This window comes from Haliotis cracherodii, unplaced genomic scaffold (genome assembly GCF_022045235.1).
Source record: "Haliotis cracherodii isolate W230 unplaced genomic scaffold, xgHalCrac1.p SCAF_3, whole genome shotgun sequence".
Classification (NCBI taxonomy): domain Eukaryota; kingdom Metazoa; phylum Mollusca; class Gastropoda; order Lepetellida; family Haliotidae; genus Haliotis; species Haliotis cracherodii.
The window spans coordinates 45,428,564-45,550,492 of record NW_027266286.1 but is presented as its reverse complement, the minus strand read 5'-3'; the positions used below and the strand labels follow the sequence as shown (position 1 = coordinate 45,550,492).

The 121,929-nt window shown below is 41.0% G+C and overlaps 6 protein-coding genes across 7 annotated transcripts; 4 read left to right on the top strand and 2 right to left on the bottom strand.

The window, feature by feature from the left end:
- Nucleotides 1-9,990: 9,990 nt before the first annotated feature.
- Nucleotides 9,991-28,295, bottom strand: LOC139474794 (U3 small nucleolar RNA-associated protein 14 homolog A-like). Its single transcript, XM_071257919.1, has 14 exons — nt 28,214-28,295; nt 25,574-25,648; nt 24,843-24,916; nt 23,504-23,571; nt 19,381-19,523; nt 18,288-18,365; nt 17,802-17,879; nt 16,661-16,786; nt 16,181-16,275; nt 14,788-14,911; nt 14,382-14,459; nt 12,958-14,105; nt 12,179-12,278; nt 9,991-10,303 (listed from the first exon to the last, which is right to left on the bottom strand). The coding sequence occupies exons 1-14, from the start codon at nt 28,217-28,219 to the stop codon at nt 10,034-10,036; spliced, it is 2,463 nt and encodes an 820-aa protein (XP_071114020.1). The 5' UTR covers nt 28,220-28,295; the 3' UTR covers nt 9,991-10,033.
- A 1,066-nt stretch (nt 28,296-29,361) lies between these two features.
- On the top strand, nt 29,362-41,474 carry LOC139474523 (uncharacterized). Its single transcript, XM_071257576.1, has 6 exons — nt 29,362-29,496; nt 35,809-36,514; nt 37,319-37,445; nt 38,593-38,758; nt 40,255-40,957; nt 41,219-41,474. Exons 1-6 carry the CDS (start codon nt 29,382-29,384, stop codon nt 41,271-41,273), a joined length of 1,872 nt encoding a protein of 623 aa, XP_071113677.1. The 5' UTR covers nt 29,362-29,381; the 3' UTR covers nt 41,274-41,474.
- A 4,709-nt stretch (nt 41,475-46,183) lies between these two features.
- On the top strand, nt 46,184-54,796 carry LOC139474662 (uncharacterized). The gene is made up of 6 exons (XM_071257757.1): nt 46,184-46,323; nt 48,363-49,053; nt 51,673-51,799; nt 52,107-52,272; nt 53,729-54,446; nt 54,710-54,796. Exons 1-6 carry the CDS (start codon nt 46,206-46,208, stop codon nt 54,762-54,764), a joined length of 1,875 nt encoding a protein of 624 aa, XP_071113858.1. The 5' UTR covers nt 46,184-46,205; the 3' UTR covers nt 54,765-54,796.
- A 4,833-nt stretch (nt 54,797-59,629) lies between these two features.
- Nucleotides 59,630-68,234, top strand: LOC139474722 (uncharacterized). Its single transcript, XM_071257827.1, has 6 exons — nt 59,630-59,779; nt 62,540-63,230; nt 64,916-65,042; nt 65,355-65,520; nt 67,173-67,890; nt 68,144-68,234. The coding sequence occupies exons 1-6, from the start codon at nt 59,665-59,667 to the stop codon at nt 68,196-68,198; spliced, it is 1,872 nt and encodes a 623-aa protein (XP_071113928.1). The 5' UTR covers nt 59,630-59,664; the 3' UTR covers nt 68,199-68,234.
- An 8,131-nt stretch (nt 68,235-76,365) lies between these two features.
- LOC139473696 (tyrosine--tRNA ligase, cytoplasmic-like) lies at nt 76,366-101,808 on the bottom strand. The gene is made up of 14 exons (XM_071256408.1): nt 101,750-101,808; nt 90,508-90,597; nt 89,365-89,511; nt 87,941-88,116; nt 87,581-87,710; nt 85,037-85,117; nt 84,765-84,816; nt 84,448-84,630; nt 83,550-83,635; nt 82,039-82,171; nt 81,034-81,128; nt 79,089-79,285; nt 77,830-77,968; nt 76,366-77,654 (listed from the first exon to the last, which is right to left on the bottom strand). The coding sequence occupies exons 2-14, from the start codon at nt 90,571-90,573 to the stop codon at nt 77,544-77,546; spliced, it is 1,596 nt and encodes a 531-aa protein (XP_071112509.1). The 5' UTR covers nt 90,574-90,597; nt 101,750-101,808; the 3' UTR covers nt 76,366-77,543.
- A 179-nt stretch (nt 101,809-101,987) lies between these two features.
- LOC139473844 (1-acyl-sn-glycerol-3-phosphate acyltransferase gamma-like) lies at nt 101,988-117,942 on the top strand. 2 transcript variants are annotated; one of them, XM_071256615.1, is made up of 9 exons: nt 101,988-102,062; nt 105,649-105,834; nt 108,684-108,853; nt 110,795-110,962; nt 111,992-112,145; nt 113,666-113,771; nt 115,008-115,086; nt 115,782-115,980; nt 116,386-117,942. In XM_071256615.1, exons 2-9 carry the CDS (start codon nt 105,657-105,659, stop codon nt 116,460-116,462), a joined length of 1,131 nt encoding a protein of 376 aa, XP_071112716.1. In that variant the 5' UTR covers nt 101,988-102,062; nt 105,649-105,656; the 3' UTR covers nt 116,463-117,942. The 2 variants fall into 2 exon arrangements, with proteins under 2 accessions (XP_071112716.1, XP_071112714.1); XM_071256613.1 differs by lacking the exon at nt 101,988-102,062 and adding an exon at nt 103,003-103,265.
- Nucleotides 117,943-121,929: the final 3,987 nt, after the last annotated feature.

Sequence of the window (121,929 nt, the reverse complement as noted above, 5' to 3'; positions counted from 1 at the left end):
AGGGATGTACACAAATGTTCAGCTCATTAAATCCTTTACACCCCACTTGAGACACATGTATTGAACTTATCATTACGTACAGAGACGTACAGTAAAATGTTTCTGTTACAATATCAGATCTGCGTTATGACCGCCAGTGTGTTTCGTGTTTCGGTAGGCTAACTTAATATGTGAACTGGGTCAATAATGACATGAGAGCAGATAACGTCATATGAAACACTATGACATTGTGATGTCCATACAGGCCGGTTGACCGACTTGTATGCGTTTTTACAAGACAGCCACAGGCCAATCAGATAGCTCCTGGACTCCATTACCAGTAATGACAATGGTGTTGACAGACCAAGGATCCTAATCAGGTCTGGGATTTGAACCCGTGGATCCTTGTACACCAGAGACTCACCCACTGGACCAACAATGTCTCACACCTAATGTTCTAGAAGCCTTCTCACAATATCTGTATTACCCGAAGTATTCTCAATCAATTGTGAACACTGACATGAATTAGAATGTCTGAACAAATTCATTTTGAGGATGGCAAACTTATTGTGTAAAAAAGAAAAGATTATTGTACATTTATCAACAAATTTCAATAAAATGCATGTGACAGGTAAATTTGTCAAAACATTTAATTTGTCCAAAATTTGTCTTATTTTTAAAGGAATAAATATATTGTAAAAGTAAGTATTAAGCTACCTTAATTGGGACAATTTTACATCCAGTTTGTGATTTTTTTTCAGAAAGTTGAGAGACTTGAGTCTGAATACATGCCTCACACAACACTGAGAAAATTCCCTGCACATTATTTATATTCAAAGAATAATTGCTTCTTATCATATCAAATAACATCCATTAAACATAAACTTTATATAAAATATGACTCAACTGATAAAGTCCTTCAAAAGGCCTACCTTATATACCTGATCCGAAGCCTTTGATGACAACACATGTGGTTATGGATATATCTTCGTTTGTAATTAATTATTTAAAGACAATCTTTATAATATATTTAATAAATGTAAATACCACAGTGTGGTCACAACAGTCAGGTTTCAGCTGGATACATTACTACTAGAACTCAAGAGTTAACTCAACACTTAGTGTTGCTACAGCAGCATGTTTACTGGTAGTTCTCTTTAATAGATTTTCAATGCTAAAACTCCCTATGATCCCTTTGTCAAAACAATTAAACACATTTAGAAACACAACATAAAACAATTTCAATACATATCATCATGCTCTTTTTGTTTTACTTTCACAAAGTTTTAGGCATGCATGGAAAAAACATAAATGAGATTCTTATCTTTTATTTGTTTCTTCATTGCTTAACGCCCACTCAGCAATATTCGAGCTATATGATGGCGGTCTGTAAATAATTGAGTCTGGACCAGACCAACCTGTGATTGACATCATGAGCATCTTTCCACGCAATTGGGATACAATGACATGCATCAACCAAGTCAACGAGCCTGACCACTCATTCCCATTAGTCGCCTCTTACAACAAGCAAAGTCGCCTTTTACGACAAGCATGGGTTGCTGAAGACCTATTCTACCCCAGATCTTCACAGGTCAGATTCTTATCTTGACACTTTGTTCAAACAAAACTATGACATTGTTATTTCAAATCAAAATCATTGTATCAACAATAATTTAATACTTCTTATAACATGTATAAAGTATGGTATATCTTCTGAACTGTATTCCATAGTAAAAACCAGTATTATTTCCAAATTTCAACTGCCAGTTATACAACATCTGTTCCAAATAGTGATTCACAAAGTTTACAAATATATTTCTTTCTTATCAATAAAAACTTAAAAGGGAATTTTCGCAATAAAGTGAGCCCAAAAATAAGATTCAATCTTTTAATATTGTTGTATTTATGTTTCTACAAGTAAACCTAAATCCAAGTGATTTATTTGGTCAATAAAATGCTACTCAAATTCAACTCTTAAAATTGAATTCAGTACATAAAAATGAAAAATTCCTTTAATAAGAAGTGATTTATGGTGCAGCCATCGTATTATCAGCTGAGGTAAGAGGAATAAGTCTACCACAGTGTTTACATGTCCTCTCCAACACAAACAACATGTGTCCCTTAACAGTTCCAATGTGACTGCTCTGACGCGTTTACAAGCCATAAATCAAACCATGGAAATCCTGTGAACATAGTCCCTTGAAAATGAAACAGGACCTGAACAATGGAAAATACACTCTAACTGTAGGTTTCAATGCCAGAATAAATTGTGCTAAACAGTTTGCCTTGGAGATCTATCAGCCCATGCAGGTAATTAGATTGCGAGGCAGGATAATAGCTTCCAAACACGCCATCAACAGCGTGGATAATAGGGCCGTCGTAACAATGAACGTTGGAATAGAAATTTGTTTTTGAATAGCTTTCCTTTAGAAACAGCTATTTTTCTATTGATTAAAATGGTTGTCTGGACACATACATAGGGAAATCTTTTGAATGGCAAATGGCCAAAATTATTTAAAAACTTATACATTGGTGGGTGAATAGTTTTAATGGCTTAACGAGTTATGGTTAAAAGATAGACATTCTGACCTTGCTGTTGGAACATAATTTTCTGTTCTACCATACTCATTTTTTTGTCAATCCTGAAACCTTTCCTATGACAGTGAGTGAGTGGGTTGGAGTTACTGCCATTTTGAATACTGGTCGTAGTTCATCAGTGCCAAAAAATTAAAGCTTGAGTCAACTAATCCGCATTCTGCTCTTTGCATGATTTTCAATAGAGGGAGAGGCTTACCTTTACATTGTTGCATTGAATGCAATGTTAAAATAATCAGAGCTCCAGATAAGCTGCGTATCTGCGTAAAATACGCATCAGAAATGCAGAAATATGCAGTAAAATAAAATCCAAGCGTATCAAATACGCAACGAACATTACAGATACGCTACAAAAATAAAACTTGTGCGTATCATCAAAATATTGTGAAGTAACCCTGCATATTTGATTAACAAATCAGCAACTTATTTTGTAATTATAAACGGGCATTCCGTCAACCTTGCCAAACTCCACGATGACAGTTACATCATGATCATTTGCCATCACACTTTCTTGTGGAAGTATCGTGGTATTTTTGAGTCCTATAAAGCTCTCGAACCCACACGAAACCAGTTTGCAGGGACTAGATGAATAGTGTTTTTAAATATTTAACTTAAATACCCACATGTGTAAAAACTAGTGGGTAACAGAAATTTGAATACTCAGACAGAATTACTGATACCCAATGATTTTAAAATGCATGGGTAAAATACCCACAACACCAAAAGCTTACCTGGAGCTCTGAAATAATCCCCAGACAAAAAAACCCATAAAAACTGAAAAAGTCCTAAGTTTGAGAACTATAACTAGATTTACCTAAATTGCCCTCTATGGCCACTTAGTTTGGAATTTTAGATAAATCCCTGACATAAGACTCAGACACTCTCCAACACCAACATGTACAGCCAAGATGGATTTTACCAGTCTGGCATACTAGAACTTGAACTATTCTTTGTTTGTTTGTTTGCTTGTTTGTTGTTTAATGTCGCACTCAGCAATATTCCATCCATGACGGCGGTCTGAAAATAATGGAATCTGGACCAGACAATCCAATGATTGACATCATGAGCATCGATCCACGCAATTGGGATACGATGCCATGCATCAACCAACTCAGTGAGTCTGACCACTCGTCCCAGGTCCCCTCTAACAACAAGCATGGGCTGCTGAAGACCAATTCTAACCCAGAATCTTCACGAGACTCCAGCACTATGCAGGGAAGACACTGGAGTACATGCCTAACTCCTTGTATGCCAAAATGTGGTTAAATCAATCATGGCTGCACAAGTTGGAGAGTTATATGTTCCAATACAATTCATATCATGTGGACACTACAGTCACTAATGTCTTACAACATTACAACAATCTATTATCACAGCATGCAAAGATTTATTGTACAGTACAAGTTAGGCCTGTGACGGGTGACTCCGTAACTCGGGTCGGGTGGGTACTGAGTAGGACCCGGGTACCCACAGGAATACCCGGCCCCGTGGTTTATCACGTGACATATTGTTTAATGGCAAAACGTATCTAGAACTCTATGGTTACACTACAAGTCACTAATGTTCGCATTTCTTTTTGACTATGCACGCATTCCTTCTGACTTTCATATGTTTGAATAAAGATAAAACTTTAGTCAACTTCAATGTATGAATTTATGTGTATCTAAATTCATTTTGCCAGGGCTACAGTCAAACTATTCCCAACTGGACAATTGGTACCTATACCCGGTAGGGTAGGGTAACAGGGGGATGGGCACCCAGGTAGTATTTCTTTTTACTCGTCCCAGCCCTAGTACAGGTGAAATCAAAATTGGTTTAGAACTTCATTTATGGACTTGTTCAGCTGTTTACATACCATGCATTATGGTGAGCTGGGGTACATTCCTGCATAAAGATTTTCAGACTTACTATCATATACTAAAACAATACAGGGCTAGGAGGAATATCTATTCCATTCATACAGAGAGAGATTTTTGGGGAGATACAGCAGTTCTTTAGTTGTCCTTCCTGTCCATTGTTTGGTGTTGCATCTACCTGTGTGTGGGCAAAAAACATCCTATGCCAACAGAGCAAGCTTTTCTTCAGTCTGTCCCAGATTAGTCAGTCTCCCAGACCCTAGCGAATAAATTGAAAAAAGAGTCCAACTCAAGTCTAGAATGATTTGGCAAGTCTAGATTGTTCTGGGCTCCATTTGGAGATTATGTTGTCTATTTTGGAGATATATAATTTTAAATCAGATAACTTTATTTTTGGGATTAAATGTCAGTTTATATCAAGATAAAAACCTTAAATTACAAAGACACTGCACAATATGACAGCCCGTTGTTACTGTAGTTACTTGTGAGAAAAGTCTTTTCCATCAGACTGCATAATTTTCTTTTAAATATTTGTATGGCTTGTTTTTCACAAGCTATTTAATGTTGGAGGGAGGACCGTTTTATTTTTTCATTGAGAACAAAAGTGATGAAAAAGAAATTAACTGAAATCAACTACGTCAAGTTACGTGAGCTTTTTGAGTTTCGTAATGTCCAAATACCAAATATTGATAATATATATGTCAGAAAAATTGAAAATATGATTTGGGAAATTAAACAATATTTGAGTCCACTGGCCCATTATAAAAGTATAAACACATATATATAGGCCCCTTGAGACATTATTTTAATGAGTTGAATAAAATAATTAAAAATTAAAATTAAAAAAAATTACTTCACTTTCAAAGTTACAATTTATCCAAATTATTCAAATAATGAAATCTAATGTGAGTCATATCCAAATAAAACAGGGGCGGTCGGGTAGCCTAGTGGTTAAAGCATTCGCTCATCACGCTGAAGACCCGGGTTCAATTCCCGACATGGGTACAATGTGTGAAGCCCATTTCTGGTGTCCCTCGCCGTGATATTGCTGGAATATTGCTAAAAGCGGCGTCTCAATCACTGACTCACCAAATAAAACATGAATTTCACAGAAAATGAAATTTACACAATATCACAGTATTAATACTTTCATATATTAAAGCATTCCTCACTGCTAATTACTAATGCCACCAGTTTTTAACCTATACATGTTGACTACAATTATTTGATGCCAAACCTAATGCAAATTTCCAGTAAAAAAATATTTTTATACCTAAAGTGATCTTTGTCACCAACTATCGAATAATTTGAGCAGATACTAGTACCTGGATACCTGCAGTATATTATTATTATTATTATTATTATTATTATTATTATCATCTATATATCGACTAGAATTGTAAATTACATTCGGGTTAAGAAACATGAACGAAATTGATCAGAATGAATAATAAGTTTGCCGATGAGTAAAGAAATTGATACAAATCAATCGGAAATCATATATCATTCTTTCTTAATCCTCCAAAATCAGAACAGAAGATTTGTCAAGGCCCGTAACTCTGCACTGCTAATATCGCTCATTGAACCGAAGCGTCAACTTACCTATTTCGCATGAGCGTTTTTAGGCTACCTCCACAATGTCTGTGCATAAAACATAATCTGGCAGAGAAGAATACGCAACAGCTCTACTCACCTCCACCTTCAACTAGCATTTTAATCGTTTTAGTCTTTTTTTCCTCATTTTCAGAGTCCCTCCGTATTCCCGTTTCGACCACCACAGAGACTGTTGATATCACGTGACTACAATGTAGCTAGCGACAACCAATCAGAAAAGTTCTAACAAATTTTTACGGGACCATCTATGAGTCATTGGCGGCGCTTGTGTCGTAAACTTTACAGGTGGACTATGGGTTGATAAGATCTTTTCGCAGGGATATTCTGAGAGAGAATTCGATCGATCAGAATAATCTCACTAGTCACACGCAAGAATAGCTTATCATATCAAAGAGGAGTAGCAGATCCGGGCTTCGAAAGCGTGTATGCTGGATTTGGTCACAGGAATTCTTAAGCTGTGCTGTTCACAATAAAATTTAAAAACATACAAATTCCTATTGCTTGAGACACACTTCTTTTCCATTACAGTAAACTTTTGCGTTTTATTTCCCTTATTATGGCATCACTTCTGTTATAGCAGCCACGCCTTATTATGAACATTCATCATTATTGCCCATTTGAGTTAATTGAGGCAAAACTTCCTTTTCATAAAATTGGTCGATAACTGTGTCTACTGATACTGTAATGTATCTTATGATTGCGCAAGTGAAATAACACTCTGATCATACGATAACCATCAAATCATAATTTAAATCGGCTTTTATACTATATACAGCCTAAGGGCACTGCATATGTATGGAATTATAGCCCAACCAATGATAATCACGTTCAAAAGATCGAAATGCATATTGATTTCCAGCTATACACACCAAACAGCTGAAATATACGTCGTGATCGCAAGCCATCATAACTGCATCTGTTATGAGGTGACCAATCACTTTGAATATTAAAACATCGAAAGGAATGTATATTGTGATTTTTACGAGTGCTCATATACTGTCATATGAACGGACACACAAACTAGTCTGATGCTTGTGAAGATCCAGGTTAGAATTGACCTTCAGTTAACCATGCTTGTCATAACAGGCAACTATACTTGTCGGAAGTAGCGACTAACGGGATCGGGTGGTCAGGCTCGCTGCATGACAAGGTTGATGCATGTCATCGTATCCCTGATGCGTAGATGGATGCTCATGGTGTAACTCACTGAATTGTCTGGTCTAGACTCGATTATTTACAGACCGCCGTCATATGTAGCTGGAATATTGCTGAGTTACGGCGTTAAACAACAAACAACTAATCTGAATATGTATTTTTCAGTCAGTTGATATTATGTGCAAATTCGAGAAATAATTACAGGCACAGTTTGTTTTTAAGACAGCTTTTGATGGGTTTTTTTCCCATTCACCTAAAGACCTCACGGGCAGAGTCTTTGAGATCACAATTTAACCTAACAGCCTAGCTGTTGGGAACGATCTTAGGGCTGCGATTATCATAACTCGATCACATACATTGATACTGCATTCTTGGCTTACGGCTGGTTTGTTGTTTAACGCCGCACTCAGTAATATTCAATCTATATGACGGCGGTCTGTAAATAATCGAGTCTGGACCAGACAATTCAGTGATTTATATCATGAGCATCGATCCACGCCATTGGGATCGATGATATTGCATCAACCAAGTTAGTGAGCCTGACCACCTGGTCCCGTTAGTCGCCTTTTACGGCAAGCATGGGTTGCTGAAGACCTATTCTACCCCGGATCTTCACGGGTCTCTTGGTTTACGGGGATTGTATTGTGTTGACGTGTTTCGAAGATCTGAACCCAGATCACGTCAACCTGCAAGGTCTTCCCTTATTTTTCAGTGAATAACTGGTAACTGCAGTGAACGTTTACGTCTAGAGAGGTGAACGGCTCTTTAATACGGCCATGGAGGTATGCATGTTTATGCGATCCATTAATGAGAGGAATGGATTTAACGCAGCTTTGAACACTCAGTATTTCAATATATCGGGCTTGGTGGGTTAATGTGCGAAGAAAGCCGGTCACTGACGTTTAGCCACGCGAAAGCCATGTGGAAGCAGGGGTATAGTCCGGGTACACCAGGATGAATACAAATAAAGTAAAAATGTCTTAGCTTCCAGGTAAATGACCTGGCCTAGTTTGTTTGTTTGTTGTTTAACGCTGCACTCAGCACAAAACCATACTCACTCACTCATAATGAATGAACTAACTGTTTGACTGATTGTTTGTTTGTCTGTCTTTTCACACCACACTAAGCAATATTCCAACTATATGACAGCCATCTGTAAATAATCGAGTCTGGACAAGACAATCCAGTGATTGACATCATGAACATTGATCCACGCCTTTGGGGTCGATGACATGCATCAACCAAGTCAGCAGCCTGACCACCCGATCCCGTTAGTCGCCTTTGACGGCAAGTATGGGTTGCTGAAGACCTATTCTATACCCCGGATCTTCAGGGGTCACCTGGTCTAGTCTGGTATCTTTCGCATGGACCTGAAATTGTTAATTTGTATAGTGGTTAGAAAACTTGCTGCTTTATGACGGCGGTCTGTAAATAATCGCATCTGGACCAGACGATCCTTTGACCCCATGTGCATCAATCTACGCAATTGAGATATGACAAGCATGAACCAAGCCAGCAAGCCTGACCTCCCGATCCCGTTAGTCGCCGTTTACGACAAGCATGGTTTGCTTAAGACTAATTCTAACCCGAATCTTCACAATCTGTGTGGGTGAGAGGGTGAGTTTAGTGTAACGCAGCTTTGAACATTTTTCCAGCTCGATGTGGGGGGAAACCATTTTCATTTATTTGTGAGTGAGTGAGTTGGGTGTAACACCGCTTTTAACAGTATTACAGTTATACAGCAGCGAGTCAGCCCGAAGTGATGCAGGTCTCAGACGTCTACCACTTCGGTGAAACCCACAAGCACGGGTATCGTACTGTCAAACCTAGAAACATAATGGGGGCGAACCGGGATTCGAACCCAAAATCATAGGTTTCTGGCGTGCCCAAGGGACGCAACTGCACAGCGAATTGCAGTGCCTATGACGACTGGGCCACGGGTGACCCCCTTATCTAACCCGGAATTCCCACTGGGCTGTGACATGCACTGATGTGTCCTGTAACTGTGCCTAGAGCCATAAATCCAACGCAATGTAGCAAGGAAACAGAGAATGAGCACTCCATCACCCTGTTTGATCTGCCACCTCTGCCTGGGAGCATTGTGTAGCTACTCTGCAACTAGTTAAGCAGGTGTTGTTGTGTAAATATGGTTAAGGACTGATTACCTTAATCTGGATAACATATAAAACTGGACAGGTTGCCTCAGAAAACAGGATGCAGTCAACGTACAAGTAGACAAGTGTTTTCGTTGCTGGACAGTTTTATACTTGTTACACACAATGCTTGTAGTAGCTTGAAATCATTCTAGATTTGTGATTCAACCAGACATAAGAATCTTTTATTGCAAATCAGTTGGACTCATGCCATGGCGCCTCAGATCATTTGGCCAATCTAACATTTTGTTCTAAATCTGAGAAAGTGAATATTAGCAGTTTACTCAGTGTTGAACAGTATTTCGGTTATATCAGGAAGTGTCAGCTTGATGGGTAGGAAAGCCGAAGTGATGCAGGTCTATGAGGATTATCACTTTGGTGAAACCAACAAGCAGGGGTATGGTGCCGACAAACCTTGGAATATGATCAGGGTTGACTATAATTCACTCCCACCGGCATTGGCTTCTGGCTCACCTAAGGGATGCAACTCTGCATTGCGAATTCTTTCACCATAGACGACAGCGCCTTTTTGCAGTGAGTTTCACAATAAATATATACAGGTATAACAATCAAGGGCTTAACCCTGTAAATCATTCAAAATATGTCAGGAAAATCAAAACAATAAAAGGATGTTTTGGGTTTATTTAATCATTTATATACAATTTTCTTTACATTTTTTAATCATTTTCCTTTCCTTTTTCTTTTGGCAGACATCTTTTTCCCATCAGTGTGGCCAAACTTCATGGCGGCAGTACTTTCAGGCTGTTGTTTCTCTTTCTCAAAAACCTCAGACTTGTCAATAGGCTTGATGACAGTTCCCAGCTTTGTGAGCACCTTGGGTTGGATCATCTTGCGGAAGGCCGTCTCAGGGTTCCAGTTCTTGCCAACAGGTGCTCTGATGCTCTGTTCGAACTGTTGAGGGCTGGTGTAGGGGAACGGCAGTCGGGCAACCTACAAGGAGAGTGAGTGAGTTGCAAAACATTGTTGCCTAAACATTGTTTTATGGGGACTTTTAATACCGATCAGATCGTCTTGACTGGGTGCCGCCATTTTGTTTGAAGCAAATGCTAGTGATGTGAGAGGTGGAATCTGATGGTCAATAGGAGGGACACAGAAGGGACATAACTCGTTATAGCCCCTGGTGGAGCTGTGATCGAGCCCTGAAATTCTAACCTTGTTCGGCAAGGGTGGAAACCGGACATTTATAGTCAGTTAACACCATTGTCTCGGAAAAATGCTGTTCCCCATCCTCAACATCATCAGTCACATGACGTCCAACAAGCCAGTCCCCATCCCAGGTAATACTGACACACAGCCACCTCCAGGGACTAAAGTTGGGACTGGGGGACATGACGTCCAAGGGTCAGTCCCCATCCCAGGTAATACTGACACACAGCCACCTCCAGGGACTAAAGTAGGGACTGGGGGACATGACGTCCAAGGGTCAGTCCCCATCCCAGGTAATACTGACACAAAGCCGCCTCCAGGGGCTAAAGTGGGGACTGGGGGACATGACGTCCAAGAGTCAGTCCCCATCCCAGGTAATACTGACACACAGCCGCCTCCAGGGGCTAAAGTGGGGACTGGGGGACATGACGTCCAAGAGTCAGTCCCCCTCCCAGGTAATACTGACACACAGCCGCCTCCAGGGACTAAAGTGGGGACTGGGGGACATGACGTCCAGAGTCAGTCCCCCTCCCAGGTAATACTGACACACAGCCGCCTCCAGGGACTAAAGTGGGGACTGGGGGACATGACGTCCAGAGTCAGTCCCCCTCCCAGGTAATACTGACACACAGCCGCCTCCAGGGACTAAAGTGGGGACTGGGGGACATGACGTCCAGAGTCAGTCCCCCTCCCAGGTAATACTGACACACAGCCGCCTCCAGGGGCTAAAGTGGGGACTGGGGGACATGACGCCCAACAAGTCAGTCCCCATCCCAGGTAATACTGACACACAGCCGCCTCCAGGGACTAAAGTGGGGACTGGGGGACATGACGTCCAGAGTCAGTCCCCCTCCCAGGTAATACTGACACATAGCCGCCTCCAGGGACTAAAGTGGGGACTGGGGGACATGACGTCCAGAGTCAGTCCCCCTCCCAGGTAATACTGACACACAGCCGCCTCCAGGGGCTAAAGTGGGGACTGGGGGACATGACGCCCAACAAGTCAGTCCCCATCCCAGGTAATACTGACACACAGCCGCCTCCAGGGACTAAAGTGGGGACTGGGGGACATGACGTCCAAGAGTCAGTCCCCCTCCCAGGTAATACTGACACACAGCCGCCTCCAGGGACTAAAGTGGGGACTGGGGGACATGACGTCCAGAGTCAGTCCCCATCCCAGGTAATACTGACACACAGCCGCCTCCAGGGACTAAAGTGGGGACTGGGGGACATGACGTCCAAGGGTCAGTCCCCATCCCAGGTAATACTGACACACAGCCGCCTCCAGGGACTCAAGTGGGGACTGGGGGAGATGACGTCCAAGGGTCAGTCCCTATCCCAGGTAATACTGACACACAGCCGCCTCCAGGGACTAAAGTGGGGACTGGGGGAGATGACGTCCAAGGGTCAGTCCCTATCCCAGGTAATACTGACACACAGCCGCCTCCAGGGGCTAAAGTGGGGACTGGGGGACATGACGTCCAAAGGTCAGTCCCCATCCCAGGTAATACTGACACATAGCCGTTTTTATTTTTTATTTTTTGACTGATATATGTTTATCAAGTCTTATCCTCAAAGACAGAAAAAAACTTTGTATAATGTTTGATTGAACTTTGCAAGCAGGAGGCACTAACTCCCCTGAACTATCTCCCCATGTACCTGATGTTTTGCGATGGCGTCGTCCAGCTTCTCACTGATGATGACATTACCCAGATCTCGATCTCTCCTCGGGGCTGCATCAGGACCCTTCAGTGTAAACCTGGAACACAAACATGGACACCATCATCAAACAGGGCACACAAGAGAGAGTGGACGAAGAAACCTTTGACTACTTTAATATCTTGGTTCCCATATAGCAAAAACAGTTTACAAGACTGCTACTTATTGTGTGAGCATGTTGAAAGTCATTATTCTTACTCTGGCGAAATGCCGAGGTAGGAAAAGGGCCCTTTGTGATCACTGGATACGTCAAATTTTAAGGTTGCAAAATATTGGTGTGAAAATTCCGGTAATTATTTGAATTTTTGAAATGACCATCTACTAGGCCTTTCTTTGGACTTTAAGAATATAAGTACATGAGTATTAACTTCAAGAGAAAAAAACAGAAGTCTGTGACCCAAGACATGTTTGTACTGTATTTATACCAAACAAATCGGGCTGGGTCAAAAGACTTGCTCATGTTCAAATATCAGAATACACATACTGAAAACCCTTTTTGCACATATTACTATTAGCCTAACCTATGCATCCAAGTCCCAAGCATGGAACTGAGTACTGGGAGAGGAGCTTGACAGTCTATGGATTTCTGCATCTTGAGGGAGATAACCAGTGTCAAAATGATTTGTTTAATCCCTGTCAAGGAGCTCACTGATACGTTCTTGTACAACACTGAATATCAACTGGATATCTGAGGATATGACAGTTATAAACCAGAATACCTCTTTTTCTTCTTCTTCGATGGCTTCAGTCCCGTTCCTCCCCACTCCCCCCATCCTGGTAGCGACAAGTCTATACTCTTGGGTTTGTCTCGGTCTGCGATGTTTGCCTTCTCCTTTGTGAACTCATCAACCACATCATCATCTGCGAACGCCTGAGCAATTGTCATCCTCTGTTGCTCCTCGAAGTCCATCCCTCCATCTTCGTCTGTGATGATGTCAACAGCGGCTGAATGAGACAGCTTTGTCTCCAGAGTAAACAGCTTCTTAGGGTCGACAAACACATCTTCAGTCTTGGTCTTCTCTGTGGGCCCACTCTCCGTTTTCAACTTCTTTCCCCCAGACTTGGAGCTTCCCTTCTGTTTTCCACTCTCTTCAAAATCTCCCTCCATATCCTCTAACGTCTTTTTTCTGTTTAGAGACAGATCCATCAAATCTCCATCTTCCTCATCATCACTCTCCTTCTTTGAGTCCATTTCACCATCTCCATGGTTACTCTTCTTCCTCTTGTTCTTCTTCTTTTTTTTCTTACCACTTATCTCCTTTTCATCTGATTCTAACATTTTTGCAATTTGTAACCGTGATTCACTCAAATGACTAAATATGGAGTCTATGGTATCCCCTTTCCCCCTGTCCCCCTCATCACTGTTGTTTACTTTCTTCCTCTTTCTTCTCTTTCTCTTATTTTTTGAAGAAGCTACAACTTCTGTTTTTTCACTGTCACTTTCAGATTTTCTCTTCTTTGATGTCACACCTGAACTCCTTTCTTTAGAAAGATTACTGGTGTTATTATCTTCACTCTCATCTTCTTCCTCTGGACCATCCTGGTCTTCTTCATCCACCTCATCCTGCTCTTCCTCTGGACCATCCTGTTGTTCCTCCACTTCACTGGCTTCTCCCTCATCAGACACTGTGCCCTGCTCAGTATTGTCCACAGTCCCAGGCCTCTGGAACTCAGACACTTTGGGTCGTGCAGTCATCCAAGGGTTATCTCCCCTGGCCATGCCAATCTGACTGACGATCATCTCCTCTTCCCCATCACTGTGCATGCTGACGCCACCTTCGGAGTCACTGTTGCCATCTTCTTCCAGCTGGGTCTTCTTGGTCAGCTCTTTGTTCATCTGTATCATGCTCTGTACAGCATCTCTACTCTGGAAGAGAAGATTTTATCTATTTATATCTTTAAGCAAGGATGGGATCTGACCAAGAGACTTTTTTTTTCCAAGGTTACAGAAATGTCTCCAGTAAAGGGTGATTAGCCTCTGGCAAATTGGCAGTTCTAGCAGTCCTTAATTTGTCAAAACATTAGTAGTATTGGTCTTCACTAAACAATATATCACATCGATAACCTGGGTCCTACCTGTCCCAGCCCTAAAGGTATAACATCTCTCTTGATGTCCTGGTAATCATGTTTACCAAACACTTACCCTGTCATCATATTTGCCGTAGATCTTCTGTCTCTGAGCAAACTTGCTGCCTCCCCTGTGCTTCAGGGTCATCCTCTCCTGCAACATCAACATGACAGTAAGGCCAATTGATATAATCATGAGATTTTCACCCCCTCTCCCTATCCCACCACCCCACTCTCTGCACAGTCTCTACCCCCACACTTTCTCCATCCCACGCACCATGTACCCCCACTGCATCCACCTACAGCACTCTGTCCCCCAAGCTGCACCCTCTCCCACAGGCGCCCTGTCCCCCCTTCAGCACCCTGCCCCCCCCCCCGCTGCACCATCCCACTGTCCCCCTGCTGCATCCTTCCCCGAGCTTCCTGTCCCCCCTCTGCACCCTGTTCCCCCCCCCCCCCCCCCCCCCCCCCGATACACCCACCTGCACCCTGTCCCTGTCCAGCTGCTGCAGTTTCTCCACGTAGGCCTCGGGGTCGATACGCTGCAGCTCCTCCAGCCGTGCCTTCTCCTGCTTCAACTTCTCCTTCTTCAGGATACGGTGATACCTGCACACCAGCAACCACGTGTTAACATCAGTGACTATCTTGAACGACAAATTCCCTTATAACCAATCCTGGGTACCTTGTATGTCCCTATTGCTCACATGTACACATTTCAAACGGTCCAGAAAGTGGGTTTTCCGGACAAACAAATAAACAATGAGGGGGTGATGTACACATGCTATGATAAACTAAAAAATACTATTGTCTATTGCCTCACCTACCGGTACTTATAGTTCTAGTAACCAGTCTCATTCACAAGGCTACCTAACCAAGCTCAACCAAGCTTTGAGGTAGTCATAGACTGCAGTTACCAGTACTCCAGATTCTTGGCTGCCTGTATCATACAAATAACACCCAAAACGAAGTTTGCATGCTTGTTTAGCAATATTCCAGCAATATGACAGCGGTCTGTAAAAAATCAAGTCTGGACTAGGCAATCCATTGACATCATGAGCATCAATCCATGCAATTGGGATACGATGACATGCATCAACCAAGTCAGCAAGCCTGACTACTTGATCCCGTTAGTCTCCTCTTACAAGCATGGGTTGCTGAAGACCTTTTCTGTACCCAGACCTTAACGGGTCCCCAAAACAAGGTGAAAGGGTCCAGGTTATTGAGAGAATAAGATATGACATCTAGCCTGCTAGCCAGAGTCTGTCTGATGTTACAGGTACCGGGTACCCAAGTGCCTGTAGAATTCACCACTCATGTGTTGTCATTGTCTGTTGTCACTATGCGGTGAGGTGCGGTGAGGTGCGGTGAGGTGAGGTGAGGTGAGGTGAGGTGAGGTGAAATGGGGTTTAACATCGCATCCAAGATTATTCCATTTATATAGCGATGTGCATGTACGTATGTGTGTGTTGCTGTGGCTGCTTGTACTAGTCCGGACTGATGCCGATTTATAGTGCTAGCTCACTGAGATACCATGACGCAGTTTAACATGAATACCCCCACTCAGACACAGTATACCGACTCCGAGCCGACCAGTCCTTGTTTTAGCCCCTTAAAGATGAGCACCAGACAGGGTAACAACAATTACCATCTTTTAACGTCTTTTGGTATGAAGCGGTCGGGGATCGAACCCCGGACCTTCTGCTCTCCGGGCAGACGCTCTACCACTAGACCACGGAGGCGGCCTTGCCACTGTGCAGGCTGAGACATGTTTCAAGTGAAGCTGCATCCCTGCATCAGCGATGTATTCATCTGCTCTCATAATGTCCGAAAAGAGTCCTAAAAATACATAATGAAAGGGACTGATGGATAACTGACTTTTTACTCTTGATCTTCTTCTCCCTCTTTGCCCTTGCCTGCTTGTATGTCAGCAGTGCCCGGTACTTCTGCAGCTCCGCTCGTCTCTCCTGGGCCTGAAACATCACAGATCACCACCTGTAGCAGAACTTGTGTCTCAAACACCTACATGTATTGTCTGCCATTGATTGCTAGCATCTACATACAAAATGTATGTGAATGAATATCCAGAATATAGCTGAATCACCAGTCAAGTCTGAGGTTGATAGCAAGAGCTTCATGCTGTATAGTACAAAAATGGGATGAACATGATAATCATCATGTTTTCAAAAAAGCATACCGGTACTAATCTGAAGTCATAATTTTCTTCTTTTATGAAAGATTAATATCCAGTGAACCCAGAGAAAAGAGCAGCAATTACACACACGGCCCTACAAAGGCCAGATACTTAAGTTGAAAGGCGAATATTGACAAGAACAAAGCCAGGAAACAACAGCCTACCTCCTCCAGACTCATGGCATTGAGAGCCTGCTCCTCTGCTGGCGTTAGTTCCTTGTCACGGCTGCCAACGCTGTCACTGTGTTTCTGTAGCAGCGCTGCAATCTCCATCTCCAGGGGTGTGCGGGGCTGCACAACACACAACCATACATAAAATATAATGTGGAAGCAATGCATCTAGATAAGGTAGGATCACACAAATTGCTTGGCAAAGTGTCAAATCTATCACGATTTGTCCCCCTACTTTTATTGACAAGTCTATGTTATTTCGTTCAAATTCAAGGCCTTGGTGATTTCAAGGCTTTTCATTGTTGACACTAAAATTTAAGGCTTTTCAAGAGGGACCTGAAAATTTATGGCCTTTTCAAGCCTCAAGCTAATCTATGCATAGTCCAATCAATCGTCATGAAATAGACATCAGGTTGGTTACTGCTGTGCAGATTTCAGCCAATTGCAGGATATGCAAAGCATGTCTACTGTCAACTTAGCGTCAACAGATATTTTCCAAATCTTGTCATGTTTTTAATAAAGGTGCTCACATGATTTGATGCACTTTGTGAAGTGAAACCGGTTTTATTACAATATAGATCTTGATTATCGATGTGATCGTCTTGACTAGGTGCAGCCTTATTGTTTGAATCAAATGCAAGTGATACGAGTGGTGGAAGTAGATTAGTCAGTAGGAGGGACATAGAAGGACATAACTCATAATAGCCATGGGTGGCGCTACGATCGAGCCCAGAAGTTCCAGGCTAGTTCGGCAAGGCTGGAAACTGGACTTTTATAGTCAGTTAACCCCCTTGCCTTGGGAAGATGGACTCTGGCAGGCCTAATGAACAATTCTGGAAACTGGGGTGTCTTCGGGTAATCAAGCCCTGAGCCCCCAGGTTTCACTAAAGTTAATGCTTGATCTTACAGATAGTGAGTGAGTATGGTTTTACGCCGCTTTTAGCAATATTCCAGCAATATCACAGCAGGGGACACACATTGGCTTCACACATTGGGAAATGGGCTTCACACATTGTACCAATGTCGGGAATCGAACCCGCGTCTTCGGCGTGACGAGCGAACGCTTTAACCACTAGGCTACCCGACCGCCCCTCTTACGGATAGCCTACAAGTAGCATACATGTACGGTGACTACCTTGTATCTGGTCTTGACTTCATCTGTTGTCTGCAGCTTCACGCTGGGCTGCTGCAGGGGGAACGAGATCTGCTCGGCCTGAAAAGGAGGACCAAATATGTTGCTTGTGAACCACTGTCTGACTCACAGCCTCATCTCAGGTTGTGGTTTGTCTGCACTTGTATCAGCACAGCAACACCACTCACTAGTAGGCGAATTTATAAAACACACAAAATAAGATGAAAATATTGTTCCTGAGAAGTTCGTTTTCAGAACACCAAAGAAATACAGAAGTCAATATGAAATATTGTCATAAGAATAATTCATCGCCCCCGGAACTGTAATCGAAATTTATTTCCCAAGTAAACAGTAATATTTTATTGCAGCCAAAATTAAGTGGCTGCACTGCATGAAAAAGGCTTTTCATAATGAACCAATGTTGGAATTTGCTTTAATTAGGCTACCCAAAACCCCTTTCTGGATAGGGAATCAAATAAGGGTGGGTACTTTTCTGTTGTCAGCAACAACTGAGTTCCACTTGGTGAGGTCATCCTTGGTCTTCTCATAGGCTGTAGTTCTCTGGATCTGCAACAGATTGGAATCGGGCTTGGTGAACAGAATCACACTCGCAACCTACAGTTTCCAACAAAACAATGTTGACAGACGGCACACAATGGAATATACTACTCTGACACCATTACCCACCACTCTCAAACAGTATCAAGGCTTGTCAGCTTTGTAGGGAGAAAAGCCTAACGTGACCAGGGCAGTAGTCATTTACCTCTCTGGGTATGCTGACATGATCATAACCAGGACAAATCTTGGTATTTGACCCAACACAAGTTGATCGTGTCAGTCAAAGGGGGGTCTACATTCCATTTAGTTGGCAGTCCTAGCGAATTTGATTAAAGTCACTTTAAACCCACTTTGTCACGAAAATTGTGTTTTGTACATGACTATAGCAGATACCCTAATGACACAGAGTGAGTGAGTATGGTTTTACACCGCTTTTAGCAATATTCCAGCAATATCATGGCGGGGGACACCAGAAATGGGCTTCACACATTGTACCCATGTCAGGAATTGAACCCGGGTCTTCAGCGTGACAAGCGAACGCTTAAACCACCAAGCTACCAGACCACCCCTAATGACAGAGACAATGTCTCAGTTTCACACATAGCACTAACTAGTACAAAGAGGTTTTACTGCAAATGGCACCTGACAGCAGCGCAAAGTCACTACTAAAGGGAAGCAACTCTGCATGGAGAAGTGCAATCATGTCTTTTTGGGCATATCATCATCATCATAATACATCGAACAGCACTCACACATATTCCACAGTTTTACTTAATTTTTGATAAAAGTAAGTGAATATAGTTTTATGCAGTTTTTGCAATACTGTAGCCAAATCACAGCAGGAAACACCATGAACGGATTTCATTCAAATCAAATCAAACCCTGGCCTTTGACATAATGCGTTAAAAACTTTGCTACCCAAGTTGGGCCAACAAGAAGTCTGACAGGTACATGCATAGAAACTGGACTAAAGATTTATTCATGTTATTGCATCATCAACATGAGAATGGCAAGACGTGCTGACCTTGGTTTCCTCCACTTTAGACAGAGGAACAGGGGCGACCTTGGTTCGTCTGTGGACAGCTCGCAGCTGCTTCTTCAGCTCGCCGTGACTGGTGGTGTGCTGCAGGCTGCCGATCAGCTCATGTAGACGCACCTTCCTCTCAGCTGGAAGGAGTCAACACAACACAGTCAGTAACATTACAGCTATATCATGGCATCCTGCTGTGTTCCCGCTGGCTTTTGAAACTGCCAGTTCTTGTGGCCTGGCGGCTCTAATATTACCAGTACCCACCTAATTTTGCCAGTCCCAACTTTCAACAAATAAAAAATGTATGAAAATTACCTGGTTTTAATTCTTTCAAGATCTGATTCAGTGCAAAGATGTCAACTCTGAGGTAACTTCATTAGATCTATACATCATTCAGACTAACTTCAGTCACAATTTTGTCCTTTTTTTTTTTAATGTTTCGAGACGAAGTCACTCAAAGCAAAGCAAAATGTTATTTCCTTGCAATAAAAATAGACAAGGGGAAACCCTGATCGTAGCGGACAAGCTGACCCAAGTTAAAAAAATTTACCTATATGAATAACGCCAATGTTTTGTTCAACAACAAAGATTCATAAGGTACTTTATTTGCCGGTCCAGAGGGACTGGCAGTCACATGAATTACCAGTCCAAGCCTAATTTTACCAGTAAAAAACTGGTAATTACCGGTAAACAGGAACACTGCATCCTGTACATTATCAGCATTGCCAGCATGACCAGTGTCTGACACATTTGTCAGGGCGTGACTACACACAATCAGCACACAGCTTACACTTTCAGTAGTAAAGCCTGCTTATAGCAGGGGGATCCCGCCTCGTTCTGGTTCTACAGCGCCTATGGAGAATGTAATTTGATACCAGGTTGAAACACCACTGATCAACAAGAAAGTGGTGTCATTAGAAATATCTTATTTACTTAAAAGTTAAAATAAAAGAAGCCCTTACTTTTTCACATATGAATTCATCATAGGTCCACCTCCAATTACAAGTAATTATCATGATATAATGATACAGCCTGGCTCCAGTAAACGGTCCAAAAGTTATATGTTCACACTTCCGGTTGTACCGTTTTTCACTGTAGTTCAACTTCAATATCAGGATCTTTTTATCTCAAGCCATATAAGGCATTATTCTACATTTTGTATTGGTTGTTGGTGTATTTGGAAAAGAGTCAATCACAGAAAAAGGTGGAGCTTTAGTATAGTGTAGCAATCTGGTTGGTTAAAGAGCATCACCCTTTCTGAAACATTTCATTCAGAAATAGCTGGTTCTGGAATTCACTTTGTGTCAACAGTTTACACTTTATCGCTGATATCTGTGATCGTGGTGAAAGACCTGTCACCCGAGGTCAAATATATTGTCTTTGTTTTGTGTAAATATAATGATATCATCTATTCAAATGGACAGTTCTTCATTAGGGGTAAACGATGTGACTGGAGGGTCACATACTTCTTGTCCAGGATCTTTCTATCTCACAAGTGCTAAAAATAAACTGTCATTACTACAGTCTTGTGGGATAATTAAGCAAACAATTTATTAAATTGTATTGGCACTTGTATCCTGTGCAAATGAAGAAAAACATTCAGAAGCCACTAGTTGATTCTGCTCCCATAATGACGTGTTTGGGTCACGTGACCAAACCAAGACGCCGGATTGGTTGGAAATGGAAAACTGTCGTCTGTTCCAAATTGCCATACATTTTTAGACTTTTATTGCAAGGTAATGCCAGGGAGATACTTCTTTTTATTGTTTCTTGATTGGATTAAGAAAGTGATATATTTTTAAACATACAGATATGAAATAATCATCTGTATATACAGTTTGCATTGTACTCCTCGTCTTCCAAATGTGGCATAATATCTATACATGTGCAGATACAGAAAGTATAGTTTCAAAAGGTACTGACACGACATTAGACTATGAATGGAATGATTTTAACACATATTTTGATGGAGACTACTTAAATATTCACAATGAAGAGTACCAACTATTGTCCAGCGATAGTGGAGAGGAATTTTGATAACAATGATGGAAATTTTGCCCTGGTGGGGGTTCGTGCATGGTTGGACTATCTTGTTGACACAACTAAATATATTACATGTATTCTTTTAACAGATACACATGTCAATGGAATTTTCTGACTTAAATTAGATATGGGGCTCAACACTTTCATGATTTTTTAATCATGATATGGCAAACTCATCAACATGATAATGATCCTCAGTTAATAACCTATATTTCCCCTTTAATCACAGAATTCATGCCTGTTTAAATTAATGGAACTGTAACATAATAACATCTTTGTAAATGCATGAAAACAATATCTGTGATGTTGACAGTTTGTAAAAGTTGTATCATATTGTTGTTAATACATAGTATCCTTGTGTATTTTTGAGCATAATTAACAAATGTAACTTAAACATTATGATTTTCCTGACAATCTGTCACTTACAAAACAGTTTGATTCTATCTGTGATAATAACATTTAAAAGATACTGAAGTATATTGTTTTGTGTTATTCTTTGACGAATGTACTAACACAAATATTACTGCAGACATAGCAGGACACCATGTTTGTGTGTTACTCTCTGCCTTCCTGGGGCGGTTGAACTAGATGTCATCGAAGAGAGTGCTTATCTCTTTTAGGGCCCAGTTTTAGATATCACATTTCGCATTCTCAAAGCGAGGCCATTAAAACGCGGGAAAATGAAGAAAATGGGGAATACCCTGCTGAAAGTGTAGACTGACAGGTCACAGAGCCTGACCTACCAATCCCCACATTAGCATGATAATTGCGTAGTTAACAAAATGGAGTGAATGAGCTCTTACAATGTAGCTGGCAACTAGGGCTGGGACAAGTCTCAATTTACTACCTGGGTAACCACCCCGCTATTACCCTACCCTACCCGGGTACCCACTGTAGGTCTCAGGACATGTCTCAAAATGTCTGATTGTGAATTTTTTAGCATAGCCCTGGCAAAACGTATTAAGATCCATGTATTGAACAATCTGGTCATTCATACACTGAAGTTGAAGGAAAAGGTGCATTGTTAGAAAGAAATGCGAACATTAGCGACTTGTAGTATAACCATAGAATTCCAGATATTTTTTGTCATTAAACAATATATCACATGACTAACCATGGGTCAGATAGTCCTGTTGGTACCCGGGTCCTACTCAGTACCCACCCGACCCGGGTACCCGAGTTACCCATTCCAGCCCTACTGGCAATATATCAGCTCTTGTTATACGTAACAGAGATGTTTGTATTTTGGTGTGCTCAGCTGCAGTACATTATCTAATCAGGAAAACACTGGTAACTAGTAAATCTGAACCAGGTTTGTCTGTTTGTTTTTGAGGCCGACCATACAGCAGAATTTTATGAAAACCTTTGTCCTACTTTATCATGTTTATTAAAAAGAAAGTCATGGACTGACATTGTTGTCTTTCATTTTGAATTTCCTGTCTAGTATTATATCATCATAATCCTCTACATTGTTCAAGTATTTGATTAGAAATTTATACTGATGCCATGGCCTTTAATGGTAGTGAAGAAGCACATGCTCAGTAGCCTGACTGGCTAACACAAATTTCTATCTTGTCAGCTATGATATTTTATCATTCAGCTGTCAAATATAAACATTCAAAATGGGACTATCCTGCCCAAATGGCCAGAAGCTAGGTTTTAAATGTCCAAGTTCTGATTTCCGGGATGTACTGTACCCTTTGTCGCGCTTGTTATCCTCCCTTGTTACAAGCTCTGCAAGTGACCAAAACCTGTTTATCTCAGATTGAAGTTTAAACATTACTGAAACTTGAATACCAGAGTTTTCTCAGTCTAGTTGTAAAATTATGTCACACACAGTGATGGCAGCCTGTAAATAATCGTGTCAGAACCAAACAATCCAGTGGTTGATATTATGAGCAAGGATCCAGTACGTCCAGGTACAATGACCATGCCATCCACCATGTCACTGAGCCTGACCACCCGATCCATGAAGTCGCCTCATACGACCAGCATAGGTTGCTTGGGACCAACACGGACAAGATGGTGAATAGTAAGCTTGGTATCGATGTTATCCACATTGAAATGTCCCTACCTCTGGCCTGGCTGAATCCAAACTCTGACACCGTCTCTGTGAGAACGGTTCTCTCTGACAGCTTGGACCTGTAGAGACAAGAAAACACTTGTTATGTCGGAAGATTTTGTTATGTTTGTACAAAATTAGGATTGCTTTGAAATGCTTGTTTTCTTATCTTCTGTTTGTTTGTTGCTTAATGCCGAACTCAGCGATATTCCAACTATATGATGATGGTCTCTAAATAATCGGACCAGACAATCCAGTTATTGATACCATGACCTCAATCCACGCAACCGGGATAGGATGACATGCATCAACCAAGTCAGCGAGTCTAACCACCCGATCCTGTCAGACGCCTCTTACGACGAACATAGTCGCCTTTTACGGCAAACGTGGGTTGCTGAAGACCTATTCTACCACGGATCTTCACGGGTTTCTTATAATCAGAGGTATTACAACTTGGCATTTTAACATTGCATTCCGTGCAATATTGTAAAACAGTTTAAACTATGCAATAAATCCTCTTCCTCTTTATTGGTCCTGTTATAGGTGAAATACAAGCCACCTCTACAAAACAATAACTTTAGTGACCAAAATCAACACAAATTCAGAAATTCTTCATTCCAATTTGGGCATTTGTACTGATATTTGCTGCCGACTTTAAGCCGAATATAAGTCTCTGGGCAGGATGATGTAAATCCCTGCCTCAGGGCCAAGTATAAATACCCGAACAACTTCAAGTAAATAGGTATCTTGATCGTGTTGATTCGGCAACCTTGGAGCAACACCACACTTAAACTAGTTTCCACTGTTGACTTGCAGAGCAAGCTTTATTGCTTTTAGCCACAGGCGTGACCCAAAAATGCGTTACCATACGAACCATATCAGGTTCAGAAATTAGTTTTTTCTTTTCACTAATCCACACAACTTATCACCTGTTACAGACTTGCCATCTACCTCATGGTTAAAGTGGTAGTCCACAAAGAAGTGTCACCAAGATGTGCTGAATTTTACAAGCCTCGGACTAACGAACTTATGAATTGTTAGATTCAAACCCTGTGGTGATAGTTGTCCATATGCACCATCCATACTTACAAATGGAGACTTGTCGACACCTTGGACATAACGCTCTAGTGTTTATTGACATAACTTTGTTGACAGCAGTTTTACTCCACAAACATCACATATTTCACCATATGTTTTCATTCAATACTGAAGACCAATGAAAGATGTTAAGTGCCATCTAGTCGCAGCCCTCTCTAACTGACCACCTGTGTACTAGTTTAGGTCGACGAGAGCCCAGTGGACACAACACTGCCCTGACTGACTCTCAGGGTAGCACATTCGGAGCGGTCACCTTCTCTTTCCATCCAGAGCAGAGATGGAGTCCAGGAGCTTGGCATGTTTCCGGTCAGCTTCCACATGATCCTCCTGTCATGGGGGAAGAAAGATCAAGGGTTAAAACACTCAGTTGATGTGTTCATTAATATGATCAATGCCAGGATACATGCAAACTGCAATGGTCTTGTATCTAGTTTTTTGGCAGGTTTTCAATCCCAAGACAAACCCCATACATACATTCATGACATAAGCATTTCCAAATTCCCCAATTTCAAAAGTTTGAGAGAAAGGCCAGTTTGTCAAATATCCTGATTGTATGGACTAGGAGACATTGAGTTACATTTCCAGATTTGTTTGTCATATAGAGAACATATCAACACAGTTCAATCAAAGTTAATAACACAGAGGCTTGCTGAGTGTTTGTATGTTTGATACCAGAAGACAAGCATGAGATTCTATTCATCATCCAAAATCATTCTTCCTCCCTTTGTTTAGTTTGTAATGGTAATAATCAGAGCCATGAGTGTAAAAAGTACTGCTAGCCCGCTTCAGCATGTTCAGTGGCAGAGACATCAGTCAAGTCATTTGATTATGGCGTCCTAATAATCAATGATGTCACAATGGCCTGCAAAGCATTGTGTATCATTTCAATAAGCAAAATCTCCTGTGGGAGCCTGTTTGGGATGAAAATATGCTGATATGACTTAAAATTGTTATCTTTGTTTGAAACAACGAAAGAACATTTACCTCCTCATCGCTGGCCTGGAGAACATGATCTCCTGTTAAAAAGTCTCCTTCTTCCATTGTGGCTGCTGTCAAGTCCTGAATACAAAATTTAACATGTTTTTCTTGTTATTTATTGAGTGAATGAGTCAATGCATCATGTTCAAAGACACAGAAATATTGCAGCAGTATAACAGCTGCCTGTCAATAGACTCAATATGGAATCTGGGCAAGACAAACTAATCATTCTGCTAACAGCTGATCTTGCTGAGATAACGAGCATCATCATACCTCCAAGTCAGAATTATATCTGAATGGTCCACGTGATCTTGATAAAATATGCTATTTACCATTTCTACTGCAGACATAATTATGCAGAGGATCTTCAAAATTAACATGCTTCAAAACAAAATTCACCAACACAAAGAGGCACATTTAGTTCTGTCATTGCTCACAATCTGTCTTGTCATTTCTTCCCTAAAATATGTTGTGAAACCTCATTTAGCAGTAATTTTAAAAAATGCACAACCCGAAAAAAATCACAAAATCCATAGTACATTGTGTCATGGATAAGAATGTGGAGAAAGAGTACCACATTTTCGTTTTCATTTCCAAAGTCAGAACACAAGTCGACATTACATCTACATTTATTGTAGACTTTTCTATACTGGATTAAACAAAAAAGTGTCTTTGTCTTCTGTGTAAATAGTTTATGTTTCAGATAAGATCATGTTTTATAATTGACACTCATTGCAACCAACTAACCATGATCATGTTGATGGTAACGTATCCATTGATAACATGTTTCTGTCTTCATTTATAAAGTCTTCTGGTGTGTTATTTTTGCATCCCAACAATGAGAGCTTTTGTCGTCATATTGTCTGGTGTCCATCATCTGCCCAAATAATGTAATTCGAGCAAATTACTTGACCAAAGCATTTCTCATAATTTTAACACCATGACATTTAATGCTGCAAATTACTCTGGCATTATCAACTTCTTTCTTGTTGCAGATTATGGCAGAACCTTGTGCTGAAATACATCAACATCACAGGGAGAGCTAGTGACATGGTTCAAGTGACCAAAGAATTTCTCTTAATTTTAATATTATAACATTTAATGCTCCTTCACGCTTTCTGTTTGAAATAAACAATATGTCAATAACTTATCAGGCCATATATATCTTTCTGTCTATATTATTTGTATATTACACTTTCATTTTAATTTAATGAAGAACAGATATGTTACTTATTGGAGCATGACCTGAGAGAGGGCATGCAGTTGAGGAAATTGAAGAAAAGAAGCTGGAACTTTGAAAAAATGTTTTTCTAAGTTCTGAATTGAACACAAGCATTTTTGTCATATTGGTGGCAGCATGTTTGCATTGCTAATGAGATGTTAATAGTCATCTAACTGGTGTGAAAATAAATATACACTGCATTTATACCAAAATGGTTTATTTTGCAGTACTTTTGTGATCTATCTACTTGCAAAAACATTTGTAAAAATCTTTCAATTCCACATATATATCAATACACCTTCAGAGTTGTTTATCTGTTTAGTGTGATTTGCATTCCTAGTCCGATGCTAAGTAAGGGAGGCCACAGGACCATGTAAACAAACTTGAAAAAAACAAACTTGGCCTCATCTGCAAGTTCATTTGTTATTATTATTAGTTCCATTGTCCTGTGGGGAGGCCAACTGAAATTTGGACCACCATAGAATATATTTAGAAAGACACCAATGTCAAAACATATCTCACATGTCGATAGAACCACTTAGACAAGAATAACATAACCATGATACTTGGACTGACCATGCTGTAGACCTTTTCGCCAGTCTGTGGTTATCATGGTTATCTCCGACCTGCCAGGTTAGAGATGGTCATAACATAACACCCCAAAGCCAATTTTACCTGACACACATACAAATAACTAAACATCAGCCTAACGTACCTAAAAACAGACTCTTTGCCTACAGTACTGCCCACACTGCAAACAACTAGAAACCCCAGAACACGCACTCATCCACTGCACACACTAACTAACACATCGAACCGCATTACAAAACATCCTCAATCTAAACAAGGCTCTCACTCTAGAACTAGAAGCAATACTAAACCCACAAAATAAACTAGAAAACTTCAAGGCCTTAGGCGTAGTCTTAATCAAAACGGAACTAATAAAACGCATTTAAAAACAAAATAATCTACCAAATCAAAATCACATAAACAAACAAACATCCACCATACCCAGCTCCCTTAGTTCTCCTCACCAACCCCATCGGCATTTATTCCAAATCTCAAAATTCCCAAATTCTATATAAGCAACCTAAAGCCCCCTCTTGGGTTGCACACACCACTTTCGTCCCTTTCGGAAACACATTATATGGCCTGACCGGGCCCGTGTGCGAAATACGCATCAGTCGGAAAGCGCACGTTAAATCTCCAAAGTAAGTAAGTAAGTAAGTAAGTAAGTACAGTAAAACATGAAAGTTGACACTCATTCAGTCACTGAAAGATGGGGCCTCAATTCCTTATCATTGATAACGCATATTTACACATTTTATTGCGATAACTATAGGGGTACAGTCATAGAATATCTAATTTTCTCTGACGACAAGCCCACTGTCCTCCCAATATACTCAAATGTATTTTCAACTTACCGCCATGTGGAAAGAACAGTTCAATTCAGTAAATGGTCACTGCAACACAACCCACATGGTAAATCGTCCACCATGTTGTAGAGCAATCTTGGTTTTGGTTGTCGTAAAATATCTAATTCGTCTTTTGTTTTGAATGTTGCAGACTTAAATTTAGATACCATTATAACTGGATATTGTAAACATGTATTTAGCACTGAAATTATTTGAGATACCGTATATAAATATACATAACTGTTCCACCATGTCGCAAATAACCAAGGGCAAATAACTCTTAATAAACAATTTCAGCGTGTTTCAATACACTACACACCCCGGCGCAGTGGAGACTCTCTATAATAAAGAAGCAGTCCCTTAGGGTACAGGCTAAAACGACACCTCAACAAAACGTCACCGATTTCCAGGACGAATAATGTTCTAATTAACAAACAAAAATAATTCAATATTATTATACACAACAGAACTGTCACCTACGGAATCCTTTTAGGGCCATCTTTTTATTTTTATTATTTTCGATACTATTTTGAAATTTCAAGATACTAAGTTGAAATTTCGACTTTTTATCACTTTGAAATTTCAAGATAGTATCGAAAAAAATAAAAAAAACAAATACAAATGGCCCTAAAATCTTCCGTAGTCACCCCCGGTTGTGATACGTCACCCCTACCCCTCTGTATAAAAGTTTCCTTACACCCACCAAATCTCAGCAAACTTCCCCTCCTCTATAATAAATGATAAGTCCCTAAGACAGTAGGTGGTGAATAACACATACACACACACTACAGTGTTATGCATGATGTGCAACTATTTACACTCGAGGAAACTTGAAAATGTTGGGAAACCAATGTTAATAAGTCTCAAATTCTAAATTGAACCTAAATAAACGCCCTGACCGGAAATCATTCGTTATTAGGCATACTTATCGGTACTGAACGACAGGAAATTAATAATCTCGTCATCTTTTATTGCCAATTATAAATGATTAAACGCACCATAATTGACGTACATCTGTTACATATGTCCCACCGACAGCCACCACGCAAGGCTGGTTAGAAATTATCAAAGGGCTGACTCGTCGTCCTTTCCCACGCCCGTCGCTGTATATATATACATGCATAGAATATACGGTTCCATGAGCCGAATGTCCCAGCACTTCGCGTCAGGATACGCTATGAAGGCCCTTGTGTTGCTGGTCGCCCTGTCCCTGGCGTATGGAGACCATCTGGACGACATCAAGCAGTTGATGGACGCTGTAGATGAGACCAACTGTCACCACAAAAGCTCAAGTATGTGCCGTATCTGTACCGCACCAATGGAATTATATTTTGACAAAGTAGACAAAGTTGCATCTGGTGATAATAGGACTACAAGTATTATGTTTTTAGAGTGAGTGACTGAGTTGGGTTTAACGCCGCTTTTAACAGTATTCCAGTTATATCACCGCGTGTCAGCTTAATGTTGGAGGAAAGCCCGAAGTGATGCAGGTCTCAGACGTTTACAACTTCGGTGAAACCCACGAGCACGGGTATGGTGCTGACGAACCTAGAAACATAATCGGGGAGAACCGGTATTCGATGCCACAAGCATAGATTTCTGGCTTGCCCAAGGGACGCAACTCTGCACAGCGAATTCCGGCGCCTCAGACGACTGTGCCACCCGTGCCCCCTTTATGTTTTCAGAGATGAAATACAATTTTAATTGAAAAAAAATCACTCTATTATTATCAGGCCCTGTGTACAAGAACTCATCTAGGCCCAGTTTGTTGCTCTTTGCTTCCTGGTCTGCTGGCAATATCCAGATCACGTGAGGTGCAGCTGCCGCTAGATTGTGGTATAGGTGGCCTGTCGTAGACTAGTACAAAATTACTAATCCGTTAGTAGACATCTTTCAAAGAATCTTCTCAAAATTTACGAACTGCCAGACTATTGTCGTGATCGGTTTTTCCGCACTCGTACGGATAACATCGGCTTAATCATCTGGTGTTGTTCGGGCGTTTCCGGGTGTGATCGAGGCATTTGATCAAATTACCCGCCAACTCTGACAGGTGACAACGGACGCATTGAACCCGAACTCACACGACTTTGATCTTCCCGTCATCAAGCTTAATAAATTACGATGTAGGTAATAGGGCTGGGACGGGTAACTCGGGTACTTGGGTCCTCAGTAGGACACTGGTACGCACAGGACTACCCGGATCCGTGGTTAATCACATGATGTATTGTTTAATGACAAAACTTATCTAAAACTCTATAGTTACAATACAAGTCACTAATGTTCACATTTCTTTCTGACAATGCACCCATTCCTTATGACTTTTATATGTTTGAATAAAGATAAAACTCCATGCAGTAAACTTCAGTGTATGCAAGACCAGATCGTTTTACATATGTATCTAAATACATTTTGCCAGGGCTACGGTCAAACGTTTCCAAATCGGACAGTTTGTGCCTATCTCTAAATAACTACAACGGGTACCCGGGTAGGGTCGGGTAATAGGGTGGAGGGTACCCGGGTAGGGTCAGGTAATAGGGTGGAGAGTACCCGGTAGTAAATTTGGACTCGTCCCAGCCCTTGTAGGTAAACAACCTTTCCCTATCACAAGGCTTTCACAACAGTATGTTTACCAAGCTTGCATAGTAAGCTTTACTACACTTAAATAAATGTCCGTTTCTTGGTCATTATGCGCTCCTTGTTGTCAGCTGTTGAATACAATTTGCCGAAAAAAACCAAGTAAATAACAAATGACAAAATGGTCGTTGAAATGGTCAGTTAAACCCCAAGGTTGGGAGCCGAAAAGGTCGAACTTAATTAAAACCGTGGTTAACATTCACTCAAAGAACCCTAGCTAGCACCTAAAATGTTTAAACAACATTGTTTTGATAACCGTAACGGTACTTTAAAATTTCTCTATGATGAGAAAGTTATGCTAAATTGTGAGAGCACTTGCGTCATTCGGTCCTGTGTGATACACGTGAAATACGAGGAGTGGTCCAAACGTTCTAAGCCTATAACAAACAAAATTAACAGTTGTGAAAGTGGGTTTTTTCAACATAATCTCCCTGCTTTTCAATACACTTCTCATTTTTCAATTCCAGCCAGAAAGGAATTTCCTAGAGCTATCTTGATAAAAAAATCATTCACGACAGCTTTCACAGAATACAATGGCCATAACTTTCTTCACCGATTTTGAAGACGTGAGTTTCTTTGGTGCCGGAGAGGTGGAATGGTGCCATTCTATGGCTTGACGTGTTAACTCGGGATCATAGTTGTAGGCACATGTTTCATCATCCGTTACTAATCTCTTTTTGAATTTGACGAAATCCTTCTCAATTAGTTCTAAAATGTCTCTGGTAATGTCAGTTCTTTTTTACTTTAGATTAGAATTTAGAAACTTTGGCACCCAACGAGCAGATATCTTATTCATCTGTGAATGTTCATGAATAACAGTTTCAAAAGATCCATGGCTTAGAACTGTGTTTTCCTCAAGTTCAGCAATGGTAATACGACTATCTGAGAGTATAGTTTTTCTTTCTCCTTTATTGAATCTTCATTGATGTAAGTTGAGGGACGTCCTGACCCTAGGTCATCACCAAGGGTTGTTCTACCAGCATCAAACATACCTGCCCAACGTTTAACAGTGGAATAGCTCGGGCATATATCCTCATACACTTGTGACATGGGGCATGACTTTCTTGGGGAGTACTTTTCTCTAAAGTATAAAACTTCATGACTGCTCGGTACTCGTTCTTTTCCATTTCTGTGTCCATTTGGAACCCTACCACGTTCAACTGGCTATCATTAATATACAAACGGCCTTAAACAATGTATTACATTGACTAGTTCACTTTGTTATGCCATATATTTGAAAGTAAGTCAAGCTTAGAACATTTTTGCCAGCCCTCGTATGTTCCCCGAGCCTTTCGCTCGTGCACTTCGCTCTTTAACGACCCGGGAGTCCCAGGGCATGTGTATAATTAATACAGGGCCAATTTGAGCACTTTTACGATCACCACTACATTATATGACCATGTTGATGGGCAAAAATGAGCAAACATTTGGACCACGATAAAGACAATAGTAATTTCTTTTCTACCTGTTCGTTTCTTTGAACGAAAAGCTACCAAATCAAACGTTCGAACAATGCTTAGAATATCACAAAACATAAAAAGACATATTTCAGCCTTCATGAACGGATTAGCTATCATAGTGAGTAAATATCTAATTGTTCATGTCATAAAGTTTCTTCCATGTCGCCGAGGCAGAAGACTACATACGTTTACCTTTCGTGTGTACCGAGGGTTCGCCAGTGAAGATCCGGTTTAGAATAGGCCTTCAGCAACACATGCTTGTCGCCAGAGGCGACTGATGGGATAATGATCAGGCTCGCTGACTTGGTTGATGCATGTCATCGTATCCCGTTTGCACATGGATCGATACTCATGATATCAATCATTTGATTATCTTGACCAGACTCGATTATTTACTGACCGCCGCCATAGAGCTGGAATATTGCTGAGTGCGGGTGAGTGGGATACGATGACAATCGTGCATCAACTAAACTCCCTTCTCATTGAGCAGGGGCGGTCGGGTAGCCTTGTCGTTAAAGCGTTCGCTCGTCACGCAGAAGACCCGGGTTCGATTCCCGACATGGGTACAATGTGTGAAGCCCCTTTCTGGTGTCCCCCGCCGTGATATTGCTGGAATATTGCTAAAAGCGGCATAAAACCATACTCACTCTCATTGAGCACATGCAACAAAGATTGGATCCACGTGGTGTACTAACCTGTACTTAAATGTCACTGAAAATCATTTTATGTTCTGTTTCACCTGTATTGTTTGTCATGTGTTATTTACTTGTTTTTAAAAAAACTTCCCACAAGCTTAGTAAATAAAATATACTGTTACAGTTATGAGAAGAAGTTTAGTAAATTATTATTAGATAGAATAATTAAGTACCAAACCAGTTGTTCTTTTAAAGATGGATTGTAATCTCTACTAACTGAATAGTAAATTGTACTTATCTACGATAGCCAACCTACTAGTCTAATTGGCAAACATTGACTAGCTGGTTTATAAAGAAGTCTACTAACACGTTGGTGTTTCAGTAGACTGCACACTGCACAACTATTTCTGTCAGCGCTGTTCTAGTTCTGGGCACTACACATTTCTTATTGTTTTCTTGAACCCATCTTCCCGAGGCAAGGGAGTTAACTGTCTTTAAAAGTCCAGTTTCCACCCTTGCCGAACTAGGCCTGATTTCATGGACTCGATCGTAGCGCCACCAGTGGCTGTTACGAGTTTAGTCCCTTCTATGCCTCTCCTAGGGACCAATCAGATTCCACCTCTCGTATCACTTGCATTTGCTTCAAACAAAATGGTGGCACACAGTCAAGACGACCTGATTGATAATCAAGATCTATATTGTAAGAAGTGCATCAAATCACGTGAGCACCTTGATTAAAAACTTGAATAGATTTGGAAAATATCTGGTGGAAACTGGACTTTTAGTCAGTTTTTACTCTTGCCTCGGGAAGATGTCTTGAACCATAATGACACACCATGGTAGAGTTGGATTGTCTGTCAAAACCTGAGCTTAATGACTGTGAAATGTAGGTCTTTGTTATAAACTCACTTGAATAGAATCGTATCCAGGGTGCCGTTGTTCAGAGCGACCTTAGCGCTAAGGTGATCCTAACGCCCATACTTTAACATAGACTTACGACAGTTGTGGGGCTAAGGTTGTTTTATACAACGGCACCTTTTAGCGTGGAGAACTTTATCGTTTCATTATCTCGGGCGGAATATAATTTTAAGATTGAGAAATGTTGATCCTTAAGCTGTATTTTAAGTTATAGTTCAACTAAACACTGCTCATCTTCCAGAGTGTCCACTAATCTATTTGTCAAAGTCTAGTTTCCGCCATGCCACATCAAGCACATATCGAAAGTCCGATCAGAGAGCTCATCCGCGTTCCGAAAACATGGCCGCTGCCATAGCTTGTCGACTTTGCGCCGAAGTTCTTACAATAATTGAGGGAACACAAGTATTTTCTTATTGGTCTTTCCAAGTTTTAAATCAAGTCGCCCAAGTACTGTGCTTGAAAGCGATACGATGATGAGAACGGTCATTTACAGAACTGGTACATTCGTGTGAAAGTGATTTACCGCTGCCAGTCTTTGATACGAATATGCCTTTTTCATCTGACCGCCTCCGTGGCCTAGAGGTAGAGCGTCCGCCCGGAGAGCGGAAGGTCTGGGGCTCGGCATTAAGGGGCTGGTCGGCTCGGAGTCACTGTGTCTGAGTGGGGTATTCATGTTAAACTGCGACATGGTATCTCAGTGGGCTAGCACTATAAATCGGTATCAGTCCGGACTAGTACAAGCAGCCACACACACACGTACATGCACGTCGCTATATAAGTGCAATAATCTTGGGCGCGACGTTAAACCCAATTTCACCTCACCATCTCACCTTTTTCATCTTTTAAACCCCTCAACAATACCCTTTGTATGTCCGGGATAAAATCGCAAGTGTTTTCGAGCAGCTCTTCGTCTTACGAGCTAAGAACTGCAATCTGATTTGATATATATCGCGTTTTCATTACAAGGGGCACAACTCGTGATCTACGCGATCCTAGTCCGAGTCGGAGTGTCGCAGTGGGATGTCGTCTGCTGCACCATATGTCATCTGTCAAGTCACACACACTTTTGAGTGCCTTTGTTGTTTAGTGGGAAGAACGTCTGCCGGAGAGGGGAAGGTCGGGGGTTCGATCCCCTGGCCGCGTCCAACCAAAGTGATGGTACTTGTTGTTGGCCTTGTAACCCTGCCCGGAAACAGCACAAGCAGCCACAATCGCGCGAACATGGATGCACAAATAAAAAATTTATGGACTTCCTCGACAGAACTTAGGGACCGACCATTTGTTATTTTGGATTGGTCTAGGCTGGGATCTCTTTGGAAACACTTACTTAATTTTGCCTTGTGCGTTAGATCCACCAAATTGTTCTCTGGACATGTCGAATCACAGAATAAATATATTCAATTTCAGATCCTCCTTTCAGAGTGAGTGAGTGAGTATGGTTTTACGCCACTTTTAGCAATATTCCAGCAATATAACGGCGGGGGACACCAGAAATGGGCTTCACACCTCTTTTTAAAGAGAATAATAGCATATGAAGCTGTGACCGAACAATATTCGGATTTAATAAAGTCAGCTATTTACATAAACAAGTATCTTTCATGAGCCGTAACCATAGAGATCAGTCTTAAATAAAATATACAGTTCCTCTTTGAGTGAGTTGGTTAAGAACTGTTAATGTAATTTGAGCAATGTGACAGGAAAGTGAAGCTGGTTCGTCACTTTCGTAATTAATGGATCGTAATTTGGGCGAATTTGGGATTCTAAGCATCAGTCAGCGTTTTACGGGCGAATGCGGATCCAGAAATTCGTAAGGGACGCAACTTTTTATGTCTACTTATACCCCCAACCGCCCAATAATGTGACAAAAACAGGAAACACGTCTGGGCAACCAGATCCCCTGTTAGGGCAGAAGGTTTGAAGTATCCAAACAGTTGCCCGTTTCTTCTTTTCTTTGCAGATGACCTACAGCTTCCACACAGCGTTGTCACGCACATACCAGTGTATGAAGATGGAGCTAGAGAAATGTTTGCCAACCGATCTCTCGCAATGGAAGCATATAAAATGACCTTGAACCGAGGCTTCTTTTTCTCAATCATCTACCAGAAATTGAATAAGTCCAGAGACTTTGCGAAACAGCCCGACCTCGTCTACACATATCTCTCCGCCATGAGTGACGTCACTTCCGGACCTGATGATATCGTGGGGTCTGGAATATATTACGATAAGAACACTTCGTATCCAAATTTTTACCGAACCCTATATTTCAACGTCACCGTACCTTTGTTAGGGGCTTACGCGAACCGTATGCAGGGTGCCATTAGGGTTGAAGACGATAGCATTCGTAATTATACACGGCCTGCAACTGGGTCTTCTGCCAACACCTGGTATAGTCTCTGGCTTCCTGACGCGACAAGATACGTTAGGCCCAAGGACGTCTATGGAATAAGTCACAATGGAGATGACGGCCATACTTCAACGTTTTACCTTTACGGTCCAAATTACCAAGTATATGGTGGTAATGTTTACGACAAAACGATGGCAGTGAAGTTTACGGATCCCTATTTTGACTGTGGACGGACAAACAAATGGGTTGTGAGTGTGGCATCCCCTGTTACAGATTCTCTCGCTCGGTACACAGCCTGGCAACATCTATGGAAACCCTTGTAAGTACTTTTGTACTCCCTCATTCATTCATTATTGGGGGCACGGGTGGCCCCGTCGTCTAAGGCGCCGCGATTCGCTGTGCAGAGTTGCGTCCCTTGGACACGCCAGAAACCTATGATTTTGGGTTCGAATCCCGGTTCGCCCCGATTATGTTTCTAGGTTTTTCAGCACCATACCCGTGCTCGTGGGTTTCAGCGAAATGGTAAATGTCTGAGACCTGCATCACTTCGGGCTTTCCTACCACATTAAGCTGACACGCCGCGATATAACTTGAATACTGTTAAAAGCGGCGTTAAAATCAACTCACTCACTCACTCATTATTAGTTACGCTTCCCTCATTCGTTCACTGTTTTTGACCATTCTCGAAATTGTTCATTGTTGATTATCGTATTCCTTGATTTATCCATTGTTGGTTACCACACTCTTTTATTGTTGATTACCGTAAACACTCAACCATTCGTCTTTTATTCATCGCTAGTTAGCACATGCTATCATCATATTCCTTCTTTTATTTTTTATTGGTTACCATATCCTCTTATTAGTTCATTGCTGGTTACCGTATACTACATCCGTTCATCGTTGATTACCGTATTCCTTCATTTATTGATTGTTGGTTGATGCACACCTTCCTTGGTTCAGTCGTGATTACAGTAAACCCTCAACCATTCATCATTGATCATTTGTTCATCGTTGGTAAACGTATGCCCACAATCGTTCATCGCTGATAACCGTATCCCATCACGTCATGTCTTTGGAAATTGAATATACATCAGATAATCTCAACTTACATGCTTTGTTCCAGATTTGTGGCTGAATCTACAGTCGAGATTGATTTCACAAATTTCGATATCAACCCGTGTCCTTATTCGTACGGAAATCCTACCCCGAATTATTTTGCTGGCATCGCCGCCTGCAAAGACACAACTGAAGTAAGCACAAGGGTGGTGGTTTAAACGACCATTGACTGAGTGGGTGCCTTGCGCATGTCAGTGACTTGAAAACTGGGAAATACTTTTCATCCAAACCTGGTACATGTATTAGGGCTGAAATGGTGCCTTTTGCTATGTAGGAATTTTTCAAAATTTGATTTTTTCCCTGTTTCCATGGAAACAAGTATGAAGTATGAAGCGTCGTTTCCGGAGCCGAACTGAATAAGTATTCAACTTCTTTCATCCAAACTTGGTACATGTATCAATCAAGGACTGTAGTGATGCCTTTAGCTATTTAGAACTATTTTTAAAAAAAGAAGATTTCCTTTTTCCATGGCTACAAGTTTGACTTTGGCTCTGTTCATAGTTGTGTGTTTGTCCGGACCATATCTCTAAAACTAAAAGGTATTCTTCCATGACACTTCGCACACACAGCAATCTCATTAAAATCAGATCTTCGTTCTGGCAATGGCTAAACAAAGATCTGAGGACATCCCATTAAGGGTCACGCCAGACCGACCTTGCGCGAATTTTGACCGACCAATGGAAGGACTGACAAGAAGTCGACTTAGTAAATCAGAAGGCAGCTTTCTCGTGCTTTACGGAACTAATTTCAAATTGGCAACTACGCTTCGAAACATATTTGGACAAATTCTCGATTAAAAATTTGAAACCTGAACAAAAGAGCATTCTCGAATAGCAAATATATGGTCTAGATTGTATGGATTCAGTCGTTAAACCCGTAACTATCGTTCGGAATACCCCGTGTTAAAGTTTTCGAGGTTGCACGATTAGAAATCACATTCCGACTGTCACTTTCATAATCTGGTAAGCGACGCTCTGATTGGTCGGATGAAAGGTCGTTCTGACGTGACCCCTAATGGGATGTCCTCAGATCTTCGTTTAGCGGTAGCGAGAACAAAGATGTGTCCGGACAGTCAGATTGGATAGATTAAAATAACAGTCAGATGATTTGTTCTTTTTGCCCAAATATGTGGGGGCGGGGGAAATTGTCATCTTCTGATGACTCTTGTTTGATATGTTTTATCTATTCTTTCAATAGTATCAATCGTTGTATAAAACACTACCTATAACCTAAACCCACTCTTCAGTGGAGTTTAAAATATAGAGTTTCATCTTCCAACAGTGCCAGCCACTGAGTGGGTTCGGGTTGAGCCGTGGTGGGTACGAGTGTGTGTGTCGACCAGGCTACCGCTACAAGAACCACACCCAGACGGAGCCTTTCAGAGGCGTGGATATCGAACTAGCCACGAATGAAGAATATATACACGGGTTCGAATGTGAGGAAATAGGTGGGTAGGAGGTCAGTCTCCTGTAAAACATGTCCAACTGCATTTAAGACTATTTTAGCAATAAATCTCCTCTTTCTTCTAGCTCAAATGACATGATTACAAAGCTCACCAAAATACCCATATAAATTTTCTGGAGCATACATGTTATTAGGCAAAGCAAATAAGTGAAACATTCCAATTGTATCACATTGTTTCTGACCTCGTCATGGATTTGTATAGAGTACTACCTGCGAATACATACGGCCTCGTTGAAGTGTAGTCGCTATTTTTAATCAACGAATCACAGCCTGGTTCCAGCGAGAGGGAAACCAGTGAACCAATGGAAGCTCAGATTACATGGGCATAAACGCAATATACATGTGCCAAAGTCTAACGACCATCTATGTATACACATTTCTTCAAATTCAAAACAATGCACGGAGTATGGCTCCTTTGATTTCAATCAGTTATACATGGCCTCCATTCATTACTGACTGAAATCACACATTTTTCTTTGTTGCATATTGGCCATATGTATTCCCAGGTTATGGGGCACTAAGTGTAAAAGATCTAGGGTAGAAAAGGTCTTCTGACTTGGTTGATACATGTCATCGTATCCCAATTGTGTGGGTTGATTCTCATATCAATCATTGTATTGTCTGGTCCTGACTCGATTAGTTACAGACCGCCGCCATATAGCTGGAATATTGCTGAGTGCGGCGTTATACAACAAAGAGACTCAAAAGGTCACTGTGTGATGTCGACTGTTCTTCAGGGCTTGTGTACTCTATGTTCCACCATGAACACGTGAAGTACTGATAATGTGTTGTCGCCATATAGGAACTTAGAGCATTAGTGAAGCAAGGAAACTCTTTCAATAACCAAAATATCTGAATCTCCTGGAAAATTATTCTTGGGAAATTTGACTTTTGGAAAGACGAAGTCATCCCTCTTGTCATACAGTCTGATAGTTTTTGTCACTCTAAATAGTTTTTAGCACAGATCTAAGTATGAAACGGTTTCATTAGTCTCATTTCTAGCACAGATGGGTAAATCAGAGGAAGGGAATTGGCTACTTGACCATCATTGAACGACATCAGATCATCGATATACCTGACGCTTAAGTTAAACGTCTTCACCATATTCCCGTGTATAGATTTGGCCAATCGTATGCATAAAGAAACAGATCAACAATGTGGGGTAGCACAACCTATGGTCACCACGTTAAGTGACAAATGCCCCATGAATCAAGGAAGTTTGTTGTGCAAGATAATAGTGTACAAAGCTGAAAAACTCAAATGTTTAGACATAATTGAACTTTGTCCTTTTCTGAGATAGCCAAACTTCAAGCAGATCCTCTGAGGTTTTGAAAATCCCCAACCATATATGACTGATGACCTTCCAACCAAATTCCTGGTCGGCTCAGAATATCAAATTGTCAGTTCCTAATACCGAGCGTCTGTACCGCATTTTCAACCAACAGCGAGCTAATTATTAAGATAATTATTTTTCCACAGAAGGAGGGGACCAGCCTGTGTTGACAGACAATGCTGTCCAACAGAGGCAGAGGGTCCTGAACATAACAGCCGATAACTGCCTTTCCAGATCCCCCAGTGACCTTGTTCTCCCCTACAACGAGCAGTTACTCAAGCATTTCAAACCTCAAGGTCGCGTGGCAGTTCGTCTAGCTCACTTCCTAAGCAGCTTTCTTCAAACACAGTTCAACCCAGGAGAGGACAGTGAGCTAAAGCCTCAGCAAAGCCTGAACAAGGACCAACTGTTTGCTGAAGTCGCTGCCAATGTTCTTGGTGATATTCAGATAGTTGCCAGTGATGCCTACATCATGCTTAGCACCGAGGAGATTGTAAGTGTGTATGTAACCAAGAAGATATCTCCATCTGACAATCACCCGAATGATCATGTTGTGAAGTCCTCATCCATGACGAATATGACAGAGTCTGTCTTCTCAGATGAGCAGAATGTATGGAAAACGTCTGTGTCTGGCCTGAGAACAATCAATGCCAAGCCATGGATGAAGATTATACCCAACGCACAGACTCTGACCCAGATGGGGACTTGGACGTACAAAGTTCCGGATTATGAACAAGGGAAGTGGGGAGCCCCGACATTTGTGTGTGACAGCCGTGTGATGGAGTGGACGCTGAAGTACACCATCCCGGTATTTGGGCTCGGTGAAACTGGAAGCAGTCTCAAGTTCAGGTGAGGAAATGACAACTTAGTGTGTTTAACATTATCTTCGTACTAGCATCCGTTTTATCCTTCGTGAAACTTTGTGTTAAGACAAAGACTACCTCGTAGCCACTCAGAATTATTATGTGCCACTCGTAAAATAATGCTGAAGGTCCCTTACCAAGGCACGATTATTCAATTTGGGACAGTTACTGCGCAATTCATCAAATTTCGTAGGTTACATTCTAAGTAATCATATATACCTAACGTGTGTGGTTTCTGTTCTTGCAGGGGAGCAGTGTCGGTGTCAGTGTCTGTGCCCATGTCCCTGCTCAGTGATGTGTAGACACAGCCAAAGGAATCTTGCAAGAAATAAATCGATTTTAAAGGTTTTATTACATTTTTGACATCCTCACTCTTGTAGATGATTCTATTCAAACGCTATCCACACTCAAGAAACAGAGCCACCCAATACCTTTAGTTAGTAATTCACAAACACTCAAAAGCCATCAAATGTAGCTGTGAGGTAGCTTAGTTGATGGCTGGTCACAAGGGACGTCATGATTGAATATAATGTGTGAAGGTCATTCTTGGTGCCCCCAGCCAAGGAAGAAAGCTTCAGGCGAAACCCATTTTGACTCAAACGATGTCCTCATGGCAGCTGGGTAGAACGTTTTGAACAGCCAAGAGTATGGCTTCTACGAAAATCTCTGTCATCAACTCTGTCATCAACTCTCGTCATCATTCTGGTACTTGTTCATCAATAATCCATACTCATATCATGTACACGTATTTTAACATTTTCCACAAATGGTGTCAGTTGAATGTCTTCTTGATCTTGAATAATTTTCGAGGATTACTCTTTCTCTTTTGAACATCTGCCCATCTCTTAACAGTGGCGAAGGAATGAGCATCAACCCCTGAAGGTGACCACATGTCCGCATGGATGGCTGATGGAGATAGCCCTTTCAGTTGGAGATACTTGATGACAGCACAGTCGCCAATTTTGTCCATTTTCATCACCTAGTCAATTTGATGCTCTTTACATCGAACTGTGGCACTGAAGACCACTACACCACCCATGCCCCCCTGACACATCGGACTTCCGTCTTTTTTCTCCGTTTTATTCCCAACTCAATACAAAAATTTCTAGTGAAAACAACAGAGAAATGCTCGGCTTTTAAGGTCTAGGGCAGGATAATCCAGTTGTATATAGCACAGAACCTTTCTCAACTTGCCGCACCGTCTGGTGACATGCTGTGAGGACCTGATATTCACAAGTCGGCTCTTACAACCACCAATAACATGACAATTTAATGAGAAATGATCAACTAGTCTCACCCTTGACTGGGTTACCCGATTGCATAAATAGCTTTATCATACCTCCGTGTCCGAATGATGAGATCCGATTGGTCCATGTAATCTTCATAAAATACTGTGCAACGAGCCTTGGAGGGTGATACATTTCAGCGGGGAATAAATCGTCTCTTATACCCCGCCACAAGCAATACAGGCTGCACGTGGATTTCTGATAGGCAGAATAAATTCTTTATACCCCGCTTCAAAGCAAAATGCCACACGTTTTTTGCAAGTCAATGGTAGTCACGTGACATAGCACATGTTAACCTCAGCTCAATCGAACAGCTGTTTTTTTTATCTATTTTGAATTTGTGCTAATTCTTTTACAATGACACATTAGAACGTGTCGGTAAGATAAATTCGTTGTTGCAGGATTATTAGGGGTACATGTTTTTTTATGCATCCCGCGTTAGGTTTTACCCGGCTCGTAGGATAAAACCTAACGCGGGACACATAAAAACCCCTGCATCCCTCATGATCCTGCTACAACTTATATATTACATGACATTTGTCTCTAGTCATATGGCAACCACAATGAAATATTTCGACGTTGTTTTTGCTAAGGCTATGAATATGCATGTCAGGGCTATAATCAGCAAAAGCACCCCTGTGACAGTAGTTACTTTGCTTTTCAGGAGAGCCAAAAACTATTGTGACATGCATACTTCAAACAAGGGAATAGGCTTGCACTATTTATTGAGGATTTATTTGAGAGGCAACTGATTTGATTTCTTGAGACTGATATTGAACATGTGCTCACAGTAAGCTCTGAATATGACAGCGATTAAATATTTACAGATATTTTGCATTTAATATCAATAAACCTAACTCCCTCCTTTAGGCAATATCACTGTAGAACACACATTTTCATTGACTGCACAAAAAATTTCAACAGTGTTCTCTCAGGCGCTGGTTTCTTGCCTCTTCGTTTGGTAAGTTTAGACGCAAGAAGGTACAGCCAGGTCATCATACTTACTTTATAATTTAATTGTATAATTTATAACGTCATTTAGTATATAACGCGACCAGGGATATAACCACCGAGTCGTAGCTTTCCAGGCAGAAGCTCTATCCACTACAATACAAGGGTGTTTAATTGACTGATGGACCGCTGAAAATCCAGGGTAGAATAGGTCTCCAAAAACCCATTCTTGCCGTAAAAGGAGACTAACGGGATCAGCTGAAAAGGCTGATGTCATCGTATCCCAGTTGCGTAGATCGATGCTCATGATGTCAATCACTGGATTGTCTGGCCCAATCTCGATTACTTACAGACCGCTGTCATATAGATGGAATATTGGTGAGTGCGGCGTAAAACAACAAACGAGCGAACGAACGAAATGACTGATGATGTGTCAGTGTACCAACTAATAAATAAATTCATGACAGAATGAATGAATGAATTATCTACAAACATTTCCTCCAATATAATCAGAGTACACGAGTCTCTGTAGAATATGATTGTGAATTCTCAAGCAATTTCAAATTACATAGGAAATTACTCCAGTGAATAAATCTACAAGCTTGTTTGTTCCATGAACTTATGCCTTTTATACACATGAAGTGGCCCAGTCATTGAGTTTCTTGTGATACCACAAAGAAGTGTTTCAATTTTGGAATTTGACAGTATCTTATTAAATAATTGACTGATTATGTGTTAGAACACTCTAACGTCATGGTTCGTTGCTCGTTCTTCCAACTAATGAAGAAATAAGCTTACATTAAATATAGTCTCTGTACGATAGGATTGTGAATTCACAATCACGGTCTTGTAATGGTGCTTGTTGCTAGTGGATAAACCTGGCTACAGCTGAAGATGATTCTGCTGTTCGCAGCCGACCGATGGCGTTGTTGCGTTGGGCTTCCGCTAGTCGTGGCGTGTTTTTTTGCTGTTAACATGTTAGATTATGATGGCATGCAAATGAAAACCCAATCAAAATGAAAATATAGCCCAACAATTTATGTTGCACGTGGATGTCATGTTGATGTGTTTCAATGTCAAGACCTCACTTAGTTGTGTTTTTCTTCTTGATTTTTTCATCTTTTCACCAAATTTCTTCAGTACCAAATCATTTTTGGCATACATTTACGATGGATGTCGGTAACACACTGTCAGATATTTACGATTTTATACTTTTGCGTTACTGTTTTTGAAGTGTATATTTTAAGCTCTGATTATTCACAAGACATTCACAAATATTGACCCATTCCGAAGAATAGAATACTCCTGGTGAAGTCTGGTCAAGTTGTGCAAAGTCGAGGACAACTTGTGATATATCTTTGTCCCTTCATAGTACACAGTTTGGGGTGTCACAGTATATAGATGATAATCTCACATGGAAGTTCTGACGATGCATGCGAAGTTGTAGAATGTCAATGTCTCTATATTCTTGTACGGACTAATTTGTCCGCAGTTTACAAGTATAGAAAAGCATGGGACAATGACCTTGCACCATATGTGGCCACACTACTGGGTTCAGGCCCCAGCCTTCGGACCTACTTCTCTGAAAGTTTTTTTGTTGTGCTTTTCCAATAGATTTCTAGTTCTAGTTTCTTGACTGATAACTCATTAAGTAACATCGTACCCATACGTCATGGGTCGTTGTTCGCAATTCCAACAATTAGTGTTTTTTTGGTCAATGCTCAATTGATAACTGGACGCCGAGATAAGGCTCTCTCACATAGTATGTTTGTTCCAATGCAGACAGCTGATACTGTAATGCCGACCTTGAGTGAATGATTGTTAAGTCCTTCTATACTATATAGTCGGATGTTACAAGTGTGGGTACTGGAGCCTATTCTACCATGGAATCCCTACAAGGGTCCGGGGAATGACGACAGATACTACTAAAAAAGCCAAGCCAGTCTTAAATTGTTCTCTTACCTAAATCTTTCCAAATAAAACAAATGCAAATGAGACATCCCCTGCACAGGGTACAGTGTTATATGTGTCCTGTGTCACTATTTACTGTCCCTGATAGGGGAACGGAAAATATGGGGATACAAATATTAACAAGTCTTCAACGTTATTCATTACTGGTCGTAATTGTTTTTTCTGTACTCTGTGTGTTTGAATAAAACGAAGATCAGTTACTGAAAGACTTGTGGCTAATAACCTTAGGATAAGCATTATTTGCAAATTATAAATTGTAATCATTTAACACATTGACTGTAACATATACACACGATAAAATAAGCTATACTCAGGTGAAATATGTTTAGTTTGTGTTACAAATCAAAACAGTGTCAACGAAAGACGCACAATACCAAGCAAGTGACTTATCAAAACTTCCTCACAAATCAATACAATGTCAACCAAAGTCGCACAATACCAAGCAAGTGACTTTTCAAAACTTCGTTACAAATCAATACACTGTCAACGAAAGTCTCACAATACCAAGCAAGTGACTTTTCAAAACTTCGTCACATATTAATATAGCGTCAACGAAAGACGCCCAATACCAAGCAAGTGACTTATCCAAACTTCGTCATCATTACCGATACCACCCCAAGGACACCTACATTTCCTTGTTAATTCCAAGACAAAACTGTATTCATATTGTTTATCGATGTGATGATACGCCCTTATTCTATCAATAAAAGCGGACAAATGCGTTAGGGTTGGCGCAGCACAGGTCGTGAACTAGTCGGGATTTCTGAGATATCATCCACGAGGAAAAAACAATAAAGCCAACAATCCGGTCTGGTGAATTGGCAGAGATCAGTACCCCTCTAAACGCATCATAATTGACGTACCTGTCATGAGTCAGTTGAAAACCATTACACATCATAGGTTAGCTTATCGTAGGCTAAATCGTGAACAATCTTATCAGCTGCGTTCCGTCCTTTCCCACGACCGCGTAGTAGCATATAAGGTTCTATGAGCCGAGAAGCCCTCGCACCTAGTGTCTGATACACTATGAAGACTATCGCCGCTCTGCTGGCCGCCCTGTCCCTGGTGTCTGGGGACCCTCTCGAAGACATCAAGAAGAGGATGGACGCTGTAAATGAGACCAACTGTCACCATAAAAGCTCAAGTATGTGCAGTAATTTAGTAACACTTACTGAAACTATGTTGTCAAAGGTGACTATGTTTCATGTGTTAATATATATAATTATTATGTATTAAACCATTTAGAGATGAAATATTGAATATTTTAATGACATTAGCGATGTTTCACTGTGTTATCATTAGGTCCTGCGTATCAGAACTGGTTTCCGGATGTGGGCCCAGTTCCCCAAATCTATTTATGCTTCCTGGTCTGGTGGCCATATCCATCTTGATCAACTTCCGCTAGATTGTGATGTCACCCGTGAACCCATGCTTTTCGCCAATTGCGTAGATCGTCATGCTCATGATGTCAATCACTGGATTGTCTGGTCCAGACTTTGTTATTTACAGACTGTCGTCGTATAGATTGGATATTGCTGTGACGATAAACAAACAAACAAACAAACAAAGATTGTGATGTGTAATTTGAACAAGTGAAACTAGTGAATCCAGTTGCTTCCTTATTCTTGGTATAAATTTTAATAAATAAACATATTTTCATTTTTGGACATATACTGATTTTAGCATTGGTGCACATGGATGCCAGATATATTATAAGGGTCAGCATGATCGGTCACACTGACAAGTCCACTCAATCAAGCATGTGGAGTATAGTCTGTTCCAGCCCTGGGAACCACACAGTTGTTTTGTATTTGGGAGACCTTTATCGTTGCGTTATCTCGATCACAAACGGGGCCTTAGGATGAAAAAGAGTAGATTCTTAAGCTGTATTTTAACTGATAGTTAAATGATGGATTTGCACAAATCTGTTTGGTCTGTCAGTATTGCACTTCTTCACACTACCACGTCCCTCATTGCCTCCTTATCCTATAACATCTGCAGGGGCGGTCGGGTAGCCTAGTGGTTAAAGCGTTCGCTCGTCACGCCAAAGACCCGAGTTCGATTCCCGACATAGGTACAATGTGTGAAGCCCATTTCTGTTCTCCCCGCCGTGATTTTGCTGGAATATTGCTAAAAGCGGCGTAACACCATACGCACTCACTCTGCCTTCTGAACTGTATTGACAGATATTGAAAGAAATATTTTCGGCATTTATTTAATACAAGTTAACATATGACGTTCATGATACACATATATCGTTAGTCTGTTACTTTCCATCAACTTAATTTGGCAATCTAGTATGAATTGTATATGTCTATGTGTATACTCCTATGGGTCAATCCTGATAAAGAGACTACAATGTGTGTCATTTAAATGACAGAAGACGCTCGTGACAATACTGGTAAAACCCTTGTACAACACAGGACAGGGGACATCTTCAAAATACACGTGTCCGCATCACCACTTGAGTCCGTAGTAGTGGAATGATGACTGCTGCAACTTATAATCTGTCAAGTGATTCACTTATTGTGCATCTTCTTAGTGTAGGGGATAGTGATCTGCCCAGAGAACCAAACGTCGATGGTTCGATCCAATAGCCGCGTCCTACCAAAGAGATGGTACTTGTTGTCACCCTGCCTGGCGCTCGGTATTAAGGGAATAAAACATGGACTCCGTAAACTGTATCTGACTTGGGTGTCCATGCTATCTCATTATAAATCCATCATAAGTCGGAACTAACATCAACACATGCACGTGCAGCATGCATGCAGGTCGTTGTGTTCGTGAAATATCATTGAACCTGACATGTAAATCCGAAAAAGATTCGGCCACTGTCCAAAAATGTATTTGACCAAGTTAGCTATCAACAATGTACATGAATCTTTCAAGGGCAGTGACCATGATGATAGTCACTGATATATTATCAAAGTCCTCTTTTCTTAGCGAGTGAGTTGATTAGTGAGGCTGATCTGACAAAAAGAAAAGCACGCGTCTCGGCAACCTGATCACCAGTAAGGCCAGCCATAGATATATCATCAAGTTCCTCTTTGAGTGAGTGAGTGAGTTGGTTAGTGAGGCTGATCTGACAAAAGGAAAAGAACACGTCTCGTCAACCTGATCACCAGTAAGGCTAGAAGATGTATTTTTTAAAAACAAGTGTAACATTTCTCTTTTTCTTTGCAGATGACCTACAGCTTCCACACAGCGTTGTCACGCACATACCAGTGTATGAAGATGGAGCTAGAGAAATGTTTGCCAACCGATCTCTCACAATGGAAGCATATAAAATGACCTTGAACCGAGGCTTCTTTTTCTCAATCATCTACCAGAAATTGAATATGTCCAGAGACTTTGCGAAACAGCCCGACCTCGTCTACACATATCTCTCCGCCATGAGTGACGTCACTTCCGGACCTGATGATATCGTGGGGTCTGGAATATATTACGATAAGAACTTTTCGTATCCAAACTTTTACCGAACCCTTCCTTTCAACAGCACCATATCCTTATTCGGAGCTTACACAAACCGAATGCAAGGAGGTATTCGGGTCGAAGACGACAGCATTCGTAATTATACACGGTCTGCATCTATTGCGGACATATGGTATAGTCTCTGGCTTCCTGACTGGAAAGCAGACGTTATGCCCAAGGACGTCTATTCAATAAGTAGCATTGGAGATGACGGCAATGCCTCAACGTTTATTTTTTACGGTCCAAGTTCCATATTGGATAGTGATGATAAAACGATGCCAGTGAAGTTAACTAATCCCTATTTTGACTGTGGGCGTACAAACAAATGGGTTGTGAGTGTGACGTCACCTATAACAGACTATCTCCCTCGGTACACACCATGGCACCATCTGCAAAGATCGCTGTGAGTTCCCCAGGTTCTTTCTCTACATGCAGTTACACAGTTACCATATTCCCTCATTCGTTCATCTTTAGTGGGGGACACGGGTGGCCCAGTCGTCTAAGGCGCCGCGATTCGCTGTGCAGAGTTGTATCCCTTTGGCACGACAGAAACCTATGATTGTGAGTTCGAATCCCAGTTCCCCCCGATCATGTTTCTAGGTTTGTCAGCACCATACCTGTGCTCGTGGGTTTCACCGAAGTGGTAAACGTCTGAGACCTGCATCACTTCAGGCTTTCCTCCCACATTAAACTGACACGCCGTGATATAACTATAAACCCAACTCACTCACTCATCGTTAGTGACCACTTCAATCATTCTAACTTTGTTCATCTTCTATTCGTACATCCTTGTTTTCCGTATTGTCTCATTCGTTCATCATTGGTTACCATAATCACTTAGTCATTCATTGTTTGTGACCTCTTCCCTCACTCGGTTATTGGTGGCCGCTGTTTTATATCATTCATTCTTCATTGATTACTGTATGCCTTCATTTTTTAATTGTTGGTTACCATACTCTTTCATTGTTGATTACCGTAAACATTCAGCCATACTTTAATTCTTTCATCTTTAGTGTCTGTATTCGCTCATAGTTTGTTACAGTATTCCTTCACTTATTTATTGTTGGTTACCGTACACTTGCTTTGTTCGTTCGCGATTACAGTAATATCCCAACCATTTTAGTATTCTGTATTCCGTTCGACCTCTTTCTATCAGTAATTGTAATTGTTTGTTTTATTACCGACTGAAGAAGTTTGTATTATTCTTCTCCTTCCTTTTGAGTTAATTCCCTCTTCGACATACACGTTGCCACATCATTTATTCATTGCTAGTTGCCACATCCACTCGTTCGTACCACATCCCTTATTTATTCACTTCAAGTCATTCATTCATCTATGGTTATCATGTATGCGTTGTTGGTTACCATAACCCCTTGATCATGACACTGATTTCCAAATTGAATATACACACAACGAAAAAAATTGAGCACACCCCTATTTCCGAACCATGACAAATGGCTTAAACCATGGCATAGGATGACTGACTACAGGAGCTGGGCGATACCAATGTCATCGGATAGAACAAATATTTGACAGCAAATAAAGAAGATATTGGTGAGTCTTGATTAAAATTTACTGACAAAAACATCACGGTAATACAGCTACTGTTTTGGACCTAAGATAATACCTAAAAAAAGTATGGAGCTTCAGGATTAAGTAAACGAGTTACGTTTGATGTATCATGTGAAATTGTTCCTTAAAGTCTCTACTTGACATGACACTTGAAACAGATCAGTAGTAGGTATAACCGCCACGTGCCCGGATGACGCATTCCACCCTACGTATCATACCTCCAGTCAGACGTTGAATCTGTTGATGGGTCAACAACAACCACTCCTGATGCAATGCTGCTTCCAATTGGCGTAAATCTTGTACAGGAGGATCTCGTGCCTGTATGCGCCGACCCGGAATATCCCAAACACGTTCAAGGGGGTTCAAATCTAGCCTCATTGCTGGCCAGGGTAGAGTCGTTATTGCATAGGCCCTCATGTAATCCACGACTGCATGCGAAAGATGAGGACTGGCATTGTCATCCATGTACTGAGGTCGAGTAGCAGGGTGGTGGTGTCAAAATGAGGAACGACGACTGGCCTCAAAACGTCCCGGATGTACTGAGCCCCTGTTACATTGCCCCCTATGGTGACCAAATCCAACCTGCAACATGAGAGATACACCCCAAACCTATGCCGAGCCCCCGCCATATGCAACAGTCGGTTTAATGTTCCTGGGGATGTAGGCCGTGTTCCGGTTTCGAAATTCTCGTTCCTCCATCAGTGACGTGAAGCAGAAAGACCAATGGATCCGTCTCCAAGTTCTCAGATTCCAGTTCTGTCGTGCAATACACAATGCTAAACGAGCAGCTTTGTGGTGATCTCTCAACAATGGACGCTTTATGACTCGTCTAGCCCTCAGTCCTGCTGCTTTCAGCCGGTTCCTGGAGGCTCTGGTGCTGAAACGACGATTGGGCCACCACAGCTGTTTCAAAAACGGTTCTCGGCGTTTGAGACGAACAAGGTCCCTGTCTTCGCAATGGGTCGTCACCGGATGTCTACCGGATCTGGGACGGTCCTGTACATCACCGGCCTGAGAATGTTTCTCGACTAAGCCGCTTACGACAGTGTGATGATACCCCAAATTCCGACCAATGACATTAAAAGACATTCCTGCGTTATTCAAATTTGTGGCGTTTGATAATCGCCTTCGTGCCATGGTCACACTATGTCATGGAATAACTTTTTAAAAACGAGCGTCGGAAAGCAATTTTAACGTTTGCATATACTGTTTTTTACAGACACTCGAGGGTAGCATGCTACACGAGCATACCATGTATGGCACGTGAGCTTTCATCACGCATGACTGATTACATCATCTCGAGAAAACATAATCCTTCCCGTAATTATATCTTTCATGACTGTTACAAATATTGGGACCAAACAATAATGAAATTGTAATGAAATGTGTGCTTAACTTTTTTCTTTGTGTATATGTCAGATTATCTGAGATTACATCAACTATGTTCCAGATATGTTGCTGAATCTACAGTCGAGATTGATTTCACAAAATTCGATATCAACCCGTGTCGTCCTTCCTTAGGGAATCCTACCCCTAATTATTTTGCTAGTATCGACTTCTGCAAAGGTACAACAGAAGTAAGTACTAGTGGGTTGGTTTAAACGACCATTTTGTGCGTGCCTGGCGTTTTTCAGTTTGTGAGTTGAGTTTAATGCTGCTTTGAATAGTGCTTCAGTTATATCACGTGTCTTAATGTGGGCAGAGAGCCCGAAACTATAAAAGTCTCAGGCGTTTACCACTTTAAATAAATCCCACGACCACGGGTATGCTGTTGACGGATTACAGTCATTTGCCAACTTGTCATCAATTCAAATTCGAATATTTGAACGTTATTAGCACTTGTGGGCATCTTGGTTCATATGTTTTAGTCTTTTCTTCCAACAGTGCCAGCCACTGAGCGGGTTCGGGTTAAACCATGGCGGTTACGAGTGTGTGTGTCGACCAGGCTACCGCTACAAGAACGACACCCAGACGGAACCTTTCAAAGGCGTGGACATGGAACAGGGATCGGCCCTTGACCTCATACACGGGTTCGATTGTGAGAAGATAGGTGGGTACGAGTTCCGTTACCTGTGAAACAGATATTCAAACGCATTTAGGATATGTTTGCATCAATCCTTCCCTTTCCTCCAGAGCAACTGGCATGGGTTTGTATATCCTACGATACGTTCCCACACTACCTCATTGCGGTGTTGTCGCTATTTTTACCAACAAATCAGGTTCAAACCAGTGATTAACCTGCGAGTGTTCTGACCAATGAGTGCTCAGATAACACTTGCACAAATGCAATATACATGTGCCAATGGCCATCTACTCTACACATTCCTTTCGTTTGTTTGTTTGTTGTTTAACGCCACACTCAGTAATATTCCAGCTATATGACGGTGGTCTGTAAATAATCGAGTCTGGACAATCCAGTGATTGACAACATGAGCTTCCACCCATGCAATTGGGATACGATGTGTCCTCCTAGTATAGTAACTTAGTGAGTGCATAAATAAAAGTAGCGTATAATTTCCATAATCATAAAAATAGATAAAAGAGATAATAGATCATGCAAGGGAAAGACGAAAGCCCAGACAAAGCTTTTATGAATAACATACAGTCACCACGGTGGCGTCTAAATTTCACATTGTTACGTCACATAAAAGTGACAAAAATATTTCCATAATAACAAGGCATCCCTACGAAACCCAGAGTCCATTGTACGATTCCGACTTTGTCATAAGCATGTGTCTATGAATCAATATAAAAATAGTAATAATATCAGGGTTTCGCAAAATTGTGAACTATCGAGCCCCATCGGTCGCACCCATCATAAACACATGAAGGCAAGTCATTTGTTCACCTGAAAAAAACACACGGGAACATATGGTACAACTCGAAATACTATCCGTTACACAAGTTTAGAGAAATTTGTTTCATTAATGTCAAGTAAGAATGAAGAACTAAAATAAAAAATGCCAATGTACATATTGCATGCGATGAAGCTAAGAAGTTCCAAATGTGTTACTTTATAAATGTATATACACCCCTTACTATATAACATGTATTATAGGCCTATACCCTCTCAGTATTATGAATAATCACATACTGATCTCAAAATAGGAAATTGCATCGGACATCATTATTGTCACTGATCCAACAAATTTTGAAATGTCCTCATCTTGTGATGATAACAGGTGTTTACGGAAATGCAAAATGCCCTTGAACACAAATGCCCTCAAAACAAAGGAATGAAGTTTTGCCTCAAGTTTGTCATGTTGGATAGTGGTGTCCAAAAGTAAAAAATCAAATGTTTTGACATAGTTGAAATTGGTTCTTTTCTGAGATTGCAAAGGATCAAGCAAATCCTTTGAGGTTTCGAGAATCCCCAACAACATATGACTGATGAGCTTCCAATTACATTCCGGGTTCGCCCAGAATATCAAATTGTTGCTCGCTTATATCGAGTCTCCATACTGTTTTTTCTGAAACCAATATTTAAGATGATTTTTGTTTCACAGAAGAAGTCATTATCGGAAAGAGGGAACAGCCGGTATTAACGGACAAGGATGTCCTACAGAAGCTGAGGGTCCTGAACATAACAGCCGATAACTGCCGTTCCATATCCCCAAGTGACCTTGTTCTCCCATACAACGAGCAGTTACTCAAGCATTTCAAACCTCAAGGTCGCGTGGCAGTTCGTCTAGCTCACTTCCTAAGCAGCTTTCTTCAAACACAGTTCAACCCAGGACAAGATGGTCAGCTGAAACCTCAGCAAAGCCTGAACAAGGACCAACTGTTTGCTGAAGTCGCTGCCAATGTTCTTGGTGATATTCAGATAGTTGCCAGTGATGCCTACATCATGCTTAGCACCAAGGAGATTGTAAGTGTGTATGTAACCAAGATGATATCTCCATCTGACAAACACCCGAATGATCATGTTGTGAAGTCCTCATCCATGACGAATATGACAGACTCGGTCTTCTCAGATGAGCAGAATGTATGGAAAACGGCTGTGTCTGGTCTGAGGATAATCAATGCCGAGCCATGGATGAAGATTATACCTAACGCAAAGACCCTGACCCAGATGAAGACTTGGACGTTTAAAGTTCCTGATTATGAACAAGGCAAGTGGGGAGCCCCGACATTTGTGTGTGACAGTCGTGTGATGGAGTGGACGCTGAAGTACACCATCCCGGTATTTGGTCCCGGTGAAACTGGAAGCAGCGTCAAGTTCAGGTGAGTAAATGACAGCTTAGTGTGTTTAACATTATCTTCGAACAAGCATCCATTTTATCCTTTGTGAAACGTTTGTAAAGACAAAGACTATCTCGTAGCAACACAGAATCATTATGTGCCACTCGTAAAATAATGCTGAAGGTTCCTCACCAAGGCACGATTATTTAATTTTGGACAGTTAGTCGTCCGCAATTCATCAAATTTCGTAGGTTACATTCTAAGTAATCATATATAGCTAACGTGTGTGGTTTCTGTTCTTGCAGGGGAGCAGTGTCGGTGTCAGTGTCTGTGCCCATGTCCCTGCTCAGTGGTGTGTAGACACAGCCAAAGGAATCTTGCAAGAAATAAATCGATTTTAAAGGTTTTATTATATTTTGACATCCTCACTCTTGTAGATGATTCTATTCAAACGCTATCCACACTCAATAAATAGAGCCACCCAATACCTTTAGTTAGTAATTCACAAACACTCAAAAGCCATCAAATGTAGCTGTGAGGTAAATTAGTTGATTAGTTGATTAGTTGAAGGGACGTCCAGATGGAATATAAAGTGTGAAGGTCATTCTTGGTGCCCCCAGCCAAGGAAGAAAGCTTCAGGTGAAACCCATTTTGACTCAACCGATGTCCTCATGGGCAGCTGGGTAGAACGTTTTGGACAGCCAAGAGTATGGTTTCTACGAAACTGGAATAAAATCCAGCATGCTGAAGTCTTTGTCGTACCCAGTTCATCCCTCAGAATGTTCTCAAGTCTCTCATGAGAGATGCCTAATGTCTTCATCAATAATCCATACTCATATCATGAACACGTATTTCAATAACATTTTCCACAAGTGGTGTCAGTTGAATGTCTTCTTGATCTTGAATAATTTTCGAGGATTACTCTTTCTCTTTTGAACATCTGCCCATCTCTTAACAGTGGCAAAGGAATGAGCCTCAACACCTGAAGATGACCACATGTCCGCATGGATGGCTGATGGAGATAGCCTTTTCAGTTGGAGATACTTGATAACAGCACAGTCGCCAATTTGGTCCATTTACATCAACAGATAGTACCTAGTCAATTTGATGATCTGTACATCGAACTGTGCCACTGAAGACCACTACACCACCCATGACCCCCTGACACATCGGAATTCCGTCTTTTTATCTCCATTTTATTCCCAACTCAATATAAAAATTTCTAGTGAAAACAACAGAGAAATGCTCGGCTTTTAAGGTCTAGGGCAGGACAATCCAGTTGTATATAGCACAGAACCTTTCTCAACTTGCCGCACCGTCTGGTGACATGCTGTGAGGACCTGATATTCACAAGTCGGCTCTTACAACCACCAATAACATGACAATTTAATGAGAAATGATCAACTAGTCTCACCCTTGACTGGGTTACCCGATTGCATAAATAGCTTTATCATACGTCCGTGTCCGAATGGTGAGATCCGATTGGTCCATGTAATCTTCATAAAATACTGTGTAACGAGCCTTGGAGGGTGATACATGTCAGCGGGGGAATAAATCATCTCTTATACCCCGCCACAAGCAATACAGGCTGCACGTGGATTTCTGATAGGCAGAATAAATCCTTTATACCCCGCTGCAAAGCAAAATGCCACACGTTTTTTGCAAGTCAATGGTAGTCAAGTGACATAGCACATGTTAACCTCAGCTCAATCGAACAGCAGTTTTCTATCAATTTTGAATTTGTGCTAATTCTTTTACAATGCCACATTAGAAAGTGTCGGGGAAGATAAATTCGTTGTTGCAGGATCATTAGGGGTACATGGGGTTTTATGAGTTCCGCGTTATAGTTTTACCAGGCTCGTAGGATAAAACCTAACGCAGGACACATAAACCCCCATGTATCCCTCGTGATCCTGCTACACCTTATATATTACATGACATTTGTCTCTAGTCATATGGCAACCACAATGAAATATTTCGACGTTGTTCTTGCTAAGGCTATGACTATGCATGTCAGGGCTACAATCAGCAAAGGCACTTTGTTTTTCAGGAGAGCAAAAACTATTGTGACATGCATACTTCAAACTAGGCAATACGCTTGCACTATTTATTAAGGATTTATTTGAGAGGCAACTGATTTGATTTCTTTAGAGTGACTCACAGTAAGCTCTGGATATGACAGCGATTAAATATTTACAGATATTTTGCATTTAATATCAATAAACCTAACTCTCTCCTTTAGGCAATATCAGTAGTGTACGAGACAACAGTTTCATTGCACAAGAAATTTCAACAAACACAAAGAGTTTCTTGCTTCTTCGTTAAGTAAGTTTAGGCGAAGGTACAACCAGGGACCACTTGCACAAAGCGATCTTAGCGCTACGACTGTTGTAAGCCTATGTTAAAGTATGGGAGTTACGATCATCTTAGCGCTAAGATCGCTTTGTGCAAGTGGGCCCTGGTCATCATACTTTTGAAGCCAACCATTCCTTGCAGCAAGTATAATTTATAACGTCATTTAGTATATAACGCGACCAGGGATATAACCACCGAGCCGTAGCTTTCCAGGCAGAAGCTCTATCCACTACAATACAAGGGTGTTTAATTGACTGATGGACCGCTGAAAATCCAGGGTAGAATAGGTCTCCAAAAACCCTTTCTTGCCGTAAAAGGAGACTAACGGGATCAGCTGAAAAGGCTGATGTCATCGTATCCCAGTTGCGTAGATCGATGCTCATGATGTCAATCACTGGATTATCTGGCCCAATCTCGATTACTTACAGACCGCTGTCATATAGATGGAATATTGGTGAGTGAGGCGTAAAACAACAAACGAGCGAACGAACGAAATGACTGATGATGTGTCAGTGTACCCTAACGTCATGGATGCACGTACCAACTAATAAATAAATTCATGACAGAATGAATGAATGAATTATCTACAAACATTTCCTCCAATATAATCAGAGTACACGAGTCTCTGTACAATATGATTGTGAATTCTCAAGCAATTTCAAATTACATAGGAAATTACTCCAGTGATTAAATCTACAAGCTTGTTTGTTCCATGAACTTATGCCTTTTATACACATGAAGTGGCCCAGTCATTGAGTTTCTTGTGATACCACAAAGAAGTGTTTCAATTTTGGAATTTGATAGTATCTGTCTAATTAATTGACTGATTATGTGTCAGAGCACTCTAACGTCATGGCTCGTTGCTCGTTCTTCCAGTTAATGAATGAATGAATAAGTGAATGAATACACTTCCTCCAATATAACCAGAGAGTACATTGTAGCTTACATTAAATATAGTCTCTGTAAGATAGGATTGTGAATTCACAACGTTAGCTTGTTGCATAATGGGAAGGACGTGTGGTCGAAGAATATCATCCGTTTAACATTGTACAGTTGAATTCCCTGGAACGTGCACCGAGTATGTTCTACCAATGTAGGAGATGGTTGCCCACATGATCACACTACCACCACCAAACCGCCGACTTCCTGTATGCAGTTTCGTGCATAACGTTCCCCGCGACGCCTGTAAACACAACGTCTACCATCCGCACGTTGAGCATAAAACGTAACTCGTCACTAAACCAGACTTGTCTCCATCGCAGTAGTGGCCATACTCTGTGACCTTGTCACCATTTACGTCGCATACGACGATGCAGATCCGTCATAATGACACCACGAACTGGTCGTCTAGCGAGAATACCTTCAGAGCGTAAACGGTTCCTGGGCTGATATCAAACGCACTCCTGGCATTGCCGTAGTTGTAAAGGTGGCCGTGGTGGTTCCTTCACGAAAGTGACGTAGCCGTATGAATCAGTCCTGTGCTTTAGAGGTGATACGAGGTCGACCGGATGTGGGAATATCACGTTTTGTCCCGTGTGTCTGATAACGGTTCCACAGTCTTGTAATGGTGCTTGTTGCTACGTGGAAAAACTTGGCTACAGCTGAAGATGATTCTGCTGTTCGCAGCCGACCGATGGCGTTGTTGCGTTGGGCTTCCGCTACTCGTGGCGTGTTTTTTCGCTGTTAACATGTAAGATTATGATGGCATGCAAATGAAAACCCAATCAAAATGAAAATATAGCCCAACAATTTATGTTGCACGTGGATGTCATGTTGATGTGTTTCATTGCCAGGATCTCACGTGGTTGTGTTTTTTTTCGATTTTCCATCTTTTCACCAAATTTCTTCAGTACCAAATCATTTTTGGCATAAATTTTCTATGGATGTCGGCAACACACTGTCAGATATTTACGATTTTATTCTTTTGCGTTACTGTTTTTGCAGTGTATATTTCAAGCTCTGATTATTCACAAGACCCAATCCGAAGAATAGAATCCTCCTGGTGAAGTCTGGTCAAGTTGTGCAAAGTCGAGTACAACTTGTGATTTATCTTTGTCCCTTCATAGAACACAGTTTGGGGTGTCACAGTATATAGATGATAATCTCACATGGAAGTTTGGACGATGCTGCGAAGCTTTAGAATGTCAATGTCTCTATATTCTTGTACGGACTCATTTGTCCGCAGATTACACGTATAGAAAAGCATGCGACAATGTCCTTACACCATATATTACCACACTACTGGGTTCAGGCCCCAGTTTTCGGACCTACTTCTCTGAAAGTCTTTTGTGTTTTTCCAATAGATTTTTATCCCCCCGGCATATAAAACCATTCAGTGTAATTGATCGAAACTTGGCAAATCTATTAGTTTTTTGACTGATAACTCATTAAGTATCATCGTACCCAAACGTCATGGGTCGTTGCTTTCAGGTTTTTTTTGGTCAATGCTCAGTTGATAACTGGACGCCGAGACAAGGCTCTCTCACATAGTATGTTTGTTCCAATGCAGACAGCTGATACTGTAATGCCGACCTTGAGTGAATGATTGCTGGGTCCTTCTATACTATATAGTCGGATGTTACGACAAGTGTGGGTACTGGAACCTATCCTACCATGGAATCCCTACAAAGTTCGGGGAATGACAGATACTACTAAAAAAGCCAGTCTTAATTTTTTCTCATACTAATTATTCCAAATAAAACTAATACAAATGAGACAGTGTTATATGTAGACTGTGCCACGTATCTGTCGTGAGTCAGTTGAAAACCATTACACATCATAGGTTAGCTTATCGTAGGCTAAAACTTGAACAATCTTATCAGCTGCGTTCCGTCCTTTCCCACGACCGCGTAGCATATAAGGTTCCATGAGCCGAGAAGCCCTGGCACCTAGTGTCTGATACACTATGAAAACTATCGCTCTGCTGGTCGCCCTGTCCCTGGTGTCTGGGGACCATCTCGATAACATCAAGAAGAGGATGGACGCTGTAAACGAGACGAACTGTCACCATTTATACTCAAGTATGTGCTGTAATTTAGCACCAGTAATGAAACCATCTTGTCAAAGGTGACTTTGTTGCATGTGTTAATATACATAAATATTATGTATTAAACCATTTAGAGATGAAATATTGAATATTTTAATGACATTAGCGATGTTTCACTGTGTTATTATTGGGTACTGCGTATCAGAACTTGTTTCCGGATTTGGGGCCAGTTCCCCAAATCTATTTATGCTTCCTGGTCTGGTGGCCATAGCCATCTTTGTCAACTTCCGCTAGATTGTGATGTCACCCGTGAACCCATGCTTTTCGCCAATTGCGTAGATCGATGATCATGATGTCAATCACTGGATTGTCTGGTCCAGACTTTGTTATTTACAGACTGTCGTCGTATAGCTGGAATACTGCTGAGTGCGAGGTTAAACAAAACAACAAACAAACAAACAGAGATTGTGATGTGTAATTTGAACAAGTGAAACTAGTGAATCAAGCTGCTTCCTTATTCCTGGTATAAATTTTAATAAATAAACATATTTTCACTTTTGGACACATATTGATTTTAGTATTAGTGGACATGGATGCCAGATATACTAAAAGGGTCAGCATGATCGGCCACACTGACATTGACATTATTCGGTTCATTGACGTTGTCTTTTGGAATAACCGACCGGCCAATCACGGGAGTTTGTTGACCCGTCAGTGCCAAATATGAACTGGTCATAGTACATATGCCATACTCCTCCCTGCTTGCAGTCGGAACTGCTTGTGAAAAACATTAATCACACCAAAAGTCTTGCATGAGCATGGGCTACACTGAACAGGAGAAAAGAGTTGCCACGTGATATATCAATAAGTGTGTGATGTAATGCTTGTCTCGTGTCTTATTTTATTTGAATATCCATTTTTGGCATTTATTTCTCTTCATCGTGGTCACCTCGCGCAACTCAGTCTCTTAGGTCAACAAGATATGACCGAACAAGGACATCGTGCAATGGTATTTTTCAACCCTTGAATCAGTCGCCTAATATAAAAATAACCTGTTTCTCTCGCCTTTACCACGCCCGTCGTCCTATAGTATATATAAGGTTCCGCGAGCCCAGAAGTCCACACACTTCGTGTCTGATACGAAGTCACTCGTGCTGCTTGTCGCCCTGTCCCTGGTTTCTGCATGGGGACCATCTTGACGACATCAAGAAGTGGATGGACGCTGTAAATTCATCATAAAGGATCAAGCATGTGGGGCATTGTCTGTTCCAGCCCTGGGAACCACACAGTTCTTATCATTGTTTTCCTGAGCCAATATGACGCATGATTGCAGGGCTGTGCTATGTGTCACAATCTGGGCTTTAGGATTGCAAAATGAGAGAGCCTTGTTTTTAACCTATCTAATCAGAACCGTATGCTGGTTTGTATTTGGGAGACCTTTATCGTTGCGTTATCTCAGTCACAAACGGGATCTTAGGTTCAAAAAAGGTAGATTCTTAAGCTTTATTTCAACTGGTAGTAAATAGTTAGATTTGCACAAATCTGTTTGGTCCGTCAGTATTGCACTCCACATTGCCTCCTTATCCTATAACATCTGCAGGGACGGTCGGGTAGCCAAGTGGTTAAAGCGTTCACTCGTCACGCCAAAGACCCGGGTTCGATTCCCGACATGGGTACAATGTGTGAAGCCAATTTCTGTTCTCCCCGCCGTGATTTTGCTGAAATATTGCTTAAAGCGCCGTAACACCATACGCACTCACTCTGCCTACTGAAATGTATTGACAGATATTGAAAGAAATATTTTCGGCAATTATTTAATACAAGTTAACATAAGACGTTCATAATACACATATATCGTTAGTCTGTTACTTTCCATCAACTTAATTTGCCAATCTAGCTTGAATTGTATATGTCCATGTGTTTACTCTTGAAAAAGGGACAACAAATCGGCTACGGGTCAATCCTGATAAAGAGACTATAATGTGTGTCCTTTAAATGACAGAAGACGCTCGTGACAAAACCCTTGTACAACACAGGACAGGGGACATCTTCAAACTACACGTGTCCGCATCACCACTTGAGTCCGTAGTAGTGGAATGATGACTGCTGCAACATATAATCTGTCAAGTGATTCACTTATTGTGCGTCTTCTTAGTGTAGGGGATAGTGATCTGCCCAGAGAGCCGAACGTCGATGGTTCGATCCAATAGCCGCGTCCTACCAAAGAGATGGTACTTGTTGTCACCCTGCCTGGCGCTCGGTATTAAGGGAATAAAACATGGACTCCGTAAACTGTATCTGACTTGGGTGTCCATGCTATCTCATTATAAATCCATCATAAGTCGGAACTAACATTAACACATGCCCGTGCAGCATGCATGCAGGTCGTTGTGTTCGTGAAAAATCATTGAACCTGACACGTAAATCCGAAAAAGATTCGGCCACTGTCCAAAAATGTATTTGACCAAGTTAGCTATCAACGATGTACATGAATTTTCAAGTGCAGTGACCATGATAACCAGTGGTAGATTTATCATCAAATTCCTCTTTGAGTGAGTGAGTGACTTCGTTAGTGAGGCTAATCTGAAAAAAAGAAAAGAACACGTCTCGGCAACCGGATCACTAGTAAGGCCAGTCATAGATATATCATTAAGTTCCTCTTTGAGTGAGTGAGTTGGTTAGTGAGGCTGATCTGACATAAAGAAAAGAACACGACTCGGCAACCTGATCACTATTAAGGCTAGCAGATGTCAAGTTTAAAAACAAGTGTAACATTTCTCTCTTTTTTTTGCAGATGACCTACAGCTTCCACACAGCGTTGTCACGCACATACCAGTGTATGAAGATGGAGCTAGAGAAATGTTTGCCAACCGATCTCTCGCAATGGAAGCATATAAAATGACCTTGAACCGAGGCTTCTTTTTCTCAATCATCTACCAGAAATTAAATAAGTCCAGAGACTTCGAGAAACAGCCCGACCTTGTCTACACATATCTCTCCGCCATGAGTGACGTCACTTCCGGACCTGATGCTATCGTGGGGTCTGGAATATATTACGATAAGAACACTTCGTATCCAAACTTTTACCGAACCCTTCCTTTCAACAGCACCATACCCTTGTTCGGAGCTTACACAAACCGTATGCAAGGAGGTATTCGGGTTGAAGACGACAGCATTCGTAATTATACACGGCTTGCAATTGGGTCTACCACCAACACCTGGTACAGTCTCTGGCTTCCTGACTGGAAACAAGGCGTTATGCCCAAGGACGTCTATTCAATAAACATTGGAGATGACGGCAATAGTTCAACGTTTATTTTTAACGGTCCAAGTTCCATATTGGATAGTTTTGATGAAATGCCAGTGTGGTTAACGAATCCCTATTTTGACTGTGGACGGACAAACAAATGGGTTGTGAGTGTGACGTCACCTATAACAGACTATCTCCCTCGGTACACACCATGGCACCATTTGCGAAGATCGCTGTGAGTTCCCCAGGTTCTTTCTCGACATGCAGTTACACAGTTACCATATTCCCTTATTCGTTCATCTTTAGTGGGGGACACGGGTGGCCCAGTCGTCTAAGGCGCCGCGATTCGCTGTGCAGAGTTGCATCCCTTTGGCACGCCAGAAACCTATGATTGTGAGTTCGAATCCCAGTTCCCCCCGATCATGTTTCACCTATAACAGACTATCTCCCTCGGTACACACGATGGCAACAGTTTCAGAGATCGCTGTAAGTTCCCCGGGTTCCTTCTCTACCTGCAGTTACAGTTACCTTATTCCCTTATTCGTTCATCGTTAGTGACCACTTCAATCATTCTATCTTTGTTCATCTTCTATTCGTACATCCTTGTTTTCCGTATTGTCTCATTCGTTCATCATTGGTTACCATAACCACTCGGTCATTCATTGTTCGTGACCTCTTCCCTCATTCGGTCATTGGTGGCCACTGTTTTGTCATTCATTTTTATTGATTACTGTATGCCTTCATTTATTTACTGTTGGTTACCATACTCTTGGGGGCACGGGTGGCCCAGTCGTCTAGGGCGCCGTGATTCGCTGTGCAGAGTTGCGTCCCTTGGGCACGCCAGAAACCTATGATTGTGGGTCGCCCTGATTATGTTTCTAGGTTTGTCAGCACCATACCCATGCTCGTGGGTTTCACAGAAGTGGTAACCGTCTGAGCCTGCATCACATCTGGCTTTCCTCCAGCATTAAACTGACACGCCGTGATATACCTGAAATACTGTTAAAAGCGGCGTTAAACCCAACTCACTCACTCACTTTCATTGTTGATTACCGTATTCACACTCAACCAAACTTCTTAATAATTCTTTCATCTTTGGTGACTGTATTCGCTCACAGGTTGTTACAGTACTCCTTGCTTTATTTATTGTTGGTTACCGTACACTTTATTTGTTCATTCGCGATTACAGTAATTTCTCAACCATTTTATTATTCTGTATTCCTTTCGACTTCTTTCTGTTAGTAATTGTACTTTTTTGTTTTATTACCGACTGAAGAAGTTTGGATTCAAATTATTCTTCTCTTTCCTTTTGAGTTAATTCCCCCTTCGACATACACGTTGACACATCATTTATTCATCGCTTGTTGATTCATTGCTTGGTGCCACATCCACTCGTTCATTCATTGTTGGGGGCACGGGTGGCCCAGTCGTCTAAGGCGCTGCGATTCGCTGTGCAGAGTTGCGTCCCTTGGGTACGCCAGAAATCTATGATTGTGGGTTCGAATCCCGGTTCGCCCCGATTATGTTTCTAGGTTTGTCAGCACCATACCCGTGCTCGTGGGTTTGACCGAAGTGGTAAACGTCTGAGACCTGCATCACTTCGGGCTTTCCTCCCACATTAAGCTGACACGCCGCGATATAACTGGAATACTGTTAAAAGGGGCGTTAAACCAAACTCACTCACTCACTCATTCATTGTTGATTACTGCATCCCTTATTTATTCATTGCAAGTTGGTTCATTGTTGATGACAGAGAACTCTCAGCCATTCATTATTTGTTGCCGCACTCCTTGACCATTCATTCATTCATCTATGGTTATCATGTTATGCGTTGTTGGTTACCGTAACCCCTTAATCATTACACTGATTTCCAAATTGAATATATGCTAGATTATTTGAGCTTGCATCACTATGTTCCAGATATGTTGCTGAATCTACAGTCGAGATTGATTTCACAAAATTCGATATCAACCCGTGTCCTTATTCGTACGGAAATCCTCGCCCTAATTATTTTGCAGGTATCGCCTTATGCAAAGGCACAACAGAAGTAAGTACTAGTGGGGTGGTTTGAACAACCATTTTGTGAGTGTGTGCCTGGCGTTTTTTCAGTAAGTGAGTTGAGTTTAATGCCGCTATGAATAGTGTTTCAGTTATATCACGTGTCTTAATGTAGGCGGAGAGCCCGAAATTATAAAAGTCTAAGGCGTTTACTACTTTGAATAAACCCTACGACCACGGGTATGCTGTTGGCGGATTACAGTCATTTGCCAACTTGTCATCAATTCAAATTCGAATATTTGAACGAGATTAGCACTTGTGGGCATCTTGGTTCATATGTTTTAGTCTGTTCTTCCAACAGTGCCAGCCACTGAGCGGGTTCGGGTTAAACCATGGCGGTTACGAGTGTGTGTGTCGACCAGGCTACCGCTACAAGAACGACACCCAGACAGAGCCTTTCAAAGGCGTGGACATGGAACAGGCATCGCTCCGTGAATACATGCACGGGTTCGAATGTGAGAAAATAGGTGGGTACGAGTTCCGTTTCCTGTGAAACAGATATTCAAACGCATTTAGGATATGTTTGCATCAATCCTTCCCTTTCCTCCAGAACAACTGGCATGGGTTTGTATATCCTACGATACGTTCCCACACTACCTCATTGCGGTGTTGTCGCTATTTTTAACCAACAAATCAGGTTCAAGCCAGTGATTAACCTGCGAGTGTTCTGTCCAATGAGCGGTCAGATAACACTTGTGCAAATGCAATATATAGTGCCAAAGCCCATCTACTCTACACATTCCTTTCGTTTGTTTGTTTGTTTGGTTGTTGTTTAACGCCGCACTCACCAATATTCCAGCTAAGTGACGGCGGTCTGTAAATAATCGAGTCTGGAGCAGACAATACAGTGATTGACATTATGAGCTTCCATCCACGCAATTTGGATACGATGACATGCATCAACCAAGTTAGCTAGCCTGACATGTCTTCATCTTGTCTACCATAAAACGTTTTGTAAGTTTTACTGAGGCCTTGAATGTTGTAACCTTGATCCTTGATAACAAATGTCTGCTAAATGCAGAGTCGTTTGTTTGATTCCCACTATATCATGGCCACGTGTATCTGAATCACTATCAAATAGTTATGATACCAGGGTCCTCCTGCACAAAGCGATCTTAGCGCTACAATTATTGTAAATCCTTAAGATCGCGATCTTAGGCTTCGTTTACAATCGTCATCCACTTGGACAAAGCGAGTGTAGGCTAAGATCATTGTAAGCTACAATCGAAACTTACAATTGGTCCGGACCAATCTTAAGTAGCTAAGATCGTTGTAATCCCTGAATAAACTTGACAAAATGGCGTGAAAGGCTTGGTCTGTTTCACATAAATAATCTGCTTCACGTTCAAACATTGCCTCTTTATTTTGTTTAACTTTATAATTCGAATCGACACTTTAACAACATGAAGAACGCACCACAGATTTAATGTCAGAAATATTGTTAATTACCATAGTTAAACACGTAACTGTCGAGTCGATAGCTAAGAGGAATATTCCCATCCGACTCAACACTGAAAGAAATGTGAAACAACATACCTTTTCGCTAAACAAGGAAAGGATAAAAACTTAAGTCGTCCCGCAAGCGATTTGTGACCTTTTCGATAAATCAAGGGCAGCTAATCTTAGTTTATACTCTAGATGGGAGTGGTTTCCCTTTGTATAAGCCCGTAGAGTACAATCTACCTTACCCAGTGTATCAATGTTGTTGAATCGCTGAGCTTTTACATGATGAAACATTTGATTTTTTTGTGCAAAATATCCCATAAATAGCAAAAATAAAATTCACATTTTTAAAAAATAATTTAAAAAAAATTAATACCTAACAGATGTTCGCGGAAATACAAAATGCTCTTGAACACAAATGCCCCCTGATGAAAGGAATGAAGTTTTCCCGTAAGTTTGTCGTGTTGGAGATTGGTGTCCAAAAGTAAAAAAAACAAATGTTTTCTGAGATTGCAAAGGATCAAGTAATTCCTTTGAGGTTTTGAGAACCCCCAATCATATATGGCTTCCAATAACATTCCAGGTTTGCCCAGAATATCAAATTGGTGGTCCCTTATAGCGAGTCTCTGTACTGTTTTTTTTCAAACCAATATTTAAGATGATTTTTGTTTCATAGAGGAAGCCATTATCGGCAAAAGGGACCAACATGTGCTAACGGACAAGGATGTCCAGCAAAAGCAGAGGGTCCTGAACATAACAGCCGGTAACTGCCATTCCAGATCCCCCAATGACCTTGCTCTCCCATACAACGTGCAGTTACTCAAGCATTTCAAACCTCAAGGTCGCGTGGCAGTTCGACTAGCTCACTTCCTAAGCAGCTTTCTACAAACACAGTTCAACCCAGGACAGGACAGTCAGCTGAAACCTCAGCAAAGCCTGAACAAGGACCAATTGTTTGCTGAAGTCGCTGCCAATGTTCTTGGTGATATTCAGATAGTTGCCAGTGATGCCTACATCATGCTTAGCACCGAGGAGATTGTAAGTGTGTATGTAACCAAGAAGATATCTCCATCTGACAAACACCCGAATGATCATGTTGTGAAGTCCTCATCCATGACGAATATGACAGAGTCTGTCTTCTCAGATGAGCAGAATGTATGGAAAACGGCTGTGTCTGGTCTGAGAACAATCAATGCCGAGCCATGGATGAAGATTATACCCAACGCAAAGACTCTTATCCAGATGGGGACTTGGACGTACAAAGTTCCTGATTATGAACAAGGCAAGTGGGGAGCCCCGACATTTGTGTGCGACAGCCGTGTGATGGAGTGGACGCTGAAGTACACCATCCCGGTATTTGGGTCAAGTAAGACTGAAAGCAGCGTCAAGTTCAGGTGAGTAAATATCAGTTTCGTTGTTTGACATTGTTTCATCCTCCATGAAAATGAGGTGAAATGAAATGGTATTTAAAGGACAAAAAGCTATATTGCCACATTTCAGAATTAGCAATCATTTGCCTCTTTAAGGTAATGATGAAAGTCCTTCACCAAGGCTCATTTAATTCATTTGTGACAGAAAGTTAATCAAAATTTGTAGGTTCCTTTCTAAAAAATCACATTATTCTAACATGTGTGGTTTCTGTTGCAGGGGAGCAGTGTCGGTGTCAGTGTCCCTGCCAACGTCTCTGCTCAGTGATGTGTAGACACAGCCAAGGGCATCTTCAAGAAATAAATCGATCTCAAAAGGAGAGTTTTGTTATTATGTCTATTGAAATCTACGGGCTAATAAATGATTCCAATCCAAATGCTATCCACGCGCAAGAAATAGAATCACCCAACACCGTCGTTGGTAATTCACGAACAGGAACATCCTTGACCTCCTCCATCATCAAATTCCTACAAGGTGACATTAAACTCCAGAGACACCAGTCATTGAAAGCAATGATCCACGAACACGAACATCCTTGACCTCCTCCATCATCAAATTCCTACAAGGTGACATTAAACTCCAGAGACACTAGTCATTGAAAGCAATGATCCACGAACACGAACATCCTTGACCTCCTCCATCATCAAATTCCTACAAGGTGACATTAAACTCCAGGGACACCAGTCGTTGAAAGCAATGATCCACGAACACGAACATCCTTGACCTCCTCCATCATCAAATTCCTACAAGGTGACATTAAACTCCAGGGACACCAGTCGTTGAAAGCAATGATCCACGAACACGAACATCCTTGACCTCCTCCATCATCAAATTCCTACAAGGTGGCGTTAAACTCCAGAGACACCAGTCGTTGAAAGCAAAGATCCACGAACATGAACATCCTTGACCTCCTCCATCATCAAATTCCTACAAGGTGACATTAAACTCCAGGGACACCGGTCGTTGAAAGCAATGATCCACGAACACGAACATCCTTGACCTCCTCCATCATCAAATTCCTACAAGGTGACATTAAACTCCAGGGACACCGGTCGTTGAAAGCAATGATCCACGAACACGAACATCCTTGACCTCCTCCATCATCAAATTCCTACAAGGTGACATTAAACTCCAGGGACACCAGTCGTTGAAAGCAATGATCCACGAACACGAACATACTTGACCTCCTCCATCATCAAATTCCTACAAGGTGGCGTTAAACTCCAGAGACACCAGTCGTTGAAAGCAAAGATCCACGAACATGAACATCCTTGACCTCCTCCATCATCAAATTCCTACAAGGTGACATTAAACTCCAGGGACACCAGTCGTTGAAAGCAATGATCCACGAACACGAACATCCTTGACCTCCTCCATCATCAAATTCCTACAAGGTGACATTAAACTCCAGGGACACCAGTCGTTGAAAGCAATGATCCACGAACACGAACATCCTTGACCTCCTCCATCATCAAATTCCTACAAGGTGACATTAAACTCCAGGGACACCAGTCGTTGAAAGCAATGATACACGAACACGAACATCCTTGACCTCCTCCATCATCAAATTCCTACAAGGTGACATTAAACTCCAGGGACACCAGTCGTTGAAAGCAATTATCCACGAACACGAACATCCTTGACCTCCTCCATCATCAAATTCCTACAAGGTGACATTAAACTCCAGGGACACCAGTCGTTGAAAGCAATGATCCACACAGTTGGGGTACGTTGAAACACAATCAGCCCGGACCCTTATTCCTGGAGGCATTGGTGCTGAAACGATTGCGCTTGGACATCCGACAGTCGTAGAGCTCATATTACTTTTAGAGGGACCATATTCACCCCATACCTCCGAAATGATGCCGGTCTAAGTTGTTTACCAATTTGGTTAAAACCCCAAAGCATGGCTATGGCTATAATGTGCCGGTATATAAAGTAACATATTTTGCATAGCGAATTGAAACACTTACAAACAGGACATCATCCATGCAGCCCACACACCCATGAAGGTGTTGTGATACTTAGATACTTGTGATAGTTCTGTCTAAAGTCGGAATTCAGCCTGTTCTCTTCAAAGCTTTGGCACTTCTCGGCGTTTCAGTCTCTTTCGACCTCCTTCAACCAATCGCCGTTTGATCCAACTTCAAAGATCGGATTGGTAAAATAATCAAGTCTAAGCCAGACAAACCAGACTAACCAAACACACAACATCCTTGAATGCATTGTATAAATAGTGTTATTACATGATGTCATGGCAACTACAATGAAATATTTTGACGTTAATCGTGCTAAGGCTGAGAAAATAATGTTGGTTGTCATGCCTAATGCATCATTAAGGGCACCCGTATGGCAGTAGTTCATTAGCTTCTTATAACGTAAAACTAGAAAATATGCTTGTACCATTTACTAACGAGTCGACTGGGTTTAATATTTCTCTTGCCTAACCTTAGATATGTCAACATTGAAAAGTAAACATAATCTTCACCTACAGTGATCTTTGGACACGCCAAGGAGCATTCGTGACCAACTCGTGTTATTCCTGGACAAGCCGAATAGCTACTCGTGCCCCTCTCATGGCCATTTTTGCGACCGGGTTCCGTCTTAACGGGCATACCTAAAACAACTGTCGACTCGTTGCGTAATGGTTAACATATATTTCCCCATATATTATATATATTTCAGATGCAATTTAAAGCACATCGGGATATGCGGAGTTATACAGTATGATTGAACACATGTAACTGTGTATATTTTTAGAAGCAAGACATATGTAAAGTCATGCGCGCATTCTGATTGGTTTGTCGTATTTTCGCACATAACATTCATCGATCGGGGGGACGAGTCTTCTTGCAGGTTACGGAAAGGGGCGAGTGGTGACGAATGGCCAAGGAGAAATTACAATCCTTCATTATCACTGATTATTTATACATATTTTGCATTATCCATCATCGATAAATGAAACTCTGCTTAAGGCAATACCAATTTGCTTACAGTAAGCTCTGGATATGACAACGATTACATTCCTCCATTTTTACAGATATTTTGCATTTAAAATCAATTGACTTAACTCTCTCCTTTAGGTAATATCAGTGTACAAAACAACAGTTTCTTTGACTGGACAAGAAACCTCAACAAACAAAATTCTCTCGGGCACTTCATTGCCCCTTTTATAAAGTTTAGAGTAAGAAGTACTATCAAGTCTTTATACTGACTCAGAGGTGGGCGGTCCTTGTTTCATCCCATTAATGCCGAGCGTCGTCTTAAAACGTCATTTGGTATATCACACAGAAAGTGATAGAAGCACCGACCTTCGGATGTCCATGCAGACGCTCTAGCCTCTCCAATACAAAGGCGGTTTAGCGAGTGATGACTGAGCATATGTCACTGAACCATAACGTGGTGAATCATTACTCGTACTACTGAATGACGGGATGATTGAACTATCTTTGTGTCCTCAAACATAGTCGAAGAATCATTATCTTTTGACTATGTACAATATGATTGTGAATTCACAAACACCTACCCGCGAAGATCCGGGTTAGAATAGATCTTCAGCAACCCATACCTGCCGTAAAAGGCGCCTAACGGGATCGGGTGGTCAGGCTCGTTGATGCATGTCATCGATCCAAATTGCGTGGATCGATGCTCATGATGTGAATCACTGGATTGTCTGGTCCAGACTCGATTTATTTACAGACCGCCGTCATATAGTTGGAATATTGCTGAGGGCAACGTTAAACAACAAACAAACCAAACCAATCATACATTGTCCACGTGAAATCTGATTAAAGAGACAGGACATTGATCTGGTAGATGTCTTCTTGTTGTTCAAGCTAAGGTAAAAGTTTATCATGAATGGCAGTGTTGAGGTGTAGTGCAAACTCAACACTTATCTGACGCATCAAGTAGGCTGTCTCAGTCTGTTATATACTTGTAGACCAGCTTGTTCCACATGTTAGAGGGAGGAAAGTAACCACTTTGGATGAAGTTTTCAGCATAACAACAAAGGTCAAATTTTATAACAACCTGCATTATATCATATGTAATAGATTTCAAGCTCAGAATTCACAAGATATTGTCCCAGTTTGAAAAATAGTCTTAGATTTATCTATGTCCCTTCATAGATCACAACCCTGGGGTTTGGCATGCCAGAATAGATCTCACATGGAAGTTCTTTTACTGACTTATACTGAACCGCAAAAGAAACGTCACCCCAAGTAACATTGTATGATAACTTGACATTCAAATATCTGGGTAATTTTCATCAAAGTTTCTAAAATTTAACAATGCCTAGTCTGGAAAAATGAAATTTGATGATAAAAATACAAAGCAGATGAAAATAAAACCGATCGCCCAAACACATCACGATGAGTTCCGTGCAAATTGAAATGCACATGACTTTTCCCATTTCTTGCCCCATAAAAATCCACCCTGATCGGATAACATTCATTCGTTATTGAATTGCTACCACATGCCAAGATTGACAAGAAATCAGCGACACCAAGCCCTTGGACGATTGCAAGCTGGACAAACCGCCTGGCAAGTAGCCAGTGCATGGAAGGACCATATACAGGTTCCAGCAACGGTATACCAGACCACCAACACTACAGATGACCCACCATGTAGTGGAAGACCAAGGGTAACCATCCGACGTCAGGATCGTCAGATTGTGCAACAGCATCTTCACGATCGCTTTGTTACTGCTCGACAGATCATGGGAACACACCAGCGACACATTAGTGCGGACACCGTGCGTCAACGACCTCCACTGTCACAGGCCTCATCGAGGACCCATTCTGACACCATGTCATCGCCGGGACCATCTTCAGTGGGCAATACAGCACCAGCATTGGCTCCACCAGCAGAGGAGACGAGTCCTCTTCACAGACAAAAGCCGTTACTTTATCTCAAAAGCAGATGGCAGAGAGTCTGGCGACGCCGTGGGGAACGTTATTCAGATGCTTGTGTTGTTGAGAGAGACTCGTGGGGTGGTCCTAGCATCATGGTGTGGGGTGGAATTGGTCTTGCACAGAGGGTCGGCCCTGTAGTCTTCCAGAACATCGGTCCAGGGAGAGGCAATTGTGTCACAACAGCCAGGTACATTGATCAAGTCTTGAGACCACACGCCATACCTCATTTGGCACGTTGCTGTTACCACGAGTTTCAGCACGACAACGCCCGTTCCCACACTGCGAGAGCAACAAGAGACTTCCTCCAGCAGAATGGCATCAGAACCATGCAGTGGCCTTCCCTCAGTCCCGATTTAAATCCCATTGGGCACCTGTGGGACGAGATTCAAAGACGGCTGAATGACGTCCGACCAAGGCCGACAACTGCAGCTGAACTGCGTCAGGCGTTCCTCAGAGTGTGGGCTCAAGTGCCTATGGCCTTCATCAACCGCCTCATCCATTCCACGTTGAACGGCAGTCATCAATGCACATGGCGGACACACGAGATACTAATTTGTGATACCATTTTCTCAGAGACTGGTTTGTTTCACTTGATCAGTTTCATCTTTTTAATATGTCTCAAAGTATGTTTATAGTGTTTGGGCAAAAGAGGTGAGTAAGTGAGTTGGGTTTAACGCCGCTTTTAACAGTATTCCAGTTATATCACCGCGTGTCAGCTTAATGTGGGGGGAAAGCCCGAAGTGATGCAGGTCTCAGACGTTTACCACTTCGGTGAAACCCACAAGCATGACTATGGTGCTGACAAACCTAGAAACATAATCGGGGCGAACCGGGATTCGAACCCACAATCATAGGTTTCTGGCGTGGCCAAGGGACGCAACTCTGCACAGCGAATCGTGGCACCTTAGACGACTGGGCCACCCGTGCCACCCACATCAAGCAGTGGATGGACGATGTAAATGAAACCAACTGTAACCATCAACGCTTAAGCACGTGGCGAATTGTCTGTCAGTTATGAAACTGAATTTAATTTATTAAATAGACTACGTTGCTAATGTTAATATATAAACTTAGTACATGTATGTAGTCAGAGATGAATATTAATATTTATAAATCAAAAGTTCACTTTATTATTATCAGGCCCTGGCTGGTACAAGAACTGGTTTCCTGATCTGGGTCAAGTTTCCCAAAGCGACCTTTGCAAATTACGTTTGTCGTGATTCTTGAAGAGGCTCGCTGCTTCCTGGTCAGCCATAACAAGTCTAGGTCATGTGAGGATCAACTGCCGCAAGATTGTGATGAGTAATGTGATAGCAACGCGAACAAGTGAAACCAGTCTTTCCAGCTCCATATAGTTTCCTCCAGATTACCTATAGGACTAAAGGTGTTGCGTTGATGACATAATTTGTTACATGTGTAAGCAAGAGGTACGACCACGTGCGTTCCTTCATTTTGACGGTTTCCGGGTTCTAGGTCGGACTTACTAAATGCCCAAGGACGTCTATGCAATAAATAACGATGGAGATGATGGCAGTTATTCAGCTTTTTGTTTTAGAGTTTAAATTACCATAGTTACGTTTACAATAAAACGATGTCAGTAAAGTTCACGGATTCCTATGTTGACTGTGGACAGACAAACAAATGGGTTGTGAGTGTGGCATCACCTGTAACAGAATATATCCCTCGCGACACAAAACGGCAACATCTACGGGAACCGGACACCCTTGTAAGAACTATGTTATCCAAAGAAAAGGCTCTTTCTCTACCGTACTCACTCATTCGGCCACCATGTTTCCATATTCGTCCATCGTTAGTTACCTCTTCTCTCATTCGTTCATCGTTAGTTACCTAACAGTGCTCTTCGTAATGCTTTGTGTCGATTATTAAATCCAGCAAAACATTTTTTCATTTCCATGAGTACTTTAGCCATACAACTAGTGTGCCAGTGCCCAAAACATGTCTGACGGATGAGCTTCAAAAAACATTCCAGGACTGCCATGATTATCAAATGGTCTGCCCCTAATATTGAGAGTCCATACAGTTTTTTTTAACAATATCAAGCAAATAATTTTGATGATTCTTGCACCACGGAAGAAGTCATTATCGGCTAAAGGGACATTGACGGACAAGGCTGTCCAACAGAAGCAGATGGTCCAGAACATTACAGCTGATGACTGCCGTTCCAGATCCCCCAGTGACCTTGCTCTCCCCCTCAAAGAGCAGTTTCTCAAGCATTTCAAACCTCAAGGTCACTTGGCACTTCGTCTAGCTCACTTCCTAAGCTGGTTCCTATGGAAAACCGCTGTGTCTGGTCTGAGGACAATCAATGTGAGGTCAAGATGAAGATAATACCATCCCTCAATCACATCCTGCTTGATTCAACTTCAAGGATCAGGTTTGTCAATAATCAAGTCTAAGCCAGACAAACCAGTTGCTGAAAGCGCAAGCAACTTTCTCAACTTTCTGCACCGCAGATGTAAGGACCTGATCCTCACGCTTGGCTCTAGCAACTAGCAGCAACATGAGAATTAAATGAGAAATGACAAACTCATCTCATCCTTGAATGGGAAACCCCATTGCATAAATAGCTTTATTACATGAAGACATTTGTCCCCAGTCATATCATGGCAACCATAATAAAATATTTCGATGTTAAACAAGCTACGGCTAAGAAAATGAATGTTGGGTCCCAGGACTAATGCTTCAGCAAAAGCACCCATATTAGTAGTTAAGTTTGTTTTGAAGAAGACAAAAACCTACCTGCATACGACTTAAAACTAGACAATATGCTTGCAGGATTTATTAAGGAAAGGTGTTTTTATTTCTTTAGCATCATCTTGAACATGTGTCGACCTGGTTTGTGGCAAAATAAACATCATCACCTACAGTCAGCTCTGGATATGTAAAGAAATCACAATCCTTTTGTTATCACTGATCATTTCTACATATGTTGCATTTCCTACTGTCATTCAATGTAACTCTCTCTTTGAGGCAATATCAGTGTACGAAAGAACCACTGCCTGGACAAGAGTGAGTGATCGTGAGTGATTTAGTGGGTTTGGTTTTACGCCACCTTCCAGCAAAATCACAGTGGGGGACACCAGAAATGGGCTTCACACACTGTACACATACTGACTGTAATTATACTAATCATGTCTTTTTTTCTTGAGTTCACATCAATCTTTTCAAATTATAAAATACAGTCATCTGCAGGAGGTGAGGTGAAATGGGGTTCAACGTTGTGTTCAAGATTATTGTTGCAGTAGGCTTGACTCACAGCACTTGACAACATATCTGCCCCAGAAAACCGTTCTTGGACTAAAGTCTGTACATGTGTGTATCTTTTTTGTTTAACGCCGCACTCAGCAGTATTCCATATGTATAATGGCGGCCTGTAATTAATAGAGCCTGGACCGGATAATCAGGTGACTGATATGAGCAATGATCCACATCGTCGGAGTACAGAAACAATCAACCACATCACAGGTTGAGCACCCAACCCATTAAGTCGACTCATATGAGTGAGTGAGTGAGTACGGTTTTACGCCGCTTTTATCAATATTCCAGCAATATCACGGAGGGGGACACCAGAAATGGGCTTCACACACTGTACCCATGTCGGGAACGACTCATATGACCAGCACAGGTTGCTGGGGTCCAATTCTTAAAAGTATATATACATGTAATACATTTAGATGTGATAATTACATGAGAACAAAGAACATATGCATATAAACATCTCATATAAAACAAAATCATTGTCATTTTCCTTGGTATTTTTAAGGAATGATCATTTGTTCATTTGGGCCAAAACACTTTTTGCTTTCATATTAAGTTCAATCAAATATTCGACAAGTTTTTGTTAGTTATAACAAAGCAGACTGTGGTAAGGTGACAGTTTGATATAGCTCAAAACAACATCACCTGATCAATGCCATTTAATATGTTGTAACCAAATAGTACTTGTGTCCACTGAACTGTTTCATTGGCATTTTGGAAGTTGGTGAGTACCGGTAAATAAGAAAACATACAACTTTATGGGTAACAACTTCTGGTTTATTCCATATAGTGACTATTCAATGTAAATTCTTACACTGTTATCAAGCCAATCTCATTAAAATCAGATCTTAGTTCTTGCTACCGCTAAACAAAGATCTCAGGACATCCCATTACGGGTCACGTCAGACTGACCTTGCACAAACTTTGACCGACCAATGGAATAACCAATCAGAAGGCAGCTTTCTCATGCTTTACGGCACTAATTTCAAATTGGTGACTATGCTTCGAAACATATTTTGTCAAATTCTTGATTACTATTGTTCGGAATACTCCGTGTTAAATTTTTGAGGTTGCATGATTACAAATCACATTCCAACTGTCACTTTCATAATCTGGTAAGCGGCGCTCTGATTGGTGGGATGAAAGGTCGTTCTGACGTGACCCCTAATGGGATGTCCTCAGATCTTTGTTTAGCGATAACGAGAACTAAGATCTGATTTTAATGAGAATGTTATCAAGCTAGAGTGTATTCTTGCTTGATAGCGGAGTAAGAATCAACAATACAAAACAACGCGATATGCCAAAAAACAGAAGCTGTCATCCATCAAGTTGTATGTTTTGTGACCATTTACAGGATCAGATTAGAGGTCTGAATGACTGCGTGATACAGGAGAGATTGAAACAGATAACTAGTAAATATTCCTCCATTATTTAATAGGTGATGACTTTAGAGATTTACAAGTGACTGTTCCAAGTTTTGTCATCAAAGGGCTACCCTGCCATTCTGCCACAGAAGATCCACTTGTTAAAAAGTCCGGCTGCAAAACAAAAAGAAATGAATGCAAATTCTACTTACATGATAACGAAGAAGTTTGGATGAACATGATAGCAATGACCACTTAACTGTTACATCTGCTGGTGTTAATCAATAGATTTAACATTTTCTAGGACTGTTTTCGTATCATTCTAATGGTTTCAATAAGATAAACTTACCTGTAATTTTTCCCAGACTTTCTTCTTGGGTTTTAATTCTTCGTCCGGTGTGCCCTTCTCGTAACCCTCCACGAACACCCTGTCCCCTGGGGCGCTGCCCTCAGGGGGGTCAAGAGGCTCCACGGCCCGGGGATCATCCCTGCACAGAAACACATCATCAGCATCTCTAGTGTCGTTACTGTTATATACTCAACAACTCAACATTCAAAATTCTGTCGGACGATTGATTTGTTCTTTGCGCCCTTCATTTTTTTAGGCACTTTACAGTTTTGTTTGTTTGTTTGTCTGTTTAACGCTGCAATGAGCAATATTTCAGCTATATGACCGCGGTCTGTAAATAATCGAGTTTTGGACAAGACAATCCAGTGATTGACATCATGAGCATTGATCCACACAATAAGAAAACGAGTCTGACCACCCGACCACCCGATCCCATTAGTCGCGTCTTACGACAAGCATAATCACCATTTATGGCAAGCATGGGTTGCTGAAGACCTATTCTACCCCGGGTCTTCACCGGGTTGGCAGTTTACAGAAACCAATGTTGTAAATAGACATTAATACTATTACAAATGCTTTTGGAGCCGACTATGTTTAATGAACAGGTGATGTCTTCCCAGGAACATGTGTGTCATATAAGTCATAGCTGTTTAGAAGATGAAACCATTCTTTGTAAACCAACCAATTACAAATAAATAGCCTTATGCAAGTTGCAGTGAAACTACCCAACACACATGTTCTGCTGTTTGTAGGAAAAGTGGGGACCAATGCTAGAATGTATCCCCAGCACTACATAGCTAGACATAAGTTTTTTTGTTTTTTGTTTGTTTGTTTGTTGTTTAATGCCGCACTCAGCAATTTTCGAGCCATATGAAATAATCAAGTCTGATTCAGACAATCCAGTGATTGACATCATGAGCATCGTTCCACGCAATTGAGAGATGATGATATGCCTCAACCAAGTTACCGGTAGCGAGCCTGACCACCAGATTCCGTTAGTCGCCTCTTACATCAAACATAGTGGCCTTTTAGGGCAAGCATGGGTTGCTGAAGACCTATTCTACCCCGGATCTTCACAGGTCAGCTAGACATAAGAGGCGTCTTTTGGTACCCTTGATAATGCCGGTTAGAACTGGTCCATACAAACCAATGCGGGTTGTAAGAGGTGACATAATGGATCAGATGCTCGTGCACACACACATATGCTTATCCAGGTGATTAATAAGAGATCTCTGTCCTGCCTGCTTGTGTCTACTCACACCGAGGCACACATGAGCATGGCCTGCGACTCGATGCCCCGCATCTTCTGAGGCTTCAGGTTGCACAGGAACACTCCAAGCCTGTCCTTTAAGTCCTCCATGGGGTAGAGTCCGGCCAGGCCGCTGATGACCGTCCGTGTCGACCCCTCCTCCCCCAGGTCCACCTTCTCCATGTACAGGCTGTCTGCATCAGGATGCTGCACATCACAAGGGAGGGAGGGAGTCAATTCAACATTTCAATGCCAGAGATTAATCAGTCTTGTATACTGTAAATCTTGAAATTAACGAGTGTGAATTAAATGCAAAAAATGTGAGATGCAAAAAATGTGAGTGGTCTTCATTCGCATAACTTAACTTCACATTTATGTCTCCAAATGACTATTAACAATGAGACGACACTTTGGATAGCGGAAATACCAACTTGAATATAAACACAAACATGGTTTATTGACAGCAGTTGTAACAAGTATGCAGCGTTAGAAATTGGCACTAGTCCTGTAGTCCTTGCCAAACTGCCCAATAAAGGTATCATTAGGACTAGTAGAAATGTTCCCTTGTTAAGGGTTTTGCTATATGTTATCATTATAAGGACTAGTGGACAAAAACTGTTAGTTTCTAACCCTGAGTATGTAACAATGTCATTCAAAGAATAGAAATTACACAATGGGCATCTGGTGAGTTATCAATGCTAGGGTCAAGAGTTCTACCTACTCGTGTCAAGACTTGTTGACATCTTCTAGGCATACCAATCAGTGAACTGTTGTTGGTTCAATTATTTTATTGCCTTTGAACTTACTTAATGCCAGTCAACCGAGTAAACATATAAACTGAAAGTTGTTTTGAGGAAAACACTGTTTATTGTTGTTACGGAAGTTCTCTACTCAGTGCTAATAAGCAGTGCTATCTACTGTTTGATTGGATTAAGGTAAGGACATGCATCATTCCACTGGAGAGGGGGTGGGGGGAGTCACATTGATATTGAGTCACATTTTTGGCTAGGGCTCAAACAGTCGCATTAATTTGGAGACACATTAATTTCAAGATATACAGTATATGCTGAAACAGACACCATGTGGTGTGAAATGAAAAAATCAATGATGAAAAAATATAAATGGGTCACCGAAAATCTGTGATGACACCAAGTGTCCGCAATAAGGATAAGTATGTCCTGCTTAACATGTTGACAAGCCTGTCTACCATAAAATTACTGGAAAGACTTAACCCGCCTTTTGATTGTGAAATCTTGAAATGATTAGCTGTCAGCAAATAGTGTCTTTCCGTGAAATATGAAAACAATGTACATGCTAATAAATACATAAGCAGTTGAGAAATGTAGACACTGTATTGCGTGATGTGAAGTCGATATATTGCTTGCATGTTGTTTTATGCAACACAAGTGATATTTTAAATAAATCACTGCACCTGTAAATAACCATCAGATGTATGGTTGATCGTATGTGATTATGATAAACCTGGGGTAATGGAAACTTACTCTGCCCCAGAATCTTTTGGGGGTTGTAGTAACATGAAAAGACTCATTTTACCAGATTTCCATCAAAAGAAAGATATAATATCTTGAATCTAACATTCAAGCTGTACCTATATCAAATATAGTGCAACTATGTATAAATGCCGAAACAATTACCAGTAACTTTGTGCATCTTGAGTTATTTAGTATTGGAGAAAACACGCTTACGAGGTTATGGTAGACAGAGCATGCCCTGGGGAGAGGGAAAAACCAAGGGGGCGAATCCCTGCGGTTTTTCCCGACCCCCAGGGCATGCTCTGTCTACCAAAACCGAGAGAAAGTGTTTTTCCGTGATCCCAGGTTTATAAGTATCAATCATGGTCAGTTAGCAGTGACTTCACACTGCCAGATGAATACTTTACTCCATCAAGGTGATGCTGTGGAATAAATGGACCAGTATTCTGTAACTTTTCCTACCTTGCAGACTTCTGTGATTCTGCCGACTCTAAGGTCGAGTCTGGAGGGGATGATCTCCTCTGTCTGCTGGGACGCTGCCCCTCCCTTGGGAGCTTCTGTAACACAATCACTTCACATATACACAGGGACTAGCTGGCTAAAGTGCATAAGCCACCATTTACTCAACAGATTTAAACAGTTCACTTCAGTTGTGTCTACAGAAGGTCTTTTGAAAGTATAATTAGTTAGTCAGGAATTATTTGACTATGTGTACATTTATATATTTCCCTCAATTTGTAGCATGCAGCAACATTTAATTGATGATGTCCTACAGAGCTATGATGTCACAAAACAAGCTTTCAATGCAGTGGCGCCATAATCTAAAGAATGTCGTGGTGCAATTTTCATTCACATTTGTCGTAATACTTGACCTGTCGTCAAATGGTAAAGTTTTCTTGGACATGTAAGCCCCATTTGGGATGATTTGTCTTTTAGTCAATGATTCTCACCTGCGTATCTTCATTTTGGCCAAAGTCTTACAATATGTTGCAAAACGAATCCTGATACACGACAATTCGAGTTGCACAGTGAGTGAGTGAGTTGGGTTTAACGCCACTTTTAACAGTATTCAAGTTATATCACGGCGTGTCAGCTTAATGTGGAAGGAAAACCTGAAGTGATGCAGATCTCAGATGTTTACCACTTCGGTGAAACCCATGAGTACGGGTATGGTGCTGACAAACCTAGAAACATAATGGGGGCGAACCGGGATTCGAACCCACAATCATAGGTTTCTGGTGTGCCCAAGGGACGCAACTCTGCACAGCGAACCGCGGCGCCTTAGACGACTGGGCCACCCGTGCCCCCAGTTGCACAGTGAACACAAATACACCCCCGCAGGCATACCAGAGTTCCTCCCTTTGCTCATACACTCACTCAGACGAGCTCACGGACATATGAAGCATTTCATTAAAATGGTCCATGCCACTGAATTTCAGACTGGATGTCTAAAGAAAATAATCTCACTTGTTTTGACAACTGGGTAGGCCTTGGCAGTGATCTTCTTGAGTTCTGGGGCTTCGAAGTCCTTCCTGATGGGCTCCAGCATCCGGTTGAGGTAGACCTCCACCGCTGCCTTCAGGTCCCCCGGATGCAGCTCCTGGGTAACAGAGTGAGTGAGTATGGTTTTACGTCGCTTTTAGCAATATTCCAGCAATATCACGGCGGGGGACATCAGAAATGGGCTTCACACATTGTACCCATGTCGGGAATTGAACGCTTTAACCACTAGGCTACCCGACCGCCCCTCTGGGCAACAGAGGAGTGAGCTGAACAGGGTTCAATAATATCACAGTGTAGCTTTTTGGGAGGAAAGCCAACACATGATACATTTTTAATGGAAAGTTTACAAGATGTACCCTTTTTTCACTGGACGAGAGGTCGGTCACATGACCATGAAACCAGCGTTTATGAGCGTATGAAAAACACATTTTGACATTCATACTTTTTTCATGAGACTGTATTATTGAAATGATGGACTACTTCAACATTCATGAGGAAAACCCTGAAAATTCCTGAGCATGAATACATGCAGAAGCCTTGTTTCTGATCATTCAGACCCCTTAATCTTGAACTCTGCAATTTAGCATACATTGAGACAAGTCAAACTTTGACTGCATCACGACCCATCCAACCTCTGATTGTCAAACAGTTTGGTCCTCACTCTATGAAGGTTCATACTCCAATGAACTCACACAAAGTGAGAGGTGAGGTGAGGTGAAATGGGGTTAAACGTCACGTCCAAGGTTATTGCACTTATATAGCGACATGCATGCACGTGTAAGAGTGTGTGTGTGGCTGCTTGTACTAGTCCGAAATGATGCCGATTTATAGTGCTAGCCAACTGAGATACCATGCCGCAGTTTAACATGAATACCCCACTCAGACACAGTATATTGACTCCGAGCCGACCAGTCCTTGTTTTAACCCCTTAATGCCGAGCGCCAGACAGGGTAACAACAAGTACCATCTTTTAACGTCTTTTGGTATGACTTGGCCGGGGATCGAACCCCGGACCTTCCGCTCTCCGGGCGGACGCTCTACCATTAGACCACGGAGGCGGTCCAAAGTGAGAGGAAAGTAAGACACTTAGTAAAACCCATAAGCAGGGTTATGGCGCTAATGGAACAAAAATATGGAACCCATGACCAGATCTTACACTTAATATTCTGACTGCTGCCTTGGCGTGATATTCACCTTTCACATATGCTGTCTATCATAATACGTTCACATTCATATCTGTGATATTCACAGATAACAACAATCACCCACAGTTTGCTCTTTTCATAGTTATACCATTTGTTGTTTGTTGGTTTTACATTAAATTCTTTTACGTACAGATTTCTTGGTTAATATTTATTTCAATTTGGGAATCGACACGTAACAATTAAAACAATAATCTCATGATACCCCTGGTCCTGGTATAAACATTCATGTTGCATTCCAAACCATCTCTCAGACAGTTGTGTCGTTATTACCTCCTTTCTAAATGCTTCTTGTAAATCCTCAAACTTGGTAAATATTCGGTTTCCTCCAAATTCTTCTGCTCTTTCAACTTTAAATTCTGTAACAGAAATCCATCAGTTTAATAACAACTACCCATGTTAACCAATATGGTTTCTTAAACTTTGCATTCACCAGTGGTTGATGTACGAGAATATGTTTGTTTGTTTGTTGTTTAACGCAGCTCTCAGCACAAAACCAAATACAGTAAACTACGTTTATAACCAACACGTTCATAATGAACGAATGGATATAACAAACTTTCTTATGGTCCCAGGCATTTGCTGTATATATGCTGTATATATGCTTATAACAAACTGCGATTATAATGAATTAAAATCAGTGGTCCCTTTGAGTTTGTTATGACCATAGTTTAATGTATATGATGACAGTCTGTATATAATCTGGAAGCACGGGTGGCCCAGTCGTCTAAGGCGCCGCGATTCGCTGTGCAGAGTTGCGTCCCTTGGCCACGCCAGAAACCTATGATTGTGGGTTTGAATCCTGGTTTGCTCCGATTATGTTTCTAGGTTTGTCAGCACCATACCCGTGCTCGTGGGTTTCACCGAAGTGGTAAAACGTCTGGGACCTGCATCACTTCGGGCTTTCCTCCCACATTAAGCTGACACGCCGTGATATAACTGGAATACTGTTAAAAGTGGCGTTAAATCCAACTCACTCACTCACTCACTCACTGTATATAATCTAGTCTGCTCCAGACAAATCAGTGATTGACATTACAAGTCACCAAGTCTGACCCCCTGATCCCCTTGATCCAATCAAATTACACTTATGTGCGAGAGAAAATCCCGGGGAAGTTAATGATAAGAAAGATGGTGATGTATGCAGGATAACTGAGCTGAGTGGACACACCTCCATCTGTGCTGAGAGGGAAGAGGACAAACTTGCAGAAGGAGAGCAGGCCATTGTCCTCGATGTTCCCTGGCTCACAGAACGCCTTCTTCAACTTCTTCTTCACTTGAGCTGGTGAGTCTAGAAGGTCGATCTTGGAATCCGGGTCTGACGAACTCATCTTGGATCCTGTTAGACCGGGAACTGCAAATATGACAGCTTATTGGTTACCATGGCTACTAATACTATGGCTACCGAAATACACATAGTTGATACACTATTTGACATCAAGCACTAAGCACCAATCAGTCAGTGATGGGGCTTCAGATGTTACTTACCCATGGGGTTCATGAAGTGCATCCTCTTCTTGTAGCCCAAGTGTGGGAGGTACTGCAAGGCACCAGACGTTCACATTAAATGCATTGTTACATTGTGTTGTAGCAAACATTAAATATGTGAATTGATAGGACAACAGATAATCCAATTTACAAATTAAGAATTTGAAACATTTGTGTTAACTTCTCAACCACTGTTTTCACAGATAACTAATTTTACCAAAAAGAGGTAAGTGGTCAAAATAAATCTTTTAACAAACTCTTTACTGAACTACCTTTTCTGCAAATGTGAAGATTTTCCTCTGATCAACGCCACCGAACTGTATGTCAACCTTCAGGTATTCTTCATCCAGGGCCTGGAACACAGGGTCATGAATGTAAAATAGTGAAACATGTCACTGCTACACATCTGTCACCATGTCACTATAATCACTACACACTTCCTTGGCCTCTGCCCACAAAGCAGCCTTATCATTGCTGTTGTAAAACTAGCAATAAGATTACTTCTTGGGGACAAATGTCACATGTACCCATGAGAGCACTTACACAAAACTGAGATGTTAGCACTCCCTATCAGATCTCCCCTTTTCAAGTAAGTGTCACACAAGCCATGACACACGCCTATACCACCAATGACACACCCATCTACCACCAATGACACACCCATCTACAACCCACGATACACCCACCTACAACCCATGACACACCCACCTACAACCCATGACACCCACCTACAACCCATGATACACCTACACCCCATGACACACACACCTACAACCCATGACACACCCATCTACAACCCATGACACACCCACCTACAACCCATGACATGCCCACCTACACCCCATGACACACCCACCTACAGCCCATGACACACCCTCATACAACCCATGACACCCACCTACAACCCATGACACACCCATCTACAACCCATGATACATCCACCTAAAACCCATGACACCCACCTACAACCCATGACACACCCATCTACAACCCATGATACACCTACACCCCATGACACACCCACCTACAACCCATGACACACCCACCTACATCCTATGATACACCTACACCCCATGACACACCCACCTACAACCCATGACACACCCACCTACAACACATGACACACCCACCTACAACCAATGACACACCCACCCACAACCCATCTGACACTCACCTACAACCCATGCCACACCCATCTACAACACATGCCACACCCACCTATAACCCATGCCACACCCACCTACAACACATGACACACCCACCTACAACCCATGATACACCAACCTACAACCCATGACACACCCATCTACAACCCATGACACACCCATCTACAACCCATGATACACCTACAACCCATGACACACCCACCTACAACACATGTCTCACACACCTACAGACCATGACACACCCACCTACAATCCATGACACACCCACCTACAACCCATGATACACCCACCTACAACCCATGACACCCACCTACAACCCATGACACACCCATCTACAACCCATGATACACCTACACCCCATGACACACCCACCTACATCCTATGATACACCTACACCCCATGACACACCCACCTACAACCCATGACACACCCTCATACAACCCATGACACACCCACCTACAACCAATGACACACCCACCTACAACCCATGTGACACTCACCAACCCATGACACACCCATCTACAGCCCATGACACCACCTACAACACATTACACACCCACCTACAACCCATGATACACCCACCTACAACCCATGACACACCCATCTACAACCCATGATACACCTACACCCCATGACACACCCACCTACATCCTATGATACACCTACAACCCATGACACACCCACCTACAACCCATGACACACCAACCTACAACCAATGACACACCCACCTACAACCCATGACACACCCACCTACATCCCATGACACACCCACATACAACCCATGATACACCTACAACCCATGACACACCCACCTACAACCCATGACACACCCACATACAACCCATGACACACCCACCTACAACTCATGACACACCCATCTACAACCCATGACACACCCATCTACAACCCATGATACACCTACAACCCATGACACACCCACCTACAACACATGTCACACCCATCTACAGCCCATGACATACCCACCTACAACCCATGACATGCCCACCTACAACCCATGACAAGACCTACAGCCCATGACAAGACCTACAGCCCATGACACACCAACCTACAACCCATGTCACACCCACCTACAACCCATGTCTCACACACCTACAGCCCATGACACACCCACCTACAACCCATGACACACCCACCTACAACCCATGTCTCACACACCTACAGCCAATGACACACCAACCTACAACCCATGTCACACCCTCCTACAACCCATGTCTCACACACCTACAGCCCATGACACACCCACCTACAACCCATGACACACCCACCTACAACCCATGACACGCCCACCTACAACCCATGACACCACTTACAGCCCATGACACACCCACCTACAACCCATGTCACACCCACCTACAACCCATGTCTCACACACTTACAGCCCATGACACGCCCATGACACACCCACCTAAAACCCATGACACACCCACCTACAACCCATGACACACCCACCTACAACCCATGTGACACTCACCTACAACCCATGTGACACTCACCTACAACCCATGACACACCCACCTACAACCCATGTGACACTCAACTTCAGCCCATGACATGCCCATGACACACCCACCTACAACCCATGACACACCAGCCTACAACACACCCACCTACAACCAAAGACACACCCACCTGCAGTCCGGGGTACAGCAGTCCACTCAGGAGGGGGTGATCCACCTGCTTGACCACCTCGGCGCCAGCCTTCTTGGCATCATGTTCTGTCACCAATGACGACAACTTGTACACATCTAATGTGTATTCTCTGAAAGATACAGACTCATTACAGGCAGCTGATGATACCACTGGTTTGGATGTATTTAAATATCTTCACCATAAAATATCACACAATTACAAACAAACAAGAAGTGAAACAAACTCAATTTTGTAGAGAATTTTGTCCAAGAAATGAATCCAAACATTGTCTTTGGACACTATCATATCTTTATTGTTTTAGTTATCAATATGACCACTCGTGACGAAAATGAACCTCACTTGCTGAGTTGGTAGTCTGTTCCTCGCACAAACTTGAGCTTGTCGAGCGGGACCCCGATGGAGCGCAGCATGGACTTGATGATATGCTCGTAGTACTTGACCCGCTCCTGCAGCAGCTCCCACGGGGCCTTCATGTTGTCCAGGTACGCGTGCAGGTCCGCAAACAGGATCGTCACCTGGGAACAGAGTCACGCAGGTCAAGGCTCTGGTTCAGTTGGCGTTATACAACAGTGATGCCAGTGCTGCATATAGATCCTGATTTCCACAGAAGCCTGGGTCGCAGGTCTTGAGTGTAAAGTGTAAAGTGAAACGCGGGGTGTGCATGAACTGTTCATTCGGTACATGTGTGTGCTATATATAGGACTTTAGTATGAGACTGTTCTCTGAGACCATCTTCCCGAGGCAAGAGAGTTAACTGACTTTAAAAGTCCAGTTTCCACCCTTGCCGAACTATGCTGTAATTCCTGGGCTCTATCGTAGCGCCATCAGTGGCTATTACGAGTTATGTCCTTTCTATGCCTCTCCTATGGACCAGCCAGATTCCACCTTTCTTATAACTTGCAATTACTTCAAACAAAATGGCGGCGCCCAGTCAAGAAAATCTGATCGATAATCAAGATCTATATATTCGTGATAAAACGAGTCTTACATTGCGAAGTGCATCAAATCACATGAGCACCTTGATTAAAAACATGTAAAGATTGAGAAAATATCTGTTGACGAGTTAGCGGTGCACATGCTTTGCAAATCCTGCAATCGACCGAAAACTGCATGACAGTTTACCAACCGGATTTCGATTTCGGAGTGCGATTTTGATTGGACTATGCATAGACTCTTTAGTCCAGCCAAAATGTGACTCCATAATACCAGCCTAGTTCGGCAAGGGTGGAACTGGACTTTTATAGTCAGTTAACTCACTTGCCTCGGGAAGATGTCTAAGACAGACTTGTGAAAGAACCTTATCAGGATTTAAAGGAACAGTTGTGAGAACGATAGGGAAAAAAAGATCATGTTTTTTTTCCAGAAAGTAGTTGTAAGTGTGGGCCAACCAAACCAGAAACAAGCCATGTTACAAGGTTATTAGCCATATTAGTGGACAATACCCACGGGACAGATTATCCAGACCATGTACACTTGCCAAGTTACCATGGTTACAGTGAACAATATCCACAGAGAGATTTCCATGGTTACAGAGGACAATACCCACAGGAAACATGAGATGCCTCGTTACCATGGTTACAGTTGCCAACACTCACAAATCACATGATCTAGGCATGCTATGTTACCATGGTTACAGTGTCGAGTAGACATTATCCACACGACATATCATCAAAACATTTTTACCATGATTGTCAGTGGACAATACCAACAAACAGATGACCCAGACATGAAATGTTACCATGGTTACAATGGAGAATACCAACCTCTGCCCCGGCCCTGAGGAAGTCGGCCACCTTGGACATGGGCACGAAGTAGCCAACGTGAGGCTTGCCCGTTGTGGCTGTGCCCCAGTAGATCTTCACATCCCTTTCCTTCAACACTGGCAGCAAGCGATCCTCCCCAAGAACTTCCTGTCAAAATAAACACAGTATTGTTGATCAAGACAAAGGAAATAGTTATTACTTCAAAAAAGAGTCCTATTGATGTGAGCGTTCACGGCTGATGTATTTGGCATGTTGGGTGTGAGTGAGCTTGTATTTAAAATTACTCAAAATGGGCTAGTATTTCAGTTGTATCAAGGAGTGTCAAGTTAATATGAAAGGGATGTCCAAAGCAGTGTTTGAAATAAGCGCCTGCCTGTAGGCCTGTGGCAGGTAGATCTTGTGTCGGGCCTGCAGTTTCAAAGTTGTATAGGTCCTTATGGCGTTCACTAATTTACGTGCCCATACATTTGTCACAATAAGCTGCAGTTTTTTAAATGAGGGCCTGAAGAGTTCAGTCAGGACCTGCAGCTTCAAAAATGTCTAAAGTCTGTGGGTCCTGATGGCGGCCTTGCAATTTGTTTTTATTTCAAACACTGGTCCAAATTGATGCAAGGCGTAGACGTTTCTTGCCTTGGTGACAACAACAAGCACTGGCAAGGTGCTGACAAACCAAGGATGACAAGTAGAATGACACTTGCTTGATAACGGTGTTAGTGTTAGTATGTTGGAAATACGAAGTATTGCGAATATCAGCCCGGAAGTAGCATGGTCGGGTATCCCAAAAAGATGGCAGCCCGCATGTGTTGTGATCGAGTGCCCGTGTATCGTCAGGCGTAATAAAGCCTCTGCAAATCAAGACAACTGAACCGTGTCTTTATCATTGGTCCAACGAGGTTGGAAACTTTAGAACCTACACCGAAACGTCGCTCTTAATTGTAATAAAGAAGGTGTTCATCCATAAATTCTTATCCTTACTTAGTACTCCAACTTCTAAATGCCTATCACAGAAGTAGAATGACTCTCTGATCCAAACCCAAGACAGCCCAAATCCTGACTCAGCCAAGAGACGCATCTCTGTACAGCGAGCTGCAGTACCTTATACCCACAGCTGTATTAAAAGTGGTTAATCTTAGTATGGCACACCTGTAGATTCCTCTTGAGAAGGTCAAGTTTCTCCTCCGGACTCATGCTGTTGGTCTGGTTCTCCATGATGGTGGGTCCACTGCAAGGTCACTGTAAAGAGCAAATACACACTGCATGATATGCATGCACTACCTGCATAGTGTTTCAGTATAATTGCATACTTTCTGATGTTCACAGGTATTTCCTATTCTAACCCGGATCTTCACGGCACTCTGGCAGACAATCCAGTGATTGACATCATGAGCATCTATCCACGCAATTGGGATCGATGACATGCATCAACCAAGTCAGCGAGCCTGACCACCCGATCCCGTTAGTCGCCTTTTGCAACAAGCATAGTCACCTTTTATGGCAAGCATGGGTTGCTGAAGACCTATTCTACCCCGGAATCTTCACGGGTCCTGGACCTTATGAGTAGGAATGCAAGGCATTATTGGCATACTGGTATATTACAATACACTTATGCATTGCTATATTTTTTCTATGTTCCAGTACACTGGGTAAAAAACATAGAACAAGTTTTGATATTATTTGTATCAATAAACCCAAATTTACACAGAAATTCATTCACAAATGATGTTTCCCATTGAAAAAAAATTATTGACAAAATGGCGAAAATGTGGAGTGGATTTTTCTTGCACGTTGTTATCTCTCCTGGACCAATGACTACAAAACAGCACCGATTGCCCATGCTGACTTTGACATCGTAATATAAAGAAAATAGGATCTGCATGTACAATATCAGTGTCACCCACTGTCAAACACTTTAACTCCCAATATATATATCGCAATACAAATCTATTGCCAATACACAGCCCCATGTATGAGTGAGGCTTCTGACACCATGTTATTTGCTATCCCCCCCCACCCCCGGAACCTTTGCTTATTGTAAGACGGATCAGGTGGTCACACTCAGTGACTTGATTGATTGCATGTCATCAATCACTAGATTGTCTGGTCCAGACTCAATTATCTACCAGCTTCTGTCCTAATTGTACACATAGTTGGAATTGTGTTTGTTTCTTTGTTTATTTGCTGTTTAATGCTGCACTCAGCAATATTCCAGCCATATGACGGCGGTCTGTAAATAATCGAGTCTGGATCAGACAATCAAGTGATTGACATAATGAGCATTGATCCATGCAATTGGGATTCGATGAAATGCATCAACCCAGGCAGCGAGCCTGACCACCCGATTTCTTATGACAAGAATGGGTTGCTGAAGACCTATTCTACCCGGATCTTCAGGGGTGGGAATTGTGTTAGATGCAAAGTTAAACATGTAACAACATAGAAACTAAACAAGACAAAGGGTGGCCAGATTCCTCCCCTGTTTGGAGACTATATTCCAGTAAAATAGTGTCACAAGTGAAACTGACAGTCACTATATAATATTGTACTGAGGGTGATAAGCTAGATTAAAACGTTTTAAGCAGGAAATCACGATATATATTTAAAATATGGAACTTCGTGAATGTATCGTGCTAGGTTACGAGCTGTGAACAAAGATTTTTCATGCATATATTTTTGCATTAAACATCGTGTTCGAGCCGAGAATTCAAGGCGACGAAAGCCGGTATGTCATTTGACTTACATTACACGCGATCGCACGAAACGATGGAAATATTAACTTAGATGTAAGTTTGATTACTTTTAGATATATTTTTGTTGATTTTATTTATCACTTTGTATGATATATTTAAAGATGTTCTTAAAACGTCTTTATTTTGCTCTTTGACATGTTTGATGTGGACCCGTTGTCGAAATGTGTGTCCGAGAATTTTATTTTCAATAACATCGCGGGAAATAGTGAATAATTTCTTAATTTATCGATAAAAAATGATAAATTGAAATGGAATACGTATTTCAGACATTGTGAAATATTAAAGATTTAATAAAAGAATGATATTACAGGTAGATCTAGGTCCATAAAAATATATACTATTCTGACATGACTACGGCTTGGCCAGAAAACAGGCCGTGGTGTCTGGGGACTCGATGCTTCTTGGCCGGAAAACCGGGATACGGTGTTGAAAGAGATAAACACATATTGATGATTTGAAGTTTTATTTTGATCATGGCAAGTGAAAATTGGCTTTAAACTTGTCCGATGGCAAGTGAAGTTTTTTTTTAAATTTCCACCCCTGTACCGATGGGGTAATTGAACCCAGGTCTTTGGCATGACGAGTGAACACATTAACCATTCCCCACCGCACCGTCCGTTGTGTGTACCTCGATATGAGTGATGGAAAACTGACCTGTCACTAATGGGATCTAATTCTGAAGCATATGAGCATGACCTGGATTCCAGATTAAGGGATCCTTGTGCCCTAGGGGACGTCCCAGAAGTACTTGAATCTAAGGACCCCCTAAAACTCTCCACATCTGAGAATTGATAAGGACCTATTGACTTTCAAGCTTAATTTCAAACTCGGCATATATTTGTTAAATGACTAACACAAGCTGGGTCAGTGTCATATTTCTGGAACCTGTCAGTCGATCAAACAATACAGACGGTATGAGTTACCATGATCATTACATACGTGTGTGGTACTGAAACGAGTGCGCATCACTGACAGGCATCACTCACATGACATATGTCAGACAGCTGTGTCCAAACCTAAAGTACTGACATTCTCAGGTCTACAAGCACTGATGTGATGGAGTTACTAAACATGTTACAATGACCTCAGTGTTGGAGTCGAAGCCAGACATTACACAGTGATAAATATCACAAACAGTGTTTTGAAATACATGCTCAAGTCCAGACAATCTTGAGATCTTGAGGGGCGGCCAGATAGTTTATTTGTTATAGCGTTAGTTCGTCATGCAGATGACCTAGGGTTGATTCCTTACATGGTTACAATGTGTGAAGCCCATTTCTGGTGTCCCCCAGCCATGATATTCCTGGAATATTGCTAAAAGCGGCATAAAACCTCACTCACTCACTCAATATGATGAGTGAGTGAGTGAGTATGGTTTTACGCCGCTTTTAGCAATATTCCAGCAATATCACGGGGGGAGACACCAGAAATGGTCTTCACACATTGTACCCATGTCGGGAATCGAACCCGGGTCTTTGGCGTGACAAGCTAACGCTTTAACCACTAGGCTACCCGACCGCCCCTCAATATGATGAAAGAGGAATCAATATACAGTAGGTATTGATAAGCAGAAGGAGGTATCGATATGCAGAAGGAAGTATCGATATGCAGAAAGACGTATCGATATGCAGAAGGAGGTATCGATATGCAGAAGGAAGTATCAATATGCAGGAGGTATCAATATACAGAAGGAAGTATCAATATGTAGAAGGAGGTATCGATATGCAGAAAGAAGTATCGATATGCAGAAGGAGGTATCGATATACAGATGGAAGTATCGATATGCAGAAGGAGGTATCAATATGCAGAAGGAAGTATCAATATGCAGAAGGAGGTATCGATATGCAGAAGGAAGTATCGATATGCAGAAAGAAGTATCGATATGCAGGAGGTATGGATATGCAGAAGGAAGTATCGATATGCAGAAAGAAATATTGATATGCAGAAGGAGGTATCAATATACAGAAGGAAGTATCAATATGCAGAAGGAAGTATCGATATGCAGAAGGAGGTGACGATATGCAGAAGGAAGTATCGATACGCAGAAGGAGGTATCAATATCTACAACAAGCCCACCATGTCCACTGGTCCATAGCTAGTGAAATATTTGAAGGGCTAGAACTTGTAGTTGAAAATAAGGTCACAAGTCCTGCTTGAATTCCATTCCACAACAACAATAATCCAAGAAAACCTAATGTGATCACATTCTAATGTCGTGATATGTGCGTACTTCAGTATGGATTTGTTGATATGCTATTTACGATGTTACATGTTTGAGGTAACCGCAATGAAAACACCATAATTCATGTTCTACCAACTTCTAAACATGCTAAATGCCAAACAATGTTTACGCTATTGGAAAAATATCAAAACCCGTCATGCTCATCGTCTGGGGTATAAAATAACATCTAAATCTCCACACAGCTGCATTTTTAAAAAAACAAACATGTTTGAATGATACACATAGAAATATGGTGTGCATAAAATCTTGTAAATACCCCACAACAGCTTCAATGAAATAGATGTCTTAAGATTAAGGAAATATGTTTAAGACTGCTATAGCACAATATGACCAACAAACATTGATATATTTCCTGACTTACCAGTATCAAGAATACACAGTAATGAATACAGTTTTATCTCCACATCAACAGGGATGATAGCTGCTTAATGAAACAGCAGTGTGTCACCAGGTAATTAAAGGACTGTATACGTCATATAGCTCAGGGCTAAAGTGTATATTGCCTTTCCTATTCAAAATTAAGGTGTGTGGCTTTAGGAAGTACCATAAAAAAGTCAATAAAATACTTCATTACCAAGGTCATTCTCACAACATCCTGATCAATCTCATTAAAATCAGATCTTAGTTCTCGCTATTGCTTAACAAAGATCTGAGGACATCCCATTACGGGTCACATCAGAAAGACCTTTCATCCAACCAATCAGAGCGTCGCTTACCAGATCATGAAAGTGACAGACGGAGGGTATTCCGAACGACAGTTACGGGTTTTATGATTATATCCATACAATCTAGGCCACCTGTAAGCCATTCCAGAATGTTCTCTGTATAAAGTTTTAAAAATTTTAACCGAGAATACGTCAAAATATATTTTTCGAAGCGTAGTCGCCAGTTTGAAACTAGTGTTGTAAAGCTTGAGAAAGCTGCCTTCCGATTGGCTAATGACGATTTCTTGTCAGTCATTTCATTGATCGGTCATTCTGATGAGACCCGTAATGGGATGTCCTCAGATCTTTGTTTAGGGGTAGCGAAAACTAAGATCTGTTTTTAATGAGATTGCATCCTGATGGATATAGCTGATACTGGTAAGATGTACAAGGAGCCTGGTGATAATGTGTGGCATTGTTTACTGAATCACTGGATGTACATGAGCCCAAAGTTATATCAATTTATAGATGTCAGTGTGATTGCTCATGCCGGTTACACTAGGAGTGAGTGAGTGAGTTGGGTTTAACGCCGCTTTTAACAGTATTCCAGTTATATCATGGCATGTCAGCTTAAATTGGGAGGAAAGCTCGAAGTGATGCAGGTCTCAGACGTTTACCACTTCGGTGAAACCCACAAGCACAGGTATCGTGCTGAAAGACCTAGAAACATAATCGGGGCAAATTGGGATTCAAACCCACAATTATAGGTTTCTGGCGTGTCAAAGGGAAGCAACTCCGCACAGCGAATCGCAGCGCCTTAGACGACTGGGCGACCCGTGCCCCTGGTTATACTAGGAAGGCACTTGGGCTGTGCAACATAACTGGTATACTGCAATACGGCCGTCAGCAATACACGCTTCACAATTATAACCCTTGCGTTCTGATATTTTCCAATACAGTCACAGAAGAATTTAATATATATGAGGCATTTGGATGGACTGGGTTCCAATCTAAACCATGTGAACGACACATGCTTCACGCTGTTTACATTGAAATTCTATATTGATGACATAACAGGTAGTTTCATTCATCCATACTACACATCTTGCAATCTGAAGTCTGGATTATTGAAAGAAGAAGTACCAGTCCACTAGTCCTTATGATAAAATATAACAAAACCCTAAAAAATTGCAGATTTCTACTACTGGTAGTCTTTGTGATACCTGAACTATTGTGCCATTTGGCAAGGACAAAAGCACTACAGGGAGTACCAATTCAGGGTTAGAAACTAACAGTTTTTGTCCACTAGTCCTTATAATGATAACATATAGCAAAACCCTTCAAACTGGCCAATCTCTACTAGTCCTTAGGATACCTTTACCATTGGGCAGTTTGGTAAGGACTACAGGACTAGTGCCAATTTCTAACGCTGCAATTTCTATTTGTGAATACCATTTGAACAATACAAATATAGACAATGATATATAATTTGGAACTCAATACATATTGCAATATGTAACGCAATACAGCTGTCTGATTTGTAATATATTGCAATACAATTCATGTGCCAAAGTGCTAACCATAGAAAATATTGATCTGAGAAAATGTTAAATCCTTACCAGCTGGGTACTATACCAGGAACACAACTGAAGTGGTCATCCTTATCTACTATCCTATCCTGCCCAAGACTTAGTTTCCATGACATTTGAATAGGTCTTCAGCAACCCATGCTTGCCGTAAAAGGCCACTATGCTTGTCGTAAAAGGTGACTAACAGGAATGGGTGGTCAGGCTCGCTGACTTGGTTGATGCATGTCATCGTATCCCAATTGCATGGATCGATGTTCATGATGTAAATCACTGGATTGTCTGGTCCAGACTCGATTATTTACAGACCGCCGTCAAATAGCTGGAATACTACTGTGTGCGGCATTAAACAACCAACACCTGTTTCGTCAAGAGACTTGTAATGGCGTAAAACAACAAACCAAACCAAAACCATGACATTTGAACTAAGTTTGTGTTCTTGTGCTCCATCTCTGACTTCAAATCCCCAACTCATCCGCTCATTGTGTATGACTTTTTAATAAACGCGGGTCAGTCGTCTCGCCGGCGCCTCTTCAATTAGATCGCGTAATCACAAGATGCAAATTAGCATAACACCGGAAATCCTGTTATTACACGATTGAATATTCCATTCAATACTTTTCAGATATACGAATCGTGCATCAATGAACGGATTTATTTCCAGAAACACCGCTGACGAACAGGTAGATGTGAACTGATTGCTATTTCCGGCCTATAATTTACGAGAAAATACATGCGGTATTTTTAATATCTGCATATAAAACAATGCCAAGCAGAACAGAAAATATAGGATACTGCGCATAATATGATAATGATCGTGTATACACTAATCGACAACAAAAACACGTCAATGTGGCTGCTGCTCAGATAGGTGTCGTTTGGCGCAGCAATAATAGAGCGAACCGCAATCAGGCGGATTTATCATGATGACTAAGCGTTTCTCCACTGCCACAAAAGGCTAAATTGTATATCACGTGATCGGACATTTTGATAGTTTTTCTTGTTATATCGCCGAGGAACAATTATCGCTAACCGTTATAGCGCGCACGTGGTTGCATCACATTTTAGTTTTGAGAGTCTTAGTTTTCATAAGAGGAGAGAAATATTTATCCGAAAACATCGATCAAAAGGACTCTTGTGCGGAAATATTTTTTCAAAACCCGCCATAATCACCTTGCTCAATATCTTCAATATCCTATCTTCCTCAAAATACAATTCTGAAATCTATTTGAGGTACACATAGGGATAAGCAAGATCGAATTTGGGGAATATTGTCAGTTTGCAAAGAACAAATTGATAATAGCATTTCTTATTAATTTTGGTGAATTAAAATAATATTGAGCGCGATAACTGAAATATCCCCAAAATGTAATTTGTAAACTGGAACTGTGGGCGTGATCACGTGCTGTAAGGCGATTGCGAGAGCTGGTACAATAAGTCACCGGTAAAGTTTCCACTGTTCCCTATCGTAGCACAGACAGACATTGTAACGCTATCACCGAAATCAACTGAATCTTATTCAAGAAAGCGCATATGCTCACAGTTTCACAAAAATTAAAGTTATTGGTACATTCAACTTTGTAGCCTGCAGCCTCGGGTTTCGCGATACTTGTCATAAACGGAACAAATGGCACTCACTAACATTTATGATTATTCACTCCTGTTATGCCAAAAGTATGTATTTATGATTTGGCTACTAGTGAAGAAAGTACTGCTAAGTATGACATTTTGGCCCTAATTATCTCCTAATATATCCTGACCACAGCGCGGGAAAATGTGCGGGCTACGTAACTTCCGTTACCTTATTAGTCACCATGAATATGTAGATGAGCTAGTTCAGGTCGAGAGAGAAAGTTTATTTGGGAAACTGCCGGTCATATCGCTGTCCATTGACAGATGGGGGTAAGGCAATAATAAAATCATAATAAGATACCAGAAGTAAGTATCAATGCGATAATGACCCCTAACTTGCAGCAGACGGAACATTCCGAGGAAATTGAAATTGTTTACGGAGCGAGCACTTCCTGGTTACTGATTGTCATAACAGACACCCGCTAAAAGGCATGTCCCGCGTGAGCGACCGGAAATCACAAATGCCGCGATGCGATGAATGTCGCGGTACCACGAGGTCAGAGTATACACGGAATATGCCATAAATAACATGAAAAAATGGCGATAACTGGTCGCTAGCTTCGACGTGTACACTTTCAAGTGTATCCAGTCCAGAATGACATGTTGACATGTTTTAACTGTTCGAAAATAGGGTATGTGAAAATAGGAAGGCGGATGCCCCGATGCACACGCGACCCGCCAGTCACGACCTTGGGTGGATTGTTGTGGCCCCTCTCGGCAGTGGGTGATTTTACATGGCGCTTTAATTACTTTCGCGGAGGTCGCGGGTGACAGCACAGCCACAGTGATTGAATTAATTAGTATCAAGCGCTTCACTGAGTACTGCGGACCGCACCGTCTCGCGTACAAGAGACGGCAGAGCCGTCACGCGTACACGTTACGTCTGTGACTGATAAACACCCCTTTTCATCAATTATCGTTTGAGTTGGTAGACTTTTAGCCCACATCATTAAGAGAAAAGTATATTAAAATTGAATTCCCAATGACAACATGGACAAGTTAAGGCAGTGGACAGAAAAGCACATCAATGTTATTATAAGATTTGACAGACATCATAGATGTTTAAAGGAGATAGATCATGATTGCACTGAGAATTATGTTCACAGTCTGTTAATATTCTTTTGTGTTCATTCCCATAGAGGAATTCTAATGTGTTTGCTAGATGAAAGCTGGGAGGCTGAAAGTTTGAGAGTGTGTATATATATATATACATATATGGTGGACGGAATGAAAATTTTCAAGACCTGTGTTCAGTTTAAAGGCTAAATAAGTCACAAACTAAAAATATAAAGTCTGTGACTTATTTAGCTTGTAAACTGAACACAAGTCTTGAAAATTTTCATTCCATCCACCATGGTTAATATTTAGTACTAGTGTGTGTTGGTTGTTTAACACCACACTCAGCAATATTTGAGCTATATGACAGTGGTCTGTAAATAATCGAGTCTCTAACCAGACAATCCAGTGATTGTAAGCTCAACACAGATAGTAATAACTATCTCCTTACATACATGTATACCATATTTGATGTAATAAGCACTCAGGACACTCTCAAAATTAAAAATAGGGGGCTCTTATTCGAATATTATTTTGGTGAAAAATAAAGAGAGTTGAAAGATCCTAAATTTTTATGCTGACAGCCTGAAATGTTAATGTACGACAGATATATTTTTCCAGAATTTAATTGTCAATAAATTTTATCAACAATGATTAAGGGTGCATATAACACACAAGTGCGTATTATACAGGGATAAATAACTCAATTGATCAATTGGAATAGGGTGCTCATGGTGCTAATTGGGATTGTTCGCTAGCCAATATATTAGCAAATAATGCCATGGGCGCTTATTACGTCAAATACAGAAGTTACATTAAAATCAAGAGAAATTAAAAATGATGCTAAAAGGCAAGAGAAGTTAACATCAAACTGTATTTATTCATGACTTACAACTCTACATGATCTATTTGACTAAACATGCTAAAACAGCGTCAAGAATATTCCACTTTGTTTATTCAAGTATTGTCACATTATCTATTGGGCGGTCGGGTAGCCTAGTGGTTAAGGCATTTGCTTGTCATGCCGAAGACCCGGGTTCGAATCCCGACATGGGTACAATGTGTGAAGCCCACTTCTAGTGTACCCTGCCGTGATGTTGCTGGAATATTGCTAAAAGCGGCGTAAAACCAAACTCACTCACATTATCTATGATAATGTTCCTTAACTGTTATGAAAACAAATTATGTTTGTTTAAAAGCTAACTATGCCCATCCTCAGTACTTCTAATTGCTGTCATTAGTGATTTACATTTCACATTGTATTATGTGCACATATTTTTCCTACCGGTGAAGACCTGGGATAAGAATAGGTCTTCAGCAACCTATGCTTGCCGTAAAAAGGTGACTATGCTTGCCGTAAGAGGATTAGGGGGTCAGACTCGCTGACTTGGTTGATGCATGTCACTGTATTCCAATTGCACAGATCCATGCTCATGATGTCAATCACTGGATTGTCTGGTGCAGACTAAGAAATGTACAGACAGCCATCATATAGACTGAATACTGCTGAATGTGGTGTTAATCAACAAACAAATTAAACATGCATTTCCAAAAAGCTCCTCACAGAATTACCACATCCCTCAACTAGCATTGGCAGAAATATTACTTCAACTTTCATAATCAGGATTATTGGTTTGTATAAAGGATATTAATCACTGATTAATTATTGAAGGGGAAAACTGGACAGCAAGCCTTGGACCACCTGATCAACATCCAATGTTTACCTTTCAGCACATGTTGATTAATACATTAAAAGGGATAGCTAACCAATACTCTTCTTCACAACTAATCAAAATGTTTGTTTGTTTGTTGTTTAACACTGAACTCAGCAATATTCCAGCTATATCGCAGCGCTCTGTAAACAGTCCAGTCTGGAGCAGACAATCCAGTGATTGACATCATGAGCATCGATCCACACGATTGGGATCGATGACAAAGTCAGCAAGTCTGACCACCCGATCCAGTTAGTCGCCACTTTCAACAAGCATAGTTGCCTTAATCCAAATGATCGTAAAGGGTTTCTTAAGACCTTTTGATCGTAAAGAGGTACTTTTTCGGATTTTAATTAGCATCACATGGAGAATCAAACTCATGTTACTTGCTGAAAGCTAAGCTAGGCTAATCATGCTAATTGACTTAATCTAATTTGCCAACACCCTACCACCCGACTAAATTGTATATCCCTATGTACATGCACAGTAGCAATTTTCTCCGGTTAACTAAATTGTTATCCCAGATTGTATTCTACAAGTGATCGATGATACAATGTTCATCCCGTCTGTCAGATAATAAGAATATTTTCACCAGATTGAGCAGCTCGGAGATGAGTTGATCAATATATCATTCATAACTTACCTATTCCACGAACAATGCTGAAAGTACCACAATATTTCAAGTAAATTTCACACCCACTTCGTTTAAAAGTCTTCGGATTACTTATCAGAAGTCAAATAAGCATAAGTATGATATTTTACTCACGCAATATGCCAGCAATGTTTACACCGGTGATCGAACCAGTTGCGTCAGCCACGTTTACCGTAACAAAATGCAACTTCCGGGTATAGGTGTCGCAATATATCAACCGTCAATCAACTTTAATCCTTTTATAATATAAGGTCATTTGAAATACTCCCATTTTACTGTATCAATGTATGCAGTTAACAATTATTTGTTTGATTTAGTTTTACGACAACTGAAACATGTTCGAACTAGCAAGGTCAAAGGTTAACATGTGCGCCCTTGTTTCCCAAAGATATCAGCGTTGTTAGGGTTAATACGTGGAGTCAATAAGGTAATATGCATCAACGAGACACAGAGCATACACGAAATACGTTCTACGAAAACACAAACACCGCAGGGCAAGTTAATTGTAACGTACACGAATGAATGAGCCATTATCATCGACAGAAGTCGACAAATCAATTTAGAAATGTTACACGTCATGTTATGATTTGTGAAACCGTAGATCGGTAAATGTTATTTTTTGTCAGTATGGCCACTGGTCAGTGTTGATCTGAACAATACCCCAGGGTTGCAATAACCAACAACAACCAACAGTTGCAGTAACAGTTTTGAGTTGCACAATAGCCTGTGTTGTACAATGCTAAACTGATATATTATGTCACGTCAATTGATTCGCGTAGAGAGGTGCTACACATTCTTGAACCCATGCTAGTAAGACAAACTGTGTCTCATGTAAAATGTATATTCAGTACCACCTACATTAATGCGCATAATATGAATCAAGTATTTATTAATGAGCAAACACTGTTAATTGTTATCAAGGAAGTGAAACAAGCATGCTAGGGCTGCCATTATGCAGCATAAACACAGCAGCCTAATCTCTTTTTGTAACTGATGACTATTCATCAGTTTGTTCGCACTTGAGTTCAGAGTCTATGTTTACACATAGGGCTGAAACTAGGTCAGATACTCATCCAAAACTTGTATAATAATGCAGGCAGAATGTTAACTGTATTGAAAGCAGACAAAGTTATAAGAATGTTTGATAAGAGTAGATTATGCAATCCTTATCCCCGTCTCGGTTAATCATTTGGTGTTAGGGTATTACAGCAGAGACTGTATAACCCAGGTCAGGGTTCTCTGTAAGGATTGCTGCTGATAGGTTATGGAACGTATATATATACCAGGTCAGGGGCATCTGGACAGTCTATCAGCTGTTGGTACTTGTGCCCTAATCTTTGTTCAGTGACCCCTGATGTATGAATTCACATGTCAATCAGTGTATGGTGGCAAACTGTTGGTAATATACTGCTTGTGAATGTTGGAGTTTCCTGAAATACATCAGTGTGGTTAATTAAGTGCCTGCTGTGTGTTTCTGACGTGGATCTGACATTCTATTGGTGGCTGTTAGGCACTATAGACGTCCCACGTGTTGTACATTTCACTATTGACAGGCGGAGCGTAAGCAGTATGGAGTGTGATAGTATGTTGAATGAGAAATTTAAACCCCCAAAGCATGGAAAGGATGCAGGTAATATGAGTGTTTACCTGTGTGATATTTGTTTTCAATATTTCTGATGTTGAGATGTTATTTGTGTTTTTGTATTGGACAAAGGTTAAATGATTGTCCCTTGAGCACTGTTGAAATTGGTTGTATACTATCATTTTATGTTATTGAGTAAAATATGATACAATTGTACCATGTGGAGCAGAATGACAAGTTACCATGGTTATAAGCAGGAATCAATGTTATGTTTTCATGGGTATAGGGTTTCAGATCAGTTCATTTTCTTGGACTTTGACCACTTGTTAGCTGAATGTCAATAAAACTGTCCTGAAGATTTTTTTCCAAATTTGGTAATGATGATGAAATTGAAGATTGTCAATCAGTGTTGATAATATCATGAACATGTCCGAATGCCATTTGCATTCATCAAAATCACCAAAACATCTTTGTCATACATGTATTCCTACATCATACGAAAATGATCAGTTTCTGAATGTGATGCATGGAAATAATATTTTGTCATGTTGTTTGAACTGTTTGTTCAATAGTCAGTGGTCAGATAATTATTTTGAAAATTTGACAAAATTGATATCGATAATGATCACATAATCTAACATGTCTAACATTGTGAATGATTTTGGTTGAACTTTGCTCTTGTTCATTTTATCTTAATTTTTGCAGCTACAAGCAACACCTTGTACAATTGATTTCGTTGCTGTCAGTAAATAAACATCTTGTCCAAATTTAGGTCATCTCGACCAAAGGTCTATTTGGGCTTTTGTTATGGTAAAAGATTGTCAATTATCTTTATGTATTTTGGAACATAGACTTTTAATGAGAAATAAATCAACAGAAACTGGAAGTCTGTATCAATGGCCTCAATCATGTTTGTTCAACCAGCCTCAAAACTAGAGTTTATTTTGGTTGTTGTGGCAACCATATTGGAAAAGCAATTTGGGTCATTAGTGTTTAATTTCTGCTTAATTTTTCATGTAACAATACTTTGTTACCATGGTTACTGAACAGGAGACTGATTTTTATCATGTTTAATGTTGGCATTTTGTATTTGGACATTTTCATTTTCATGATTGCGGAAACAGTTACTAGAGTTGAAAGCTGACTAAATTTTACTGGAACACTGCAAAATTTCTATCTATAATCAAAAGACACTTGTACTGCAGGGTTTGAAAACAGTTGTATTAAAGTGCTAAATGGTTAAGCATGAAATCACAATCGAAAAAAACTGTCCCACTTATGATTATTATTAATATTCTGTAAAACAAGTGAGAAGTGGAAACTCATGGAATATGAATTTTGTTTCTTTTAAACATTTTCTTTTGGTTGCCACACTTAAATTTCTACAGCACCCCTGGACATCTTCATCAGTGCCCTGTGGTACATGTGAAATAAGCCACATTTCTACCCTGGTAGTCTCTTCCAAAGACATTACAACTGGTAAACTGATTGATGCATTGTCTGCAATAGCCATTGTCATCTATGATGTAATTGTGCCATGGTTGTCCAGTTGTCTAAGGTGCTGCAATTTGCTGTGCAGAGTTGCATCCCTTGGGCACGACAGAAACCTGTGATTGTTAGTTCAAATCCCGCTCCTCCCTGATAATGTTTCTAGGTTTGTCAGCACCCTACCCATCCCCATTTGCGTCACTTTGGTCTTTCCTCCCACATCAAGCTGACAAAATGTGATGTACCTTATTCGGCGTAATAAGCACCCAGGGCGCTCTCAAAATTAGAAATGGGGGCTCTTATTAGAATATAATTTTGGTGAGAGAAAAAATTTTGTGGTTTATGCTGACAGCCTGAAATGATATAAAAGAAGAATCTGTGTGTATTATACAGGATAGATATATTTTCAAGAATTTAATTGCCCATAATTAAGGGTGCATATAACACACGAGTGCGTATTATACACGAATAAATAGGTCTTGTGTACATTGATCAATTGGAAAGGGTGCTAATTGGGATTGTTCACTAGCCAATATATTAGCAAATATTGCCATGGGCATTTATTAGAGCAGGGCGCTTATTACGGCGAATACGGTAACTGGAATACTGTTCAAAGCGACATTAATCCCATCTCACTAACTTACAATGATGTTAGATTAAGAAAGCTGATTAATTGTAGTGTGTCTCTGAAATAGCATGAGACCTAAGTTCATTTGTAATTAATTAACTTAACATTGGCAGAATATGCTATAAAATGATCTTAGTCAATGACAGCAGACAGTGTTACCCCAGTAATTAACTTCTTGTTCAGGCAGTGTTAATGTATGCAGTAAACACAGACAACAAAATAAACAGGGCAAACTGATTGGTTCCTGTACAACAACAAGGAACATGTAAGGTAAGTTCTGAAGTTGAAATTCATTGAGTTATCTCCCTTTTCCAGAGGTCAAGATGGGTCTGTGGAGCCAGATGAAAACATGGTTCATCCTTCATCTGCTCATTGGCTACATCTTCGTGGTTAGCGGTCTTATTGTCACCTTCCTCATGCTGTGTTCATGTGTCATTTGGCCGTTCAACAAGCTTCTGTACCGCAAGGTCAACGTCCATTTAGCATACTCCCACTGGTGTCGTAAGTGTCACAACATTTCTTGTTAATCTCTTTTCATAATGACGGAAGGTCCAGGGTTTGATCCCTGGCCGCGTCATACCAAAAGACGATAAAAGATGGTACTTGTTGTTACCCTGTCTGGCGCTCGGCATGAAGGGGCTAAAACAAGGACTGGTTGGCTCGGAGTCAGTCATGGGGTATTCATGTTAAACTGCGGCATGGTATCTCAGTGAGCTAGCACTATAAATCGGCATCAGCCTAGACTAGTACAAGCAGCCACACACATACATACACGTGCATGCACATCGCTATATAAGTGCAATAATCTTGGACCTGATGTTAAACTCCATTTCACCTCACCTTTTCATAATGACTCAATCATGACCTCTTGGGAATTCTGTACAAGAGATACCATATTTTCTTGAGTATAGTGCACACTTTGTTTCCAAAGAACACAGCTGTGTAGAAGGGGGTGCGTAGTTCCAGTACCCATCCCGTGGAAGAAGTCATTTTGGTCCCTTATTGGAGGAATTGGAAAAACATTTCAAACAACAGTAATTTCCGATTTTTCACGGGTCCTGTTGGTAACTTAACCATTCAGTATTCTAGTTGGGTCTTGTCAGACTAGTGACAGTTGCTAGTGGTGCTTTGTTTGTAGTTATCAGAGGAGAGCAACATTTCATAAGGGATCTTCACGGAGAACAAAATGTCTTTTAAATGACGCGGCCAGGGTTCGAACCTCAAGCCTTCCTCTCTCCGGGCACACTCTCTATGACTAGACCACAGAGACAGTCAAACGAAGAGAGATCAGCTAGTGTTATTGAAAGAGCATAGATAACAATAACAATAATTTGTCTCAACTGTACCACCATCTTCCCGAGGCAAGGGAGTTAACTGACTATAAAAGTCCAGTTTCCACCCTTGCCGAACTAGGCTGGTATTATGGAGTTACATTTTGGCTGGACTAACGAATCTATGCATAGTCCAATCACAATCACGCAACAAAATCGAAATCCGGTTCGTAAACTGTCGCGCAAATTTTGGTTGATTGCAGTATTTACAAAGCATGTGCACCGCCAACTCGGTGTTAACAGACATTTTCCAAATTTTTCCATGTTTTTAATCAAGGTGCTCAGATGATTTGATGCACTTTGCGATGTAAGACCCGTTTTATCACAATATAAATCTTGATTATTGATCAGATCGTCTTGACTGGGCGCCAGCATTTTGTTTGAAGCAAATGCAAGTGATACAAGAGTGGAATCTGATTGGTTCATAGGAGAGGCATAGAAGGGACATAACTCGTCATAGTGCCACTGGTGGCACTATGATTGAGCCCAGGAATTACAGCTTAGTTCGGCAAGGGTGGAAACTTTACTTTTAAAGTCAGCTAATCTCTTGCCTCGGGAAGATGCTGTAACACCGGCAAGCCTGAAATCTAGATAGGCATAGTGACCACGGTGCCCTGTACTTTAGAGAGATGCACCATGAAGATAAGGTGGTTACAAGATGTGATCTGACTGATTGTGTGTCATCATGCCTGGCAGCTTGGGTCAGGTTACCAACCGCTACCAGATACTGTTTTTAGCCATTCAGTACAGAGTATCTGATGGTCACTGGTCATATACCGATAAGATTTCAATTGGTTTGTTTAAGTAGTCGATAAAAATGCTAGGCAAGGCATCATGCTTTCAAACTTACATGATTAAAAGGTAAATAGTAAGGATTAATAGAACAGAACAATGATAGAACAATGCACAGCCATCAAAAATCATAATTGAAAGTCAGAGCAGACCGTGTCTTTGCATCATACTTTCTGTATCACAGGGAAACACAATCAGGAGCAATAGTGACTTAGGCAGGTGCTTTTCTTATCGAGACATTCATTGGCCAGATCATATATATACATCCAGTCGTATTTCATTATTTTGTTCTGATGGTTCGTCTGCCATCTTTGTTTATTTGACTTGTTGACTTTTGCCATTGACTTTTCACATTTCTTGGGACCAAGTCATTGACCTATATACAGCTTCTTGTGTCAAAATCACTCCTTTGGGTAGTCAATATATTTTTGCTCCTTTGGGTCCTGTCTTTTGGATACTGTTTGGTTAAATATTTCTCCTTAAATGTTTTTTTCAGGTGACTTCTACATGTTCTAATTTATATCTGTTCATGTTTGCCCCAAGTCATCTTCCCGAGGCAAGGGACAGTAAAAGTCCAGTTTCCACCCTCGCCGAACTAGGCAGGAATTTCTGGGATAGATCAAAGCACCACCAGTGGCTATTAAGAGTTATGTCCCTTCTATGTCCCTCCTATTGACCAATCATATTTCACCTCATATCACTTGCATTTGTTTCAAACAAACTTGCGGTGCGCAGTCACGACAATATGATCGATAATCAAAATCTATATAGTGCTAAAATGGGTCCTACTTCCCTAATTGCATCAAATCACATGAGCACCTTGATAAAAAAATATGAAAAGATTTGGAAAATATCTGTTGATGGCAAGTCAAATCCTACAATCGACCGAAATCTGCACAACAGTTTATGAACTGGATGTCAAATTTTTGTTACACAATTTCCATAGGACTATGCATAGGCTCATTAGTCCAGCCAAAATGTAACATAATTCCAGCCTTGTTCAGCAAGGGTGGAAAAAGGACTTTTACAGTCAGTTAACTCCCTTGGCTCAGGAAGATGACCTCAAAAGTGGGACATGTCACTTCTAGTGCTCAGTCACACCCTGTTTTGACCTTGCCAAACACCTTGCACACTAATAACACGCCATACTCCAAGTGCAATAAGGGAATAATGAGTATTGGAAACCAAGGAATAATTATTACAGTTAAGTGTTACTAACTGTTCCAGATTTCACATTTCTGGCACAGTGGTGGTCAGGTTCGGACTGTCTGCTACACGTCAGCGATGAAGATCGCAAGATGATCGGCAAGGAACACGTCCTCGTTATCATGAACCACAAATACGACATTGACTGGCTCATGGCCTGGATATTAGCAGAGCGCTTCGGCATGTTGGGGGTGAGTCTTAGTGTACACTGGCTAGGTAGCATCACTCCAACAAGTTACTAAGTTATCAACACTACTGGAGTTCCCCCACCCAGTAATACCCATTGTAAGTTAGTTTAGAAGTTTCCATCTTTACTGGAATTCCTTGACTGGATGACTGCTTCTGACTCTTTAATCATTACTATAAAGGACAACAGTACCCTCCATAGCCCAATGATAAGACGAATGGACGAATAGTTTTGAGGTGATCATAATTTTCAGGCATCAAAGCGACTAAAAAGGTTGCAAATGTGATCTAAATTTCAGTTTGTCTACTTTGTAATATTTAGAGTTTGCCAGATGACTACCTTGAAAAAATGTCGTGACGACTAAATTTGCTTCATATTTGTAGATACAATAATAAATAACGTGACTAACATTTGCTCCACTGTTTTCTCCATCGCCAGTTTCTGTTGCAATGCCACTTGTATAACCGCACTTATTGTCTGTCTCCATGAACAATTTAAGGCTCCATGCAGCAGTTTGTCAGTCTTCGGTCCCGCTAAATAATTATACTGCGCATGGTGCATACGAGTTTACGAACTTCCGATATGCGCAGATCATTTTGATTTACTTGTCACCATGGCGTTAATACAGTAATGAGTTTCTGGCAGCTCAAGCATTGTTGCAATAAAGATACTTGAAACTCAACTGTCTGGTGCTCGGCATTGAGGGGCTAAATCAAGGACTGGTCGGCTCGGAGTCGGTATACTGTGTCTGAGTTGGGTGTTCATGTTAAACTGCGGCATGGTATCTCAGTGAGCTAGCACTATAAATCGGCATCAGTCCGGACTAGTACAAGCAGCCACACAAACACACACACGTACATCGCGTCGCTATATAAGTGCAATAATCTTGGACGCGACGTTAAACCCCATTTCACCTCACTTGAAACTCGAAAAGTGTCCACTCCAGTCTTCCAGTTCTGAATATTGTATGAATGAAATGTGAGGATTGATGACATATTAGTATCATGATCATTATAAAACAAAAGAATTTTATGTTATTAAAAGACATTGTTTTTAAATTCAAATTTCAAATGTTTTTTGCTAGTAAGAATTTTGGCGTGTCTTTTTGATTTTACTAGTGGCTACCTTGAAAAAAGTACTTGTAGCTACTTGGTAAAAAATTAAACTTTGAGGGCTGATTTCTGAAACTCCCTCATTCTGTTCTGTGACTGACCCTGTGGGGATTCCAGGTTCGATAGGTCCCAAGCAACTTCTGCTGGTTGTGAGAGGTGAGGTAATGGATGGAGTGGTCAGACTCTGTGACTTGGTTGATGGCGTGTTAGCGTACCCCATGGTGTGGATCATTGCTCATAGTATCAATAGCTAGATTGCCTAGTCATGTTGGATTCTTTACAGACAGATTGCCAATTCATGTATGATTCTTTACAGACAGCTGTCATATCGCTGGATTAAACAGTGAAGCATTAAACAGCAAACAGAGTTTGGGACTGTTTTTCCAGATGGGCCGATTGTGCTGTCATTTGTCTAGTAATACCAATGGGAGGTTTGCTTGGGGGTAACAGACATTACTGACAATCCATCACAGGGAGATAGGTACAGAATTTGGTCCCTTTGAGGATGGGATAAATGTATCCCCTTGAGCTCAGTAATACCCATGGAAGGATAGTTTTAGTTAGAAATATTACTGAAATTCCCTCACTGGATTTTCCACTGGCCTTGGACAGTTGTATACTGTGTCATGTTTGAGTTCATGGAAGTTCAGTTGTGAAGTTCCCAAGTGCGTAGATCAATGCTCATGATGTCAGTCACTAGATTGTCTGGTCCAGACTCGATTATTTACAGACTGCCGTCATATAGCTGGAATATTGCTGAGTGCAGCATTAACAAACAAACAAACAAACAGTTGTGAGGTTACTGAAATGAACTGTGAGGCTTGTCTGCGCAGGGCACCAAGATCTACGGCAAGGAGATGCTGAAGTATGTGCCGCTGATTGGCTGGGCATGGTACTTCACAGAGAGCATCTTCCTCAAGAGGAAGTGGGAGTCGGACAGGAAGACATTAGTGGAAGACTTAGCACGTATTACCGACTACCCAGATGACTACTGGGTTACAGTAAGTACAGACGTTCATGGGGACAGTATGTCGACCATTCTGAATCATTTTTTGTCAACAATAGCCGATAACCCCTGAGCTTACTCGGCTCTGCTCGCCTTATTCTTTTACAGAATGTTCTTCTCCAGTGACCACACTTTGGGTCTAGGCTTATCACATGACCAAACTTCTCTCTTGTTTGTAAACAAACATACTTATTCTGAAATAGGAACAGATGGGCCTAATGCAAGACTTTCGTGCACTTTACACATTGTTTTGCATAATCATATTGAATGCTACTACAACTGTGGCAGTGAGGTGCATGGCAACATAGCTTTACACATCAAAGCAGCCATATCATTTGCTCTCTGTAAGGCTCCGGAGACAGAACGTTGATGATAAATAAGCAAATGGAAATAGTTTTTCATGTTTTAGGATATTTTCTCAATGAAAGTTATGTTTATTTAAATGGGTAAACTTGTCCAAAATGAAACAGATGTAAAACACATGCATGGACTGTGTAAGATGTGACAATATGACACAGGCACAAGGCTGGCCGCAAGGATCTCTGGATAGGAGAGTCATTGGCTTATAACGACCGAAGCATATTTATGATGTAATCTAAGTTTTGAAAATTACTGGATTCTAATCTAATCAAGCTGGCAATCAGTATTTGCAACTCATCTTTAAAAAAACATGCAAGCTTTCTCTTCGATTTGACTCTCACTAAAAACATGACTGAAACCAGTTTACTCTCTCCAGCACTTGCTGTGGGGAGCACATATTTTTTGGTGTGGGAATGGAATGGGGCATGTGACTTCGCACTCTGAAATGTTTTCATGCATGATTTAAAAACACACAAAACCATCAAGGTACTGTCCCTTTAACTGATTGCTGGGTGAAAGTACATACATGTGTAAGTGACTTTACAGTAAGCAGTTGCATGCAAAAATCAAGAGGTCCCTGAATCTTCATTCTTTAACATTAGGTTTATTCATTATGTTCACTTTCATGCTTAATCCCCATCACTGATCTGTTGTCCTTTATCAGCTGCTGCTGTTTCCGGAAGGGACACGGTTCACGGAGACTAAGCATCAAGCCAGTCTGGAAGTGTCCCGGGCCAAGGGCTACAAGGACATGAAGCATCACCTGCTGCCTCGGCCCAAGGGCTTCATCCTCTCCATCAATGGCTTGAGGGGCAAAAGTAGGTTACAGAGAGCTGCTTCAGCAATCAGAAGTGTCAAGAGTTAATGTTCTCCTACTAAGTGTTCAATCCATATCTGTCAGACATATTTCATTGATACCCTAAATTTTAAAGGTGACAGTACATCTGTGGTGTGTAGACAGATTCTAACTAACAATATCTTGTTACCGATCAGTAATATCTCCTTACCATACAGTAATCTCTCATTACCAGTAATATCTAGTAATATCTCATCACCATACAGTAATATCTCGTTACCATACAGTAATATCTCATAACCGTACAGTAATATCTCATCACCATACAGTAATGTCTCATTACCGTACAGCAATATCTCGTTACCGTACAGCAATATCTCTTTACCATACAGTAATATCTAATTACCGTACAGTAATATCTCATTACCATACAGTAATATCTCATCACCATACAGTAATACTCGTTACCATACAGTAATATCTCTTTACCATACAGCAATATCTCTTTACCATACAGTAATATCTCATTACCATACAGTAATATCTCTTTACCATACAGCAATATCTCGTTACCATACAGTAATCAAATCAAGTTTACAAATCTTTGAAAGAAAACATAATTTGGACGTACCACATTATCTGTCTTTGCATCGCAACCTGCCACTTGAAGTGTGAATAGACAGGCCCAAGGCTATGAAGTCCATGATTAGGTTCCAGGGCTGGGGTCAGGTGGGGCCTTAGTAGGACCTAGAACCCATTGTACTATTCAGACCCGTGGTTAGTCACGTGATATATTGTTTAATGAGAAACACTCACTACAGCTCAGTGGTTATACTACAAGTCGCTAATGATCGAAATAGTTTTGGCCAGATCTGTGCTAAAACAATTCCCAATCAGACATTTTGTTCCCAACTCTTGAGACCTACAGTGGGTACCTGGGTAGGGTCGGGTAGTACCGGTCGGGTACCTGGGTCGTAAGTTTGGACTCGTCCAAGCCCTATTAGGTTCCCACACTATCATGACTATGACTGAGCAACCCATGCTTGTCATAAGGGGCAACTAACGAGATTGGATGGTCAGGTTCGCTGACTTGGTTGATACATGTCATTGTATCCCAATCGCGTGGTTCGATGCTCATGATGTCAACCACTGGATTGTCTGGTCCAGACTCAGTTATTTACAGAATACTGTCATACAGCTGGAATATTGCTGAGTGCGACATTAAACAACAAACAAACAAATCACTATGAATGACATGGCATGTGCGAAAAGTTGAAATCTGGGCAGAAATTAAGAGTTGGATACGTTGTTTCTCATCAGTGCTTGAATATATAAGCAATATTAGGGGCAGGCAGGTCAGGAGTAACAAGATTGTTTTAAATAAGCCTAAATGAATATTAAAAATTTATTAAGGTTTGGAAATTTGATCTTTGACCCTTTTTTCACAATAATTGACTATTAATTTTTAGCACATTTTATATCCATTTATACTTTGGACTTTTTATGCAGTATTATGTTTGATGGCATCCGTTGTCCTTTCAGTACCTACTATTCTGGATTTAACAATCGGGTTTGACCAGACGGGACCAGAGCCGACATTGATGAATATCATTCAGGGAAAACCGCTGTTGTCTCGACTGAATGTCAGGTACGAGGGGCCCTCATTGTACGTTGGGTTTATGAATCTCTAAATATTTGTGATATCTACTGATTTATATTTATACAAAAGGATGGTAATTGGAGAACCAACACAATTGCAGATTATGTGAATGAGTATGCCTTTACTGCATTTATTAGCCATGTATACAAGGCAGGTGTTATCAGTAACTTTATGAGACCCGTGAACATCTGGGGTAGAATAGGTCTTCAGCAACCCATTCTTGCCGTAAAAGGCGACTAGGCTTGTCTTAACAGGCATTTTGTAGGCAATGCACATTCATTTCTATTATAGCTTATGTCATTTCTTCCCCAAATAAAAATTCTAAAACCTATTTGAGCTATTTTTCCAAATATGCATAACCTTGTATCTATCACGAAATCCATAGCACATAGTATTGAGGATAAGCATTTCCCAAACTGGCTCCCACAGGAGATATCGCTTGGATGAGATCAAGCGATATCTTTACACTGTAGATATCGCTGCAATGAAATCACATCACAATGCTTTGCAGACCATTGTGATATCACTGGTTACCATGACGTCACAATCAAATGAAATCACTAATCACTCTGCTACTGAAGCTGTTAGCAGTACTTTTTACACTGAAGACACTGCTAATTACTGTCTACAAATTGAAAAAGTTGGAAGAATGATGTTGGATGATAAATAAAATCTCACCCTCTTGTCTTTTGATATCAAATATATCAACACTCGTTGATAAAAGTGACAAAAATCCTTGGCAAGCCTCAGAATTTTTCCATTTTTATCAACTCGTGTTGATATATTTGATATAAAAAGACACTCGGGTGAGATTCTCTATGTGTCAGTCGAATTTAGGGAATATTGGTGTGCGTCAGTTTGCAGACGACAAATTGATAAAAGCATTTCTTAATTGTAAAGAATATAAAGTTAAAGTGCAATACCAGAGAAAATTGTACATGTAATTTGTATAACTGAAGCGGTGTGCTTGATCATGTGGCACATGCTGTTTCGATGATGGCGATAACTGGTACAGTTGGTCATCGGAAAATTTCTATTTCCACAGTTTTGATTCCCTGCCGTCCCGTTATAACAGAAATCTACTAATTTTATTTCCTGGGACAGAAATATGTGCATTTGCTCATAGTATCACAAGAATGAAAGTTATTTGCACAGTTAACTTTGACCACTGAATATTTCAGAAATAACCTGAAAAGAAATGCACTTGCTGTTCTCTGGTTTCAGGAGGATCAATCTAGAAAGTGTCCCAGTGGATACTGATGCTCATTGTGCAGAGTGGTTGAGAAATCTTTTTCATGAAAAGGTAATAGTATAACATCCTTTTGTAGAATGACATGACGTTCATATTTAGCAAATCAGAAGATGGAGGTAAATAACAGTGACATAATTGACAGATGATATTTACCTGTAAACATTAGCAGTGATGTGTGGAACAGAATTCTGCCGAAAGATTCGTTGAACGAGTTGAAAGAGTTGGTACACTGTCCATTTGGCCACAGGGTAGAATGTAGTAATGTGAGAATATGTCACCTGTCTGTTGATTGTATTGTGAACAGAGGTTTTTGACACAGGAAATAATCATGTTATCACTTTAGGTTATTGTAATAGTCTTATTGACTTCTGGAACTTCTGTTTAGGAGGTTCAACTTTCTAGTGAGTCAAAAGCACATGTCTGGTTTATAGTCATGTTTAATCAACTAAAGGGGAATAACTCCCGAGGATCTACAGTGTAGTGCTGGTACAACAACCAGCTATAATGACTGTGTACATAGCACTCTGGTGGAACATGCTATAATGTAAACACATTAGATATATTGACTTACTGCTACAATTATTATTATGTATTCTTGAGAAAACATGTATTTACAGTAGTTGCTCTAATAACCTCCCCTAATCCTGTTGATTGTACCCCACCCAGACATTATCTCTGTATTGTAAGAGCACCCTCTAGTGTTCATATTTGGATTTTTGAATAATAAATGTTTCCATTGATTTCAGGATGAGATTTACGACCATTTTGTTCAGACAAATACATTAAAGGGTAAAGGCTATCACGAACCGCGACGCTACCGGGATCTGATATTCTTTCTGATGTGGGCGGTGATCACCTGTGTTCCTCTGTTCTACTACCTGGGAGGGATCTTCCTGTCCGGGTCCCTCACGCAGCAGCTCATCTGTGTAGTCGTCGTCGCAATAGGTAGGTGGAGCTGTAGTCTTCGTCACAATAGGTGGGTGGATCTGAAGTTGTTGTTGCAATAGGTAGGTGAAGTTGTAGTCGTCATTGCAGTAGGTGGAGCTGTAGTTATTGCAGTAGGTGGAGCTGTAGTTGTCATTGCAGTAGGTGGAGCTGTAGTTATTGCAGTAGGTGGAGCTGTAGTTGTCATTGCAGTAGGTGGAGCTGTAGTTGTCATTGCAGTAGGTGGAGCTGTAGTCCTCGCAGTAGGTAAGTGGAGCTGTAGTCATTGCAGTGGATACGTTGAGTTGTAGTTGTCATTGCAGTAGGTAGGTGGAGCTGTAGTCGTCATTGTCATCTGCAGCATTGTATAAATGAGATGTGTTGTGAAACTAGTTATCTTCAACTTACCATCATTTTTTTTTACAGCATCAGTGGGCGTCCGTATGATGATTGGCGTTACCGAGATTAACAGGGGTTCAACATATGGGAAGAAGGAGAACTAGGAGGTGCACCACATGGGGAGAGTCATAGCCCTCAACTGCCCATCGTTTTCTACAATTGCAATCACCAAAGTTTGTGGCATGTCATTGTATATTTTTGAGACAGTATTTATAAACATGAATTTCCAGTTCTGAAATGTGTAATTTTGTATAAGTGTGAAAATCAGTTTTTGACCAACCTTGCCATTAAGAAAATGCCCGTTGATGAACATGATGAATGTTGGGCGTATCTCAATTGAGTTTTTTGTTGAATGTGTAATGAATGCTGCTGCACGAGAAACTCAGTACTGTTACGTTTTGTTACTTTGATGCAAAGTATGTAATAATAGGGTGAAGTATATCTTATAAGTATTTCAAGCATTGTTATTTTAAGTTTCACCTTTGAAGACTGAAAATGAACTCTCTTTTTTAATCAGGAAAAATATACAGTGTTAGCAAGATTTTATTTATTTCTGTTTTTTATCTGTCCACATTTTAAGGGATAATAATTAGAATTCATTAGTCCTGACTAATTTAAGTTGTTATTTTAAGGATTTTCTTGGTCAGTATGCCCAGTGTGGATTTGGTGTTAATTTAAAAAAAACATCTGAATATATTTTGGCACATACAAAAAGTTAAAAATAAAAGTTAAAACTGGTAACTATTTGTTACTTTCGCATGCATATAATAAGGAATTAAAATGGTCTTGGTATTCAATATCACACGTGTTTCCTGTTACATTTGAATAGGTTCCCCAAACTCCAAGGATGCCATCCATTATGATTAAGGCAGAAGTATTGCAATACTTTGAACAAAATAATGAAATATATATTATGACTTTTACGGGGGGAAAATTCACTGTTTATTTTAGCAAGATATTGACCTCGCTGCTACATATCAGCACTGTCACATTATAAAGAAAATTTTTATTATCAAAACCATAGTCAGTCATGCTAATAATAATTAATAATTGATAATGACTTAATTGAGATGACAGTTGACTAAGAAGTTACTAAAGTGCATCAGCCAGTGTCACACTGACTTTTAAAACTGCCAAACACTGAAAATAACCAGTCCGCCCTATTTTTTGTCAGTCCCAACTTTCAACAAACGAAAACACATATGTGAATTACCTGGTTTTAGTTCTTTCAACATCATGTTCAGTGCAAAGACGTCATCTCTGAAGTAACTTATTCAGATCTACTAAAAGTTCAGTCACAAATTACTCTCTTTTCCTAAATTTCGAGTGGAGGCTGCTACAAATGTATATTTGACCTCAAAGCAAAGCAAAATGTTATTTTTTTGCACTCAAAATAGACACGGCAAAACCCTGATGGTAGCAGACATTTTACTTCTTTAAAAAAATATACTTATATGAAGTATATCAAAGATTTATAAGGTACCGTAAATAACTGGTTAATACCGGTAAATGGTAACATTGATCAACTAGTTGTTGGCATCTCTGAAAGTCAAGGGAAAGTCTAGGGAAAGTCAAGGGAAAGTCAAGGGAAAGTCTAGGGAAAGTCAAGGGAAAGTCAATATCATCGGACAGTTTAAAACACAAATAGAATGCTCACATTTTTTGTGTGTAAGGTTATTTCTTATGTTTGTAAAGCCCGGTGCTTGATCTATGCATAGTCTCCTAGAATAAAGACCTAGAACACTTAGCATAGCATATACTCACCGCTAAAAGAAACGCGAACCATAGGAACATTTTGAGAAGTATGTACGTGAAGAAGAGATGTTTCGAATGTGTAGTACTTAATCACAAAACTAACAGTCAAGTGTTACCACAGACTGTTTTTGTTCTTATAATGATGTGATTTCCAAACTTAAAACACTAATCCTGCTCATGACAAAATGTTGCATCTCGAGTCATGGATCTATGACATCACATGTGATGCGTTCATGAGCATCAGTTCACACAACATAACAGTATGTTTATTTGTGCTTTGAACCAATCTAATATCTCTTGAATATAAGTAATTCTTCATATATTAACCATGTATGGTATTCGCTTTTCTTTTGTCGGTGAGTATATTTCAACTAGTGACATGTCGTGCTTTGTCATTTTTATGTTCAAAGCTTAAAAGTAGCTGCTATATGTACCATATTTATGAAGGAATATATGATATCTCATATTTGAGACAATCTCTGAAAATGCTAATTAGGTAGCATAATTTTCAGACGGTGTGGATTCAATCTTATTAAAATCAGATCTTAGTTCTCGCTACCGCTGAACAAAGATTTGAGGACATCCCATTACAGGTCACGTCATACTGACTTTGTGCGAACTTTGACCCAACAATGGAATGACCAATCAGAAGGCAGCTTTCTCGTGCTTTACGGCACTAATTTCAAATTGGCGACTACGCTTCGAAACATATTTTGACAAATTGGCGATTACAAGTTTGAAACCTGAACAAAAGAACATTCTAGAATGGCTAAAAGATGGTCTAGATTGTATGGATTCAGTCTTTAAACCCGTAACTATCGTTCGGAATAAAGTTTTCGAGGTTGCATGATTAGAAATCACATTCCGACTGTCACTTTCATAATCTGGTAAGCAACGCTCTGATTGGTCGGATGAAAGGTCGTTCTGATGTGACCCCTAATGGGATGTCCTCAGATGTTTGTGTAGCGGTAGCGAGAACTAGGGTCTGATTTTAATGAGATTGATGTCGAGTGTAAGCTGTAGCTGGGTCACTCAGAGTACATGGGGTTTCATGCGTCCACGAGCCGGGGCGGGTCAAATAAAACATATCGTAGGATCCATAAAACCCCTTGTACCCCGAGTGATTCTGCAAAAACAAATTTATCTTAACCACATTTTTTAATAAGAAATTGTTAAATATTTCCAAAAAATTCAAAATTCAAAGAAAACAGCTGTTCAATTTAGCTGAGGTTAGCTTGCGCTATGTCACGGAACTTTCATTGACTTCGAAAAAGCGTGCAGCTTTTTTGCTTCGAAGCGGGGTATAAAGTATCCATTCTGCCTCTCAGAAATCCACATGCAGCCTGACTTGTTCATGGCGGGGTATAAGAGATTTATTCCCCTGCTGAGAAATTAATTCCCCTCCAGGGCGAGATACTCAGTATTTTAATCAAGATCACGTGGTCCTATCAGATCTCGTCTTTCTGACATGGAGGTATGATAATGTAGCTTATGCTCTCGACCACTGGTTTCTCTGTCCCTTGATTGTGTTCAGGCCTTTTTGGTATGGATGGAATACTCCTGCCTTTGGCACAAAACAACATTTTTTCATTCTGGTTATAGGCTGTTATAGTGATCAGATCACGATATATTAATTGTTAGAATTTCTTCCCAAAGTTTTTTTAAATACGAGGTGGGAGGCAACTAAATGTTAAATGATGCAACTGTTCATAGCATGATGGTACATTACCTATTGTTGCTGTAGATGCTGACTATGCTTGTCGTAAGAAGTGATCTGGTGGTCAGGCCTACTGACTTGGTTGATGCATGTCATTGTATCCCAATTACGTGGATCGATGCTCATGATGTCAGTCACTGGATATTCTCATCCAGACTCGATTATTTACAGACTGCTATCATATAGCTGGAATATTGCTCAGTGTGGCATTAAACAAACAAAACAAATCATTACTTGTTCACAGATTTGACTTGGATGAAGAATGAATGTTTTATAGGTTTATGTTGAATTTCATCAAATAATGAACACAGTAACTTTGTCTGCAGTACTTTGGAACCACAGCTTCATGTGAGGTGGGTGGTAACGATGATGTGGGAATGAAAATCCAATAATTAATTCATCCTCTATTTCTCTAGGCCTGACATTTCAGTAAACCCATGCTTACTCCTAGATCAATTCCTGTGGTTCTCGCCATCTCAAATTACCCCCCTTGATTTTCATTAATTACCCACCAAGAGAAGGAAATGGAAATGGATAAGGGAGGTAACTCGTATTGCCTAGAAACCAAAGCCTCGGCAATTTCTAATGGACCTGAAGACATGCTTCATATCAAAAAGATATTTGAGGGCTTTCTTTTGTGTGTCTGTAGATTTTCAGTGTTGAATATCTCACACACTCTGTCGTATTCAATGGGACTGGCTGCCATGTTGTCGAAATCGCCAAGCCAACGTTGAGGCTAGTTTGTAACTCGCATTCTGATTGGTCCATTAGACTTGGTAGCGTACCGAATGAATTGCAAATGTAAATCCTGGGTAGGTAATTTGACATTGAAGAACCACGGGAATGGATCTAGGGGTTAGTGTAGGTTTACCGAAATGCGAGCCCTGGAAATATAGAGGATGGATCTGACACATAGCTTTTGGTGTGGCAGCCTGCTGTTTACTCTCAGATGGGCAATGCTTATGTAAATAAGGCCCCTTGCATTCATATGTGTATGAGCTCAGGGCAATTGTACATACTGATGATGTTTTTAAACAATATATTTTCACTTACACCATGTATACTGGTTGAATAGACATATGCAATGAGTACATCGTTTGCTAGTTCTAGTTTTGCATGGAGTTGTGTACATTCTTGTACATGTGTAATCCCCAAAAGTTCCTAACACCCAACTTTGTCATGTCACATGAAAACGATTGGTTGTTATTTACTTTTTTGAGTAGTATACATCATTATTTATTATTCAAAAGTCTAAAACAAAGTGATTATATTGAAGTTGGAAGGTATCCGGTTAAGGAGAAGTATTAAAATTATTTTCAGTGTAAAATTAATATACAAGGTATTTAGAAACCTAGATGATTAAAGAGGCGGTGAGGTAGCCTAGTGGTTAATGCGCTCACTCGTCACACGAAGGCCCTGGTTCGATTCCCATTTCTGGTGAATGAATGCATGAATATTGCTAAAAGTGACATAAAATCACACTCACTCACTCACTCACTAGATGATTAAGTTGTGCTTTGCTGACGATACATGTATTTAGATGTCAGTAACAGGTGGATCAGTCAGGGTCACATTCTTTGTGTAATCTTCAGTGGATGGTGGTCATAGCTCCACTATAGATTTGGACAGGCAGTCATCGGCTGTGTATTGTAACCTTGTTTCTTGATTATGAGAAATATATTACCTCAGCCAACAAACAGATAATCACTTTGTTATGGCTGACACATGTTATGTAGAGCGTTAGAAGAAGCTTGCTTTGTTTTGATTGTACGAAGGCAATACTTTGTTTGATGTCTTTGTCTCTGTTTCATTCATTAACGCATGTGTTTGCTGATAATGCTTCCAAGATCATTCCAAAAGATTATTTGAGAATTGATTTTATTTATCAATGTTATTAATTGCTTCACTCTTCTGTGGACATATTTATTTTTGTTATCCAATTTGTCTGCAGGACTAGGGTCATCTTCCCGAGGCAGGGAGTTAACTGACTATAAAAGTCCAGTTTCCACCCTTGCCGAACTAGGCTGGAATTCCTGGGCTCGATTGTAGCGCCACGAGTGGCTGTCACGAGTTATGTCCCTTCTATGTTCCTCCTATTG

Coding starts and splice junctions, on each gene's coding strand:
- LOC139474794 (XM_071257919.1), bottom strand. Junction 16,276..16,660: donor ATGCCATGAGTCTGGAGGAG/GTAGGCTGTTGT, acceptor GTGATGTTTCAG/GCCCAGGAGAGACGAGCGGA. Junction 10,304..12,178: donor ACGCCATCGCAAAACATCAG/GTACATGGGGAG, acceptor CTCTCCTTGTAG/GTTGCCCGACTGCCGTTCCC.
- LOC139474523 (XM_071257576.1), top strand. CDS start 29,382: ATGAAGGCCCTTGTGTTGCTGGTCGCCCTGTCCCTGGCGTATGGAGAC. Junction 36,515..37,318: donor CAACATCTATGGAAACCCTT/GTAAGTACTTTT, acceptor GCTTTGTTCCAG/ATTTGTGGCTGAATCTACAG. Junction 37,446..38,592: donor CCTGCAAAGACACAACTGAA/GTAAGCACAAGG, acceptor ATCTTCCAACAG/TGCCAGCCACTGAGTGGGTT.
- LOC139473844 (XM_071256613.1), top strand. CDS start 103,205: ATGGAGTGTGATAGTATGTTGAATGAGAAATTTAAACCCCCAAAGCAT. Junction 103,266..105,648: donor AAAGCATGGAAAGGATGCAG/GTAATATGAGTG, acceptor TCCCTTTTCCAG/AGGTCAAGATGGGTCTGTGG. Junction 108,854..110,794: donor AGCGCTTCGGCATGTTGGGG/GTGAGTCTTAGT, acceptor TTGTCTGCGCAG/GGCACCAAGATCTACGGCAA.
- LOC139474662 (XM_071257757.1), top strand. CDS start 46,206: ATGAAGACTATCGCCGCTCTGCTGGCCGCCCTGTCCCTGGTGTCTGGG. Junction 46,324..48,362: donor CTGTCACCATAAAAGCTCAA/GTATGTGCAGTA, acceptor TTTTCTTTGCAG/ATGACCTACAGCTTCCACAC. Junction 54,447..54,709: donor GGAAGCAGCGTCAAGTTCAG/GTGAGTAAATGA, acceptor CTGTTCTTGCAG/GGGAGCAGTGTCGGTGTCAG.
- LOC139473696 (XM_071256408.1), bottom strand. CDS start 90,573: ATGGAGAACCAGACCAACAGCATGAGTCCGGAGGAGAAACTTGACCTT. Junction 87,711..87,940: donor ACAGACTACCAACTCAGCAA/GTGAGGTTCATT, acceptor TGTATCTTTCAG/AGAATACACATTAGATGTGT. Junction 83,636..84,447: donor CCCTCTCAGCACAGATGGAG/GTGTGTCCACTC, acceptor TTTCTGTTACAG/AATTTAAAGTTGAAAGAGCA.
- LOC139474722 (XM_071257827.1), top strand. CDS start 59,665: ATGAAAACTATCGCTCTGCTGGTCGCCCTGTCCCTGGTGTCTGGGGAC. Junction 63,231..64,915: donor CACCATTTGCGAAGATCGCT/GTGAGTTCCCCA, acceptor ACTATGTTCCAG/ATATGTTGCTGAATCTACAG. Junction 65,043..65,354: donor TATGCAAAGGCACAACAGAA/GTAAGTACTAGT, acceptor TTCTTCCAACAG/TGCCAGCCACTGAGCGGGTT.